The sequence below is a fragment of the Megalobrama amblycephala genome, linkage group LG4 (genome assembly GCF_018812025.1).
Source record: "Megalobrama amblycephala isolate DHTTF-2021 linkage group LG4, ASM1881202v1, whole genome shotgun sequence".
In the NCBI taxonomy this organism is placed as follows: Eukaryota; Metazoa; Chordata; class Actinopteri; order Cypriniformes; family Xenocyprididae; genus Megalobrama; species Megalobrama amblycephala.
In genome coordinates this window covers 36,029,982-36,151,877 of record NC_063047.1, presented here as the reverse complement: position 1 = coordinate 36,151,877, position 121,896 = coordinate 36,029,982, and the positions used below count along the sequence as shown (strand labels likewise).

Here is a 121,896-nt window from a genome sequence, read left to right as displayed (position 1 = left end):
TTGGTAACCCTAATTTTAAAAATCAATGTCAGTCCATGTTTACTTAGTATCATTGAAAATGATGAAATGTGAAATAATTTTATTTTTTGTCAGTTTTGTTACCTGACAGGGGCGGAGCCAGAAATTGTAAACATTCGGGGCTTAGCCCAAATCTATATTTGTCCAAAGACATTTCAATTTTCTATTAATAGCTTTACTGACATGAAAGGAGCTTTTGTTGTCGTATTGTTGTTCAGAAAATGTACATTATTTGACACTGTAAATTGTAAAACTTTGTTGGATGTACCTCCGCTAGGGGGGTCTGGGGGCATGCCTGGACATTAAAAAGGGTTCAAACATTTTTTTTTTTTTTTTACAATACTTTTGTACTCAATCCTTGAGCCAGATAAATCACCAGATCACCAGCTGATTGCATGCGCAAATGCGCTCACTTCTCTTTAAAACACGCAGCACAGACAGACTGTATATATCACTGTATTTTGCTGTTTTATAAAGGCACAAAGCCATATCACAGTTTCGATTTTAGTTCGTTGGCAAACGTAGTATGTTTTAAATTTTCAGGTCATTATGAAACGGTGGCGGCAGCAGAGGGTCATTAATGGAAAACACTGAATGAATGTATAGCTGATAAATGTGCTAAAGTTGTCATATCGGTTGTTATAACAAAATGTATATAACGTAGGCCTACTCGGTTACTTACGTAACCTCGGTTCCCTGAGAGATAAGGGAACGAGTATTGCGTTGCAAACGCTATGAGAAAACTCGTTTTCTCGAGAAAATAACGGCCATGGTGTGCACGATCCGGGAGTGCTGAAGACGTTCTGCGCGGCTTTGATGGGTGCGCGGCCACAAATGGGCGGCGACCGCTTCTTCTAGTGGCAGGAGCTTCACATATCATTTTTCCTCAGCGCCCTCAATAGGCGTGACATTTCTTGCGTGTGCGTGAGAGCGTGAGATTGATGCTGAAAGCGAGTGTCACGCCAGTTGCGTGAGAGTTGGCAACCCTGCAAGTGCTCTATCAAAAAAGTGACTTGAGTAGAAGTTGAAGTGCTCTTTAAGCACCACACTTAAGTAGAAGTACTAAAGTATTCAACATTTTTTGTACTTAAGTATTGCAAGTAGTTTATTTTAAAATGTACTACTCAAGTACTGAAAGTACAAGTATTGTGTTATGTAGTTATTAAAGAAAGTAGTCAAAAGTTTGAACATCATATTGTTTTTTATTATTTCAAATGATAAACCTAAAGGACAATCACAATTCCTTTGGCTGTAACTTTTTGTAAACAAAAACAGATTAAGTGTGATTAAGTACCACTTGAGATGCAGACAAGTTGAGATGCTTTGTTTGTTGTCAGCACTTTGATTTTGTTACCAAAAGGTTTATTTTCACTAAGAGTCTAATTTTCTACCATATACAATTGAATAAAATTAACAGCTAGCTAACAACAACTTGCTTTGCACTTTTTTTCTGTTTTCACCTCACTCCAGTCTAAACTAGGCTAAATTATTTTTTTAGGTAATTTTTCTACACATTGTCATATAAATAACCTAAAAATACTGTAGTTCATTAAGATTAAATCTTACTAACCACTCTTACTAAAAAAATGGGTTAAGCACACTTATATTCTCATTTCAAGAGGTGTTCTGAGTAAATGATTTGTTTGTAACACTTTATAATATGGTTTGATTTGTTAACACTACATTAGTTAATGTATTAGACTAATAACCAACATGAACTAACCATGGTCAATACATTTGTTACTGTATTTATTAATCTTTGTTAATCTTAGTTAATAAAAATACAGCTGTTCATTGTTTGTATATGTTACTTCACAGCGCACATTAACTATGTAAACAAATAGAGAGCAATTTGAGAGCAAGACAGCGCTCGTTTTGTTTTAAGACCGTGAATGCGCGCGCGCGGCCGGGCCTCTCTCTCTCTCTCTCTCTCTCTCTTTCAGTGCAGGAAAACTCCTGCATTAGTTATGTCAGTGTAAATCTATACTTCCATTAACCTATAAAACACTACTACACAACGCGCTGTGCGACAGCCTTTATGATAGCCAGCTAGTAAACGTTAAGTGAACACCGCAGCATGTCGCTAGTTAGCAAAAGGGCTTAACTTACTGATGGGATGGAAGGTGGTGTTTTTGGTTCGTCCATCTTTTTCGCTGATCAAAAGGCAGAACGGGAGCACGCGCAGTCTTCTTAATCGCTTGATTCGCTCAATGATGTGCCAGCTTCATCAAACCTGCCATCCACCGTTCTGGCAGTGGTAATGTGGGTTTGGAATGGAATGATTCGTAACATTTTTATAATTGTAACGAGTAACGATGCAGCACATAAAAAAATATCGGAGTAAAAGTATTAAACTCATCGAAAATATGTACTGAAGTAAAAGTGGAAGTAGGAGAAAAAAATAATACTCTAGTAAAGTACAGATACCGCATTTTAGTACTTAAGTAGTGAAGTAGTTCTACTTCGTTACTATACATCTCTGGTTTAGAAAGAAACTAAAGTCCATAATGTGCATAAATTTAAAAATGAATCTTTCCAACCATTATTTTGTCTACCATCCTCTAATGTATCTGAAGTCCACTCCCTTTGCACATATGGCTTTTATCCCTACAGGGGAGAGCAAAAGAATGGCTGACCCTCAGACAGACAGCTCTCCGACTGAGCATTTAATAATGTATCATGTACTAGAGCATGTTCGTGTGTAAATGTGTGTGTCTAAGTACCACAAACTTGTGTTCTTTGGTTTCTGTTTCATCCTATTGAAATGCTCAAAGGGATAATTCACCCAAAAATGGAAATTCTGTCATCATTTACTCACCCTCAAGTTGTTCAAAACCTGTATACATTTCTTTCTTCTGCTGAACATAAAGGAAGATATTTTGAAGAATGTGGGAAACTGAACAGTTCTGGCCCTGGGGCACCATTGACTTCCATAGCCTAGTAATTTTTTTCCTACTATGGAAGTCACTGGTGCTCCAAAGCAGCCTGGTTACAAACAGTCTTCAAAATATCTTCCTTTATGTTCAGCAGAAGAAAGAAATTCATACAGATTTGGAACAACTTGAGGGTGAGTAAATGATGACAGAATTTTCATTTTTGGGTGAACTGTCCCTTTAAGGATGAAAAAACATAACATGATGAAATGCATAACAAAAATACAATCAATTTCCTTTCAAATTCAAATAAGTTAATTCAAATAAGCCTACATAGCTACATTCTAATTCAAACATCAAAACGTTTCCACACATGTTTATCTAACGTGTATTTTGACTTACCAGAGAGTAAACATGTTGTCTGTGTGAGATTTCTTCAGAAGGTGTCGCTGTGTCTCACGTGAATGTGAGGTAACCACAAGGTGCGCGCGGAGTACCTGCTTTCATCCCTCCGCCAAACTTTGGGTTCACTTTGGATCCGTTGATCACTTGAGCGCACATTAGACACGCGAGTTACTTATGTTTACACGGAGTCGTGTACTATTTTCAGTCGTCTTCACAAGGTGTTGAATTGCCGTCATATGTGTTAGTCTCATCGTACTCAAGGTAAACGCGAGTTTTAGCGCAACTTCTTGACCTCCCACTCGTGCTGTGACGTGACTCGCAGCGGCTAGTAATAAATGAAACGCGCAATTTGAAGCGTCCAGTTGTTCTGCTGCTTCAGCAGGCGCGCGTCTGTCACATGCGGCGGAGCACATTCAGACAGTACAGGAGGTATATTTCACTTACTTTTCTTTTTCACTTTTTTCCTTCCCTGTTAGAAAAAGTCACGTAGCTTTCTTATTTTATTCTAAGGAATTATTAAAACCAGTGTTGTCAGTGTTTTGAAAGCGCCAACTGAGCAGTTGAAACATTTGGCGTTGCAGTGTTTCCATTGACCGCGCTGGACTGAAGCACCAAACCACTGGAATAAATTATCAGCGATTCAACTTCACAAAATGAGCGCCGGGAAGAGGTAAGAAACACCGAAAACTGATGCTATTATTATCGTTTCTGTGATTCGGGTTACAGTTCAGTTAGCAAGTCTTAGCAGAATAGCATCTTAAAGTCCCTACAATAACAAACATTGTAAACTGTTTAACTGACACTGAATTTCCATTAAATGTGAACGAGTTTTCACACATGGGACAAAATATACCCCACAACTTTACCATTATAAGTTTTTACGTCCCTACTTTTTGTCTGCACCATATAGGCAATTTATATAAACCTTTATAAACTTAAGTAATATATCAAAGTCATCCTGAATATCCTCTTTCCATATTTAATCTGCTGCGAGTTCAACATCACAAGCTCTGTTGAGTTTTATAGTGTTTTTTTTTAAATTAATTTCGCTAATGATTTCTGCCAGTCTCGATGTCAACTCCATCATACAAGTTATGAAGATATTCTGTTGGATTTTTTTATTACTATTTTTTTTGGTAGCCTAATGTCCCTCATTTTAAGTAATTAGTAACTAGCATCATTAAAGCAAGATGGCTAAGCATTTAATACCTGTTATGCTAAACGTATTTAATTTATCAACACCTTCAGCTGTCAAAACCTTAAGATTGCCTTAATTCATTCATGTGAATTGAGCATATAATAAACATGCAGCATTTGTAACATGCAATATATCACCCAAACATATGCTTCTCATGTTCAGCAGATTCATCCAAAACAATTTAATATGTAAACGTATTTATACATTTTCACCTTTGTAACCTGTTATGTCCCAGTTCTCAAAAATCAGCCATACAACATTTAAATATACAAGCTAAAAATATTGGACAATTATTCTCTCAGTTGAGGCCAGATATGTAATTCAAACGGTTATGCACAAAACACCAAAGAAATCATTAAAAGAGGAGAGCTAATTGATTTTATTTGCCTTCATGGGAATATTGCCAGTGTAGATTTTATTATTTATTTAAAAATGGTTGAAAATATTCTGTTACCACTTACCTTGCTTGTCTTGCTTGTATTATTAAGAGTAGGTGTTGTTTATTATGCTAGTTTGTCATATTTCCCATGTATTTATCTTCAAAGACATTTAATATGCTATTAATTTTGATCAGTAGTCTGTTGCTCAAGACAGCAGATGCTGAAATGACAGTTCACCCAATTGACACCAAAGTATTTGCAAGAAAATGTGAAGTGAACTCATCTCATGTGAAGGAGCACTGTGTGCTTGCTGTGTCAATATCTGTTCCATAGGTGGCAATGAAGATTGGGGGAGGAAGAGGGATAGTTTTAATCTGATGGGACTGTCAGAGTGTGATGTTCAAAAAGCAGTTTTAATGCTGATCTTTCAGTTTTCTTTTTTTATTTATTAATTTATTTTGCCTACTATAAAATGCTCGACAAAAGCTTTTTCCAAGAGGTTTTTAACTTTTAACAAATCCTTGATTAATTGAGAGCCTTCATACGTTTGCCTCTAAGAGAAATGTTTTCCTTACAATTCGTACATGCCGTACAAATGAGATTACTATAAACAGGATTGTTTTGTAGAAGTCTGTGATTATAATACGGGTTATAATTTTTGACATTGACTATAAAGCTGGTATTGTTGATGGTTGCTATTAACAGTCTTAAGCATGCTGTGTGTAAAGTCTATCTGTGTTAGCCAATTCTGTTAAACCTATTCATTGACCTATTAACCAGACATCTAGTATTATATCACGTCATAGATAACCAAGTGTTATACAATAATTTACACCTTATTTGCGTCACAGTTAACCTACCGTATATAGTTATTGTTTAACAACATGTATAAGCGTAAAAGCCCCACAGGCCTCGATAATATAGCTTTTTAAATGGTGGTTAGTGTATTACTAACTGTTAGCTTTTAACTTTCATAAAAGTTAAATGGCCCTTTGGATGACACATATCTTGATGTGCTGTAGAGCATTACTTTGCCAGAATTGCAATCTAAGCTCATTGGAATAATGTGCCTCTATTTACGTTTTTTGTGAAACTCCAAAAAAGTACCTAAACAATTCACTGCAGTTATCGGCTGAAATTAACACAAGAGGCAGTAAAATATCAACAACTTTTATTCCTTTTTATAGTTGACATGAAATGTCTTTATGTCAAAATGTCATATATCCCAGTGAAACAGCTTCATGAATGAGAAAAAAAAAAAGGGCGGGACTTGATTTTGGGGCTTGTTGTGGTTTGCTATTGCTGTGATTTCACGTGAGTGACAGGTTGTCCCGCCCTCACGCCAGTAAACATGTAATCAGAGAAGAGAAGAGATGTCACTGCAAAAGGGAGGGGAAGTTATTTTGTTTAAAGATTAAGGCAGATAAATTTAATAAAAAATAATGATATAAATCATTTAAAATAAACTTAATATTCCATTAAAAAAAAAAAAATATTTGTCCATTTTGATTTTATGGTGACTTTAACACAAACCATGATTACAGAGGCAGATTATCGATTAATAACGACATATTTTTGTGTGGTTCCTTGCACAATACTCTATGATCTTAAAAGGTTAGTTCCCAAAAATGAAAATTCTGTCATTAATTACTGACCCTCATGTCGTTCCACACCCGTAAGACCTTCGTTCATCTTTGGAACACAAATTAAGATATTTTTGATGAAATCCAAGAGGTATGACACCTCCATAGACAGCAGTTTAACCACCAATTTTTAAGGTACAGAAAGGTACTAAAGACATCATTAAAACGGTCCACATGACTGCAGTGGTTCAACCTTAAAGGGGCTATATGTAAGATTTTTACTTTAATAAAGCATAAAAATACCCCGATATGTTTTCTGATGTTTAGGAAACATGCTAAGTTCACCTACTTGTTTCTCAGAAAAACAATGCTACAGCCAGATATTCTACCTTAAAAATGTGGTTCCATGTCGGAATGTCTGTCTTTGTTTTGGTCTGTGCGAAACCGTGTGATGCCAATTCATCCAATAGTATTTCGACATCACAGGTTGGCAGTTGGCGGAAAACACAGTGTATTGCAGCCATGGAAAACGGCAAACAAATTGGGTCAGAGAATCACAGATTCTACCTGACCTAAAAAGCCTATGCATCCATCTAAAAATCTCCATGAACGACAGCATATTAAAACACAGATAAATCAACTCATCAGATTACAGTGTGTAAGTCTCCTCAGCTTTCATTGTCGATTGCGCTCCCTCTTGTTGCGTGTTCTTGGCCATCCATGTCTTTGAACGAGGCGGCGGGGCAAACAATATTTTGAATTTGGACTGCAGTACCTATTCCTATATAGAAAATCCCTTTCATTTTATGAAGCGACGAGAATACTTTTTGTGCGCAAAAACAACAAAAATAACAACTTTGTTCAACGATATCCTCTCTTCTGTGGCATTCTTATACGCTGTTTACGTGCAGTGCTTCCAGGTTCTACATTAGAACGCTGGCTACTTTTTGTGCACAAAAAGTATCCTTGTCGCTTCATAAAATTAAGGTTGAACCACTGTAGTCACATGGACTATTATAACAATGTTTTTAGTACCTTTCTGGACCTTGAAGATGGTGATTAAATTGCCATCAATGGAGGTGTCATACCTCTCATCAAAAATATCTTAATTTGTGTTCCGAAGATGAATGAAGGTCTTATGGGTGTGTAACAACATTTAATTATTACAACATAACAATTATTTTTGGGTGAACTAACCCTTTAAAATACTTTGAACATATGCATGATTTCTAAACTAATACATGTTTGTGTTTGTATCACATAATACGCTCCATGTACACCACTTACCAGACATCTAATTTCTGAAGTGCCGCGATACGACAACCAACAAAAAAAACCTATAATCTTTTAGCGCCACTCATTGGACACTTCACTTTGAAATTGTCATGAAACATGCAAGAAGCAATGAAATATCATTTTGCAGAAATGTAAACACAGGCACGTTTTTTTTTTTTTTTTCTTCAATGAGCCTGGGTTACAGAATTGAGTGGTTAAACTTGGCATCTTTCCAGCATGCCTGATTGCATCTAGTCGAGATATGCAGTGACACTGGGCTCTCAGGGAGCTATGTGCTCTTATCAGAGGAATAAGCTCTATCCTTCCTGTTTGTGTTTACATTTTGGTTTGTTTTTATGGTTTTGTAAACATTCATTGACAATTCATGTTGTAAGTAGCCCACAGAGGAAATCATTATCCTAGAGTGTGTTCTCCAGGCAAAAAGTCAAAAGCACTCTATTATCAAACCTGAAAAGATTATTGTGATCAGAACAAATAAAATATCCATTTATTGCACACCTTTAGTCTCACCTTTATCCCTGAAAGAGAGTGTCAGTGCCTGAATTGTTTCAGTCTGGTCTTTGGACTTCTTTCTGAAGTGACAAATGGTAGTCACACCTTGCTAGGAGTAATAATCTTTGTCCCTAGTTGGCAAATGGCTACATGGTCCCCCAGATGCAATTAGAGTTTACCTTTTGCGTGCAGAGTGTGATGAAGTCTCAAAAAAGACATTCATTGGATGTGCTAATTGTAGTGTTATTGTACATGGAAGCATTGTGAAACTAACATCATACTCTTTTGTAAACTTTAAGAGCCATGTAAATTGTGATATTTACCACGTTTAGATGGTGTTTGCAATATACAAATTGATGCTTCACCGTTTCCTTGCTCCTCTTTCCTCGAGCCTGTGACCCGGAAACTGATCAAAGAAGGCCATCTTGGAGGACATCTCAATTCTCTAATTGCACTGCGAGGAAAGAGGAGTGAGGAAGCTTCCGGAGGAGCTATGTGTGAGGATGCCCAGGTGTATCCTATGTGGAAAAATCTGATACCCATATAAATTCTCCTCCCCCTTCACATCTGTCATTTTTAATGTATGTTTTAACTTTGCAGTTTAAATACATCTTACATATTTCAACAGGGCATCTTGCTTTATTATTAATTATTATGAATTTCTTAAATAACCAAACTTTAACAAATTAAGGGCCGATCCCTTGAGCACAGCTGATATTCAAGAATATTCCAATATATAATTAAGATTTCCTTCGATTCCTCTGTCCTCATTTTCTTCCTTCACATCCTTTGGGGGGTGCAAATAAGAAATGAGAAGCACCCCTAGTCTTGGCCAGAACATGTCAGATAAGGATTTACTAACAACTGCTTTGTGTTGTACATCAGTCTACATTTAGAACTGACTAGCAAGAATCATCTTATAGAAAGATGTCTGTCTGGTTCTACATTTTGAACATATATGTAGTTTTGTTGAAACTTTAAAACTTATGCTCTGTGTATTTGTTTTAATTAGGAAATTGTTCTGGCTCGAAGTAATTATATTAACAATAACTTTTCTAGTGATATAAATAAATCTATCAGGAATGCCTTACTCTTATTGAAAAATGTCAAACAGGAAATGAGTTCATTTCGGCCCTGTTATGGATATTCATCCTCCTCATTCCAAACATCCAATACATTGGACAAATTTGTTTGAGTTTTTTTTTTTTTTTTGCTGTATGTTTTTATTTTAAATTATATTTTATTTTTTATTTTATTTTTTTTTATTTTATTTTTTTATTTATCCACATGTCCAGTTAACATTAAAACATAATTTATTTTGATATTTAATATGCAACAGTTAACCGATATGTTTTTCAGAAATTTATTACATTTCAGGTGTGATTTATTTTCTGGAAAAATACAGTAAACAATGTTTGTTTGTAATGTTTCCCATCTCAGGACTGATTAGGTTATGTTTCATTGTTGATTTAATGCCACAAGGGCATATAATTCCCCATAACCATGTGATACTACTCTAGCCTTTTGTTAATAATCACTTTTGAGTTTAATAGACCAGAGGGAGAAATCCGATTGTCATAAACATTGTTTGAGTTCATGCTCAGTGTTTATTACACTCACATGTAACTTGTTGTATTAGCATTAGTATCGCTCGTTAGCTGATCTGAAATCTGTGTGTGGCAGGCTGGCTCACACCTCCTGGACATCAGACTCAATTAACATCTTACTAGGCTGCCCTGCCCGCCCCATCCCCCATAGACCGGATTACCCTCCCAATGTCTACCTGACTACTCCTGCATCCCCTCAAGGGCAGCAGCCTCAGAACAGGACCGTGTCCCATATGTTACACTACACATCTACTAACCAGGACAGGATCCAGGACCAAAGACTCTCCTCCCCTTGTTAGCAGTACCTGCTAACCTGGGAAAATGGCTAGTTCAAGCAGAAATACACTGCAAGTGAATGAACCGCACAGCTACGGCTCCACGTTGTCTTTAGAAGAGAAATGTGAGCAGTCTTTCTTCCTCTTTTACTACTATAGGGTGGAAGATGAGGCTGTGCTGGACAGAGGGGCCTCGTTACTCAAACACTTTTGTGATCAGGAAGAGGTTGAAGGTAAGTACCTCATTTTTAGTCCAAAGTCACTTATTAAGTTGTCATAATTTTAATTGGTTGTTAAAAGTTAAAAGTTTAAAACCAAGAAAATGTTCTTATTGTGAAAGAGATATTTGGTTTTGATTTGAAATGGTTAGATTTGTATGGAACGTTTAATGTTTATTTTAGGGTGATGAAGATGTAGGGCACAAGTACCAGGTGAATTTGTGTTTACCTTGCCAGTTTCCTTCCGGTCCAAATATAGATTTAATTGAGTGTTAGTGTGTGTTGTTTATCAGGTTGTAGTTTAGGAGCATGTTCAGAAAAGTACTTGTAAATGTACACTAGATTTGTGTATACAAGTCAGACAACTAGAATCAGAATGAGATTGATTACCAAGTATGCATACACAATTTGTCTTGGTAAAGCTTCTAGTACTCAACAACACCGATACAATATGTGATTAAATTAATAATCAAATACTCTCTCTCTCATACACACACACACACACACACACACACACACACACACACACACACACACACACACACACACACACACACACACACACACACTCTACATAGGCATAATGGTTTTTAAACTGTACAAACTGTACATTCTATCCCCCTACACCACCCATACCCCTAAACCTACCCATCACAGAAGACTGTCTGCATTTTTTGAATTTCAAAAAAACACGTTTAGTATGTATGCTTTTTTTTTTTTTTTTTTTTAATCCATTTGGTTTACGAGGACACAGGAAGTGTCCTCATGAATCATGTTTACATTGTAATACACATCGTAATACACGTCATTATACACATTTGTGTCTTCTTAAACCATATATACAAGAACACACACATGTGCGCGCACACAAAACACACAACTAGACAAATAATGCAGTTGCTAATTGAAGGCTTGATAAAAAAGCATAGTGGTTCTCAACAGGTACCTGAGCTATAAATAGTAGAAAGCAATACATTTTTTATTATAGCAGGGAGGAGAGGTGGACCTGTGTTTCATCTTCTGTTTTTTTTCCAGTTTCCATTACTTTAAATGTTCATTCTCCTTTCGGGCCTGATTAAACACTGTTCTTCCTCTTCCTGCTGAAAATGTTTTCAGAATGAATAATAGCTTACGGCTTACTGAATTTGTCATCTTGGGGAAAAAAATGTCACATTTTAATGTTTTGTTAATTTGTGGCAAAAAAGACAAAAAAAAAATTGGCTAAAATATTTTTGATTTATTTGTCACAATGGAAATAGAAGGTCAAGTCAAGCACATTGGATTGTAGGATACAGCATTTCACACTGTACGCTCTATTGTACGCTGTTCATTTTAAATGGGTCATCTGTGCATACTGAATATTTGTATACTAGTATGTCAGTATGCTATTTTAAACATAACCAGAGAAACTTTGTATTACAATTAAGTTTCTCATAGCTTTGAGGGAGAGTACTACTATTTAAATGGGAGTACTATTACTGCAGTTTAAATGGGAATTGTAAATATTAGGGCTGGATGATTCATCGATGATTCATAACCCTGTTAATACTTTCCCCTTAAAAACATTCTACCATGTGTGACCCGTCCAGTCAGTGGCACAGAGGTGAACTCAAAACGCTGAGTTAACACACACAGACAGTGCTTGATCGGCGTGCCCCAAACTGAGATCACTTTCGCTTGCATCCTCACAAAAGTTTGTCAATTGTATGTGTTTTAAGGCTTGCCAGTTTGGACATTCAAGTAATTTTAGACCATCGGATGTGTATTATTATGTTGAGCCACTTTGCAGCAGTCCAGTCCTTTTTGTCTTTAGCCCAGGCGAGACGCTTCTGACGCTGTCTGTTGTTCAAGAGTGGCTTGACACAAGGAATGCGAAAGCTGAAACCCATGCGTAGTGGTTCTTGAAGCACTGACTCCAGCTGCAGTCCACTCTTTGTGAATCTCCCCCACATTTTTGAATGGGTTTTGTTTCACAATCCTCTCCAGGGTGCGGTTATCCCTATTGCTTGTACACTTTTTTTCTACCACATCTTTCCCTTCCCTTTGCCTCTCTATTAATGTGCTTGGACACAGAGCTCTGTGAACAGCCAGCCTCTTCTGCAATGACCTTTTGTTTCTTGCCCTCCTTGTGCAAGGTGTCAATGGTCGTCTTTTGGACAACTGTCAAGTCAGCAGTCTTCCCCATGATTGTGTAGCCTACAGAACTAGACTGAGAGACCATTTAAAGGCCTTTGCAGGTGTTTTGAGTTAATTAGCTGATTAGAGTGTGGCACCAGGTGTCTTCAATATTGAACCTTTTCACAATATTCTAATTTTACTGAATACTGAGATACTGAATTTGGGATTTTCCTTAGTTGTCAGTTATAATCATCAGAATTAAAAGAAATAAACATTTGAAATATCAGTCTGTGTGTAATGAATGAATATAATATACAAGTTTCACTTTTTGAATGGAATTAGTGAAATAAATCAACTTTTTGATGATATTATAATTATATGACCAGCACCTGTATAGAGTCTGACAGTAGCTGCACAATACGTGAAGATCGCATGCGCATAGAGGATTTATGACTAAAGTAGTTTAGAAACTCAAAAGTTATAGCATATATTTTCTACTTTTCAATTGTCTACTTACAACCCACAGCTTCAAATTAACAGAGAGACAGTATGACAAATTCACACAAACAATTGCTCTCATTAACGCATTCAAATAAATGTATTGGTACTATGCTAATTTATTCGTATCTGATATACAACGAGCAGAAATCTGTAAGAAATGTTAGGAACCTTAGATAAAATAACTGCTGAAAGTGAGCTGTTATGTCAGAGCACTCTTTCATTAGGAAAAATATCCCACCTTTAATAGTCAAGCATATTTACAGTACAAACCTTGTCAGTGAACTATGAGGGCAAAAAATCGTATTCGAGGTAAAATGTTTAATTAATCGAGATTTTGGTTTTAGGTCATATCGTCCAGCCCTAGTAAATATGTAAATTAGATTTTGCTGGATTAACTAACTTGGCAACCTACGCTCAAATATCCAAAAGACATTATAATAATATATTTTATGCTCACACTACCAGTCAAATGTTTGTGGTCAGTAAGTTGTTTATAATTGTTTTTGAAATAAGTCTTTTATGTTCACCAATGCTGCATTTATTTGATTGAAAATACAGTAAAACAGTAAAAAAATTAATATTGTTAAATATTATTAAAATTAAAAATGTTTTTTATCTTAATTTCAATTTTAAAAAGTAACTTATTCCTTTGATGGTAAAGCAGAGTTTTCAGCATCATTACTCCAGTTTTCAGTGTCACACGATACTTTAGAAATCATTCTTATATGGTGATTTGGTGCTTAAAAACATTTTATCATTATCATATGCTGAAAACAGCCGTGCTGCTTAATATTTTTGTAGAAATCGTGATACTTTTTTTTAGGATAAAAAAATTGCATTTATTTTAAATACAATTCTTTTGTAACATTATAAATCTTTACTGTCAATTTTGATCAATTATATGCATCCTTATCAAATAAAAGTATTCATTTTATTAAAATTTTATTTTAAAATCTTAATGAACCCAAACTTTACTGTTTAAAAAAAAACATTAGTCTTAGAAAAAAAAAAACAGTTGGCCTGCCCTCAAAGTAAACTATAACAGAGCAACATGTGCCTGCTTGACAAAGAGTCCATATGTGGCAGTTCTTTTGGATATAGAGCTTTATTAGCAGTTATATTAGCATGCACAGTGGCACATCTCTATCTTACTTGTACCCTCCATCTCAACAGCTCTGTTACTGCGGTAACACAAGGTGCTCAGATGTTGAAGCCCATAATGTCCTAGCCAGAATCAGGGAATACGCTTTATCCAGTGACGAATTGCGTGCCACTCTAATTCAGCCTTCTTTCTATGGTCGCATAGAAAAGGGTCCCTCCGAAAGAACAGGAAGCTTGGCACAAAGCTGGCTCGACAATGTGTGGTTCCTCCCTCCCTCTTACCTCTCCCTTTCCTTCTCTTAGTCCTTGCACTTACTCCCTTTTCCTTATTTGCTCTCGCCCATCTCCGCATAAGTGGGATCTCTTTTCATAAACTGTTCTTAACGATCTTTCTGCACTATTTGTTTGTTTGTTAAAAACAAGCAAAGAAAAAGGCTAAATGTCAACAATTTACAATCATTTTCCAGAATGTTTGCCGAAAAGATTCTGAATGTACCCTGGAGCGGATCATTTTGACTGATTCTTAACTTAAGAGGCACATAATTAAGTCACTTACTCAATCTACATGATTTATACCCATGATGCCCCACACCCCCCTAAATCAAATACTGTTAGTAATATTTAGTAATCAAAGGCTTTTTGTATAATTGATTACCTTTTTTTTTGCAAAATTATGTAATTCATACTATTCATAAAATAATCCACAGTAATTCATTAAGTTATTCATACCATGACATTGTGATAAATTCTATTGTAACATCAAATGTGATCTATTTTGAATGTACTAATTAGGTTACACATATTGGTAATGAGATGAGATGAAAAGATGAAAACATGAGATTAACACTCAATGCTAACAAATGCATGTCACTTTTGGAAAGACAATTTGGACTGCATCCAAACCTCTTGCTGACAGTGAAAGTGGATTATACTGTAAGAAAAGAGATAGCAGGTTTGTGAATCCAGTTTAAATGCACTGCATAATTTATAAGAATGTGTGACGTTTTACAAAGACAAATAGATCTTTGTGTTAAGGTTCAGTGGATAATCATTGTCATTTTGTGACAATGGATGGAACAGCAATGTTTGTTATTTGTCAGGACCTTAGTTCAAAGTCCTGGAGACAGTTTTGACTTATATCAAACGCAGTTGCACAAACAAGTGCAGGTTTAATGTAAGATTGGTCTCTGTTTCATAAGAAGCAGATTATGGTAAGATTACAAAAAAAACAGTAGCAGTTGTATATTCACAATTGAGTCAAATATAATAAAGATCAACTGTTTTAGAAGAAATCTCCACTTTAATTCAGGATGCACTAGATTGAAAATCAAGTGTTTGCATTAAAGGGTTGGTTCACCCCAAAATGAAAATTCTGTCATTAATTACTATATATTACTATACATTAATTACTAGATATTTTTGATGAAATCCAATGGCTCAGTGAGGCCTCCATTGCCAGCAGATAATTAACACTAGTAGCCCAGAAAGTTACTAAAGACATATTTAAAACAGTTCATGACTACAGTGGTTCAACTTTAATGTTATGAAGTGACAAAAAAACTTTTTGTGCACCAAAAAACAAAACAAAATAACAACTTCATTTCAACAATATCTAGTGTGATGGGCAATTTCAAAACACTGCTTCATGAAGCTTCAAAGCTTTATGAATCTTTTGTTTCAAGTCAGTGGTTCGCAGCGTGTATCAAACTGCCAAAGTCACGTGATTTCAGTAAACGAGGCTTCGTCACGTCATAAGAGTTTTGAAATTTCAATGTCTCACCACTGGGGGGTATGACTTTGGCAGTTTGTTACACGCTCTGAACCACTGATTCGAAACAAAACATTTGTAAAGCTTTGAAGCTTCATGAAGCAGTGTTTTAAAATTGCCCATCACACTAGATATTGTTGAAATGAAGTTATTTTGTTTTTTGGCGGACAAAAAGTATTCTCATCGCTTCATAACATTAAAGTTGAACCACTGTAGTCACATGAACTGTTTTAAATATGTCTTTAGTAGCTTTCTGGGCTACTAGTGTTAATTGTCTGCTGGCAATGGAGGCCTCACTTTTTATCCAATTTTTATCAAAAATATCTTAATTTGTGTTCCAAAGATGAACGAAGGTCTTACGGGTGTGGAACGACATGAGGGTGAGTAATAAATGACAGAATTTTTGGGTGAACTAACCTTTTAACTAATTTATCTTAATCATATAGACCTTATGTCGCCCCGCCCCTTTTCAGCACTGCGCTCGTTGTCTTTTGACTTCCGGTGTGTATTTCCACAGCGATCTTATGCATTTATGAATGAACTGCTCATTTTAAAATCTTCCCTGTCTACTGACAATTGTTAAGACATCTGCTTTAAACATAACAATGCTCATGATAGCTTTCATTAACTCTACAACAGGTAAATCCACTTCACCAGCTAATTATTCTTCAACAGCGATGCCATAGAAATATACAGAGCTACCGCAAAAATGGAAGTTCAAAGACAATAGTTAACATTAGTTAACTACATTGGATAACATGAACTAACAATCTTTAAAGCTGCGTTCACACTACCAGCTGGCAATTTCCGGCAACACGAATGACTGTTAGCGACAGGATGTATGCATGTCCAGCAACATGACAAAGTTAAGATGTGAAGTCAGTGGAACATTGTCTACAAAATAGAGTAAAATCTGTAAATGTCATTCACAAATGTTACTTGGGAATACCCACTAGCGACCTTACCGCCAGCCACTTGCAACATTAAAATCGCTGGTAGTGTGAAAGCAGCTTAGGATATGTTGCTGCTTCCAATGGCTACGTCCGTCGCCTAATGGCGGGGATTGTCCTGTGTTTAACCTCGTCGCACTTAGTTATGTCATGAGGCTCATGAATCACTGTGGTGGTCTATTAGACTCTCTGATGGGGTGAATCATGATCACTATGTGACCTGTGGCACCACAGCTGGGCTGAAGATGTAAAGACAGCCTTGTAATTGGCTGTAGATGTGCAGATGCACCTGAATAAATCCTACATGACATGCATACCATAATACTTATTTCTAGGAGAATCTGATCAAAATTTGGCTGACAGTAATAAATTGAACATTTTTGACACAGATTGACACACCCACCAAATGTTGCAGACCCGAATGTAATACTTAGTATTTTTGACCAAGAAATTATGGCCTGGTTAATTAAACTCAGTTCAGTTAAAGCAACAGCCTGTGCTAGTTTATAATTCTTGGATAGATTGTATCAGGTCTGGTCTGCATATCTGCACTGATGTCACTGGTCCAGTTAGAGATGCATTACACAATATGAAACATTAAGTTTGAATAAGTTAGACACAGTAACAGTGTGGGATGTAGCTTTAACAGATGGACTTCATGTGACTGGAGGAGAGACATGGAAAGTGTCTGTATGATATGGATCTAAACATTGGACGTTCCGCACTACCTGCTAGCTGTTCCAGCCAAAATATTTAGTTTGACAGTCTGCTGCAAACCCCTCCGGTGAGGTCCACCATTTCCTGCATAAATTGCGCTGAGGAAGTCACGCCATTTATTTACGTCTTTACTTAGGTTGTATCACATGTGCACACACCAATGGGCCACAAAGAAGCAGTCGGAATCCAGCTCCTGACCTCAGTGATGCTACACATTATTTATCTTACAGATGTTGATGTGTGTAGCTGTCGGATGGTCATGTGGCTTGAGCTGTCTTGACTGTAGGGAGCCGCTTATCTTATAACAACAATGTTAGGACTGACATTACTGTATTTACTTGACTTGGCTGAGTCAATTAATTCTGTAAGTGTTTATCTACTTCATCAAGAGCCTTTTAGATATACTGAGGGGAATTCACTCAGAATGAGCTGCAGCCACTGAAAGCATTGTTATTGCACACGCTGTCTGGGATGTTTTAGCCCTCGATTCACTGGAGGAATTGCACAGCATCATTCCATCATCCAGCCACCTGATTAGTCTCTTTTAAATACCAAAAGTGCTCTCAACAGCACGGTGTCTGGATATATCTCCAGTTATTTTCTTCTCTGTTGTTTAATCATCATTTGATAAATAACTGCAGCCGTTTTGCATAGAAAATCCTTTAATATCAAAGATATCTAAAATATAAAGACTTGTTTATAGAGAATGCATTTGAATAAAGTAGTTTTTACCACATGACACTGAAGACTGGAGTAATGATGCTGAAAATTCAGCTTTACCATCACAGGATTAAATCACATCTTTAAATATATTAAAATGGAAAGCACTTGTTTAAAATTGTATTGTAAGTATTTCACAATATCTCACCGTTTTTACTGTTTTTTGCATAGACGTCTTTCAAAAACCTTAAAAAAAAATCTTACCGACAAAATCTTTTGAATGGTAGTGACAATTCTTTGAGAATAATTCTAATCTTGTTTTACAGCTATTAATTATAAATATCTTTACTGTAAAATGAGACTGATTATGATTTTATTTTGCAATATTTTATGTTGAAGAGAATTTTTTTTTTGTTTCTTATGCTTGAGTGATGTCATGTGATCTTAATAGCCTGACTTATCTTCTCAATTTTACTATCTCAGGTCACCACACCGTATACATTGGCGTGCATGTGCCTAAGAGCTATCGTCGAAGGAGACGTCATCGCCGACGCACCAGCCACAAGGACAGAAAGGAGAAAGTGACTGAGAACGCTTCGGACAGGTCAGACGCAGAGAACAATGAGGAGGCCAGCAACAGCATCCTCAAACCACTCAGTAAGCGCTTGCCAAAGAGCCGTCAGTTCACATTAATGCTGAGGGCTCCTTCATAGAGCCAATCACAAACACACACACACTTACACACACAGCTACAAGCCAAGGCTGCTGCTGACTCTACTTTGTCAGAACAGATATCCAGAGCTGCCTAGCCAGGGTATGAGTGTGTTTGGACAGACAGGGCTAGGGCCCCTGCGTGTAAGTAATAACCATCCAAATGGGTCACGATTGCCTGACGTGAGCTGCTGAAGGAGAGAATTATGTGCGTCTCTGAGATTTCTAATGGTGAAGCATTATACGCCCAAGGGAGGATCACTTAGAAGGCGTTTCTGTTGATTTGGATGCCAGGACTTTGAATGCTCTCTAATGATGTGCTGAAAGGGAGAATGAGGAGGAAGAGAGGAGGTGAAAGGGATCACATAAGCGAGGGAGAGGCAGACACGGCGAAGAACATGATGATTCCAAGGTCATATAAGGAAAATGTTGCCTTAAAATTATGCAGTGGCCAAATAGACTTGCCCATATAAAAATATGGGTTCAAATGAATTTTTAACCAAATAAAAAAATGGTCATAATTTACTTATCATTATGACAATTTAAATCTTCATTTGGTTTTATTTTTTTTTTATTTTTTTTATTCAAACGAGTCTTCACACAGAATTTTTCCATTAAAAAGACACTGGCTTATAGTAAACACAGGCTTGTGCTCAAAGCTCAAAAAAGTAGTACCTGTGATTTGTGCTCTGTATTTTACATTCTAACTTTACCTTCACCTCCACTGCAGGTTTCAAATTAAATAAGGCACATATAGTGTACAGGTTTGACGTCATTATTTCTGGTTACTAGACACTTGAGAACTAATGACCTTTGATGCTGTGTTTGATTTGAAAGGCAGTTTGATTTTTATTTTGTCTGCGTGCCACTAAAGACATAATAGCATAGGGGTTTTCAATGATGTGAGAGTAAATAATGACGCAGTTTTGGATGAATTATTCTTATAAATTCTTAAATCTGCTGAGGTTTTAGTGCAGTTTACTGTGCTGACTCTGCACAAACTCGGTTATTGACCTTAATCTGAAACGTATTCAGCTCCTAATGGAAACTCAAGTGCAACCAAGCAGAATCAAGAACTTGACAGTGATGTGGACCCAGAACTCACCTGACTTACCATCTCTGGGCTTTCAATTCATCCTCAGAATACCCTTTATCAAAAACATGGTTTACAATACACTTTACAATAAGGTCCTGTTGGTTATCATTAGTTAATGCATTATGCAATATTTATTAATCTTTGTTGATGTTAAACATTTTTTTGTAATGTTAACAGTTTTTGATTTTAATAATGCATTAGTAAATGTTGAAATTAACATTCAAATTATGAAATGCTTCAGAAGTATTTTTCATTGTTAGTTCATGTTATCCAATGTAGTTAACTAATGTTAACAAATTGAACCTTATTGTTATGTTGCTTTTTTAGTACTACAGGAAGTATAGTAACCCCCCAATTTATTTTATTTTTTAAAGCTGCAGTCCGTAACTTTTTTGTTTTTGTTTTTTGTGGTTAAAAATAAATTTTTGAGCAAGTACATAACCAGCCAGTGTTCAAAACTAATAATTCAGGTGGCACTAGTGGGTTTTTGTGGGAAATTCGAGCATGCCCCCATTCGTTTTTGCATCATACATCATGTCTGTTTACATAAAGGAGTCCCAGCTAGTAGGCTATATGGCATGCGAGGATGCTGCTGGTAGCGGATCATTTATAGCCTTTTCTCAAAGCAGCTGGAATAATCTTATCATTTTGATGGTGGATTTTATTGTATGAAAAATGAACTTTAGAGATTAGACTGTACAGAGATTGAAATCTACAGGTAATGCTAATACACACTAAATACACATAGTCACACAATGCTGATATTGTTAACATTAACAATTTGAGAACAAAGTATAACAATAGTAATAATTTGCACGGTTTGATGTGATCCGAGCTATGCGATCGTTAGATTTAATCACCATTGGCAGCGTGATTTATTGTAATGCATTTTTTTTCTCAGTTGGTCAGAACAAAAGTGGCAGATTTATTACTTACTTGTATCATGTGTTCAGATGACATTTTCTGGTGAAAATTCTTATTTTGGTCATACTTCCAAGATTAAAATCTGTAATTCCAAAGTACCTGTACACTATCCACCGGTGCGAGACTGACAGCCACACATTCTCTTCAAAACGTTAGATTCATCTGCGCTGAGGAGCCGTGCCAATGCGCAATCCACATAAAGATTGTAATTCCGCAAATAACTGAAAATGCAGGTTTCAGACAGAGATGGTGACAAAGAGACAAAACTTACTGACTGCAGCTTTAATAATTTATTCTATAAATCAACTTTGTTATCCTTAAAAGTGATGTGTGTCATTTTTTGCAGTGTTAAAATGCTTTCTCCTATCCTAGTTCAATGTGCACATAACTATAAGTAAGCTATCTGTAGATCATTCAGACAAGTTAACCTCTGGCTCAACTAATGGTGTGAATTTGGGGCGGGACTTCCTGTTTATGTCTTCTTGCTTTTATGTAGAAGTTAACTGAAATGGAGAGTGAGCTCTCATACATTCTTACACAAAGAATCAAACCTCATTTTTATATGTGTATGTTTTGTACATGGCAGAATTGTCCACATATATTGTTTTTAAGTGTGTCAGTGTCTGCTTTTTTCATGCAAGGGATTTTCTGTTGGAAATTGATATAGTAATACAGAAGATTAGGGCAGGCCCACATGTAACAATGTTCTGGCTCCTTGCCTTTTGACCCTGAGCAGCGTGAGTACTGACCTTTGTCTGTAGATGGATTACTTCCTGCTTGTTATCCCTTATCCGGATGCATGTTTGTTAGTATCAATCTTCCTCTATATAGGCTGCAACAAATAACACCGTAAATCCTCTTTAAATGTGAACAAAAATAATAAATCGCCAGAAGGAAATGTTCTGAATGTGTTCATATCCCTGCTTCTTAAAGGAATAGTTTACACAAGAATGAAAATTATTTATGTGACTTTTTTCTGCCAGTGGAATAGAAAGCTCCAGGCCTTCTTTCGTTGTAATTTCATGTAAGAGGGTGACCAGCACATCCATTGCACTCAAAAAGCCATACAGGGTTGGAATGACATAAGAATGAGTAAATAAAGCCAGAATATTCCATCCCTTTAAACTGGCCTTGTTTTAGGGTGAATTCTGCTGCAGTGCTCTGAAGTCAGAGCCTTTTGAGCTGCGTCACCCTTAAGTGTATTTATTTGGTGCTTAAGAAACCTCCCTGTCTTATTCTGTTCCCTTTGTCTCCATCAAAAACATGCCTTAGTGCCTCCAGTTCAGCACTATGGTTCATTTTCATGTGTTCAAATATAGGCAGGAAACTCTCCTCTGTGTTGTGTGAGATCATTTCTACTGATCTGATGTGAGCTTTACAGTTAGAGGCAACTTCCCATTGTTTTCTGAGAATTTTATATCTAAAGAATTTCTCTTAGCTGTTAAGAAGAATAGTTTCTCTCACATGCGGTGATTCCTTCCCATTTGCCTTCCAGTTCAGTCCATTTTATTAGAAGTCACAACACATTAGGTAACCAGTGACATTAAAGGATTAGTCCACTTTCAAATAAAATTTTCCTGATAATTTACTCACCCCCATGTCATCCAAGATGTTCATGTCTTTCTTTCTTCAATCGAAAAGAAATTAAGGTTTTTGATGAAAACATTCCAGGATTTTTCTCCTTATGGTGGACTTCAATGGCCTCCAGACGGTTGAAGGTCAAAATTACAGTTTCAGTGCAGCTTCAAAGGGCTTTAAACGATACCAGACGAGGAATAAGGGTCTTATCTAGAGAAACGATCGGTCATTTTCGAAAAAAAAATACAACCCAATCTTTTGAATGGAAGTGTATGATCTAAATATATCTATCACCTGTAATTTAAAAGTATAAGCGTTGTTGTTTCTTTCTTTCTTTTTTTTTTTTTTTTTTTTTTGCATTGTGACTTTTCTTGAATAAAGATTTTGCTTGGATCCTCTCAGAGACCTTCTCATTACACCTCTACTTTTTTGCAATAGAAGAGTCCCCTGATTTTTTTTTTTTTTTTTTTTTTTTTTAAGGTTATTTATAAGGTTATAAGGTTATTTTTGTTTTGACTTGAGTATTTATAACAGATGCTCCGTCCCTTCTCTCTGTGTCTCTTGATCATTTTAAACTTCATTAATGGGAGCCAGTCAGACCCTCTGCTGAGTAGGATGTCCCACAGGAGATCTCTTAAACCCAGAGGCAGGAGGGCTGGTGCACTGTAATCCTCTCAACTACAGTTATTCTCTCCCTCCACTGCAGGTTATAATTAGTTAATCTAACCTTCTTCCTAAGTCAGACCCACATATGTGATTGCCAGTTATAACAAATCTTTATTTTTTTGACTAGTTAGTTAATGTCGGACATGAACAAAATAATGGTCTCCTTGCCTTTACGATGGTGATATTGGATAATCCAGGTCTGCATGTGAATGTGGAAACACTGTTTAGCCAAATGTTATTTTGGCTGGATTACCACGTTCTAGTGTGTACATGTTTGCCAGCTTTGTGTATGATAATAGGCAGCAGTTGAACATGTATTGAAGCATAGAGAGTGTATCGACATGCTGCTTCCTCTGACTGTGCTTTGGGGGATATTTGGGATTAAAGGTGCTTATAGCTGACCACATGTCCACCCACACACTATTCCCAATGACCAGGAAGTGACCAGATCACACTTGGATATGTGTGAATACAAATAGACCAACACTGTGTATTATCCGTACTATGGTGCACCGTGATCTCTGTCTGTTATGTAGTCTAAAAATTGGATGTGATTTATCTTCCACTGAAAGTTTTGGTTCTCTGTATTATTGATCTGCTATATTTAAGCTCAATCACTATATTTACAATATATCACCGTCTTGAGTGTTTTGTATTATTAAACACTACGAAATTAGATTTTATGTATTTTATTTATCATTCTGTTGTTATTCTTTCTATTGGATGTAGTTCCTGACCTTCACACTACCCTTTTTTTTTTGACTGACTGCTCTTTTATACAGCACAACCACATTAAATTGTTCAAAAGTGTAATTTAAAGACTTTTAGAATGCTACAAATATTTATATATCAAATAAACACTGTTCTTTTGAACTTTATTCATCGGAGGGGGGGTGGGGGTGGGGTGTTGTAAGCGTCAATCCCTTCTCTTGTGAGATTTCTCCGTTCTTTATTAGTCTCCCAGGGCTACCGTTATGGAATCCCTCTCAAAACATCAGTTATTAGTCAGACACAAATGAATTCCTGGTCCTTTATTGACTCTGATCTAATCCTGACATCTGAGGAGGATCAAATGTTGAAATTAATTTTCAGATAACAAAAGAGTGATTTCACAAAATCTGAGCAACAAATACTGTTTTGTGAATTCCAAGTGTTTTTTTTTTTGTGTGCTGAAATAATGAGGGACATATGAAAAACGCTGTGGTAAAATTCTCCAGAGGTATGTGACTGGCACGTAGGGTAATCAGAGAAGTGGCTCAATCTAATCACTTCCTGATGAGAAAGGGAGAACAGACATAAGGGTCCTGCAAGTGATACTTCTTATCTAACTGGCAGGTCATCGACTATTCCCCTTGTTGTCACTGACAGGTGCATAATTACATACTGAAAAACAAGATAAATGTTTATCTGACATAATGTGTGCTAGAAAATATAACTAATTGGGTAAAAAAGTTAAATCTGAACTCTAGCTGAAATAGCTATTCAAAGAATTGTTAGGATGTGGATGTTCTCCATGATGTGGTTAAGTCTGTTTGATGACAGTAGTAGTTGTGCTCTGGTGAAGTTGGGTATCAGTTACTGTCAGGAAGTCAGTAGGAGATGGCAGGGGAGGCAGTCAAGTGAAAGAACAATAGCTGTTCTGAATAAAACTCTTTTGTGCCTCAAACAAAAGACAAGAGCCACTCATCACAGGCATGTGACGCCTCAGATGCGTTTAATCACTCTTGTGCTCATCACTGCTGGACTGATGTGAAACACACAGCAGTGATAGCCAGCATTTGATTTTGTTCTCACAGGCTTACAATTTCATCTGGCATAGAAGCCTGAGAAAACATCACACTTGACACGTCATTTTGTTATAAAAGATCATCTGAAAGCTCAAAATTAAATATTTATAAATTGTAAACCGAAGTGACTATCATAAGTTTTTATAGTAGCAATTATCTTGACAATGGGTAGAACTTTGACTATTAGACCTGCTGTAGGCACAAATCCAATGTTTTTGTTTTGAGAACTATTAGATTAACTATAATAAACTATATATTTTTTTAATTATTATTTTTTATTGCTAGTTTAAGTGTTACCCAGTGCTTTCATTTATCAGGTATTTTTCTAAATGTTTTATATTTTTTATTTTTATTAAGTTGCATTGACCCTACTCCTTGGAACAAAAGCTATGAGTGTGCATCCCAATCGGAAGTTGACTTGAAATCCTCTTTGTGTCTTGATATGTGGCAAGTTGTGTGTTTCCGCCAAGCATCTGTTGCTAGGAGAAAATACAAAAGACAGCCTTACACACTCTTATCATGCCTTTTTGTGCCAGTAAACTAGTGAGGTATAAATCTGCTCACACTGTCTCAGGTTTACAATTGAAATGTTTAAAAATTTATATGTACATTTTAAAATATTTTATAGATATTCTTTTAGAAACATGTTGCATGTAATTATTCATATGCAACACACTCATTATTCCAAAAACTTTGTGAACTTTGTGAGTGTTACATACATACGATTGCTTGACATAGATTGATAAAACAAAGATTACTCTTGCTCATACTGTATGTACAAACCCTCTACCCCAAGTCTTAAACTTTGGTATGTAACTTGTCTCTTATAGGGGTGCGTTAACATCATAGACTGTAAAAAAATATGGACGTAGCGTCCGTGACGTCACCCATAGAGTTCTGAACAGCAGTTTTGATGCGTAAATGAGGCCGCGGCCATCTTAGCTGCGCGTCACAGCACGTCACTCCCGGATAACTGAAAATGGGCAAAGAGGCGGGGAGGTGGTTTGAGCTGATATGACTGGTTGCTGAAACCACGCCCGCCTAGCTCGACGTGACCATGTTAGCAGAAAAGGAACTATCTATCTTAGATACGATCTAAAATATTAATGAAGATAAGTTTTATCATCAGAACATTCTAAAGGTTTACTGTCAATCTACGGTGTTTCTTTAAGATATAGATCCTCCAACACCAGTAGTGTTGGGTGTGCAAATAACAACATGGAAAATCAAATGGGACTTCATACCTTTATAATGAAATAGAGATCGCGAGATGAATCCAATCCGTGGCACTTGGGTAAAATATGAGTGTCCATTGCAAAACAAAAAAAACATTTCACATTTCTTCTGAATGATCTGCTCTCTGTCATCGTTCTTCAAGAAAGGATGCAATCTGAGCAGCCTTTATGTTGTAAAACTGTATACGATCGTATCTAACAAACAAATGAGCCTGTGTCCAAAGTATATTTTTTTCAAAATAGTGCAGCAGTTTTAGTTATAATATCCAAGCAGTGCTGTCGGATTTTGATATCCTCCCGCCATTGTCATTGTAGTAAATCTCACAACCAAAACTTTCAGCCAATGCCACGATCGTGTTCTGTTTCTTCCGCATGCATGCACATCTACACAGACACACATCAGTCTCGAATATTATGCAGCAAGCCATATTTTATAATTGTATAAAATAATCGAGAAAAAAAGCACAAAAACGGCTGAGATGCCAAATTCAGCGGCAGCTGAGGTAACATGACGGCTCACAGACAGCAGCGCAATCTACCTGTCACTCAAGTGACCACGCCCTTAATTATGCAGAACTTTAAGGCTTAATATAATTTAAACGGATAAGTTATAAAAAAATTCACCCCCCTCAGAGTTGTCATGAAGGGCAAAAATAGCAGTATAGACCAAAACCACAATTTGAACCAACTTGTAAACATGTTTTTTTCTGCTATAAACTTGGCCAATTTAACATGGGACTCTATGAGATTCTGCTCTCTTTTGGAGCCTGTCCCTAGCGGCCAGTCGATGAATCGCAGTTTAAGTTACTTCCGTATTGGCTTCACGAGAGAAAGGGGGAGGTTGCCGCTTGGTTAACATCCATTGCCTGTTGTTAATAGTCACTAAAAAATTGTGTTGGCTCAACAACAACAGCAACAAAATTATGCAACAGTTAGCACTTTTTTGAGTTATGACAACTTTGAATGAAAATATGTTCAACCAACAAACCATATTGCGTTAGAGGAACTTATAAACAAATTTTTAAGTTGATTACTTGAGTTGTAGCCCTTGAACCATTTAATCTTATCTATTTCCGTTAAAATCCACAGCTATCACAGGCTAAATGTAACTTATTCAGCATGTATGTTTAATGAAGTATTACTTGTCACTGGCACTAGCGCAGTCATCGCTTATCGAGTCAATGTAGTGTTCATGCTTCATGCTAGTCTCATGCTAGTAGCCAGACCTTCAGACTGACATCAGAAGGTCTAGACTCTGTTGCAGCTTTCATTGGCCAAGGACTGCCCAAGAGGACATTTGACCGACACGTAACGCAACCAATAACAGTTCGTTTTGTTCCGTGTCATGTTTAGGGGTGTGAAAATGTAAAGTCGATGTCCCTGCAATAACAGACCGGCGTGCATCTAATAAATCATTCATTCAAAAACGTTGTGCAAGTTTACTGCAACAATGGAAACTTTGAAACTTCACATACTTTTGAAAATCCAGCGTTTAGTTGATCCTGGTAAACTCATTGTAACAGTTGTAAACATGACGCCGTTCTTCTTCCGTGAGGGGGGTTTGAAGTCACGGCATTTGTTTCCAGGCGGACCGTTAAAGAACGCAACACACATGTCTCCCGGACATCCTGTTGAATTCAAACAACCAGACTTTGAAAATCCTGAAGTGTTTCCAGTTAAGCATGCCATATGCATCAGACGTTCAGCCAGTGGTCTGTGGCAAACATAACGGCAATAAACAGTAGCAGGTCTTTACCTTCACTAAAAATAAATAAATGAATAAAATACCACTTAATTCCAACATTTATTATCCTTATCCAGTTCTATGCAAAGTATGCTGGGAACTAGAAATCCACTACTCGATTTCCAAAGTTATCAAGACAATTTCATTAAGTTACAACAACTTAATAAATAAATAAAGCAGAAATTTGAGTTTAAATTACATGCAATATTAAGTTAATGTAAAGATCAACATGTCAAAAGAACTCAACAAAGAAATGTTTGCGACTTAAGTTTTAATTAAATCAATAAAATAGAATTTTTAACTTGCAACCATGCATTTATTTAAGTTATGGTAAGAGGTCACCTGAATAGTGATGTAGTGATGTAGTGATGCAGTGATGCATGAAGCAAAGCTCACACAGAAGTCAATTCTGCAAATTCATGTAGCCAACTTGAACCCATTGCAAAATGTGTGTGGGGAAAACTTTTGAAATTCTGGAATTCTGACAAGACTAGATTTCACAGCTTGAAAATTCACTGAACAACAGTGCATTCACAGCAAATGTGAATGTAAATAAGGTGAAACTAGCACACATTGTCTTCCCAAATGCACGTTAAACTCAAACGTTTGAGAGAAGCTACATTTCCTGTGAACTGAGCAGCTCGGTATTATAAGCTGCACATGTGTAAATGAACACAGTGTCACTCTTTACTCTGAAACTGACTATAGTTTTCTTTAAAATTAAATCACAGCCTTTGATAATAGCGATTTGAAAAGATAGATCATTATTTCAGTTTTATTTAAACTAATTGTGTTTCTCAATTTTTAATGTTTGATTTAATTAATTAGCTTTTTATCAATTCAGGAACCTCCTGTTTGGGAAAACCTGTATTATCAAATCTACTTCTGTTGGTTGTATTTAATGCCTTAATATTGCCCCTTCCTGGAAAGCACTGTCACCATCAGCAAAAGAATAAGAGAGCAGGACTTCTGATGTAATTATTGTGCATTCTGAATGATTCTCTTTGAAATGCCCACAAGCTGCCAAGCCTGCAGTTTAATTTATATCTGCAAGTATACAGGACTTGCAATGCTCCCGAAGGCCATTAATTCTACTACAGACAGACGTGGGAAGCTTGTAACTGCCTCAACACCACAATTCACAAACCCGTGAGCATTGAGAATTATTGTTTTTCTGGTCTGTGCATGGTGCAGGAATGTCATTGAATACTTGCTCTCAGATGAAGTGAGAGGAATGTGAGTTGGGATACTTCTGCTTGCATGTGGGATGTTGCACAGTGTTGCTAGTGAGACTGGGACTCTCCAGCATGAAGTGGCAGCTCAGCTAAGTCCCTTTTTGGGTGCTGGGCATACTTCCCCCTCGCTTTTCCCATAAGCCTCTGGTGCACGGACAAAGTCCCCTTTGTGTGGGTCGTAGCTCTTGGCGAGAGAGCCCACAGCTTTGAAACTTTGTTTGAACGATGCGATTTTCATTTCTATCTGTCCTTTGCGCTCTCTCCCATACTGAACTCACCCATGCCTCTTTCTCTCCCTCCCTTGCTTGTTCCTTCTGTCCCGGCCCTGCTTAGCAACAGCATGAAGCGAGTGCCCACTGAGGCTTAGTGCTTGGTATCCATAGCAGAGTTGTCTGTATGCATCGCAGGGTCACTTTGTGTGTGGACTTTGTAGAAGAGAGTTGGGACAACGAATTGGCCCAAATGAGTAAAACAGTACTGCCTAGTCACTTCCTGTAAACTGGACATATTGGACATAATGTATTACACTTACAAAGTCTTGATACATCATTATATGTATGATTCTACCATTCTACCATTTAAAGGTTTTGGGTCGATAAGATTTTTTTGAAAGAAGTCTCTTATGCTCATCAAAGCTGCATTTATTTGATCAAAAATACATGAATATTATTAGAATTCAAAAGAACTATTTTCTATTTGAATATCTTGTAAAATGCAATTTATTCCTGTGATGCAAAGCTGAATTTTCTGCATTATTATTTCATTCTTTAGTGTCACATGATCCTCAGAAATCATTCTAATATGCTGTTTTGGTGCTCAAGAAACATTTATTACTGTTATCAATGTTGACAACAGTTGTGCTGCTAAATATTTTTTGTGGAAACTTTGATACATTAAGTATTATTTGATGAATAACAGCATTTATTTGAAATAGAAATCTTTTGTAACATAATACGTGTCTTTACTGACACCTTTAATAAAAATATAAATAAAAGTGTGTATATTAAATTCTTTAAAGTCTCTCTTAGAAATCCTTAAAATTCACCAGAGCTGAGAGGAACTCGTGGCAGACTATCAAGGCAAAATCTCTGTATATTATTTAGTCTCTCTGACAATGTTCTGAAGGATGTTTGATGGTGTTTGAATGACGATGATGGTATGATGGTGTTCAATATGAATGTATTTGTACATGTTGGAATTATTGATGTTTTGTGGCTAGTGTAGTTTTAAAGTTTCTTCTCATTCTGTTATCACTTTTCCAGGTGCTGATAACATCTCTGACCTGTCTTTCATGATATCAGCAGCAGTAAAAGTTTAGGAAAATACTGGCTTTCGAAAGTTAGAGTTATATCCTGCAGTTCTATCCAATCAGATACTATAGTTATCTTTTCAAAGAAACACAAGTGCTTTATGGATAGTAATTCAGTCTGGAGGTTTCGTCAGAAATCAGACTGGTTCATTGCAGAACATGTACAATCAGATTACTCATTTACTCAAACAGCATTGTATCCATGATGTTAATGTTGATCTTATCAACATAAGAAAATGTCATCTCAAGCCAGTGACATCAGCAATGGACGTTGAATCAAGGAACAGGCTCTCTTTTTACAGTATACAAGATTACGAGATGCTTATGTGACAGTTCATTTACGCCCGAGCTAGTGCTACAACGTTTATTGAATATTAGGGAAAGGTATTGAAGAATAGTCACCATGACCTTTTACCTTACAAACATTTTTAAAATGTCCAGTTTTGTTTTGGGTGAATAAAAAATTGTGAATAAACACTAAATTTTCTATAATTTGCATAGTGTTCGTTAGCATATAGCAACCATTTTCTTTCCATTGCAGTGCTTTAAACACTAATGTTTTAAATGTTAAGATGCACTTCATGGGATAACATCTACTGTGCATTTGTTTAAATAAATAAATCTATGAATAAATATTTTTAAATAAATGTTATTCTTAAATATTATGTAATTTGACTGAATTAACTTGAATAAATTGGGTTGCACTAATTAAAATTAGATCAGAAACAACTCACATTTTCACTTTCACAGTGAATTTCATTGCCAGATCTTGCTAGTTTTAATGATGAACCTTTAATGATGACCTCAAGTTGGTAAAATGGGTTTTATTTAGATTGAACATCACTGTTTACTCTCTTCCACAAGAACTAATAAATATTCAAATTAGAAAACAAGAGAGATGGAAAGCGAGGCCCTCTTGTGAAGAATGAACAGTTTGTGAAACATTTCCTAATTGTTAATGAGGGGCTCAGGGCAAGGCGCCAAAGTCGGAGGGCCAATGGCGAGGGGGTACAGCCGGAGCAGCCGATGGGCGGGCTGTGGCTCTGGGGTGACAAGTGGGACCCCCTTTTTAACTACGTAGGTGTCACTGTGGTAGAGTAGGGTGTTCAGGATAGCAGACAACACGGAGGGCTCTAATGACAGTCTAAGTGTTGCTTGTCTGCGTGGGGTCTCGTGTCTTTGACCTCCCTCCCTCTCTCGGCCGTCCTCACCAGCTTTGATCGTGTTCTAGGGAACAAAAGTGTTTTTAAAGAGGGTTTTTAGGATGGATGCATCAGATAATAACCTGGAGAACACGTCTGAGAACAATAATGTGGAGAAGAATGAGGCTGTCGAGGAGGTGAAGATGGAATCCAATCAGGATGTGGACCCAGATTCAGACCTGTCTGCTGTCAAGATTCCTCCTCCACCTGAGCCAACTCCCTTTGGAGAAAAACTGGAGATCATACCTAATGGCATAAGTGATGATGGCAAGCCGGTAATATGCAGGACTTTACCTTCGCCTCTGACCCGCAGTATTTTTCCTGTTGCAGTTTCACCTGCTGCTGAGCGCATCCGATTCATCCTGGGAGAGGACGATGACAGTCCAGCGCCCCCTCAGCTCTTCACAGAGCTGGACGAGCTACTGTCTGTTGATGGCCAGGAGATGGAGTGGAAGGAAACAGCCAGGTAAGAGCCTCATGGCTTGGGAACTAGGTGTTGAAATAAGCCTGAGTTCTCTGAATATTTATTTGTTTCTAATAGTATTATTTTATCTCATGTTTTGCCTAAATTGTATTCATTTTAAATTTGCAAACAGAACTCCTAAAATGTACTAATTTTTTTGTTAATTCTAAGTTGTTTTTATTTATTAAATTAATTTTAATTGTATTTACATATTTAATTTGATCTACACTACTTTTTATTCATCAAGAATGCATTAAATTGATCAAAAGTGGCAGTAAAGACATTTCTAATGTTACAAAAGATTTCTGTTTTAAATTCTGTTCAGTATATTAGAATGATTTCTGAAGGATCATGTGACACTAAAGAGTGGAGTATTGGCTTCTGGCAATTCAGCTTTGCCATCACAGGAATAAATTGCAATATTTTACAATATTACCCTTTATATATATATATATATATATATATATATATATATATATATATATATATATATATATATATAAAGATGGGAAGATGTTCTGTTTGCTAAATACCATTTTAATTACTCGTGCAGACTTGTTTTTCAGCCGCCATACAATTCATCAAAAGAACATTAGAGTGTACTGGCTCATTGCCAATGACTGCTTGGTGCCAGTATCTGAAGACATTTTAAACACTTGACAGTGTATAAAGGGATGTTTCCCACCTGATTAATTTTTAGGGAGTGGTGTGAAACACTTTAAAAATGTTACATTATGTGTTTTCAGCTGACACTCAGACATTTAACAGACATTGTTGCTTTAAATCCCTGTGATCGTGCGTTCATTTGAGCAGACAGCTAGGTCTCTGATGAAGGACGAGTCTTGCATGCAGCACACATCAATTATGGAGCTGTGCTGCTCTTCAATGGGTTTGATCATTCAATGAGAGGGGCAGTTTCATGTTAAATTGAGTGGCACTCCAGGTGGTCCCCAATCAGTGGCCATTATCACATGCCTCAGGCATTTAACAGAACACTACGAATGAGTACAGGAAATATTACTGCTGATCTTTTCATATTCATTCAAGATTTTATTTGAGAGATTGTTTTAGAGATGAGATTACAGCCTGTTTGTGTATTTTAGGATTAGAGATTACATATTTAAGCCTTTCAAGCAGGGTCATCAATTTGAATAAACAAGTTTTACAGGGGGAAAGATTAAAGTTGAATATGAGGGCTGTTTTTGTCTTTGATACAGTAGATTTAAAGGTACCCTAGATTCAAAAATTGAATTTACCTCGGCATAGTTAAATAACAAGAGTTCAGTACATGGAAATGACATACACTTAGTCCCAAACTACATTGTTTCCTCCTTCTTATATAAATCTAATTTGTTTAAAAGACCTCAGAAGAACAGGCGAATCTCAACATAACACCGACTGTTACGTAACAGTCGGGGTGTACGCCCCCAATATTTGCATATGCCTATGCCAGCCCATGTTCCCAACATTATGAAAGGCATTAGACAAGGGCAGAACGTCTGGATGTGCACTGCTGAATCAACAGACTAGGTAAGCAAGCAAGAACAATAGCGAAAAATGGCAGATGGAGCGATAATAACTGACATGATCCATGATAACATGATATTTTTAGTTATATTTGTGAATTGTCTTTCTACATGTTTCGTTAGCATGTTGCTAATGTACTGTTAAATGTGGTTAAAGTTACCATCGTTTCTTACTGTACTCACGGAGACGAGAGCCGTTGCTATTTTCATTTTTAAACACTTGCTGTCTGTATAATTCATAAACACAACTTCATTCTTTATAAATCTCTCCAACAGTGTAGCATCAGCCGTTAGCCACGGAGCACTATCAAACTCATTCAGAATCAATGTAAACATCAAAATAAACACTGTACTTACGCGATTAGACATGCTGCATGACGAACACTTTGTAAACATCCATTTTGAGGGTTGTATTAGCTGTTTGAACTTTTTTTATGTTGTTTAAGGCAAGCGCAAGCTCTTGGGGCATGGAGCACCAGATTTAAAGGGCCACACACCCTGAATCGGCTCATTTCTAATGATGCCCCAAAATAGGCAGATAAAAAAATAAATAAAAAAAAATCTATGGGGTATTTTGAGCTGAAACTTCACAGACACATTCAGGGGACACCTTAGACTTATATTACATCTTTTAAAAAAAAGTTCTAGGGCACCTTTAAGAATATGTATATAGTGGATTTACAAAGATATACTAACGTTCAAAAGTTTGGGGTCAGTATGTGTTTTTTTGTTTTGTTTTTTTTGTAATTTATTTTTTATTAATACTACTACTCGGCAAGCATGCATTCAATTGGATGCTGTTCTTTTGAACTTTCTATTCATCAAGGAATCCTGAAAAATGTCTCTGTTTCTCAGTTTCCACAAAGTTTCCACAGTTTTCAGTTGTGATGATAATTAATAAATGTTTCTTGGGCACCAAATCAATTTTCAATTAATGATCAATTTACTTCAGTACCTTCAAGTCTCTGTTTCTTCTTCTAAGGTGGATCAAGTTTGAAGAGAAGGTGGAAAAAGGTGGGGAGCGATGGAGTAAACCACATGTGGCCACTCTGTCTCTACATAGTCTCTTTGAGCTTAGGACGTGTATAGAGAAGGGCACCATCATGCTGGACCTAGAGGCCTCCACTCTGCCAGGGGTCGTTGGTAAGATTTTCTTCTGCAGCCATTTTGGGCTTTGACTGCTTAGTCAGGATGATCTATTTACTTCAGCTGTTTCGGATGCTCTGATTACAAACGTAAAGTCTCTATTGCACTCAAATACCCTTTCTCCACCAAAATGGGGCTGGTGCTCAGCAGAGGGATCTGTGAACTTTAAGTTCAGAGCTGAACAATGACGTAACTGACTACGTTATAACATAATTAATTCATCGTTTATGAAACGAGTTTTGAAAACAAATATATTTTTTTTACTTTTCTATTACTTATAACATAATTAAATTCAGTTTCTTTATCACAAACATCTTTTGATTCAACCTAAATTCAATAAAGTAAAATGTATTGCAATCAGTTCACACATATTTATGTATAAAGGCCCGTTCACACCAGTAATGATAACTATAAAGATAACGATAAAGATATAGTTCTAAAAATCATTCTAAATATAAAAGAATATCACTGTCCACACCACAACTATAACGAGAACGACATAGAAAAACAATGTCGTTGGGATCACCTTCAGAACTTTTTTTTTTTTTTTTCCCAGCTGTTAAGTGATTAAAACACTGACAGCCAATCAGAATCCATTCTAATTTAAGGGCTTGTGTATTTAAAATGGCGGCCCAGAAAAAGCCACCACTTGTTGACAAGTAAAACCCCCTTTTCAAGGATACTTTAAAGAAAATGGATATACTGTATGGAAAACAATCAGTCATATCCTCGGAATAAAGGTGAGAAGTATTAACGATGAGATAATTTTGCCAGGCTAGCAAACAGTGCAAAATTACCTCAGGTATCCAGCGCTAGTTTCGACAACATTGTCTTGCTTCCTTTGAATGACTTTGTCAGCTAAATTCACTGTTGGATTAAATCGCTTACACTAGCTAGATTCACTCGAAACATAGCATGTTGAGGACATCTGCTGGTTTATGCCATGTAAATGCAACAAGAACAGCAAAAGCATGTTGTATACCATTTGAAACCTCAGCGCACGATCTTAGAATAAACAGACCATTATCATTTGTTGGTGTGGACGCAAATATAGTTATCGTTCTTGGTGTCATTTTATTTTAGACAGACAAGGAAAATAAGGCTGAAAGCACACCTTTTTAGAAAACATTTTGAAGGTGCAATATGTAATGTCACTGTTTAATGAGACATACTGCACATATGAACATGATCACATAATTAACTATTTAGTTTCATGCAATCAAAATTTTGCATTAATCATAGTTTTGTACCAGCATGTTTTAAAACAAAGGGCAAAAGAAAGATCATAAAGATAACACTTGAGATCAGATCAGACTCGGAGAAGAAAGCTTTCCAAATGTACTGTACCCACTGAGATATAGCACGTGTGATATGCATGCATTGTCTCGGCCAGCACAACCCATCTATTTATTCGGTTTCAAAACACTCACATGTCAGGTTGTATTCATAGCTCTGTTTAATACGGCCCTCTCTCAACCTCCACTGTAACTCTGGGTTCAGATGCACGGGTGGTTGCATCCATTCAGGACGGCCGTTTCTTTTATACTGAATTCAGACAGAGAATGAGGAAGATCAGGTTGAAAATTGTGTGGCTGTTAAACAACTCTATTGCACTGCTAGCAAAGTATGTGATTCTGCTGATTATTTCATAAGAGCTATCGCAGAGGATTGATTGAAAAAATAAGTCATTTACTGTATCTGTCTGGATTTAAAATGGCTGGTTAGAGATTGTAACCACTGCCACCAATCAAGTGAGATTTATCAATTCACATTCTTGAATCTCATACCCGTATCTCTTACTCAGAGCATGATATGTCAAGTCCTGTTATCAATTTGAAGTAAATCTGAGTTAAGCTCAGTCAGCCTCATAGAATGGCTTTTGAGCTAAAAATGAATTGAAAGATCAGCCATTAAGGGCCAAACCATTCACAAAAAGGGCCTGAGGGCCCAGGCCTCGTGTCTTTGACCCACTTTTATAAAAATAGATGCTTACAGGAACCACCAGACAATCTTATGCACAAGCCACTGCCTCATTAGATGTCCACTTCTGAAGGCTAAGAATAGAATGCAATGTGTCGCTTCACTGACGCTGACTTCAAGTTCATTTTCAAGATCTAGTAAAAAGTTTTAAGAACAGTGTTATGTAAAACTGATAGATAAATAAATAAAATGCTCAGTTGTGAAGGGGGTGTAATGAGCTCCTCAAAATCTGTAGAAGTGAAATGACTGTTAGGTAGGTCTTTTCTAACCCTACCTGTCTGTTTGCTGTTCACTTTCTTTCAGAAATGATCACTGACAGTCAGATTGAGAATGGTCTCTTGAAAGCTGACCTGAAAGACAAGGTCATGTACACCTTGCTGAGGAAGCATCGCCACCAGACCAAGAAGTCCAATCTTCGCTCCTTAGCTGACATTGGCAAGACGGTCTCCAGTGCAAGTAGGCTGTTTTCCACCCCGGATAATGGTAATATGGGTGCCAGTTTGGTGCAGTTATTTTTACCCCTCCTTTTTCCTTTTAAGCTATTATTTCAAGCTCTTTTATTTCATTTTTTTATTCTTCTTTTTGATGTCAAATTTCGTGGAGTGTTTTTCTCCACACTTTCAAAAATATAATAATTTAAAAAAAATATTTTTGCCTTTTTTGATTTTGTGTTTTGATTTTTCTTGTGTTATTCACAAAGAAAACTAAAGAACCATAAAACCAGATATTTTTTTTTTCTTTTATTCATTTTACTTTATTTGGAAGATTTACATCACAACTTGTTACAGATTTGATTGCATCCGTCACATAGTTTTATTATTAAAAATGTGTTTCTAATATATTATTTACTAATTTACTGATTCATTGTTGGCTCAGAATAGATTTAGGCTCTTCCATTTATTATGAGTTGTTGTCTCCGTATGTTTTAAAGACTCCATGAAATCACTTGAAATTGTGATGACACATGCTACCATTCAATGATTTTGTTTGTTTGCTTGTTTGTTTGTTTTTAAAGAAATTAATATTTTTATTCAGGATGCATTTAACTGATCCAAAGTGACAATAAGGGCATTTAAGATGTTACAAAAGATTTCTGTTTTGAATAAATGCTGTTGTTTATATTCATCAAAGGATCCTGAAAAAAATGTATCACGGTTTCCACAAAAAATATTAAGCAGCACAGCTGTTTTCAACATGATTTCTGAAGAATCATGTAACACTAAAGACTGGAGTAATGGCTGCTGAAAATTCAGCTTTGCCATCAGGATAAATTATATTTTACAATATTAAAATTATTATAAATTGTAATAATATTTCACAATATTACTGTTTTTTTTTTTTTTGATTTTTTGTGTCAAAGAAATGTGATATCATAATAAGTCATCAATATCTTCTAAAGGTTAATTTTGACATTTTTTTTTAGGAGTACAAAAGCATATAGACAGAGCTTGTAGACATGGAAAGAGTTCATGGGGTCTTTAAATAGTAACTCGTTCCTTGTCAGTCCTTGATATTGTTTAGTCTGTCTCTGTCTGCATGTGTTTTTCAGTGATGCACACAATATGCTGTTGCATTACGTTGTTGAGAATGTAAACGTTATGAACTGGTGAACTATTGGACTTATCTGAGAGCTAATCTAATGAACTAATCTGAGAAAGATAAGAAAAGGCAACACTTCAAAAAAGGCCATGGTCAAAAGGATCATTTTATTTATTGCAGTAATATTAATAGTAATAACTTCAGTTAAGACAAATAGAGCATTGATAAAAATTTACACTCACATTATGATTAGATTGATGGTCATAGACTACAAATGGACAGGTTTTATACCATGAATGCTGTGATTCATTGACCATTGGACTTTTTGAATGTAACCTAAATGTTATTCACTAGAACTTCTATATTCCCTACACAAACTTTGCTGTAACTGCGCTTTTCTACCTTCTTAACAATTTTTTTTCTTTTCTACCTTCTCTTTTTCTAAGCAATGTGTGAGATTGTACTCCAGTCTCACACATTCTTTTACAAAACTAGCTAAACTTTATACCTATAACCACTGGTATGACCTCTGTCACCTTAACAATCTTTCTTTTCACCCTTCTTACCATCTTTTTTTCCTGTTGGATGCTCTGCTGCACTTGTCACTAAAAGCACGTAATCCACTTGAGACTTCAGTGCCTTGTCTAATGACTCGCACCTCTGAGGAGATGTTGCGAGCCCCTGGAAGTCCAAGCATGGGATGGCCTAGTAAGTTCCAACTTACCAGGTGCCAGTGTGTGTATGTGTCCTCTTACCCCATAGTGTGCCCAAAGTATACTTAAGTTTTTATGTGTACACTAGAGTATGCATACAGTGCACATGGTGTGAATTTCATCATCAGCATAGTAGAAAATTATTTTGTCCAAAAGGTGACAACTCTACTCCCGGCCCATTGTTTCAGGGCCGAAAAAGAAATGGATGAGGCAGAACTACAACAAACTACTCAAGATGGCAACAACAATAGATGGCTGTGTTGACAATTGCTTTGAGGGGGTAAAAGAAACCCACAACTCTAGTTTAAATGAGTACAAAGACATTTTATCGGTTAAAACTTCCAGAAAGAAATACACCAGAGACCGGACAAGGATTAAACTTTCTAGTGTGCATGAGTTGACTGCATGTGTTCACTTGCACTATTAAATGGAGTATATTTTAAAATGTTATGCATGCAACTGGAGTATACTTTGGGCTTAACACAACTGTGATAGAATAGCATAGCATGGTAGCTTAAAGGGTTAGTTCACTTTAAAATGAAAATTACCCCAAGCTTTACTCAAGCCATCCTAGGTGTATATGACTTTCTTCTTTTTGATGAACGCAATCGAAGTTGCAGTGCTCAGCGTGAAAGATTACACCCCCTTTGAAAAGTAACATTTTAAACAATATCTCAATGAACACAAAAACAATTTCCAAAATGTTGACAAGACCAAGTTTAATATAACATCTGTTTAACTTATAACATGAAAGTAAGGTTAATATTATAACTTGGAGAACAAAATTTTCAGTTTTACTCATATTAGGGTGATGCAAAAATGAGTACACCCCACTGAAAGTCTCTGGAGCAAAGCTAAATTTTAGACTACAAATGTCTAATTTAACAAGAATTCCACCACAGGTGAGTCTAATTATTCATTACACAGGTGTCCAGCAGACAGTTGACTATAAAAGGCTGTTAAAACCCCTTCCCATTTCATGCTGTCAGCAATGGCACCACATGGAAGAGAAATGTCACAAGACCTGAGAAAGAAAATAATTTCTTTACACCAGAAAGGTGAAGGCTACAAGAAGATCAGCAAAGCTTTACTTATCAGTCAGAATACTGTAGCAAAAGTGGTACAAAAATGTACTGCATTTTTGAACTGCAACCATCTCAAAGAGACGTCCAGGTCATCCACGGAAGTTAACACCTCGACAGGAGCGTCTTCTGATGAGAAGGGTTGTAGAAAATCGGCATGCAAGTTCACTGCAGTTATCTAAAGTAGAAAGCCAAACTGGGATGACTTTTTCCCTTGACACAATATGCCGTACACTGCAGAGGAATGGCATGCATGGGTGCCATCCACGAAAGAAGTCTTTCCTAAAGCCCAGGCACAAAAAAGCCCACCTAGAGTTTGCTAGAGCCCATGCTGACAAATATGAAGACTACTGGGACTCTATACTCTGGAGTGCTGAGACCGAGATAAATGTTTTGGGAACTGATTGCTTCAAATCTGTATGGCGTTGCAAAGGTAAGGAATACACAGAAAAAATACATTGATGGCATCATGAATTCACAGATGTACTGCTCTATACTGAAAGAGAAGATGCTACCATCACTCCGTGCCCTTGGTCGTCATGCACTTTTACAACATGACAATGATCCTAAATGCACATCTAAGGCCACTGTTGGATTTCTGAACCCAATCGAACCCCTTTGAGGAATTCTGAAGAGACAAGTTGAGCATCACACTCCATCCAGCATCCAGTCTCTAAAAGAGGTCATTCTTGAAGAATGGAAAAAGATAGATGTTGCAAAATGTCACCAACTTGTTCATTCCATGCCTAGAAGACTTGGTGCTGTCCTTAAAAATCATGGAGGCCATACAAAGTACTAGATGCAGTAGTTTTTGTTGTGGGGTGTACTCATTTTTGCATCACCCTAATTTGAGTAAAACTGAAATGTGTAATCTAAGTTATATTATTAACCTTACTTTCATGTTATAAGTTAAACAGATGTTGTATTAAACTTAGTCTTGTCAACATTTTGGAAATTGTTCTGTGTTCATTGAGATGCTTAAAATGTTACTTTTCAAAGGTAGTGTACTCGTTTACGCTGAGCACTGTATATTAATAAATATCCTGATGCATCTAAGCTTTATTATGGCAGTGAATGGGACTGGGAGTATGAAGCTCAAGAAAGTGTAAAATATATAGCAAAATATCTAGCTTCCACCAGGCCACCTTCCGTATTCAGCTTACAAAAAAAGCGTAATATACGACAATTTTTTTTTTTTTTTAGTAATTTTAATATGGAAGGTAAGTGTAAGCGTTTTGAACTGCAAGAGTTTTACACTTTTTTCGTAATTTGAATACGGAAGGCGGTCTGGCGAAAGCTAGATATTTTACTTTATAACTTGTTAAATATGGATATTTTTCTTACACAAATTCATCGCTTCGCTTCAGAAGGCCTTTATTAACCCCCTGGAGCCATATGGAGTATGTTTATGATGGATGGAGGCACTTTCTTGAGCTTCATACTCGTTGGTCCCGTTCACTGCCATTATAAAGCTTGGATACATCAGGATATTTATTAATATAACTCCAAGTGTGTTCATCAGAAAGAAGAAAGTACTATGCACCTAGGATGGCTTGAGGGTGAGTAAAGCTTGGGGTAATTTTCATTTAAAAGGGTCATATCATGAATCAAATCTTCTTAGATCTTATGAAAAGTTAATTGGACTCTTCATTCAACACTGAGTTTTCTCAGCGATGCCATAGAAAATTCATTTTTGGTTCCTTAAAGAACCTTTTAGTCAACAGTTCTTAAAATAACAATTTTTCTAAGTCTAAAGAATAATTTAATATCTAAATAACACTTTTTTCCACTATCCAGAACCTGTTGTGCAATGGAAAGTTTTCATAGATGTTAAAGTTTTGTAACAGTGTATAAAATGACCCTTTTAACGTTTTTACCATGTTACCAAACTTTGTTGTTGTGGCCATCTGTATTTAATTAGTCAGTCCTGTGTTCATTGTTATGTATTGTATTGTCACATCTAGACTTTCCCATTATGGTAATCTTCACCCTTAATAGATTTCAATGCCAAAGTCTTTTAATAATCACATTGGACTCATTTATGTGGAACTTTCCTCTGCAGATCATCATATCATTCATAACCATGACCTTTATTAATTAGCAGCTCTTATCAGATAATGTAAGATTTATGAAGGTGGATGTGAAATCTTTTTTTCTTTTATGTTTTTTTATGTTTCTTTTTTTCTTTGTAAGTGCTTCATAAGTAAAGCTTTTTCCCCATCTTTTGGCACCTTTTTTTTCTTCTTTTGGCTGCATCAGACTGACATCTTAGTCATTATAGCACAAGAATCCTGGTCAGTAATAGTACTGGCAGGTTTTCAGTGACATTGGGAATACTTTGCTTCACTGTGCTTGTCCTGTTCTCCTGCAAATGCTTTTCACAGCATGATGGGCTCTGAAAGGTTAATAGTTAACCTTTCAGTAGATTCCTTTCTTTCCAGGCACATCACCTTTCCTAATTTATTGTAGTTTTAAAAGCATGGAATCCGACAGAGCCTATAAAATATTCATATTCTTTAATTGGTAGTCCCATTGGTTCCCCATGGGTTTCATCTGACATGCAAGATGCTCTTGCTTATTCTGCATTTGGGTTACTCTGCTGACCTCTTTTAAACTTTGTTTTTTTTTAAATAAAGGAACAGTGCCCTTTTAATTTGGGTCTTTTTCATTGAACCATTTTTTTTTTCATAACTTTCTCAGGTAGCCCAACCACTACACATCGCAACTTGACATCAAGCAGCTTGAATGATATTTCAGACAAGCCAGAGAAAGACCAGGTGAGTCCAGTTTCAAGATATACCTGTATGTGTGTGTGTATGTGTGTGTGTGTGTGTGTGTGTGTGTGTGTGTATATATATATATATATATATATATATATATATATATATATATATATATATATATAATATGTACATATACACATATACACACACCAGATGCCTTAAATAAATGCTGTTCTTCTGAACTTCATCAAAGAATCCTGTAAAAAAAAAAAAGTATCAAGGTTTTCACAAAAACATGAAACAATACAACAGTTTTTAACAATATTAAGAAATGTTTAATGAGCAGCAAATAACCGTATTAGAATGATTTCTGGTTATTTTAAATTGTAACAATATTTCTCAATATTACTTTTTTTTTTTTTTACTTTATTTTTGATCAAATAAATGTCTTATTTAAGAGTCTTTTTTTAAACATTCAACAACATAAAAAACTAATATATATATATATATATATATATATATATATATATATATATATATATATATATATATATATATATATATATATATATATATATATATATATATATATATATATATATATATATATATATATATATATATATATATATATATATATATATATTTCATAAATATAAAATAGAGTATTTGGTATCCGCAATTGCAGTTTTGGTATCTGCAGTGGTTTTTTTTTATTTTTTTTATTGTTTTCGTAGTGATAAAATAGGACATTGCAGTTACATGCACAGCAGAACAGAAGCAGTGGAGCATGTAACACAAGGGCATAGCTGGGAATTACAGACTTCCATTCCTAATGGGAAGTTCTTGGTTTCTCATTGAGGGAGCACAAAGAGGTCATAAGGGTGGTGTCAATCTGTGACAAACCGTAAAAATTAACTCACTTCACAGAAGTTCACCTTAGAGAAATTGTAGAATCTTTCCTTTTTACGTGGGAATCCACCCCTTCTTGCTGAACGCAGCATTATTTGAAATAGCTGGCAAACTTTTGACATTGTTTCTATGCGAATGTGATTACTGGAAGGCCTCAGCTGTTGACAGACTCTGAGGAGATGCCCCTTGCCCCTTTTGGCAGAGTGGGGATTGAGAGGCTGGTTGTGTGAGGTGGCCCAGAGACATGGACAGATTGCAATTGTAAGCACAGATTGAGGGGTGGCTCGGCTTTGTGTCATGCTCTGAGAAAGCCTTGTGGCTTGTCACACTTTCTTTTTTTTCTTTTTTTTGATGACGTCATTCCTGCTTTCTGAGATTAGACATTCACAGAATCTGGAAATTAATGGTACCCAAAGGAAAATGAAGTATTTTGAGTGATTTAGTATGGTGGTTTAGAGAGATGAATCATTTTTCCCTTTTGTATAATAAATTGTTTTGCGTAAAAATTGAGCTAACTTAATATCCATTTCCTAAGGCATCTTTCTGTAATGTAAGACAGGAGTACCTTGCCTTTTTCCTCAGAGAGAGCGCCCTCCTAAGGAAGTACTATGAATTTATTAGTCTTTTAAGCCTTGACAAAAAGTTTTATTAGATTTTATTAAGGGTGATGGGAATATGACAAATACAGTATGAAAAAATAGCAACAGTATTTAAATTGTAAAGCATTTATTTAAACATATATTTGCAGAGATTTTGGTTGACAGACATCCATTTACATTAGCTCCAACAGGAAGCCATCAATTCCATGGCTTGACTACACAAAATACAGGCTGCCAGACTGTTGATGGACTGATGTAATAAAGCATTGCTTGCTCTAGCTGTGGAAGTAATCCAGTGTCAGAGATGATGATAAGCCTTTCCACGTTGCATATTACCTGCCAGAGAGCTGGACAGCTTCGGTAGAGATGTAATATTTGATTTGAATGGAAATTGATTGGGGTGTGTGATGTATTGAAAGGTCAGAAGTTAGACTATTTTACCGCTTTGTATGATGTTGTATTCAGCATATTGTGCTGCTGAAGTAAATTAACTGATGGGACGTGACCATCTGCCGGCCCTTCTTTGACTACATATTGCATTGAATGAAGCTCAGAGGTAAACATTCATATAAGTCTGAGAAAAACACTACGGGTTGTTTAAGGTGTGTCCTTCTAATACCTTAATCATCCCTTTACGCTCCTCTGGTAATGCTCTCTACAGTCTGGCCTCAAGTTAACATCAGTGACATCACTCATCTCCATCTATGGCCATCGCTTCCTCACTTGTTTTTGTTTCATCCATGGTTAAGATCATTTTTATTAGTCCATGGTGGCTTTGCTTTCTAAATTCCCAGATGATTAAGCACAAGTTGAATTAAGTTTCTATAAAGGTTATTCCCACGAAGCAGGGATGATCATATTGGGCTGCCTTTTTCATCTCAGCCTGCTATTAACACTGTGTGTTCACCTAAAATGTCTTAATTTAGTCACCCTCATGTTTCAAACGCATATGACTATATTTCTTTAGTGTTACACAGGAAGGAGGCTTTAAAATCACTCAAAAGTATCATGAAGTAGTTCATATGACTTGTGCACTATATTTATCATTCTGAAGCCTTATTTTATCTTTGTTTAATCAACAGACCACATTTATTCATTATGAACCAAAAATTAAGTTAAAGGATTAGTTCACTTTCAAATAAAATTTTCCTGATAATTTACTGATCCCCATGTCATCCAAGATGTCCATGTCCTTCTTTCTTCAGTCGAAAAGAAATTAAGGTTTTTGATGAAAACATTCCAGGATTTTTCTCCTTATAGTGGATTTCAATGGACTCCAAACGGTTGAAGGTCAAAATGACAGTTTCAGTGCAGCTTCAAAGGGCTTTAAACGATACCAGACGAGGAATAAGGGTCTTATCTAGTCAAACAATTGGTCATTTTCTAAAAAAATACAACTGAATATGCTTTATAAACACAAATGATCACCTTACACATGCTTCCGCTTTCCGTATTCTTCAAAAAGCTTACGCCATATGTCCTACGCCTTGCCTATTCTACTTACGGAAAAAATGGAACTGGCGCTGCGTTCGTTCGGTAAGTTGAATAGGGAAGGCGTAGGACATACAGCGTATGTGATCATTTGTTTATATAAAACATCTACATTTTAAAAAAAAAATGACCAATTGTTTCACTAGATAAGACCCTTATTCCTCGTCTGGTATCGTTTAAAGCCCTTTGAAACTGCAATTTTGACCTTCAACCATCTGGAGGCCATTGAAGTCCACTATAAGGAGAATAATCCTGGAATGTTTTCATCAAAAACCTTAATTTCTTTTCAACTGAAGAAAGAAGTACTTGGACATCTTGGATGACATGGGGGGTGAGTAAATTATCAGGAAAATTTTATTTGAAAGCAAACTAATGCTTTAAGTCAAGTCACTAATTTTATCTTATAGCTGTAATGCAGTGATAATTAGTGTTGGGGTCGTTTTGCTACGGTGCAATGGAATAAAAGCAAATAAAAGACCTTCAAAACAGATGATCTGTGGTGCTGCTGATGAGTGAGAGGTCTGTCTTGTCATGTGCTCAGGTGCTTCAGGTTAAATGTTTTCCATTGTGCTTGCTAGAAGTGTTCTTCTGTCAATTGTTAACTAAACTGCTTACTCTGCCTGTTAAATAAGACTTTCAGGTGGGAATGTTGTTGTTTATGTATTGGCAGTATACTGGGGAACTGGTTTATGAATGACTGACACTGGAACCTCATCTTCAGGTTATCAGCAGAGCTGTCTAATCTAATTTATAAGCTTCCTAATTAACATGTCAATGGATTTCTGTTATGTGCGCTAGTCTTACTATTAAAAAACAGTGAGTGTTTACATTTTTAGAAGTAGTAAACATATAAAAGTACTTTATATATGCAATAAGCTTGAGCGATTTTGAAATGGCACCTTTAGCTGTAAAAATGTGCAATAATGACCTTGGAGGCACCGGTTACAGTTGCTTAACAATTTATGGTTATGTGAGCAGGGTGTACTAATTATCTTTGGCTTGTAAATTTCACATTTGGCATTACCTCAAAGACTGAGCTGGCAGATGCCACTGCTTTGAAGTTGGCCTTCGTTTTATCACTGGTAGGAACAACAACAGCCCATATAAATAAAATTAATTTAACAGCTCTTTATGCTGGTTACCAGTGGTTCCTCTGAGTTAAGAGCAAAAGAATGCAGGAGTCACAGTGGGCCTTTGCTGAACCCCTGAATGAACCATCCTACGAACAACCACCAATCTTTGTAATTTCCATTAGTTGGACAGCTGCGGCTGTTGGATTCATCACATCTCGCCTCAGGAAAGTCTTGGCACAAAATGCCAGCCGGACAATGTTTAATGAGGTCATGTGTTAGGGCTTGATTTGTGCACTTTGATCATCTGTTTCTTCTTTCTTATCGAGCTTCATTAAAATACCATCCTGCATTTTTCCAGCTGAAGAACAAGTTTATGAAGAAGCTGCCCAGAGATGCTGAAGCTTCCAATGTTCTCGTTGGAGAAGTGGACTTCCTGGACAGTCCTTTTGTGGCCTTTGTGAGGCTGCAGCAGGCAGTCATGTTGGGGGCGCTGACTGAAGTGCCTGTGCCCACCAGGTATGACCCGCTTTCATCCCACAAGGCCAAGGAGTGTTCAGCTCAAAAAGAAGCTTTCATTAAATAAGTATGTTTTACATCAAGTGCACTAATATTTGTTATTGTCTTGTTGTCCCCAGATTTCTGTTCATTCTGCTTGGACCCAAAGGCAAAGCCAAGTCATACCATGAAATTGGTAGAGCAATCGCTACCCTGATGTCTGATGAGGTGCATAGAGAGTCTAATCTTTGCCAAAAAGTGATGTCCTGTTTTAGAATGCTACATTTTGTTGCGTTCATTCTTGTTTGCTTATGAACAACTGCATTCTGTTACAGAAACTGTGTTATTGTACTGTTAAATATGTACTCTTGTAGTATGTACTAATATTTTGAATCGGCTTCTATTTCTAAATTTTCAGTTTTTATATTAATTTTGGTTTAAGTTTTAGTAATTCTGTTATGTTTTTTGTCATTATTATTAGTTTTTTTATATTTCAGTTTAGCTTTATTTCAGTCTTGGTTTTAATAATTTATCATTTCAGTTTAAACATTTAATTTCTCTCACATTTTGAGAGTTTGGTACACAGATTTTAGACGTTACTCAAGGCCATTGTTCATCTCAAACAACAGTATTTGAGCCACTCCAGTACAGTAAACTGCTGTATGAATAGGCCAATGCAATCGTCACATATTTGTAAATACATTTGTCAGTCCCAAACGCTGACTGTGTGAACGTAGCCTGCATGGTCTGATGTGTCTGAAAGAAAAAAGAGAAAAAAATTAGTTGTGCTTGGATTAGTTGAATTGGATTGTGTAGGGAGAGTTGGCCAGTAATCACCATTCTCTTATCAAGGTCTTCCATGAAATTGCGTACAAAGCCAAGGACAGACAAGATCTCCTTGCTGGCATTGACGAGTTTTTGGATGAGGTCATTGTCCTCCCTCCTGGAGAATGGGACCCTGCCATCAGGATAGAGCCTCCAAAATCCCTGCCATCCTCAGATAAAAGGTGATTGATGTGTATCAGCCTGTAACTCTTTCTTTTGCTGTAGCCCCACCAATATCTTGCATCAAACTCTGTTAATGTACCTATTTTTACTCAAATGATGGTGAGCTATAATTTCTGAGCCTGTCCCTTTAGATGTCAAATATATAGTTAGTCAGTTATTTAAGGGTTAAAGTAATTTCAGTTCAAGTTGTATAAATAAAATCTTACTGTTACAAATGGCAAGTAGAAACTCTAAATGGGTGTATGTCCATTTTTATAAATAGCCAAACCCTTTAAGCCATATACGGTGTGTTATATATGTCACACATGGTCAGGAAGTAGTTTCAAAGGCCAGCCAGCCAGGTCAGTGCGAACAAAGGCCATTCATTCTTTCATTCAGTGGGAAGGAGCAGAGCAGCGGTTAATTAGATGAAGTACGTCACCTCTCTTTGGCTTTAGGTGAAGTGACAGCAGGCTGCTGTTTTATCCTGCCACCTGAATCCATCCCAGCCCACATCAGCCGTAAAGCAGAGCTGTGTGCCCGCAGCATGCAGTCACACCAGCATCACACACAGTGTACACAACACACTACACACAGCAGTCCTCGTACATGCATTCACTGGTTGTTGAATGTAAACAACAGTCTGAACTGCTTCAGTTACTCTCTGTCTGTCTGTCTGTATCTATCTATCTATCTATAACATTTGCTTGTTCTGTCTGCCATCCATCCATCATCCATCCATCCATCACTTTCGCTTGTTCTGTCTGACATCCATCCATCCATCCGCTTGTTCTGTCTGTCATCTATCATTTTATCTATTGCTCAGTCCTTTTATTGCTTTATCTAGTGTCATGTTTTTTTCTACCTGTTTTTGTTTTATCTGTTGATCAACCATTTTATCTGTTTAATCATTCTATCTGTATTTCTGTTTTTTTCTGTCGTTTCTTGATTTAAATGATTATCATATCATATGGATGATTGAATGAGTACCATATTCATATATCATGGCATTTAGATTGTAATTTGAAGAATACCATGGTTTTACCATGTGTATGTTGTATTTTTTTTTCATATTTTTACATTTGTATGGGCTACCAGTGTACAAGCTTGCTGGATTTTTAGTCAAGGTAACTTCAGGCTGGGGGCCTTAAAATGACTTATAAAGAGCCCATGAGTGTGTCTTTTGTCATCTTTCTTTCTTCTCCGTTTTCTTTCCTCCTCTATAACAGTTATTTCAGGACATTAATGACACAAAGTGTCTTGTTCAATAATCTCCATTTGTTTGTTATGTTGTCCAGAAAGAACATGTATGCTGGAGGGGACAGCACACAGATGAATGGAGACACGCCTCACAGCGGTGGACACGGGGGCGGGGGGCACGCAGTAGGCGATGAGCTGAAGAGGACGGGGAAGTGAGTTAATGTTTGTATAAATTCTTCTGAAGGAACAGATTATGTTCTCTGAACACCATGGTTTAGTTCAGATAAAGGTTTGTTTGCCTCCTTTCTATATTACTAAAATTATCTTAATATTAGTCAAACACTGGAGTCAGCATGTGCTCTGTTTACAGAGTACATTCTGTTAGCATTAGATGTGATTTTCTAGTACAGTACATTCCTACTGTTGGTTTTAGAAACACCTTGACCTTTGGCAAAGAACTGTACTGTTATTACCGCTTTTGTGCGACATAGATTTTTTTGCTGTTAACAATTCATAATACCAATAAACATGCTACTATTTAAAATATTACTTTGTTCATATAGGATTTAAAAGTCCAATAGTGAAATGTTTTAATTCCTATTTAATTTAATTTTTCTTTGCAAATTATATTGTCAGCAGTAGAATTAGTGTAAAAAGTAACACATATTTTTTAATAATAATTAATAAAATTAAAATGAATTTCAAAATGTTTTAGTATATGGTGTATCCCCCTTTTGCTTTTGATTACTTTTTGTTCATTGCATGTTATTACATTTATTTTTCAAAATCCTACTTTTTTTTTTGTGATTATTGCATTGTTTATTTATTTCATATTTATTTCTAGGTTTAAATTTGAAATTGGATCCCAGATTTAAAGATAATTAAACCCCACTGTTCAAAGTGAAAAAACATTTTTGAACAGAGGAAGGCAGAGTAAAATAACCTATATATCACTACGAGTATAAGAATTAACGTGTATTATATTTTGTTTTTCAGGTTTTGTGGAGGCCTTATTCTTGATATCAAAAGAAAAGCCCCCTTTTTCTTCAGTGATTTCTATGATGCACTACACATCCAGTCTTTGTCTGCCATTCTTTTTATCTACCTGGGAACAGTAACCAATGCCATCACGTTTGGAGGATTGCTGGGCGATGCCACAGAGAACATGCAGGTGAAGATACAACTGCAAATCGTAGGAAACTTCACGAGTTTCCGTGTGTGCCATGTGCTCTCTTTGCCCGAGCTTTTGTAAATAAGAATCAGTCAAACCTTGTAAGAGATTACAGTGTAATTCATTCTGGGTCAATCTTTAACTGACGCATACTGGGAGCACCTTCTTCTCTGCCCTCTTTTTGAAATGTTACTTCTAGTTCAAAGGTCATGTTGGTAAGTTAAAGTCTCACAGTTCATATACAGTATTTAGCTGTGATTTCTGAGATCTAATGCACACTATTCAATATTTTAGCTTTGGAAAACCCCTCAGTATCTGTCAGCTAGCAAAGTGGTGCAATTTGGAGGGATCTATTTATTTATACACTGATCAGGCATAACATTATGACCACTGACAGGTGAAGTGAATAACACTCTTCTTATCTCTTCATCATGGCACCTGTTAGTGGGTGGGATATATTAGGCAGCAAGTGAACATTTTGTCCTCAAAGTTGATGTGTTAGAAGCAGGAACAATGGGCAAGCGTAAGGATTTGAGCGAGTTTGACAAGGGCCAAATTGTGATGGCTAGACAACTGGGTATCTGGGTATCAGAGCATCTCCAAAACTGCAGCTCTTGTGGGGTGTTCCCGGTCTGCAGTGGTCAGTATCTATCAAAAGTGGTTCAAGGAAGAAACGTTGGTGAACCGGTGACAGGATCATGGGCGGCCAAGGCTCATTGATGCACGTGGGGAGCGAAGGCTGGCCCGTGTGGTCTGATTGAGCTGCTGTATCTCAGATTGCTCAAGAAGTTAATGCTGGTTCTGATAGAAAGGTGTCAGAATACACACTGCATCGTAGTTTGTTGTGTATGGTGCTGCAAACCAGTCAGGGTGCCCATGCTGACCCCTGCTCACCGCCGAAAGCGCCAACAGTGGGCACGTGAGCATCAGAACTGGACCACGGAGCAATGGAAGAAGGTGGCCTGGTCTGATGAATCATGTTTTCTTTGACATCACGTGGATGGCCGGGACACATGATGCCAGGATGCACTATAGGAAGAAGGCAAGCCGGTGGAGGCAGTGTGATGCTTTGGCCAATGTTCTGCTGGGAAACCTTGGGTCCTGCCATCCATGTGGATGTAACTTTGACACGTACCACCTACCTAAGCATTGTTGCAGACCATGTACACCCTTTCACGGAAACGGTATTCCCTGGTGGTTGTGGCCTCTTTCTTTTTAATGCGCCCTGCCACAAAGCAAAAATGGTTCAAGAATGGTTTGAGGAGCGCAACAATGACTTTGAGGTGTTGACTTGGCCTCCAAAATTCCCAGATCTCAATCCAATCAAGCATCTGTGGGATGTGCTGAACAAACAAGTCCGATCCATGGAGGCTCCACCTTGCATCTTCCAGGACTTAAAGGATCTGCTGCTAACATCTTGGTGCCAGATACCACAGCACACCTTCAGGGGTCTAGTGGAGTCCATGCCTCGATGGGTCAGGGCTGTTTTGGCAGCAAATGTGGGACCAACACAATATTGGTAAGGTGGTCATAATGTTATGCCTGATCGGTGTATATACATTATAACATGTATAAAATTTAATTAGGGAATTAAGATGAGGACTACATTGACTGTTCTGAGTAGTCTCTCCTTATTGATTCTATTTGCGTCTAATGGGATGTCAGGACTATTTAAACCACAAACTGTTGTTTGTTATTTTACTCAACAAAAGGTCTAAATCCTTAATGAAGGTGTAGCAGGCTTTAGTCACAGTGTTTGATAAAGGTCAAAAGACAGATGAAGCAGTAAGAATATACCACAATCACAGACATTCTCATTTGAATGGGATTAGGTTTCTCAGAGGGTGCCTGAGTTAGCCATGAACTGGTAATTTTTACTAAGACTGTGTGAGAAAAACAAAAATGTGATTGATTCACATGGGATTTAAATTGCAGAGCAAATTGTAACATGAAGTAACATCGCTTCAATGGCAGTTCATCACAACAGTTCTCATAAGCATTATTTCGGCAGGATTAGTCTTGATTTGTTTGGATTTCAGATATTAACAGGAGGTATGTGATTTCATAGACTAATTAGGACAGGGCTAGTTGTTACTGAGGTGGGTAACATTAGGTAATTTGCTTTGTGAAATTATCCCTTGCAAATCTGTGCTTGTTTCTTCTCACACAACCTCAAAGTATGTCTGTGAACGATGATGAATTTCCCTTAACCTCCTCAGGGAAAGCTTGTCCCGTCCAAACAGGGATTTAAACACGCTTAAACAGACTTTCTTTACAGGGAACGTGATTGTGACTGAGCCTCAGCTGGGTTTTTCCATAACCCTTTGATTCTTCTTTATTGTGTCTTGGGTGAAGGGTGTGCTGGAGAGCTTTCTGGGTACAGCGGTCACTGGAGCCATCTTCTGTCTCCTGGCTGGGCAGCCTCTGACCATTCTCAGCAGTACGGGACCAGTGCTGGTGTTTGAAAGGCTGCTCTTCAACTTCAGCAGGTGCTTGATCATTTTTGTTCACAATGTAATATCACAAACTGTGTGTTTTAAGCCCTTTACGGGCAGCCAAATCCCTGACAATATTCAGGAAACATCTGAAAATTCTTACATGAACACTTCACAAGGGGTTCAGTTCACCCAAAAATTAAAATTCTGTCATTAATTACATCTTCGGAACACAAATTAAGATATTTTTGATAAAATCCGATGGCTCAGTGAGGCCTCCATTGCCAGCAAGATAATTAACACTTTCAGATGCCCAGAAAGCTACTAAAGACATATTTAAAACGGTTCATGTGACTACATTGGTTCAACCTTTGTTATGAAGTGACGAGAATACTTTTTGTGCAGCAAAAAAACAAAATAATGATTTTATTCAACAATATCTAGTGATGGCCGATTTCAAAAGCTTTATGAACGTTTTGTTTCGAATCAGTGGTTCGGAGTGCGTATCAAACGTCATAAGAGTTTTGAAATTTCAATGGTTCACATGATTCTGGCAGTTTGATATGCACTCCGAACCACTGATTCGAAACAAAACATTCGTAAAGCTTCGAAGCTTCCTGAAGCAGTGTTTTAAATGTCTTTAGTAGAGACTGTCCTCCTCCAAAAAACCATAGGTCGTTTTTTCACACACCTTATTAGGACCTATAGCCTATTTATGCTTTAAAGTCATGCGCCCTCTAGCTGCCATAAAAATAATGACAGTGTCATGTTACATCTGTCGTCATGAAATGACAAAATACGTGTTCATTTAAATGCAATGTTTGGACTTTTTACACGGTCCCTTACCCACCATTTGTCCTATTTCCATTTAGCAAAACTAATTTTTATTAACAACTACACCTACCCCAACCCTAAACCAAAGGTAGCTTTAGTAGCTTTCTGGGCATTGAAAGTGTTAACTGTCTTGCTGGCAATGCAGGCCTCACTGAGCCATCGGATTTTATCAAAAATATTTTAATTTGTCTTCCGAAGATGAACGAAGGTTTTACGGGTGTGGAACGACATGAGGGTGAGTAATTAATGACAGAATTTTCATTTTTGGGTGAACTGAACCCTTTAACTGCATCCTGCAGTTCACTGTTCCTTAATCCTTCACTGTTCTAACAGGCACTATTCTGAAAATTGCCTGAAACTTTGTATTACTAGCACTTCGTGTTAATTGCTAGTATTCCTCATTTGTAAGTCACTATGAATAAAAGCATCAGCTAAATACATAAATATAAATTTAACCTAATTACTGTATATACTGACCGATTTGGAATTAACTGAAGCTAATATTCTGTAAATGAAGCTGAAGTTTTCAGTGCATAATGATTTCCAGTGCTGGTCATAGATACATACTGTTTTTGAAAGAAAGAAATACGTCATGTATTAAGGATCATGTGACACTGAAGACTGGAGTAATGATGCTGAAAATTCAGCTTTGCCACCAAATGTATAAATTACATTTTAAAATATATTCAAGAATAAAAGTTATTTTTAATTGTAATTATATGTCTTGGTAGGAGACTTCTTTCAAAAACATCTTAAAAAAACCTTACCGACCCTAAACGTTTGAATGGTAGTGTGCTTGTCATTGCTGTATGATTTGAAAGTGGGGGGACATGAGTTAATTTTCTTTTCATACAATTCTCTGCAGGGATAATGACTTTGACTACCTAGAGTTCCGTCTTTGGATCGGCCTGTGGTCGGCCTTCTTCTGTCTAGTCCTGGTGGCCACTGATGCCAGCTTCCTGGTGCAGTATTTCACCCGATTTACAGAGGAGGGCTTCTCGTCACTTATCAGCTTCATATTCATCTATGACGCTATCAAGAAGATGCTGAAGTTGGCCCATTATTACCCAATCAATCCAGACTATAAAATCGATTATGTCACGCAGTATGACTGCATGTGTATGGCGCCCACTGATGGTAAGACCTGGTACTTCTCTTTATCTGATGTTTTCTTTTTTCTTTTTTGATGTTTAGATCCAAATTAAACCTTTATTCATTTGCAAGTTTGAAATGTTTACTTTCACTTTAAATTACGCCTTCCTAACATGTCCACACCAGATGCAAGAAATGATGAGTGCTGACCAAACAGAAAAAAAGACTACTGATGCATATGTAACATTATTTTGCTCAGTGAAGCAAATATGATGTAGCACAAAGTGACCTTTTTTTCCACTTGGTTGGAATCCAAAAGGTGCTACTCTGAGCTCAAGTGCGCTGACCATACATTCATTCCTCTGCTTGACTGCTACCCAGTAGTTTGATTTTGCCTGAGTATGAATTGAAAGTTTATCGAAGATTGCTTAATCTGTACTGAAGCACAATAGTTCGATGGGTATGGATGTGTATGTCTGGCTTATGAGCCATGTACAGCTGTTTTTGAAAGGTGTCCAGGTCTACATCTGGCAAATGATTTATAAATATGGCTGGCATAAATATATAACTCTTCCTTTTGTTGTACTATTTCTGGTCTTCAAGTGATAATTCAGACCAACAGGATAGTTTTTGTCCTTAAATCCAAAACTCAGTACAAGGCCTGTAGCAATGAGCTACTAATATAAAGTCTAAGTCAAGTCTCAAGTCTTTTGTCAGAAATCCAAGTCAAGTCTTTTGGTAATCATTTCTATACACTACAGGTTTGTTTCATAAATCTTGTAGAGTTTGTCTCTAATTCAGAGTCTCAGAGACAAAGTCTAATTCAAGCTTGAAGTCAGTAGTTTACAAGTTTTAGTGTCAAGTCTCAAATCAATTGTTTACAAGCCAAGTCTCATGCCTCATGATACTTGTTCCCAAGTCTCAAGTCCCAAATCTCAAGTCAGTTGTAATATAAGTCTAAGTAAATTTTCAAGTAAATTTTTTTTTACAGATCTTAGGGCCTGTTTACACCTGGTCACTTCATGTGTATTTACTGATCTGATATATCAAAATGATTCCATTTACACTTGGCCACATAAATGTGTCTCAACAAAACAGATATAAATCTTCAATTCCCACGCTATATACAGATTTAATGGAGTTCACGTCACCGAAAGCAACACATATGAGCTGCATTTTATTGACTCTTTTTATTGACATTCATCAGCCAATTTCAAAATCAAAGACCACAATAGGAGAGAGCGCGGCAACAGCACTGTCTCATTACTTTTAATGAATATAATTTTGGGAGGAGTAAAATTTACAAAAGTGGTTTTAACAACCAGATGCATTTAAACCGGTTAAGTTTTGACTGGAATGCATCCCAGACCACCTCCTGAAGTGGTTTGAGTGATTGGATTTAAATCTGTCTCGAGGCATTCAAGGTCTTTTCACGATCCGATAGCTATCCTATCAGAGAAAACGCATGAAGCGACCAGGTGTACACAGGCCCTAAAGGTATAGTCACATTTATCATTATTTGATGAATTTTTGCTGTTATTTTTAGTAGAAATCAACTAATTGGGAATTGACCCTTTGCAAAGACCCCGCCCCCCTTAGTTACTGTTGCTTTGTCTGACAAGCCATGGCGCTGTCACGCCACACAGAGTGAAAAATACATTGCGGAGCAAAGAGGACACTGACAACATGTCAACAGACAAGGCAGAGGAGGTTACTTATGATATTAAACAAAGTCCCAGCTTTCAAATTGTGTAATTTTTTTAAGGAATTCGAACAATAAAAACTGTTTTGTGGCTCTTTAATGTGTCGTGACAGATCGCTGTAGCGCCTCAGATCAAGCGGCTCGTGAACCGATCATCTCTTCCTACTAGTTAATATATAGCATCAAATAAACATGTATGAACATGAGAAGGAATGTTGTTTCAAACACGGAAAGACGTCAGTACACACCATTTTCAAGTCCACCGAGGTTAATCTTCTAACTCCTGACTGCTTTGTTGGACAAAATGGCGGATTTGACGTTATTAGATCGCTTGTCAATCAAACTCCTGGCAAAGGGTCAATTGGGGAAAGATTTCCCTATGCAGATTTCGCAAAGTTGGTCATGCAAATTTGTCCAAAAGAAAGCGGCTTGGTTTGAAACTAAAGTGACTTCTGTGTGAGCTGTGCTTCATACATCACTACACTACTGACAATAGACAATAGACCTTTGTTGCTTGCGAAATTTCATGCGAATTCACTAATGTGACCACACCTTAAAGGGGTGTTCCAAAGTTCAAGTTTGATGAACTCTTGACCTGCGAATTTGTATCACATGAAGATGTGTGACCAATAGAAGATTGCCGTGACCTCTTAGCTGAATTAAAAGAACGCAAACTTTAAATCTGCAGGACTGCAGTGTTGTCAAGTGGAGTAGATTGTGGCATCTTTTCTAAAAACATAATTCAACATAATACACCCAAAATGTAAAAGTATTCAAAGTAAGACGTCATATTACGACTGTTGCAGTGTCCGTAGGAATTTTGCTTGTTCAAAGTCTAGTGTTACCGCCGCTTCAGTTAAGCCATTTTATTGTAACTTGAGTTTCCATCTCTGACTCTACTTGCTGTCTTTGGTCACTTTACATGTATTTGTTTTTGCATGCAGGTTTTATATTGGTGTGAAAGAATGTGTTAGTCAGTTATCACACCGCTAAACAATGTCTCCGCTGGGGCTGTTTTTCATATGCATGCCGCTGAACAATTACAACACTTTTTGAAGTTCCAAAGTAATAATTAATTCACTTCTTTGTATCGGTGTGATATTTTGTGGCCTTGATGTTGACATTCACTTGTGGTTCACAGATGATAGACTTGTTTATTGTGCACGTGGCTCTGTATGTGTGTGTGGTGGTCTCAGTAGGAATGAAGGAGCAATCTAGGGGGCGGATGTGGACGTGATGTGGTTTCGGGTTAATCTCCTCCATGCGTGTGGTGAATTAAGACCGTACAGAGACGGGCTGGCGGGTGGTTCTCTCATCCACTCACGCTGCTTTCCTCTAAACCGCTGTTTGCTCCTCTTCGCCCTCCCTTGACTTCTCTTCTATCTGATGCCGCAGAGGGAAACAACAGCTGTGTGGAAATTAGTTCCAGTTAGAGGAACCCAGCAAAGAGACTCTTTAAAGATTAATGCTGTGGAGAAGTGGTGAATGTTTACAGTGGGCATTGCGGGCTGGTCAGCACGTATGCTGTACTTAACCTCAACCGCGATAAAACGTTTATTTTTGTGTGAACGTTTGCTTGTTAAATCTGCCATGTGTGTTTAAAGTTTAAGTGGCCATTAAACACATTTAAGCATTATCTACTGATTCCCACAAATATGATTCATAGGTATTTAGTCACTGGTCTCTGAAGCTAAATGTGGCTGTAGGATAAAAAATAAATAAATGAGAGTCAAGAATGCTAAATAATACAAATGAAAAATCTTATTAATTTACAGTTAAATGCTATAGGTAAATTGGGTCCAAAAAATGAGACCACTAGCAAAAAACCTTTTTTATTTTTGCATTTTTCATATGTATTTTTATATGTATTTATTTATTTTTACATATATAACTTTCTGAATTTTTCTAAATCCTAAAACTTTGTTTATTTCAAGGTTTAAACAATGATTCTTTCTGAATGGCACTTTTGAAACCTTTGAACTTTTTGTGTTTTTCAGTCAATTCTTCAGATGTGTACACTGATCCACTTGATTCGACATTTGTCTGGACTGTAAATTACAGCGATACAGTAAGTGTTTCCTAAAACATCACTGAAATATGTGTAAAGGCATGAATTTGAACAGATTTTAAAACTACTCTGCATTATACACTTGCCAACTTTGTAAATGGTTACAAAGGAAAAACCGAGCATCATAAACTGAGGATCACACACACTACCAGACTTTTTAAGCCATTCCAAAAACAACAAACTTCTGCAGAAACATGGGTCTCGTGTTTTTCTGTGAAATCTGTTAACTGCCTAAAATCTGCAGACTGGCTCTGACTTTCGGCAACTAGCGTTGACTCTTCCAGATTGCAAAACTTCTGTATTCCAGCCTTAAGACTGGATTCATTCATTGAGGTCACCCAACAGAACTTACACAACACATTAGAGAAACCTTGTCCTGGTTTAGCTGGTTATGTTCAGAAAATGCATAATGCTTTTTAATCCTTAAATTGTTGGCTGTTTCCTAAAACATTTTCTTCAGACCTAGCTGATGTTTTGTCCTCTTCTATTGCCAAACTGAGCTCCCAGCTGCGAATAATAGAGAAAGATCTCTGACAATGGTTTCATTCAGATGGAGTCCTTAGTTTGAAATCAATGAAACATAATGCCCAAATCCATGCCAACATCTTTGTGAGTGAATGAGCCATAGCTCATGTTTCACACCTTTTGTGCAAACTTGAACAGTAACAGAGTCATGGTACAACTTCAGAGAGGTTGAAGACAACAAAACTCTGCCTTCAAACAGAAACTTGAGAGCGTTTGTTCTGTAACAATCTTTGCTCATAACATACATGTCTCTCAGCTTTAAATGAACGTCCTGGGTTCAAGTTAAGGTCTGTTGACTGCATTTGTGGCATAATGCTGATTGCCACAGGACAACAATTTTAATCTCATCCCTCAGTTATTAAAATTGTTTAAAAAAAAAAATGGTTACATGAATTAATGCACTTCCGAAGGAAGTCATTGAAATCATTCAGACTTTTGTGAATTGAATCTACAAGATCTGACTTAAAGGTGCTAAAGAGGATCTTTTCGTCAACTGAGAATCCAAAGACTGTTAGTGAGTTTTTGAAATGAGCGCATGCGTAAGAACAACCCCCCTCCTTCACAACTCATTTCGAGGGAACGCCTCCCAAAACTCGTGCACGAGTATTGGAACACGAGTGTTTACCACCGGCATTCGCTGTGTCGTGTTTTTTGGATTCATTATGTCGGACTCACCGCAGGTAACTCATAATCTGCAGTTGTTACTCCTGTCTCCTGACAAAAACATTGCATGCGGCGCCTGTAGAGTGTGGAAAGTTACTGGAGCGCGCAGCCGCGCACGTCTCGCACAAGGAATGTCATGGCAGTGATTGACAAGCCAGAGGGCCAGTCACGTAAACGATTGGCTGATGTTTTTAAGGCCCTACCTCGTGCACAGATGATGTATATTAATTTTATTCCTTTCAGTGCACCTAATAAATAGTCTTTTATCAGTTAGTAAAGACAGTTTCAAGTAATATTGCAAAAATGTATAAAACAAAACATCCTCTTTAGCACTTTTAAAAGGATGAATCATTGTTTTAAAAGTTGACGTCTGTAGATTTGATGTTCTGTTCATGTATTTTGTGTCATTTGTGTAGCGCTTGAATGCCAGCTGGTCCTCCCTGTCAAAGAAGGAATGCCTGAAATATGGAGGGGAGCTAGTGGGCAAATCCTGCGACTTTGTGCCAGACATCACCCTCATGTCCTTCATCCTTTTCTTTGGCACCTACACCTGCTCCATGTGTCTGAAAAAATTTAAGACCAGCCCATTCTTTCCTACTACTGTAAGTAGCCACACTGTCAATCTGTAGCGTGTTTGTAATGGTTTTTGTTCTAATCATACTGCATGTATAGAGGCAATCAATATTTAGCCAAACCCTCCCTTTAATCCATATATACTATAGGCAGGTAGACAACAATTGTTTTGTCAATCCAGTTTCTGATCCTAATCAATACTGCAGTTGTTGAGCCAAGAGACTATTGATGTCATGCACACTACTTACTTCCTAAAAAAAATGTTTTCTTTTTCGTCTTAGGTGAGGAAGCTCATAAGTGACTTCGCCATTATCCTGGCCATTTTGATCTTCTGTGGTGTCGACGCTCTGGTTGGGGTAGATACGCCAAAGCTCATAGTGCCAAGTGAATTTAAGGTGAACTTTCTGTTCATATTGTCTGTCTGTTACTGTATAGTGATGTTCCGTCTGAGGTGTACTTCTAAAATTGCTACAGCATAGACCTACTGTACTGTTCAAATGTTTTTTTAAGAAGTTTCTTAAATATAATATTATTAAAATTATAAATTTTATACTTAAAATTACAGCTTTCTATTTGAATTTCCTTTTATTTATTGCTGTGATGTCAAAGCTGAATTTTCAGCATCATTACTCCAGTCTATAGTGTCACATGATCTTTCAGAAATCATTCTAATATGCTGATTTGGTGCTCAAGAAAAAAAAAATTGTTTTGCTTGTTGCTTCTGTGGAAACTGTGATACATTTTTTCAGGATTCTTTTTGTAGAAAAAGAACAGCCTTTATTTGAAATTCAAATGTTTTGTAGCATTATAAATGTTTTTATACATTATAAATGTCTTTAATGCATCCTGGTTGAAAAAAAGTATTTTAAGCAAGTTTAATTTCTTTCAAAGCATTTCAACATGAGTCAGTGCACATCAAATTATTTTCAGTATGGACCTGAAAATATTGTATCGTAATACACAGCTCTGATTAATTCACATGACAAGAACTGCATCCTAGAAAGTCAAATGGAATTATGAACTGCTTCAAGCAGCATTTGCAATATATTTATCTAAAATAAGCTTTAGCCACTGTATAAATAGAATAGTGTGAATAAATAGCCTAATCAAGTGATGAATTGTTCTGCATTAGATGTTATTTGTTTTTATAACATATCTTTGGGACAGTGGGGTGTTTCTTCTCAGGTGGCCTGAGGGTCTGCTTAATAGCAATAGATTTTGCTCAGGAAGAACAAATATCAGAGAGAACATTGGCTGGCACATTACTTCTTATGTATAGACTCACAGCATGAGTCAATGCCAATCCACTCAGGACATTACCGTTTGTGTCCTGTAAACATTTGCCAAGTGCTATGACTGCAAACTTCTGTGATCCTAAAACTGCACTCCTCTTCTGTCCTCAGCCAACAAGCCCAAACCGTGGCTGGTTTGTGCCACCGTTCGGAGGAAACCCCTGGTGGGTGTACCTGGCAGCAGCTCTGCCTGCCCTGCTGGTCACCATCCTGCTCTTCATGGATCAGCAGATCACCGCTGTCATTGTCAATCGCAAGGAGCACAAGCTTAAGGTAGGCCTGCCGTGAGTCTGCTGTGTGACTCTCTCCCAAGCCAGATGGTTTATCACGCTCACTTTGAGCCACCCAGGACCACAGGAAACATTCACAGTGCCGGGGGCGACTATATTAAGATATTTATAGAAAGTCCCTTACAAAAAGAGAATTTTAATCTTTTGTCTTGAGGATGTGAATCAGCACTTGGAGTCAAAAATAGAATTATTCAAACAGATGGTCTGAGACACTGATACAAGCTAAAGGGGAAAAAGCTGCCATAAATAATCCAGGAATTAATATTTGTTAAATACTTAATTTGAATTGAAAACTGAAAAAAAAAAAAAGCAGTTTGATCTTGTGATATACTAATTTAAATAGCTTGGCTTTGTTAATAATCAAGACTTATTATATATTATTATGAATTATAGGCCAGGGTTATTATATTTAACTGAAACTAAAACAAAAACCATAAAATGTAGACTTATTTTATTTCAGCTAGTTGCCAAGGGAACATTTTTTTTATTTTCATTTAGTTTAACTTGATGTACTAAAATAACTAAAACTGAAATATATATAATTAAACCCTTATTCAAACCTATTTAAAGCCAAGCGATTTAACCACATGATCACACTTTATGTCCACATTGGAAAAGATTCTGAGTGGTGGAACAAAGAGGAATTGTGAATCAGACAAAAGCATTTATTCTCTTTTGGCCTGTAATGTGAGATTGGCCTCAAAACATTGTGTCCTCTCAATATAATGCCTCACAATGGAAGAACTCCTATTGTCATCTCTGTGAGAATTACACTGCCCTGGTGACATACTGTACTGCACTTTTGTTGATGTAGTGTAGTTTTATTTGTGTTAAAGTACAGCACTCAAGAAACCTAATGGGTTATTTAAAGGGACAGTTCACTCAAAAATGAAAATTCTGTCATTGTTTATTCATTGTTTTTTTTCCCTCTATAAAAAAATTCATAGGTGCCTTAGAATGTATGGACTATTTTAGGCAGAGGCTATTTGGACTATAGATGTAAATAGTGTAAATAGCAAAAAAAAAAAAAAATCTTTGCATGTATAAGTAGAGTTAGATTCTATTTTTACTAAGTGCAAAATCGTGGCAGATACTATTTGCATCTCATCGTATTGTAGTATATAATAAAAAAGTATATAATAACATATTCAGTGTTTATATATTTATAAAATAATAAATGGATGCTGCATATTGGGACCTTACTTGCCTAAAACCCACCCTAATCACCTCTCTCTGAGCTGATATGCGATGGGAATAGGGAGAAGAATAGGTTTGGGAAAAGGTGGATTTGAACTTGGGACCTGCACATCAAAAGCTGAATTTTTATTCTCCATGCCACTGTCCCACTTACTAAATTGTAAATTCAAATTTTCTCTTTCAACCATAAAACAGTGGTGGAGTTGGTGTAAATATCCTTTCCAACCAAAGTCTGGACTTGTACATGGAAATGGAAATTTGTGATGCTTTGTTTGTTTTGGACCTTGACAAACAATGATCAGGACATTGGAAAAATGTAAAAAGAGCTCCTCAGATTATGTTAATTTGGGAAAAAAACAGCGTTTAGAGCTACAAGAGGCTGCTAAAAATCATTACTGGGTGATCTATTCCTGCAAACTGTCACCAACCACTGTTATCAGTTATCAAATGTTTTTGACTCCTCTAATACCATTTTGTGACCATCCTTTATCTTTGTCTTGAGCAGAAAGGTGCAGGCTATCATTTGGACCTGTTCTGGGTTGCTGTGCTGTTAGCGGTGTGCTCTTTCATGGGTCTGCCATGGTATGTAGCTGCTACGGTTATTTCCATCGCCCACATTGACAGCTTGAAGATGGAGACAGAGACATCTGCCCCTGGCGAACAGCCCAAATTTTTGGGTGTCAGGTATGTTGTAAAGCATATAAAAGATAGGATGATTTAGATGATTCCTGTGTATTTGTACAGCGTCATAGCATAAAACTGAAGGATATGACTTTAACAGTAGAGCTTTTGCATCACTCGTTGACTACAGATTTGGGCTCAGTGGGGCGCCTGTTAAAAACTGCATGTTGAACTGAACTTTAGGGGGCTTTATTGATGCAGCTGTAAGCTGAACAAACGTGTACAGGCCGAGTTCTGCTGAAAACACACCACCAGTATTAAGGTCGTATTTTTAACACTTCTCTGGTTTGGTTAACCAATCCAATATGTTTCCCAAACTATTTGAGATAATAATGATAATTACTATTTCCATTAGAAGTAATCATTCATAATTGGGGTCTAATGGTTAAGGATATGAGCTGGTAACTGCAAGGTCGCACATTTAAACTCATAAACGATCGCCTTTATGCCCTTGACCAAGGAACTGAAAAACTTCAAGCTGCTCCAGGGGGACTGTTACTATAATAAGTGTACTGCAAGTGACTGTTGATTAAAAGCATCTGCCAGTTGAATTCTTTGTATAATTAAAACAATGATACACTACATGTTTGTTTGTCTGAGAAGATAGTATGCTTTAATTGCTGTATACACCTGTTAGTAATGGGTGCAGCTGAAATAGACAAACCTGCTAATTATAAGGGGGTGTCCACATACACTACTGTTCAAAAGTCTGGGGTCAGTAAGACTTTTATTCAGCAAGAATGCATCAGATTGATCAAATATCACATATCAAGGACATTTAAAAAAAATGTTTCAAACAAATGTTATTTTCAACTTTCTATTCATCAAAGAACTCTATGAAAATGTATCAGTTTGTAAAAAAAAAAAAAAAAAAGTGCAAGGGTTAATAAAAGAATAAATGTTTCTTAAGCAGTGAATCAGCATATTAGAATGATTTCTGAAGGATCATGTGACACCGAAGAAGTAATGATGCTGAAAATTCAGCTTTGTTATCACAAGAATAAATTACCTTTCGAAATAAAATAAAATACAAAACCGTTATTTTTAATTGTAATAATATTTTACAATATTACAGATTTTACTGTATTTTTTTATTTAAAAACATTAAAGTCGGCATGAAATCAAAATTGACCCTATTTACTTTGTTAGTGCATATTACTAGTCTTGTGGTGAACAATTAATCCGTGCAAGTTAATACACAGAAAAAAATAGTTTGTCGCGGTAATCTTTAATCAAAATCCGAAAAGTTGCTTCCAGTTTGGAATGGCGTTCCTTCCCTGATGACGTCAGTTTGACGGCGTGAGTTGAAAACGCTTAAAACACTCCTCTCCGACCGTTAGTCAGCTATGAGGCAGAGATGGAGAGGAGCGCAAAAGTAAAACCCTGCCCTCTAGGGGTGTAACGATATATCGCAGTACGATATTTCGTGATGCAAAAATGTTACGATATGTATGGTAGAGTGATGGCGATACTTTTACGATATGACGCAGTCTAATCTTATTGGTTGAGCTGCCGACGTGACCTACTCTGCAACAGTGGCAGTGAGAGAAGCCAGGTTGTCACCGCATATTAAGGGTGTGTCTCAATCAGCTCTCTAGTTCAGTAAGTGTTTCGCACACACATCGAATCATGCAAGCAGGTTTAAACGTTTCTCGCGTCAGTCTCTTGCTTGGTCGCGTGAGAAAAGTCGTGGCCTTCTTTCACCGCAGTGCCACAGCAACGGTTTTGCTCACAGAAAAGCAAAAGATGCTTTCAATGCTTTGCTTTAAGAAGTTCTGTCAGGGGCCGTTCACATATTGCGTCTTTTGCACCTCTTGCACGGTAGGCGCGCTCATAATGTGAGCAACGCAGTCGCGACGCGCATACAGCGCGTTTTCCAGGCGCATCGAGATGAAAAATTCTCAACTTTTCAGAATGCCACAAGCGCACCGCAGGCCATGTGACAAGAACCAACCGATCAGCTATGGCCTTTCCGTAACAAAACATCGAAATCTCAGCCGAACAGCTGATCATAGCTGTACAGGGTGGTTTTTATATCTTATCTCCATAAATATATCTAGTAGTAAAGCTAATGCAAGGGCTAGAAATCAATTTATCCTTTGCTGAAATGTCCTACTCCTCTTGGCGAGCGCAGTCAAAGTCCCTTTAAGACAAGTCATTTCACTCGGCGGCCATCTTTGAAACGCCTCTCGGGCATCCTGGGCATCATGCCCTATCTCTTTGAATGGGGAAACATCAAATTCTCCAAAACTGTTCGCCAACCTTATGATTACATTCCATATTTGAAATCACCAATTAAATCTGACAACAGCTGTCTTATAAATGTTTTATCCAAACACTCGAATCATGACAAAAAAATGTATTTTTTAGGCTGGATCAAGCTAATGCGCATGCGCAGACCTAAATGCGCGTCTCTTCTGCCATGTTTCAGAGGCAGACTGTTTCTATAGAAACCGGTGCTTCTAACGGCTGCTGCAGTGACGCGATGACTTTACCAGTCGGTGATTGGCTCTTATTTAGAAGGCGGGACTTATTCCGCCATATTGCACGTTACACTTTCTCCCATTCAAAACAATACGAGTGACACACGTCTTGTGTTAATCTATAGTCTTTGGCGCAGTTCATGGTTGCATAGCAACGACAAACACCACGGGAGCGGAAGCACTTTGGAAAGAAGGAGAACCGGTACCTTTCACGCGTTTTTAGATGCGATATGTGAACGGTCCCTTAGGATTGTTAATTCTAAGTTCGGTAATTTTACCATGTTTTTTTTTCAGTGACAGACAGACCTATTCAGCTGTTAATTTGAATACAGAAGGTTTTTTAAATAAATCTTATTTGAATTTGTTTCATTTTGTTCAAAATATCGTGATACGTATTGTATCGTGAACTCCGTATTGTGACCTGAGCGTATCGTTCCACCCCTACTGCCCTCTATTCAATATTCCATTTCATTTGGAAATACGTCACAACACTGAAGAAAAGCCATTTGCAACTTCCGGTTCAAGGGGACTTACACCTTACACTTAAATCTTAAATCTTACAAACCTTTTGAACAGTGTTGTACTTTTGGCTGTGTCATCAGCTGAAATATATATATATATATATATATATATATATATATATATATATATATATATATATATATATATATATATATATATATATATATATATATATATATATATATAAATAATATGTGTGTGTGTTTTTATATATATATATAATATGTGTGTGTGTGTGTGTGTGTTTTTATATATATATATATATATATATATATATATATATATATATATATATATATATATATATATATATATATATATATATAAAAATATAAAAATATAAAAACACACACACACACACACACACACACACACACACACACACACACACATATTATATATATATATATATATAATATGTGTGTGTGTGTGTGTTTTTATACACAGTGGTGGTCAAAATTTTGGCACCCTTGGTAAATACAGTATGATCAAAGATGACTATAAAAATAAATCTGCATTGTTTATCCTTTTGATCTTTAATTCGTAAAATTAGCAAAAATATAACCTTTCATTAAAGGAAAATAATTGAAAGTGGAGGGAAAATCACATTATGAAATAAATGTTTTTCTCCAAAACACAATTATTTGCACCTCTTTTGGCACCTCTAGAATTTTTTATGAGTAAAATATCTGTGAGTGGAGTGAACTGAAGAGAAGAAGCACCAACATGGAGCTGGAATCTGAAGTATCTGTAGAGATTCTGCATGAAGGAATGGTCTCTGATCTCTTGTCAGATGTTCTCCAAACCATTCAGGCATTATACGTAGATGCAAACTCCTCACCTTTAGGTGAGAACTCACCTTTTTGAGATCAAAATAGCTCACCTGTGGGGATTTGAATAGATCCAATGAGAAAGTGTTTTATGGGGGGTAGGGGGGTCTTACAAGTATATCCTGCATAGCATTTCATTATTTATTACATGAGATTTTAACCAAATGTTGATTTTTTTTTTTTTTTTTTTTTTTTTTTTTTGTCAAATGTTGCAACATGTTAATTTTTTGCAAGAAAAAATGCAGTTTTGAACATTTAAGGGACTACAAATGAGCATGTAAAGCCAATATCTTTAAAAAGAAATTACGTGCGCAGCATGCCCCCGCCCCACGCAATGTTCGCACCTCTTTTTCCTCCTTACCTGTTTACATCCCTGATTATAGAAGACTCAGAAGAGCTGTTATATTGACAAAAGGAGGTTGCAAAAAGTATTGAATAAAAGGGTGCCAATAATTGTGGCCAACGTGTTTTGGAGAAAAACATTTATTTCATAATGTGAGTTTCCCCCCACTTTCAATTCTTTTCCTTCAACGAAAGGTTAGATTTTTTTGCTTATTTTATGAATTAAAGATCAAAAGGATAAACAATGCAGATTTATTTTTATAGTCATCTTTGATCATATTTACCAAGGGTGCCAATAATTCTGACCACCACTGTGTGTGTATATATATATGTGTGTGTGTGTGTGTGTTTGCTGTAATATTTATTTACTTGTTTGCTTTAATTCTCTCCTCTTCAGGGAACAGAGAGTCACTGGTGTCTTTGTCTTCCTTCTCACCGGTCTGTCTGTGTTCATGTCTCCTATCCTCAAGGTAACAATACAATGCAGTAGTGCCAAATGCACTGCTGCGTGCATGTGATGTTCTTTTTCTTTTCTCAAACCCAGAATGGCTTTGAATGATTGAATCATTATTTCCCATAGTTCATACCCATGCCAGTGCTGTATGGAGTCTTCCTCTACATGGGTGTTGCTTCACTCAACGGAGTGCAGGTGAGTTTATTCAAAATTGAATTGAGAAAGCCTTAAACCCATACACACTATCATATGAGGTATTTCCAAAAGCATTAAATCATTTTAACAATCACTATTTGAAATCGGTTGACAGTTAGTTGACAGAAAACTGCCTTTTTTTTTGAAGAGTATTGCTCTTTTGTTCTCAGTTTATGGACCGGCTCAAGCTGCTCCTCATGCCTGCTAAACACCAGCCAGACCTGATCTACCTGCGGCATGTCCCATTGAGGAAGGTCCATCTCTTCACCTTTGTCCAGATACTCTGCCTGGCACTCCTCTGGATCCTCAAGTCCACTGTGGCGGCCATCATCTTTCCCGTCATGGTTAGTCACCTCTTTCACCTATTTGTGATTTAACAAACATTAATGCTAGAAGCAGGCTGCAAAATTAAGCTTCATGACTTCAAAGAGTGGATAAAAATCACCTGTCAATTATTTCAGCCCACTAGAAATAGACACTCAAGTGCAATATTTGTGTAAAACACTTCTGTTTTATCATCTGTAGTATATGTGCTAACTGAAAAGACACCATTTACTGTATTCTCATTGGTCAGATCTTGGCTCTGGTTGCTGTGAGGAAGGCGTTGGACTATGTCTTCTCCCAGCATGACCTCAGCTTCCTGGATGATGTCATACCCGAGAAGGACAAGAAAAAGAAGGAAGATGAGAAGAAAAAGAAAAAGAAGAAACAAGGGAGCATAGACAGTGACATGGAAGATGTGAGTGTCCTGAAAAATGCCACCAGCTTTCGTTTTTATATTACTATTATGAACACTTTAGACTTTGAGAAATACGTTTAGCCTACTGAGTGGCCTTTTAATTGATTACTTTTTTACCGGTGTATGATACGCGTTATGTTTTAACAGTTATAGGGATAGTTCACCCAAAAATGAAAATTCTGTCATTAATAACTCACCCTCATGTCGTTCCACACCTGTAAGACCTTCATTCATTTTCGGAACACAAATTAAGATATTTTTGATGAAATCTGATGGCTCAGCGAGGCCTGCATTGACAGCAAGATAATTAACACTTTCAGATGCCAAGAAAGCAACTAAATACATATTTAAAACAGTTCATGTGACTACAGTGGTTCAATCTTTAATGTTTTGAAGTGACGAGAATATATTTTGTGCGCCAAAAAAAACTAAATAACAGTATTTAGTGATGGGCGATTTCAAAACATTGCTTCATGAAGCTTAGAAGCTTTATGAATATTATGTTTTGAATTAGTGGTTCGGAGCGTGTATCAAACTGCCAAAGTCACGCCCCCCAGTGGTAAACCATTGAAATTCCGAAACTCTTATGACGTGACAAAGCCTTGTTTTCTGAAATCACGTGACTTTGTCAGTTTGAGACACGCTCCGAACCACTGATTCAAAACAAAAGATTTGTAAAGCTTCGAAGCTTCATGAAGCAGTGTTTTGAAATCGCCCATCACTAGATATTGTTGAATAAAGTCTTTATTTTGTTTTTGGCACACAAAAAGTATTCTCGTCACTTTATAATATTAAAGGATTACTCCACTTTTAAATAAACTTTTGCTGATAATTTACTCACCCCATGTCATCCAAGATGTCCATGTCTTTCTTTCTTCAGTCGAAAAGAAATGAAGGTTTTTGATGTAAACATTCTAGGATTTTTCTCCATATCATTCATTTCAATGGGCACCAAACGGTTGAAGGTCCAAATGGCAGCTTCAGTGCAGCTTCAAAGGGCTTTAAACGACACCAGACGATACCAAACGATGAATAAGGGTCTTATCTAGCGAAACGATTGGTCATTAAAAAAAAAAAAAAAAAGTTTACGTTTTATAAGCACAAATGCTCGCCTTGCTCTGTTCTCCGATGCGCGTTCGCGACGTCACGTAATACGAAATTACGTTGAAAAGGTCACGGTTGACTTAGGCGGAAGTATCGAGTCAGCGTTTACATTACAAGGAGGATCGTATACACATATTCAAATGTCTTTGTGTCAGTTTATTGTTTAACCCTTTGAGTGGTACGTTCCAACCTATGGGATGTTTATTTCAGTGCCCCTGGGCGTACGGTTCCACATATGGGATTTAGAATGTTCAGCGACGTCACATAACTGCTAGATTCAAACTGTGCTTTCGCGCTCTGGCTGCGAGACGGACGCGCGCTCTCTTGTCATCACAGCTATGCAGTGTTTTCAGCCACATAATGTTTCTTTTAAGGTTTCAGACATTTAAATACGCATAAGCACCATTAAACAATACATTTGGAGTTTATAAAATACACACTGATGTCAGACGTCAGTGGAAGCATCAATAAACAGTGAATTCAAATATAATTTGCTGACATTTATTCATATCAGACACACATAATAAGTAACTATAAAGTTTACTCTCTTATTCTTCCAGTTCACCAGCCACTTACTTGCATATATTTCAGGAGAAATTGATGTATTCACCTGCTGTAAATCAGACTGACAGAACTCTGTGAACTGCAGTGCAAACTAAGATGGCGGCGCCCGTCTCGCATTATAGATCAAGATAAAGATAATTTATAAAGGTTTTTAAACGACAAAACACACTCACTCACACATATTTGAGAATCGGAATATCATATAGTTGAAAACATGTAAGCAAGTTTGCGAATATTTTAAATAAAAAAGGAAAAACAAAATAATAGTGATCCATCTCTCATACAGTGTTATTGTGGCTACGTTCAGCGCTCGTGACACGCACGCGTCACCATGGAAACAATAAGGGCAAACGTTCTAAAATAAGGGTCGCCTTAAAAAAAACTCACTCTGGCGGTCAGTTAGAATATTTTAAACTCACGCTTGAAAGGTGTGCGTATCCTGGGTGTTTTAATATTAGAAAGCCTAAAAGAAATTTTTTGTCAGGACAGAAATTTGTGACTTTTCATAGATTTCCTATACACAATCCTGAGCGAATGAAACTGTGGTTGCTACGCCTACGTCAACCGTGACCTTTTCAACGTAATTGCGTATTACGTGACGTCACGAACGCGCATCGGAGAAAAGAGCAAAGCCAGCATTTGTGCTTATAAAACGTAAACTTTTTTTAAAAAAAAAATTTAAATGACCGATCGTTTTGCTAGATAAGACCCTTATTCATCGTTTGGTATCGTCTGGTGTCGTTTAAAGCCCTTTGAAGCTGCACTGAAGCTGCCATTTGGACCTTCAACCGTTTGGTGCCCATTGAAATGAATGATATGGAGAAAAATCCTAGAACATTTACATCAAAAACCTTCATTTCTTTTCGACTGAAGAAAGAAAGACATGGACATCTTGGATGACATAGGGGTGAGTAAATTATCAGCAAAAGTTTATTTAAAAGTGAACTAATCCTTTAAGGTTGAACCACTGTAGTCACATGAACTGTTTTAAAGATGCCTTTAGTAGCTTTCTGGGCATCTGAAAGCGTTAATTATCTTGCTTTCAATGGAGGTCTTACAGAGCTATCGGATTTTATCAAATATATCTTAATTTGTGTTCCGAAGATGAATGAAGGTGTTACGGGTGTGGAACGACATGAGGGTGAATAATTAATGACAGAATTTTCATTTTTGGGTGAACTAAACCCTTTAAATGATTGATCGATGTTTATTTATTCATTTTTCTTTTTTTTTTTTTAAATAGCTCCAATAACAAAGCAGAAAGACTGTAAAATTAAAAACCACTAAGTCTGAATCTCAGTGACGCTCCAAATTTGTATGATTGTCAGAAAGCTATCAATTTTCTTTGTATGGTTATTTTGTTTAGTTCAGTTTAATACTATGAAGATGTGGGCGGTCATGAAAGAGGAGGTGTGAACTACTCTGGTACATGTAGGTTCAGCTCCTAAAGCTTTTTTTGACCGTTTCTTCCTGTGCAGTCTGACTATCCTTACAATGAGAATGTCCCCAGCATTAAAATCCCAATGGACATGATGGAGCAGGAGCCTTTTTTAGGAGATAAGGCCTCTGACAGTGAGTAGACCAGACCTAGGGCCTCGACTCAACTTGTACCTCTTTAATGATTCAGCACAAGCATTTTGCTTTCTCTTCCATTTGCATGCGGTGCACGCTACCACTTGCTCCTCTGTCACATAATACCTGTGGAGTCTATGGCAAATGACAGCTTCATTACCTCTTCTTTCCTGTCGTAATCATTTTGCTTTATTTGTTGCATTTGCTCTCAAATCCTCTTTTTTTTGCCAATCTTGTTAATCGAGATTGAAGATACAGAAAATATCACTCCTTTAACATTCACTGATTCAGTCATTGATTTACATCAGTGAAACTCAAGATAATTAAATTAGTCTGTGTACTAAAACTTTTAACATCTTAATTTATAGTTGTAGTAAAATTAATAATTATCTAACAAAAATGATAATCAAAAATAATCTCATGAAATCACAGCATTCACTTGATATAAAATCCTTTAACGCCTTCAGTGATTCTGGCCTTTTTTTTTTTTTGCATGTTTCCACTGTGAAAACTGTGCTGGTGCCATTCATCCTGAATGGTGTGAATGCATGATGGAGGTGTACAGTGCTTGTGTTCAGCAGAACTTGAAGTCATGCATGTGCTAATAATGGACCATGTGTCCCTCTTGCAGGAGAAAAGTCCCCTTCATTCCTTGACAGATATTCATCGTGCTGAAAAGCGGCGCTACTTTCAGACCAGCCCAATGTCAAGGTATGCATCTGTTGCACATTAGTTATACATATATTTATAGTATGGATGGATAACAACAGGGGATATGAGAAGTTGTGAAGAATGTGCCCTTAAGAACATCTAATTCAAATTATTAGATCCATGTTCAGCTTTTGCATACTTAAAGGATTAGTCCACTTTTAAATAAACTTTTCCTGATAATTTACTCACCCCCATGTCATCCAAGATGTCCATGTCTTTCTTTCTTCAGTCGAAAAGAAATTAAAGTTTTTGATGAAAACATTCCAGGATTTTTCTCCATATAGTGGACTTCAATGGGCACCAAACAGTTGAAGGTCAAAATTAGTTTCACTGCAGCTTCAAATTGTTCAACACGATCCCAGATGAGAAATAAAGGTCTTATCTAGTGAAACCACTGCTTATTTTCTGAAAAAAAAATTGAAAATTATATACGTTTTAACCAGAAATGCTCATCTGGAACTGGCTCTCTTCTTCTTCTCCTCTATTAGAATTCCAGCAGTGTAGACGCTGCTAAGCGTATTACTGCCCTCCACAGGTCAAAGTTTGAACTCATTTTTATATGCAATATGCTAGTTCAATAGTATATAACAATTAGTTCAAACTTTGACCTGTGGAGGGCAGTAATACACTTAGCAGTGTCTACACTGCTGGAATTCTAATAGAGGAGAAAAAGAAGAGAGCTAGTTCAAGATGAGCATTTCTGGTTAAAACTTATTTAATTTTCAGTTTTTTTTTTCAATTTTTCAGAAAATGAGCGATGGTTTCACTAGATAAGACCCTTATTTCTCATCTGGGATTGTGTAGAACAATTTGAAGCTGCAGTGAAACTAATTTTGACCTTCAACTGTTTGGTGCCCATTGAAGTCCACTATATGGAGAAAAATCCTGGAATGTTTTCATCAAAAACTTTAATTTCTTTTCGACTGAAGAAAGAAAGACATGGACATCTTGGATGACATGGGGGTGAGTAAATTATCAGGAAAAGTTTATTTAAAAGTGGACTAATCCTTTAATACAAAAAACAAGGTTTGCATTACTATTCAATAAGGATGCTGACAATGAATGCCACTTTATTTCTGGCAACATCATAATTTGTCAAGGCTTCATCATGCTTACATGATATCACCTCTATTAGTTGTTCAGTAATGCATTAGGTGTTTGAACCACAAGTTAAATTGTTTCAAAGAAATTACTGGGCAATAATTTGAATACCTAGAGGAAGTTGACTGATTACTCATGTGTATTTTTCAGTTCAGAGAGACTGCCATTAAATGTGCCTCAGATTAAAATAGACATGGACCCAGATGACAGCAGTGGCTTCTACTGGAGGAGTCGAGGGTCTGAGACGTCCATATAACTCCTCCAGCCAATCTGCAGCATAGATTTTATTAAGCTTATCCAATTTGCAGAAAGCCATTTGCCAAGGGATATTTTGTAAAGACTGTTCCCCATCACGGATCCTTTCTGTGAACGGCTTGAAGAACACTGGTCTTCCACTCACTTAATCATTATGGTTTGCAAGTTGTAATCCCTAAACTACTATGCAATTCAGTTCATTGTTTCATGTGCTGAGCTGTAGAGAAATGCTGTAGCTGTTTTTCCACAATTCCAGAACTACATCCTCCATTTTTCAGTACAATATGAATCTTTCTACCGGATTCACTTAACATGCCACTATTTTCCTTTTCCTTTATTTTTTGCTGCTCTACCTCTGTTTCGCATGGTAGGCGTTATGTAAAAAGAAAACAACTTTTTCCATTTTTTTTTTTTTTTTTATTGCACAGCATGAGATTTTAATGTTGATCTTTTTTTAGTGTATATCTTGAGCAAACTATTCAGCAAATGACTTCTGTTATGATGAGAGAGAACAACTGTGACATAATATATTGTAATATTTAACTGTTGATTAACTTTTTAATGATGATTTAATGTAATTGATTGGCATTGAACCTGCTGTTTTTCATAGTTTCATTTAATATAATGTGGTTTTACATTTAATTTGTTTCATTTAACAAACAATATTTATGCCTAATTATGCAAACATGTTCTAATAAGCTTGATTAATTCATTTTGCATTTCAAGTCTTGTTAGGCTTTTGCTTCCTTTCCTGGTTATGGAAACCATAAAAAGTCTACATTTGTAAACCTACATGTACTCCATATTGTCCTGCAAATTATTTACCTAAGTGGCTTAAACCTGAATTGCAATAATACATGAAATTCCTTTAGGTTTAAGATTTTTTTTATTATTATTATTTTTTGTGCACTATTTACATGTCTAGCCATTGAATGTCTTATTGTCGTTTGTTAAAATAAGTCATAAAATGTCAACAAAGTGGTACATACATTTGAATGAAGATTTTCAGAGAACATTTGTGCTGTGGACAGGGAAATATGTCATACAGTGCACGTCTGAAACATGTTTTCCTTGAGACTTGATTCTTCCAGGACCCAAAATCCTATGTTGATTCCTGCTAATTTGTCATTATTCTCCCATCTTTCCATAATTTTTCCTTTTTCTTTAAAAAAAAACAAGCAAACAAAAAATCAATTGATCATACAGATAGTAAACTGTATTTTCAAAATCAGCTTCTTTTAACCTTGTAAGTATAAGATTTTTAACTTATATTTTTGGGGGTACATAAAACATGAAATTATTGTGAAAGCATGTCTGGAGAAATTCTTGAACGTTTAAACAATGCTAAATATTAATTGTAGCGTGTATAACTGATACATTTTTAATCAAGTTTTGTGACTTTTTAGAACAAAACAGCTGAAATTATTTTAGAATTTATATTTTTCAAAGGAAATGAATATTAAAAATGAACAGAATTTATTAAATGGTCTCCTCAATTCTTTTTTTGTGCATTTTTTTTACTTTAGTTTTTCCCATCAGTATCATTTAATCTGCTACATAGTGTACATAAAAATATCAAAACCATATATTTAGATTGTACTTGTTACTTGATACTCACTTGCCTCTATTTCTACACTAGACTATCAAACCATTTGGAATCAAACTTGCTGCTCTGTCACTATCCAATAAAAGGACATTTTTATTGTTTTATTGTATATCTATATTTGTAATAAATTTGGGGACCAAAAATGGCCTTGTTTCACAGAGAGGTAAGGCAGGATTAAGTAGATTTGATAAAAGTTCCTTAAAAAAGAGAGGGGAAAAAAATTACTGGTGTGCATCATGAGACAAAACAATGGCACTGACACTGACTATGACACTGATATGTCAATGCAAGTTGCTTTCACTTAAAACTGCTCAAACATGCATTTAATTCTGGGACCAAGCTTAAGCCTTGTCTTTGAAACCGGAGGAATGTGGGTTTATAGCTCTGCTTAATTTTTTATGACATTTACAAAGTGACTTATGACAGTTTATCCTAAGGTTAAACATTTCATATGGTCAGGCATAGGCTGGCCAAAAAGTGAGGGTCACAGGATTTGCACTATAACAGTTAGAACAATCTTTAAACAGCCTGATTATTACTTAGCTTTGCTGTTAACATTGAATATGTCACAATGTTACCATCTAGTGTTCACAATTAACATTGCACAGAGTAGTGGGAGGTCCCATGGCATACATTTCAGCATCTAATTTAGTGAATGTTGAATTTTATAAAAGTGCTCTCTTTTTGGCATATTTTATACAAGCTACAATTTGCTAGCCAAAACTAAATTTGAGAAAGAGGATGGAAGATGTTGGTGAGAAGAGAGAAAAGAAAATTAAGAGTATAAGAATAATAATGCCATTTTAGACTGTGTAGTCACAAAAAAAATATTTCCTTAATGCTCATTTCAACTAATGTCACTTTCCAAGCCTTTCAAAATCATCAGCATTATTAGTGCATATTCTGCATAATGTGACATTAAACCTTCCTACGTCAGCAAGACTGTCAGGCTACTCATGACAATGGTATGCAGGATAATTAGATGTTTGGCAGTTACTTTTCAATTTAGTATAGGAGAAAAGGTCATGTATGTAACTTGGTTCCCTGAGAAGGGGAACGAGATGCTGCGTCATGGTGTTGACACTATGGGAAGATGTGCGAACTGCTGTCTAAAGCATGTGTGAATACATGCCAATTTTGATTGGCTACGGCAGACAGATGATGTCACTGTTGTGCCGACAAGCAGCTGAAGAACATGTCATCAGTTCCACATTTTGTCTGAAGGAAGACAAGCAGACATGCCTGAAGTATGGCAACAAGACAGCGTCTCGTTCCCCTTCTCAGGGAGCCGGGTTACATACTTTACCTAAGAAGTGGAACTTCAACGCTGCATCATGGTGTTGAATGTTAATTCACTGCAACATACTGAACAAATGCCTACTTACTGTGCTGGGAAATTAAGTGTGCAATTAAAGTACTGCTAATCTGACCATACCTATCCCTTGGCCAAAGCTCTAATGGTCAACCTAATCTGAAGGGAACATATTAAGCATCCCGTCCTTTAGAAGGACTCTCAACTGTCTGCTCTACCCACAAGCAATAATATCAAACGTACCTTAAGGAGATCTGGCCACGAATGGCGATGATGTCCATTTATGCATTGTCATTCCCTTACTCCTCACTAACCGTTAGAAACATGTTAAAGGGTTAGTTCACCCAAAAATGAAAATAATATCACTGTTAAACACTGTTAAGACCTTCATTCATCTTCTGAACACAAATTAAGATATTTTTGTTTAAATCTGATGGATCAGTGAGGCCTGCATAGACTTCTTCTCTCAAGATCCATTAAGGTACTAAAAACATATTTAAATCAGTTCATGTGAGTTCAGTGGTTCTACCTTAATATTATAAAGCGCCAAAAAAAACAAAATAACGACTTTTTAACAATATCTAGTGATGGCTGATTTCATAACACTGCTTCTTGAAGCTTCGGAGCTTTACGAATCAAATCAGTGGATCAGAGCACCAAGGTCATGTGATTTCAGCAGTTCGGCGGTTTGATATGCGATCCGAATCACTGATTCGACTCAAGATTCATAAAGCTCTGAAGCAGTGTTTTGAAATCAGCCATCACTAGATAGTTTAAGATTAAAAGGTCAGATAGAAAGATAGTCACTAAAACAAATTCCTAGTATGTGTAAACATACCTGGCAATAAAGCTCTTTCTGATTCTGATTCTGATTCTGATAGATAGATAAGATATGATCTTGATTTGTGTTCTGAAGATGAACAAAGGTCTTACAGGTGTAGAACGACATGAGGGTGAGTAATAAATTACATTATTTTCATTTTCAGGTAAACTAACCCTTCAAAATAGTTGCATTGCTATGTCCACATAATCACCCCCAGGTCCAAGCTGGAGGGGCGACAGGTGAGGGGGTGAGACGCGAGTGGCAGTAATGCACATTCCCCTCTTTTGTACATCCAATTCATATGGGAGAGCACATTAACACAATCTCTGTATCCATTGTATCGGAGGGAGCAGCTGATAAGAATGTGGGATGCTACTAGCAGTCATGCACTCTCTTCCAACTCTGTGAACAGCCCCTTCCCTCACATCATCATAAGGGAAGTGCAGTAATACTGTCTCCAAACTCCATGTATTGGCCATGGAACATTGATGCTTCCTCCTCACTCCAAGTACCAGAGAGGGCGACAGATGAGGAAGGGGGATGTGAGTGGCGGTATTGCCTTCTTTCCTCTTTTGTACAGCCCATATGTGATTACAGAGGTAGCACATTGCTTCCACCTCCATACTTCCAGTAATGGTAAAGGCAACCAATCTCCTCTTCTTTACCATTTATATGTGATTACAGAGCGAGCACATTGCTACCACCTCCAAACTGCCAGCACTGGAGGGGACGACTGATGAGGAAGTGGCGGTGTTGCCCACTCTCCTTTTCTGCATTTGTCCACCTATTTGCAATAGAAAAATTGGGAAGATACTGTTACTACCTACACTTTGTGTACTGAAGAGGGTGACAGATAAAAGAGTGGGACGCAAGTGGTGGCATTGCCCAATCACTTCATCTGTGTCTACCGTAAATCTGTGGTATAGGTACAAGTATTGGAGATGGCAATGGATAAGAAAGTGGGGCGTAGTGTTTAGACCGTATCTATCTACTTTCCTCTCCGTAAGCGGCCCAAACTATGTGAAAACGAGGCGGCGCACAGACAACCAAACTCGCCTTCAGACCCTGTCTCCAGCTGGGGCCAGCTACAGAATCAGAAGAGGGGGTTGAAGGACTGTAACCACAGCGGAGGATGTACCTCTCAAATGCCTCCCTGAACTTTTGGACCACAGTCTCAACTGTGGTACCAAAAAGCCTGGATGGCGAGACCAGGGCAGGGAAAGATTTATCCCTCTCCTTGATCCCCTGATTTTTCCCCAAGTTCAGCCACAGTTGTCTCTCAGTGGTAACCATGGCAGCAAGAGAGTGACCGATAGCACGGGCTGCCTGCTTGGTGGCACAAAGTGTGAGGTCTGTGGTGCAATGGAGTACCCGGACTAAGTCCGGGGACACTCGCTCGCCTTGGTCGAGGTCCTTCAATAAATTGGCCTGGTTTGCTTGTATCATTGCCATGGTTAGTAAAGCGCCACTGGCCTGGCCTGGCCTTTGACAAGGCTTAGAGGGCAAGGCGGGAGCCGTGCAAAGGGGAGAGATAGCCGGCGAGATAGCCGTCTCATAGGAGGGGAGCATTTATGGCCCGTGAGGAACATCTCCTTTACAGAGAGCCAGGTGGGAATGGAGCTTCTTCACTCGAGAGCTGACCATGCATGCTTCGCTCCAAGACAGTTGACACACCTTTTGTGTGCAACACAGAACAGGGCGAGATACATTTTCTAAACCCACACTCTTTCCACACTGCTTGATTTCTTTACAAACATGAGAACCACTCTGGTTCATTTTTCACATGCACAAACTTCAAACAAAGTAGCTTCCTAAAGACAAAAGGGCTGATGACTTTCTTCAGGTGGACTTTTTTTTAGTCTGTTGGTGCATCCGTGACATCATCAGTCCGCTGTAGCCAATCAAAATTGGCGTGTATTCACACAGGCTTCAGACACCAGTTCACGCAGAGCGTTCCCATAGCGTCAATACCATGATGCAGCTTCGAAGCTGCATTTTGAAAGAGAACTAATTAATAAAAAAATTATAAATTTAGACATTTTATAAATATATATATTAAACTGAATGTACAGTATATATACACATACATATTTTTGTTATATAAATGTTTATGGAATGAATCTATAAAAATGTACTACTGTTGCTTACAGCCAGCAAACATATTTAGTTATTTTCATGTTAAGCAAAACTAACAATTACATCTTCAGTATGTATTTATGAGTTATAGTGGTTTTGTCCAGCTGACCACAAGGCTTTCAGGAAATGTTCAGTACATATTATGCTGTTTTTTTTTTTTTTAATCAATCTGTTATTCTTCTGCAATAGACAAGCTCCAGATAGCTGCAACAGAAGTCTCTGAGTGTTGTGTTCTGATCAGTACATTTTACCATCTTGGTACAGGAAGAACATGTTTTAGTGCCTAAAAACATCTTGCATTCTAGATAATTCATGTGATTCACACTCCTTACCCAGTGCATCACCATCAAAAACATTTTGAAGTGATGCATAACATCCTTGCATGAACTCAATTTGAAAACTACTTTTGAATCCAAAAGACCTTACAGAAGCTCAAAATCACCAGAACTCTGATAAACAGCGGTGGAAAGTGTTGAACACAGTTTGAATTGGAAAGGAAGCTGAAGTTCACTCCTGTACCAGTGGAGTAGCTTGATAAGAAAAAGTTTCAGGTTCAAACTAAAGTTGGAGAAGCCTTAATCAGCAATGCGAGATGGTACAATGATGCACTGTGGACAGCTTCTCTCTCTAGCTCAGTGTAGGCTCTATATTGCCCCAGGATTATTAGGGTACTGTAGAAGAATCCTATAGAGAAAAACTAATGTTAAAATGTCTCTCTGATGGTGATGGCGTGGGTGAAATCCAATATCCAAGCCCTACATAAATACAGAGTTTAAATGGGAGTGTTCATTAGAATCTGCGTGATATTGATTTGGACTGTTAAACAAGTTGTATGGTTAATCAGTGTGAATTGTTCTTTGTATTGAAACAGGGTGCATTTTACCTTTGCTGCCCATGAATGTTGTTAGCCTAATGACGCATTGTGTTTTCCTTGCACTGAGTGCTTTACTCTTTTTCTTCCAATTGCTAATAAAATGTATAAAGAGAAGCTAAAACCCATCTACAAAAATTATTATCTGAAACCTGACAAGCAGATAAATTCTTCAGATTCTTCTAGAAGGCACTTATATTCTATTTGAAAAACACAATTTTGTATTTTATTTAATAAAAACAAAGCAATAAAAATGTATTGAAATGAAGTTGAAATTAAATCACAAGAATCATTTATTGTTAATCATTTTGTTTAAAGCTTTTATAAATGTACATGAAAACAAATGTAAATGTGAAGAGTCTTCCAGCGTGTGATGAAACACCATGGCAACAACAGAAATCATCATGGACGTTGTTATGCTCCCGGTAAAGGTTATTCATACAGAAGCCTAATACAATTAAACTGCAAATGCCACAAGCCTCATGAGCTAAAAGAGCAAACTGAATGGGAGACAACAAACAAACACTATTTGAAGCAAGTGGAAAGTTTATTCAAAGAGAATAAAACATCCGAGATGACGAGAGACGTGACATTTCCTATTGGAGAGGGAATTTAGAAGATCTCTTCATGCAATATAATTGCTGGCGCTCAAGAGAATCTTTGAAGAGCGAGTCTTTAAACGCTAGTGTCATCGTCATACTTAATAACATCCTCTGTCTGAAAAAGAAAACGAGCTTTAATCAAACCTTAGTTTAATAACTGCATTAAATGATACAAACACCCTGAATCCTGATTTGATCTGCTTGTCCTGGTGATGAACTATTTGAGGTTATTTTTCTTTCCCACTGATATATTTATCTTGTTTTAAGCATAAATTCAACACAGTTTAATTTGGTTTAAGCTAAAAACAGACAAAAATGCCTATGGGGTAAGAAAGACATTAATTCATTTAAATTAATTACTGTCAGGTTCTCTGAAAACGAGTCCAATTACTATTAAAGTAAATTTATTTGGTTTTAAAGTTGTTGTTTTTTCTGTTGTTTTGAAAGGAAACAGTAATGTTAACTAATGGAACCTTATTGTAATTTTTGTTTTACCCTTTTCATAAAAAAATTAAATAAACAACAACAACTTTATTACATTGCAAAAATTTCTATGGTTGAAACTTATCAAAGGCAAGTGGTTAGACAGTGTTCTCACCAGCTTTTGACATAGCTGTGCCGGGGAACGCTGTGAACAGCAGGATGTGGCCAAGTGAACCCATGCTTGTACCTGAGTCTCACCTCTCTCCCTCTGGATCCTGCAGGAAATAAAGCATTGATGATTGATGAGTTTTGTACTGATCTGCAGCCAACTCCTTCCTTTCAAACCCCCTGATGTTAAATAACATGATGTTCTTTTCTAGTCTGACTTACAGAGTTTTGAACACAGGCAGATCCAGTTTGAAATACTGTGAGCAAGTGTCATCCAATTTGGACAGAAGTGCCGTAGTCTTTTTCAATTTACTCTCCTTTTCGATAAAAGTTGAGAGAGAGAGAGAGAGAGAGAGAGAACATGAAAGAACAGTTTGGCCAGTAATACAACCCTTAAAATAAAAAATGATGTTTTTTTTCTTGTCAATGTTCAAAGTCAAGCAATGGGAGAGAAAAGAGTCGTTGTTTGAGAGTTTGAGCTTGGTTAACACCCAAAGAGTACAAAGAGCACCCTGTCACTCGAAATTAATTGAAATCTCACAAAACTCTCTCAGTTGGCGTGCGAACATCGTTTGTGTATGTTAATGATGTGCGTACATTCTCTGGTTACAGATGCAGTTTAAACCCTTCAATTAGATATTCACAGCATACAGCAACTTGTTTCGCTATTTTACTGTGTGCAGAAAAGCAGCGAGAAAGGCCAAATTAACTCAAAGGCTAAATTGACCAAACAGTGACATTTAATCAGGTTACCTGTGAGATTTTGACAGGATCATAGGGCTCCAATTATAGCATTAAAATAAGAATTCATCAAGGTTATTGGTCCCACTTTATATTAAGTGGCCTTAACTACTGTGTACTTACATTTAAATTAATCATTTGATACAATGCACTTATTGTGTACATTCATGTTTTTACATTGTACTTATATTTTAAAAACACCTGCATGTAATTACATCTGTAATTAATTTCTGTAATTACATTTATAATTACACTGTTGACCCATCCCTTAACCCTAACCCCTACCCTTTAACCTACCCATACCACCAAAGCTTTCCCTAACCTTACCCGTACCCCACCTCAATAGCAGCAAAAGTGTTTTGCAATTCAATATGAACCCAATAAGTACATTGTACTTATTTTTTGATGTAAGTACATAGTAGTTAAGGCCACTTAATATAAAGTGGGACCAGGTTATTTTACTCGAGCATCCTTATGAAATGGCGCCTGCCTCAACTCAGTTTTTCATGTGATTGCATCTTGTTGGCTATTATTGCCAAGAGAACCATGGAATCCATCATCATAGCATCTCAGCCCTGAGAGCTCCAAACAATAGGATCCCAATCTCAAAAACGAGATGAGGCTTCACAGCAAAATTAAGTCTCTCATTGTCAAGTCAGAGAATGGCTTTGTGCTGGTAAAATCATCTAGACATGCATCAAAAAGATCGAAGCCTCTCACAATAGCCGTCTACCCAGGGTTTTAGCAATCTTACAGTCCTATAAGCACAAAAAAACCCTTGAAGTTGGTTATGTAATTCAAAAAAACGAAAACCTGTTGCTAAGCACAAAACATGTAACAATGTTACAAAACAAAGATCTCCTAAAATAAACCAGAGACTGATAAATCATGTCAGTTTCAGTAGGAATATATAAATGTCATCTCACCTTCTCTGTTAAACACGCCGTGACGTCAGCAGATGAGCAGCAGGCCGTTACCGTGCTCTTGATTCGATCAAGGACGGTCGTCAGAACAGGCAGAGTAATGGAGGCATGTTTTACTCCAGTCACAAACAAGTATCTGGAAACATGCACACACACATACACATGCTTTTGATCTAATTCATACACTGACGACTTTTGGAAACATGCTGTTTTGTAATTCCCCTGCTGTTGCATAAAACATGACATTTCTCATTTTCCATGGCCACTACTATAAATGCATGTTCTGAGGTCAGAGCTTGAGCAGAAATCTTCAGCCAACCAGCAGGAGCCTACAAGACCTCAATGTGTTTTGAAAATAGTCTCCATAGGAGGTTCTGATCTCTTCACTGTAGGTTTCTGTTGTAATGCTAGGACAGGGGTTTTCAAACTGGGGTCCATAAGAGGGTTCTCTCTACATGGACTATATATATATATACACACACACACACTTTATTTTATTATTAGATATTTTTTAGGGCTCTCAAGGGTCACTGTAAAATTACCCTGGAACCATATTTATAGTGAAAAGCACAATATAGATAGTCCAGTAACAAGTCATTCGCAGACAACATGCTGGCTTTAAATGGGTCTTTATAGGAAGATGGCATTTCCCTACCCCTACAGCTCCTCCAGTAAGGCTCAGGTACTTTTTAATCCACACATTTCACCAAATCAGATTTAAAAAAAAAGAAAAAGAAAAAAGAAAGAAAGAAAGAAAAAGAAAACTGCATTTGATACTGGCTATCATTTGGAATTATTGTTAATTTTGGTATTATTTATTTGAATTAGCTTTTATTTTTATATTTTCTATTTTCATTTTTTGTTGAAATTTTAATCACTTTCTTATGTGATTTTGTATTTTTAGTAGTTTTATCTTTTTTAATATTTTTATTTAGCTTGGAATTTTTGAAACATTTAGCTTATCTTCAGGTATTTTATTTTATTTCTGCTTCATTTTATTTTCTGAAAATGATTTTAATAGTTTTAGTTAACAATAAGAACAATGTATATTATTAGTGTAGTTGTAAAACTAAAAATACATGAAACACATGGAATCAATTGTGGAATTTAATTATCATAGAAGCTTAGCAAGTAAGAAGTAATGGTAAAACTTTATTTCGATATTCCACTTTAGATATTCCACTTTAGTCTTATTATAAAGGGAACTTTGCAACTGAATGTCAACTAACTCATTAATTTGCAACTAAGTTAGAGTATTATTATCATTAAAGTGTTAGACTGTTAAGTTAGTAGAATAAATGTACGTAGTTGCAAAGTTACTTATACTGTAGTCAGTAGAATGTCTGTTGGGGAACTATCCAAATAAAATGTTAGCAGACAGTCTATTAATAATGCAAAAATAAGTGGCAAAAACATCTATGCAAGAATCTGGTCTACTACCATACATATAAAACACTTTAAGTTGTAATTTTAGTTTTAAATGTTTAGCAAAATCAAAACTGATTGATAGTACACTCTGGTTGGGAATAGGGATACTGAAAGGTTTACAACACAGTTTGTGTTTATTTGTCTTTTATACAAACTGAATTTTGGTGCCATGAGTCCATTTCACACATTGTGAAGGCTGATTTTCTGGTCATACAAAAATGAAGAATTCAAAGTTTTGTGCTACACCACTAGGGGGTACAGTTGGACAGTGTAATGGCTGAAGGAGAGTCTCTTAGTATGATTTTAATTATTATTAGTTTTAAATTAATATTAATGAAAACGTACATACTTCTCTCATTTTTGACGGAACAACCTGTCTCACATCAATTTCACTTGCATACACTTGCATACAATTTCACTTGCATACAAGCCACAATAAAAGACTTGGTATTAGCACCCCCCCCCCCCCCCCCCCCCGAGCACTGTGAAAATGTCACCTTTAATGACACCAGGCCCTGAGATAAACTCAGCAGAACTTGCTAGCACACATTCAGATTCAATGCTGAGTGGCTCATCTAATTACAGTCCAAGATAAATTAAACATAGGCTTCTGTGCATGGTTGTCTGCCCCTCAGCAAGGGTTCATTCTTTCTTGTCCACCCAGGCACACAAGTGACTTCACAAGCTTCATTCAGCACAGCATGCAGTGCATTACGGCTACATTTTCACTAAACTGCTGATCAGAGAACAGTCATAATGCACTCGAGCAAATGAAGCAGACCATCATGGGAGAGAAAAAGTAAAACATTTCAGATCTTTGTTTGCGGGCAACCTGTTCTAATGTTTGGTGCTCCAGGCATGCATCATTTGCAGGACAATGATTGTTAGTCTGCAAAGGAAAAATTGAAGTACGATCTGAAATGTTACACAGAAGAGAAATGGGTCTATTCTGTGTGATGTACAGGTGCTGGACATATAATTAGAATATCGTGAAAAAGTTCATTTTTTCATTGTAAATTATTTTAAAAAATTAAACTTTCATTTATACTAGATTTCCTACATGTAAAGTAATTTCAAAAGGTTTTTTTTATTTATTTTTTTTATTTATTTTTTTTTATTTGTTGATTAGAGCGTACAGCTCATGAAAGTCCAAAATCCAGTATCTCAAAATATTAGAATATTTACATTTGAGTTTCATTAAATGACCATCCCTACAGTATAAATTCCAGGTATCTCACTAATGGAGAAGACTGCTGACTTGGTAATGGTCCAGGAGACAATCATTGACACCCTCCACAAAGAGAGTAAGTCACAGATGGTCATTACTGAATGTGGTGGCTGTTTACAGAGTGATGTATCAAAGCATATTAAATGCAAAGTTGACTAGAAGGAAGAAATTGGGTAGGCAAAGGTGCACAAGCAACAGGGATGACCACAAGCTTGAGAATACTGTCAAGTAAAGCCGATTCAAACACTTGGGAGAGCTTCACAATGATTTGAATGAAGCCGGAGTCAGCGCATCAAGAGTCACCACACTCAGACATCTTCAGGAAAAGGACTACCAAGCCACTTCTGAAACAGAAACAACATCAGAAGCATCTTACCTGGGCTAAGGAGAAAAAGAACTGGACAGTGAACAATGGTCAAAAGTCCTCTTTTCAGATAAAAGTAAATTTTGCATTTCATGTTGAAATCATGGTCCCAGAGTCTGAAGGAAGACTGGAGAGGCACAGAATCCAAGCTGCTTGAAGTCTAGTGGGAAGTTTCTGAAGTTAGTAATGATTTGGGGGGCCGTGACATCTGCTGGTGTTGGTCCATTGTGTTTTATCAAGTGCAAAGTCAATGCAGCCATCTTCCAGGAGATTTTGGAGCACTTTATGCTTCCATCTGCTGACAAGCTTTATGGAGATGCTGATTTCCTTTTCCAGCAGGACTTTAGCACCTGCCCACAGTGCAAAAACCACTTCCAAGTGGTTTGCTGACCATGATATTACTGTGTTTTATTGGCCAGCCAACATGCCTGACCTGAATCTATGGGATATTTTCAAGAGAAAGATGAGAAACAGTCGATCCAACAATATACAGATGATCTGAAGGCTCAATAGTGCCTCAACATTGCCACAGGCTGATCATTTCCATGCCACACTTCACTGATGCTGTAATTTGTGCTAGGAGCAAGTCATTTGCTGTAATATGTGCTGCCGACCAAATATTGTGTGTACAAATGAACATACTTTAAAGAACTTGAACTTTTTGAAAATCCATTTTTCGATTGATCTTAGGAAATATTCTAATATTTTGGACTTTCATGAGCTGTACGCTCTAATCATCAAAATAAAAAAAATAAAAAAAACTTTTGAAATGTTTTACTTTACATGTAGGGAATCTAGAATATATGAAAGTTTCATTTTTTAAAATAATTTACAATAAAAAAATGAACTTTTTCACGATATTCTAATTATATGACCAGCACCTGTATTTGCTGTAATCAGATCCCCATCAGTTTTCAAAAGAATATAGGAATAGACTCCATCACTTCTCCAAATATCAGTCAAATAATGTAACGTGACTGTCGTAATACACAGTCTCATGACGGACTTGCTCGATAGCAAGGAGTTAAAAGCATATTGAGCTGCGAATTAGGCTTTTTGTGGGCGTGTTCTGTGATGGAGAGAAACATGGACAGGCTACTTTGGGCTTTCAGGTGTGTACTTAAACAGAAAAATACAAAAATATTTCAGAATGTCCTTCTTGGGGAGTTTTCACTTAAACACATTCAGTTATGTCTTAAGTGAACATAAACAGTTGGGAAAGTTTATGCTTGTTAGTATATTATATCTGTGCATTCGGTCTTAAAGTGATAGCAGCCTAATAAATTTGCTGCTGTCTATCATTTAAAATCTGTTTTCCCTATTGTGACATAAATCCAAGTACAATGGCTTCTCAAACAAGAAAAAATGTTGGGCGGGACTTTTTTTTTGTCCATAGGGAATTGATTGTATTGTTGGATGGTTGTAGTTTGCTATTGCTGTGATCTCGCCAAAAATCTCGCGCCAATGTGATCTTGCGCCAAAGAGATAAAGAGATGTCATTGCAAGAGGGAGGGGAAGCTATTTTGATTAAAGATTATGAGAGCACAAGCTTTTTTTTTTCCTTTTTTTTTTTAATGATGTGCATGAATAAATTATTTAAAAATAAATACTGCAATATTCCATAAAAAGAACATATTGTTTCTGGAATTTTCTTTCTTTTTTTCCCCTTTTTTTTTTTATAAGAATTGTCCATATCAATTTCATGGTGACTTTAAGCAAAAGTCTGAAGAGAGTTCTTTTGATCATATGATTATATTCAGAGCCACACTATGAATAAGTCACTTCTGCCCTTTAATAGACTAGCTAAAGATCAAAATCAAGAGGAACGCTCTCCATTATGTTTGGGAAAATGGGACCTGGTGACTTTTCCCAGAGAACCTGTATTAAATCTGAGTGGGTCACAGTGAACGTGTAATATGCCAGTTATATCACTCAATATTGCATTAGCATTTACATCACATTTGGCAAGACAGATCAAAATATAGTGTAGTGATGTCAAAGTATTTCTTCAACAAAATAGCTACAGACTTTGGCACATCATAATGAAATAAGCATGGCTAACATTGGAAATATCTTTCCGGTTGACCTTTCCTTTGAGACACGCATGGTTTCCTTACCACAGAATATTGGATGAATATTAAATAAGCACCTGTCAATCCCACGGATTTGAACTTCCTCGCAGAGCTTGGATGAAACAGGAATGGCTACATGTGGATACTGACGGGGTTGTCTTTTCAAGTCATCCACGCAAGGAAGCGTATCCAGGGCAGGTTTCATGCAGCACTTTCGGAAATCCTCAGAAATGGCGTCCTGTTTAGATTCACTGCAGAGAACTTTCTGAAAGCTTGTTAACTATTATGAAGAGGAAAAGAACAATAAACCAGGCTCTCCTGCTGAATTTCATCACAAAATAAATTATATCAGAAAGCTCTGTTGAATTTCTCTTGTCTGTTCCATGTACTCTTTCTCTTGAAAAGGAAGTATAATCACTTGTCATTATTTTCCTTTCTTGGTATTTTGATATAACTGCTGCACTTATATATCATTTACTCTAATATTGAATGACACATTATAATTATAATGATAAAATTAAACTGACGAGGAGCAGCAGCTTTGGTAAACAACATTATGCGACTGCTGGTATTGTTGTGAAGCACAGATAGAAAGGCTGTTTTTTCAACTGCTTCCACTCAAGGAACTCAAAGAAATTTGTATAATAACTATCAAGTATGGCCATTAAAATAAATTCAGAGCCACTGAGTAAAAGAAGAAAAATCAATTAGGAAGCAGTGAGTATTATGTCTTTGAGTAGTTGGCATGTTTTTCATTAGTTACCGCCAAAAATCTTCTTAGCGGAAAAGGACATTGCACTGCCAGAAGGAACGCTGGTCAAAAGAATTGTCCCAAGAAAGATTTGAACCTTTGTGCTTCTCATTTTGGTTTGTTGAAAACAGCATTGAGTAGAATCAGAGCTGTCTGACCGTTCTCCTCACCTCTTCAATTATACATTCAGTTTGGGGCTGTAAACAGCATTTTTCTAGCCCAGACTGGAAACGACTGGATATGGCTGATGCCTCTTCAAAGGACAGTCCTAGGAGATTTCCATAATATGCAGACAACCTATAAAAGAGATCATTTAAATATGTAAGGCAATGTAAGTCCATGGTATGCAAAAAGCATACTTCACACTTCATTTACACTTTAGACTGCAGACAAACTGTTAACAGACATCTTTGCATCATTATGATTAAATAACTGAGACAACTGAAGTTTAGGAGGGAGTTTAGTTTTCTCTTCCTCATGTGGTTCCAAACTCATATTCTGTTGTTTCTTACATAACAATAGGACTTTTAAAAAACAGATTGGAAAAACAATCTGTGGTTCAACTAGTTTGAAACAACAAGAGGATGCATAAATAAGAACAGCATTTTCATTTTTGCTGAACTGTTCCTTTAACGGTGTGACGATGTGGTACAAGCCATGGTATATTTACCCAAATTTGTAGGATTTCAAATTCACTTGGTTGTTGCAAACATTGGATAGAAACCTCAGAAAAATGTTGGAGCTTTCCATTTGGAGTCTCTGTAAACAGACAGGATTTATAATGAGGTATTTTACTAATAATAATTCCACATCAACCACCACCATTCATCATAATTTTGATAATTATTGGGGTTTTGACCTACATAAATTAAACTGATTTAAACTGAATGATATCATTATATTAATCATCCTTATCCTCATAATCATTTTATTTCATTCTGTATTTCTGCTCCCCCTAGACCCGCCCACACTGCTTTAAACATCTGCTAATTAAATGTCTTTATTTTATTTGCTGTACGGGATGAAACTTTATTTGCTATTTGTCTAGTTTTGTCAAGCAATTTGTCTTGGGCAGGGGTACAGAGTTCAGCTCCATCCCCAAATCAACACACCTGAACCAGCTAATTAATGTCTTAGTAGGCATACTAGAAACTTCCAGGAAGATGTGTTGAAGCAAGTTGGAACTAAACTCTGCAGGACAGTGGCCCTCCAGGAGCAGGATTTGACACCTCTACCCTACACAAATTGCTAGACAAAACTAGACAAATAGCACATTTCCTCCCTACACAGCAAGTAAAATAAAGACATTTAATTAGTAGTTGTTCAAAGCAGTGTGGGCAGCAGAAAGCAGATTTTAACTCCATGAACAGCAAATGCGAGTCTGCCGGCCCAGGTTTTGTTTTGACAATAATATCTTGGAATCCTGTTTGTTCCTCACAATAGACCGTGCAAAAGCCTTCAGGCCTGTTGATACCAAAAGCAGACACACAATGCACAATGATGACTATTAGTCTCATTATAGTCTGGCATAGCACTCTTTAGCTTCTATATGGTGGCATATGGTACTTATGTTTGATTGTCTTCAGACAATACAATAGCAACAAAGAGGGAGCAATTATGCTCCTGTGGGAAATCCCATCATCCAAAATACAAGCAAACTATCTGTCTCTTCCAACCTATTAATGACTTGGACTAGGAACTGGACATATATATATATATATATATACTGTCATAAATGAAATTTCCAACTATGTAGAAAATTAGAAAAGTTGTTTTTAAGCCAACAGAGCAATCAGAGCCAATTGTTTTCTATATTTTTTTGAAGTACATTATTTTACATTTTTCATCAGCTTCTAATTAGAAAGCTTATTATGTGATATACATGCACTATAAATTAATGAATATATTCCAAAAACAAAAATAATAATAATAATAGGCCTGATTTGTCTGTGTGCTGGTGCTGGTTCAATTTGTGGACCATCATAACCATTCAATTCTGTAAGTTTAGTAAATTTTTGTATGTTTGTGTATATGCTGAAACATACAAAATGGATGTATTTGCAGCACAAAAACAAGCAACAAGCAAAATACAGCAAACCTGGTAGGAACACCAGCATCTTATGCTGAAGACCAGCATCCAAAACACAACGTATGCTAGTTGATTTAAAAGAGATAGCCTAAAGTATTCTGATCAACAACTCACAGGTTGACAAATCTTGAATAATATTTTTAAGTAGAAAGCGAGAGAGGCTTGTTTAGTTATAGGCTAATATGCCGTTTTCTGAAGTCCCAGTGAATGTGAACACACACCGACCAGTTCACATTCATCATGCGATATGTGGCAACTGATGGCTGCAAGGCAGAGCATTATATAAAGTTTCTGACAATCCAGAGTCATTCAGGAGAGTCGCTTTGCCAGTCTGTCCTTGGTGTTTTACAAGACATGGGCATTGATATCAGTAACTGCAGAGGCCAATGTTATGACAATGCAGCCAACATGTCTGGTGTTTACAGTGGCCTACATGCACGCATTAAACAGGCAAACCCATTAATCGAGTGGGTACCATTCACTGCACACACTCAATTTAATGGGAGTTAATAGTGTAAATGCTGCCTTGAGACAGAGGAATTTTTTAATTTAGTGCAGACACTTTTTAATTTTTCCTCCAAATCCACATCCCGTTGGGAGACAATAAAGGTGATGATACACGTGGCAACTTTTTGAGCAATATTGCTGGGCAATGTTGCCGTCAACGGGCAACCTGATGAGACACAGGGCAACTAATTAGGGCAACAGACAGTTGGCTGCAACTAATCAGAGAGGAGCAAATCTATTGCCAACCCAATAAATACCTTATTATAGGCACTTTATTTCAACTTTTCAAATATTTTCTTCATTTTTATTAAAAATAAATGCCTTTCCGATCTGATTTGTGATAGAAAAAGGGAGAAGAGCGAGTTCAGCAAAAGGAGGATTCGAACCTGCGTCGATCGCATCAAAAGCTACATTCATGTGCCATACACCCTACAGCCTACACTACTACAGACATTAATTTATCTCCGTCTTTTTAGTATTTAACTGAAAACATTCAGTGGTTTAATTACAGCTTACATGCATTACTTTGGACAGTTGTTGGTATTTTAAGCAATATATGAGGTAAATTCCCTGTTTTGGGTTGACGCATGACAACTTACTAGCGTAAAAAGATATAAGTTCACACTCTTTTTCTCCGCTCCACTGCCGCTGAGAGGCCGCCATCTTGTTTGAATTTTTTCTGAAATCTCCGAACCGGTCACGTGATTGGCCGCTAACATTCTGATTGGAAAAAAATTGCCCACAACCGATCTAACATATCCAGATATAAATTTGTTGCTCATTCTCAATGGGAAAGTGCCCAAGCAACGTTGCTCGGCTACATTGCCCGGCAACATTGCTCAAAAAGTTGCCCCGTGTATCATCACCTTAACAGTAGGTTTACAGCCAAATGACAACCAGAGGATCAAGACTTTTAAACATCTTTAGACACTAGATGGTCAGCTCATGCACAAGCAACAAAAGAACTGCACCAGAATTACGCCAGGATTCAGGAGTCGCTGCAAAAGATTAATAATGACACAAACCAATGTCTTACTGCATGGGGATGAAGCCAGGCCACTGCATGTGAAGATGGACAAGCTAGAGAATGCCATTCTGTGTAATATTTGGAATAACATATTGCAGCATTTCCACAAGACTAGTAATGTTACAGGCTGTTGACCTAGATTTGTACTGCTGTTAAATTTGGTCAGCTCATTGAAGGATTATGTAGCCAGTCTTCAAGAAGATTTTGACAAGTTTGAGAGTGATGCAAAAAACATGTCTTCACCGTTGTCCCAACAAATCTACAAAGTGGACATGCAGAGACACAGGAAAAGGAAAAATCAAGCGGATGAATCCACGGAACCTGATTATGAGCAGTCAGGACACGACAAATTTTTATCGCCGTCATAGACCATCTCATTGCTGAGTTGGATAGGAGGTATCACTCCTACAAAGATATTCAGCAGACATTTGGATTTTTTAACGAGATCCCATCCATCCCCCTACAAGTTCTTCACACAGGAGCAGCTAATCTGCAGAAGAAAGAAGAAAGAAAACGAGGACACCTCAGCAAGGTCACTGCTGCAACTTATAAGAGCAAGGAAACTAAAATCAGTGTTTCCAAATTTTGATATAACACTCTATTTATGACATTACCTGTAACTAACGCCAGCGGGGAGCGCTCTTTTTCAAAACTGGGACTAATTAAAAATAGACTGAGATCCACAATGGGCCAAAACTGATTGACCTGTCTGTCATGTCCATTGAAAATGACGTTCTGCGCAAATTGGATTTTACTGGTCTCATTAAGGACTTCTCTGCCAGAAAATCTAGAAAGAAAAATTTCTAAAAGGTAGGAATATGCAACAAAATGTACATATTTTTGTAAATATTGTGTTGCTGTTATTATTGCTGTTATAATAACAGGGATATTACAGTATGTGTTGCTGTTTTTATTATGGCTTTGTTTTATACACAGTTTAGTGTATTGCACAGTGGTTTGTGTCTGAGTAATGATCTTGTGATTTTGCACTGATGCAAATGCTGTAGCCTACCTGTTGGTTTATAAAGCTGAAAGTGGTTACCAACTTGCAGTTGAACTGTAAATGCAGGGAATTCTGTTGCTTTGCTGTTTATACTTGCATATTTCCTTTGTAATTGTTTTGTGGCTGTGGTGGCAGAGGGTAATATCTGGTATTCTTTCCACTTACATCTCTGTTGATGTTAGTTTTGGTTGTTTCTTGATTATAATTAAAAGGCTGCTTCTAAGCACTGGGCCTTGTGCTTGTTTGTAATGTTCAGTTTCTAATTTTACCATTTGAAGGAATGTAGAGGAAAACGTCTCAGGTTACATATGTAACCATAGTTCCCTGAGAACCAGGGAACAAGACTCTGCATTGAATACGCAATGGGGAATGTCACACATGACCCTGGTGTCCAACAACTCCAATCCCTATTGGCCGACGACAGCCTATGACGTAATATGGCGCGTCCCGGAAGTATAAAGGAGCGCCTGGAGAAGTCAGCATCTATCGTCTTGAGGGACTGTTCTGCAGACAGGCAACCCGAAGCATGGCAAGGAAACGCAGAGTGTCGTTCCCTGGAACTATAGTTACATACGTAACCTGAGACACTCCCTTTCGAAAGGGAACTTGATCTGCGTTGAATACGCAATGAGGAACGATATACCCACGCCGCCATGCTTGAGGAGAGTGCATGCCAAATAATATGGCTGACAAACGTCGAGCAGTTTTGAAGGAAATGCTTCGCAACTCACCCTCGGGTCACACCAGGCTGTCAGTGACAGCATTCCCTGTGGCCAACAGCCCAAGCTGAGCCTCAAGAAGGCCTTTTCAGCAGAAGGCCTACCAAGGCCGCTAAAGGCATCTGGAACCAACTTTTCTGAAGAGAAAGTGGTCCCTTTAAGGGAATGTGGCCAGAGAACCAAAAGGAGCCCCGGCTAGTCACTAGAGGGGAACGAAGTCACCCCCAATGCCACCAGGAAGGCCGACCTGGTCTGTCATAGTACAAACTTAGTCTTGGCCAACACTGCCTGAGTACAGAATCTCCATAACGCATTCTTCATAGAAGAGAGCAGGTAAGAGTGATTGCAGAAAGGCAGGAGCAACTCAGACTCACGCGAGGGAGTATAATCCAATCATCCTAGGATCTACTCACTCTACTCACTCTACTCTCTAAAAGCACTCTATTACTCTCACAGCGAGAGGAGTACATACAGTGGCGTAACTTTGTTTTAAAAAGTGGGTGGGACAGGAATGTGTATGTGGGGGGGAGTATTGTAATTGTATTACTACAATAATAATAATATGATATTAAAATTAATATGATAGTTTCTTCCTTACATCTGCTATAATACAATATGTCTCGAGAGTATGTATATTAGTTAATAAATCCAACCATGTATGATTTTTTTTTCTCTCTCATTAAAACCAAAGATGTTCGTCAGTGATTGTATATCAAGAGCAGGGACACGTTTATTTGTATTTTGTTTTGTGATTCAACATAACGAATAGAGAGTCTCTGCTACAGTTAGGCGATAGATTGAAGCGCTCGTCCGTGTGAACACTGCGCAGTGTGCACGAGCGCCAAGAGAACACTGTTGCGCCTCTGATAACAGCGACAACGAGCACTCAACATGATTTCAAAAACAACACATCCCAGCGCCAGATCGCCTATTATTAACACAAATTGATAATCAACTAGAGGTGTTTCTTTTGTATTAGATATCCGCGAGATGCCGCGAGATGTTTCAAAAAGTGGTGGGGACAATATCGACCCTTTCAAAAAGTGGTGGGGACATGTCCCACCCACCCCACCCGCCCCACCCGTCCCACCCGCAAATTACGCCTATGAGTACATAACTGAACTCCACATGCTACACCGGAGGCCGAAGTAGGCCTACTTTAGTAAACACGTGGCATCAGCAAGTGGCTATCATAACCATACCAACCAGTAGGCTATGTATTCAGAGATTTTTCCAAAGAGGGAATACATAAAACGCTGACATACATCATGAACAGGCCTGTTTAGGACCTATCTGTCAGCGATGGGGCGTGGCCGATGGTGGTATGACTTCCCAGGAAACCTGCCAGCAAGTCAGCTAAAAAGGAGGCCTTGAGGGGCATACCATTTCAGCAGCAAACGGCATTCAGCCTGTTTGCAGAATAAAAACACAAACTGTAACACAAACATGTAAACTAAAAGGAGGCCTTATTAGGGCCTACCCTAGTAAACACATGGCATCAGCCAGTCCAGGACCATACCAACCAACCGGCCATGCATTCAGTGGAAAACCATTCACGCATAATACTGAGAGAAGGAATGCATATTACACCATACTCCACGGGAGGCCTGCTTAAGGCCTACTCAACAGAGGTGGGGTGTGGCCAATGGTGGTATGGGTTCTTGGATTCCCAGGCATCCTGCCAACAAGTCAGCTAAAAAAGGAGGCCTTGTGGGGCCTACAATCTTAGCAACAAGTGGCGTTCAGTCTGTTTGCAGAATAAAGCACAAACTGTGCCAACATGTAAACTAGAAAGGAGGTCTGTTGGGGCCTACCGTTCCAATGACACATGGCTTGAGCTCGTGAAATAAAGGGGACCAAACTACAGGGGACCAGCTCTAACCCAACAATAGCTGTGGGAAGCTAACTGCAACCTGAGCTAGGCTACACATTCCAACAGGTAATGTATCCTAAATCATATGTGACTAAAGGGAACCTAACAATGCCAACATGGTCTGAGGGAGGCCTAAAATGGCCTACTGCCTCAAACAGACACGTAGCAAAAGCCTGTGGCAGTGTAAACTATGATCAGCTAAAAGCACTTGTTAGAAATACAATTGCTAACTAGAATGAGGAATTAACCATAAGAGCCTACAATCAAAGTTATATGCAATATAGCTGTTAACAAGATCTCAAAAAGGGAGCTAATAGAAACCAGCTTTTCTCAAAAGTGGTTCTATACTACCCTGAGTATGCAATCCAATGCACTCAGTAACACCTATAAAATTACTTATGAGGAATATTAGGTCACCAATGTCCTATTGTTCTTGAAGGTTTAAATCAGCAAGTCTTAAATGAGTTTAGTTTAAACACAGATAGCAACGTGTGCTGTTCAGGTCTCACCTGCGCTCGCGCGCTATCAACACCCGGGTGATGACGGCGTAAATGACTGGACATTAGAGCATATGGCACTCGCAGTGAACAAAGTTTACAAAGAGTGACTGTTTTGTCCACACTTTCTGATTATCGTTGTTGTAACATTTTGCGCATCCATCGACTGAAACATACATTATATGAACTCTGTCTGTCTGTTTTCCATGTTGCTATTTTAAACAAACCATATTAACCAATAGATGCGTCGTCATTCGAGATGGACCGCGGTGCAAGTGCGTACAAAACCGTAAGTGGAGAACTGTACGGTTCGATTTTTTACCGAGGACCGTTGCACCCCTAATATATACACACATATATACACACACACACATATATATACAGGTGGTGAAAGAAGAAGAGGAGAGGGTAGATATAAATCGGCCTTATGTAGCTGGGGAATCGATTACAAATGCAACGGTGTTTACAATCGATCGCCCATCTCACTCTCACTTCTTTCTCCCCCCGTCTGTCTGGTGTTTTTCCATGCCCTCCCGATCTCAAACATGGAGCTCAGAAAAGAATAGAAAGTTATGGGAGCTGCAACATTCATGGACAGAAAGGAACTGCTTGTCGAGCCGTTTTCCGCACGCGGCCCCTTTCTTGACGCGCTCTCACGGCAGCTGCAGCCCGCCGAAAGCGCGTTCCAAAAATACAGCAGCTCCGCATACACAGCAGCCAGAGGAGCGCTCACTACCGGACGCGATGACATCAAACACGGATGTCATCGTCATCCAACTCATCTTTGTCAGCCCCGGGGAAGTTGAGAGAGAATACAACTTTCTCAAACTTCCCAACGAGCTCACCTGCGAGCCTTATAATTGCAGCCGCTGTTATGCCTCAGGACAAACGGGGCCAGAATCACATGGCACAGATGCGGACACCTCTTCCCTCGGGAAGTGTGCCAAACGAGAAAGGAGCGTCCCGAGGGGAGACGCTCACAGTAAACACCAGACAAACACACAGACAGCACCCTCAAGCACTGTCTATGCATGCGCCTCTCAAGACAGAAAACACCCAGAAACGTGTATATCAAGTGTCAAACCCTGGGACATGGATGAACACACTCTCTTGAACGTTTGTAAGGCATATATAGAAATAGTAGTCGACATAGTCGCGATCAGACTGAACAGACGCGAAAGACGAAGAGATACTGACTGTTTCTCCAGGCGCTCCTTTATACTTCCGGGTCGCACCATATTACGTCATAGGCTGTCGCCGGCCAATAGGGATTGGAGTTTTTGGATAGTTGGCTTTCAGACACCAGGGTCACGTGAAAGTGTTAATTGTCTTGCTGGCAATGGAGGCCTCACTGAACCATCAGAAAAATATCTTAATTTGTGTTCCGAAAATGAACAAAGGTCTTACGGGTGTGGAATGACATGAGGGTGAGAAATTAATGACAGAATTTTCATTTTTGGGTGAACGAACCCTTTAATTCTTTCCCCACCAGCATTTTTTTTTTTTTTTTTTTTTTTTTTTTTTTTTTAAAGTTGTCAGCCACCACCAGCGTTTGATAATTTTCACAACATTTTTCATGGCCCCCAGAACAGGCATGGGGGACAGGGGGGTCAGGGATCAAAAATTGATGACCCCCGCACTTTTGATAAAGGCTGCTTAAGTCAGTATCAAACTAAAACAGTATCAAAACTAGCTACAAACTAGCTTAGGATATTTTCTTTCAAATTAGACCATTTTCACGTTTCTGTGAGCTTTCGTTCCTAAATAATCAACTTTTGTCACGGATGTGCAGAACAGGAAATGCGCTCTCGAAGAAACACACAATCTTCAAACCATCGATCAAACTGTACTAACGTTTTCTGAGGATATGTCGATGGTATATAAATCATGCCTGAAAGTTAGCGTTCATGGGGACATGTCAATCAAGCCAACCGTCCATTCAGAAACCATTCAGACTGATCTCTTACATTCAGTTCCGGTTGACGTGCGAGTTGGCTTGACTAAAGTATTTGTGAGTTTTCGTGAGGATTTATAGTTTATGGACTGTTTTAATTTCGATAATCACATCTAGCAACAGAAAAGCATCGATGGCATCGATAAAAGAGATTTCGCTTTGAAAGCGAAACTAAAGTGATTATTGCCTCGAACAGCGACGCAATGGGGAGGATATGCACGAGAGGAGAGGACTCTGCGTTTGGTATGTATAAACTGTATTCCACAAGGCAGACAGGTGATGCTGAGGTGATGCTCAAAACAGGTGACAAAAAATTATGCATTAGTCTTGTGACTCCTGAAAGAATAAAACTGATCAAAATCATAAAACGCCTCTTTTTGTTTGTTTATTATAGCACAGACAAAATATACTAAAATATATATAACTTTCAGCAGTATTTATGTATTTTCAAAGGGTTTTCTGTAAAATAACACTGCAATATTGGATTTATACCACTGGTATGGGGAGACTTTTTATTTAGGTATACTATATACAATACTATAATTTTTTTTAATCACTTTTAGGAGTGTTTTATTTAACTTCAAAGGGCTTCCTGTAAAATGACACCACGATTTTGTATTTAGAGCACTGTATGTGGGTATGGGAAGCTTTTCAATTTGTGTATGCCAAATCCAGGTGGAAATCCCCAAAATGGTCCCAGTGCTTAGGAAGTTAATGATGATCAGGGGCACGTTCAAGCTCAAACCGGTGAGCAAAGTTTTGCTACGGTTTCCAAGTTGAACGACATGTTTCCTGGAAATGGTATGCAACAGGTTTGAGATACGTTTTCTCTTGTTTGGTGGGTGTGTCAAAAATGTTAGCCCAATCAGCATCAATATGCATATAAACCTGCACGCGGTATTAAAGAAACAGCTCGTAAATGCAATTAACATCAAAATAAATTCACAACAGCAAGTATATTGTTTGCACCTGTTTATTTACATTAATGGCAAAATAACTTAAATAATAAGCACAAGTATAGATCTGGAACTTCTTTAAGTCTGTCTAAATATCATTTAGTAGGCTAATTGCAATGTCTTCTGGTCCACATCCTTTCCTTAGGAAGGTGTGCTACACGCTGATTAATATATTTTGCTATTGTTTTTGTGGAGTGATACTTTCATAAACTTTCATAAACATAAAGACAAATGTTGGATCACAATAATTAGGAACCACAGTTTCCACAAATCACTTCACTCTTTTGAGATGTTTTATTCTGGACGGCAAGAGCAGTGACTGTAACATAGAGCGTATTTTGCAGGATTAAACATGTATTTATGCCGATTTCATCAGGCCCCAAAAATTCTTCAAAAAGAACACAAAGAAATGGCCTTCTCAGCTGCCATAGTTGCATCTCTTGCGTCATCAGAACGGGGTGTCCAACGCACCGCCGTTTCCTTTTAAAAAACATTCTGCAACGTTTTGTCTGGGCTGAACGCAGCCCAGGCAAGTTTAATATATAATGGTGGTCTGATGGTGAGCCTGAAGTGGTGGTCCGATATCTGGAAATCTGATCTAAAGGCTGATTCTGCATCAGACTTACGCCGGAACCTCTGCTGCTACTTCTGCGTCGTTGTCCGCGTCGACGTGCATGCTACGGCATACACTCGACGCAGAAGTATAAATCAGCCTTTACTATCTGGGCTTTTGCTTACAATGTGGTACCCCCCACATTGAAAATGTCTCCTGCGCCCCACCCCAGAATATTTTGTTGTATGAATATATGAACATGCAATACATCGAAATAAAGAGCAGAGCCTCTACTTTAGAATAATAATAATAAAAAAATAATATAAAAAACCCCATCTGTTTTATTCTAACTTCAAGCATTATTTTTTATTAACACTTGAATGTAGGTAAGGTTCATAAAAAAACATTTTGAGAAAAAAGCTGAAAAAATCATGTTTTTATCAAACAATACATCTGGATAATATTCAGTACTATCAGAGCACAGATGCTGTACATTGCTTTCATCAACACCCCCAAAGCTTCACAGTCCTATACCACTTCCTGTATTAGCATTTCGCTCTGTAACATTAGGCATTACGCTTACATATGAGATCACTCGTGTATGCATCTCATCCAACCTGGCCCACATCCAAGTGTGTGACGTGAGCAGGCCCATGCCGCCCTGCAGTCGATTCTTAGATTTTATTGGTCATGTCAATCACAGTACTGATTGCCTACACCCAACACTGATCCCTAAACCTACCCGTCACTTTAACCAATGAAATGACCTGTGGGGTTGGATTTCTGTTGAAGCAGTGGGGAGTCACGAGGTGACATGGGCACAGGTGTGACTTTGGATGTGTGCCGGGTTGGATGTCCACCGCAGGCTGCAGCGAGCCCTACTTGGAGAATTACGTGTTTGGCAGGGAAGTGTTTTTTCATAAATAACAAAATTCTGTGTTTGGCCGGGAAAGTGTTAATATATACATTAATAATATAATTCGTATGTATGTAAGAGAAGAGAAACAGTTAATTCTACACTGAGCCGTTACATCCAGTATTAACTTGTCAGAACCAATTACATTTATTGTTGATGCCCCCAGACATCATATTTAATGTGTTCTCTCTGCACCTACAGTGATAGGAAATTGTTAAACTTGTCTTAGGTAAGAAACTCCAATACATTTTCTCAGGCATATCATGGCAGATCCATTTAAATTGTTATAAAAATGGGCTGATTCTAGGATTTAAGGCTCTGTGCATGAGCTGATATGTTGTATTTTGTATTTATTTAGAGGTATACAAGTTTGATTAAGTAAGATCAAGTATGAGAGGTCACAAGTTTAAATCTTGCACATTTTTTTTTAAATAAATAAAACTTTATATATTCATATTTTTAGTAACAGTGACACATGACTTAATCACAAACCTAACAGAAGCAGACATATCTGGATCATAATTTGATTTTTTCCCTAACCTTTTGACCACAGTTCCCTGTCATTTCAGTGTCAGTTACTTCAGTTCTTATGTCTAATAATAATATAGCCAACGATGTCTTAGTCAAAGTCAAAGATGTCATACAAAATGTCTAAGCTGAATAACATCTATTATGTTTGGAATGATATGCAGCATCTTACTGTGTCTGTCCATGTGATTGCAAATGACAAGATGATAAGTATAACTAATTTGCTGTAGGCCATAATCAGCATTAGATATATTCACCCAACAAGACACCTTTCACAGTAGTTATGCCACCCCAGGGTTTCCAATGAATGTAATCAGAAATGTGAGGTTCACACTACCTCTTGGAGAAAACAAGGGATTTTGACAGCAGGGCGGCAACATCTCTCGGCCATTCTCACATGGTGCTGAGTAGCATTAAGAACAAAGCCTGCTGGGATGTTTCTGTGCCTCCGGGCAAACTCATACACATACCTGAGGAAGAGAAAATAATGATTATGATGTCAAAGCCCTCCAAGTTGTGAGTCATAAAGAATACATTATATTCTAACCAGAAATCAAAGCCACTGGAAGTGTTCCTTTGATTTAATCCTATCTAAACAGAACATAATCCTCATGTTTACTCATGGATGGTAGTGTGCTGTCACAAAAAAATAAAATAAAATAAAATAAAAATCTTATTATGAAAAATTGTTGTCATTATGCTCCCAAGGCTTATTTTAGAATAAGATGATTCATATGACTAATCCATTTCAGCTTCTTTATGTAGATCTCTGTTGAAGAGAGGTAAAAAAAACGAAGTGAGAATTGTATGAACTAAAAGGATTTCAGTCATGTGGTCTGTGTTTTGTCACAAATAATGACATGGCATTGAATAAAAGTAATTTAGATTTTAGGCAAAACAGAAAAAAGATAGGAAAGATTGACATATTTCTGTGTTAAAATTATAAAACACAAATAATGACTTTAGAATTTTATAGCTGTGAATGATTAAGATACAAATAAACAACTGATTAATCTTTAATCAGTAATTGCCTTTCAACACATTCAATTTTATTCATTTAACCTTTACTTAACCAGGAAAGTCATTAAGAACAGGTTCTTATTCACAGGTTGTAATAAAAGCACTCAGTTAGAGTTTATAAGGAAAGAAAACATAATGATGTAATGTAACAATTAACACTTATATTTCTAATTTCATATAAACTACTTAGTGAGTTTGATTTAAAAGGAACATATTGATCTTGTGCTGATGAAAGGGTACTTGAGCCCAACTAATGGGACTGTAGGTACAAAAGACTGAAAACAACAACAACAACTGACGTATAACACTATTCTATAGCATCAAAAAAGCAGAGATCAGGTTAGGTCTGATCTACTAAAGAACCTTTTGATGTATAGAATCATTTACTATAGAAATATTCTTCAATGCATCAACAACACTTATCTGCACTTATCTTTATTTATTTATTTCAGGACTAAGGGCCATTAAAGACAGAATAATTCTGTCTTGTTACTAAACTTTGAATAGAATTCTGACTGAGAGGCCTCCCCTGAGGCAAACCAGCCCAACAAGCAATTATCACTTCTATCTGTCTATTAAACCTAAACGTCTTTCCTGAGAAAAAGGAAAAAAAAAGGAGATTAGATTTGCCAAAGCATATTCAACAAATAAGGTAATAAGGTCTCTAGTTTCACGGATAAATTGCTTTCATGGATAAATTGCACACAGTTAAATATAAAAGCAGAAAAAGTAGACACTTGACATCCTGAAAATGTTTAAAAGTAGGCTATTACAGCTCACAAAAACATCAAAATCTCACTAAAAGCCCCACTGGGATTTGCAGGTTTAGAAACTGCTCTTGCGGGATCAGGATTAGGAATTCATGCAGGACATTTGGTACCACTACATGGAAACTTATATAGTTAGCAAACATCCAACATTTTCTTTATGTTCTTTTTTCACACCCATTCATGCCCATTAAAACCATTCCTCACATGGAACATCTTATTGTATATTAATACATCAGTGCACTGCAAAACTTAATCTAAGTCCATTGATCCTCATAAGTATTTAATATCCAAAATTTGGCACTGAAGAGTAAAATGATAAAGAAAAATATCTATAAAGGACATTAAGAATATCAGATCAGAAATGATAATAGGTAGATAATAGACATGTTATACATAAATTATTTGTAGATATTTGTATTATAAAAGAGGAGAAAGTGGTCTCAGAACATTCCATGACTAAGACAGGGAACATGAATATTCAGTAAGAAAGCTTGGGTTTCATAAAGTAGTGCTCTCCAGTCTTTTTTTCAGTATCAGTATTTCACAATAACACGGAGATGTTATCGTAATTAATTAGACTGACATGGAAATTAGTTTCTTTTTCTAATCATGCAAGAATGCCTGTGAGAACAGTTTTGAAAAAAAAAAAAAGAGCAATTCAGAGACGAGTGAGTGATTTTTATAAGGTAATGTAATTGCGAATACTTCGTACTAATGAATGTATTCCGAAGGAATTGCTGAATTTGCAGATATAAAAAGTTTTGGATTCTTTTCTACCACTGTGACGTATAAGAAAGAAGTGTATTTACTCTGGGGATATATTCTGACATACTGTTTCAAGTCAGTGTTAAGTTGTGATTTTAGTCAGAATAATTAGCACTTAAACTAAAGTTATTTCAAAAGGGCTGTAAGTGTTACTATATCTGGAGAGCGCTTTTCAAAGATTTCTGAAGACTTAATGATTTAGGCAGTAGCATTGCGTATATGCTAATGAGATGAAAGAGACCAGTTGTTAAGCAAGAAAGTTACATAGATCTCTTCTGTTTTTATTTCCACGAATGAGCCCAAAGCATTGTGGCCTTGATTAGGACTCTAAGGAGACAAATCTCACCTGACAGAATAGTCCTTCTCGTCTTTAGTGTACTCAGTGCAGATCTCCTCATTCGTGGGTTCCAGTAGGGAGGGTAGCTCATCTGCAGAGTACCGTAGTGAGGCCAGACAAAGTTTCCTCTCATGACCCTGAAGTGTGCAGCATTGCTCAATGCCTGGATGTTTGGGGAATGGAGAGTCCTTTCCGCATGACTTCTCAGAGATCTCTGTAGCCTTGGAAAGAGATTACCAAATAAAAAGCAAGCAACACAACACAAAAGCAAAGGCACACGAAACAGCACTGCGGTACTGACAAAATTAGCAGTTTTCATTACAAACCCACTTATCATCGTTTCTGTGGTGGAGGCATTATTTTAACTGGTATGGAGACAGTCGGATACATCATAAATGGTTATCATATGTGCTGTGGAATCTGTAATGTTGGAAGCCCATTGAAACAGTCCTTGAATATAGAATTGCAAATGCAATGTGAGCAATCAGCAAGTTCAGATGAGGACATTTTGCTCAAGTAATTATTTTTTAATGACATGAATGTAAGCTGTCCTTAGGGAAAGACACTGATATATTGAATAGAGCAGTGAGTAACTGCTCGCCCACACCAAGTAACACGCACTGTAATTAATTTGCATTAAAGTGTGCGCAGAATTGGGCCTGGAACTGACAACAGGATCGCTGGAATGTTTCTTGAGTTGAGCTGGATTTGCCTCTAGTCAAGATACATGTTATCTCCATGCACAATTTGGAGAACAGTTTTATTTCCAAGTATAATGTAAGAGTACCACACACACACAGTACTGTGCAAAAGGCACGTCAGTATTTTCACCCTCCCCAAAAAATGTTTTAAGCCAGCTATTATATCTTTTGCTGTAATGTCAGTAGGAAGTATCAGTTCACATTTCCAAACTTTCATTTTGCCATTAATTGTAATAATCCAATGAGATTTTTGAATACACAAGGAGTCTGACAACAGCGGAGATCTGGGGCCGTATGTAAACCTGCTCAGAGTAAAATTTTAGTTTTAAAGGTGCCCTAGAACCCCTTTTCAAAAGATGAAATATAAGTCTAAGGTGTCCCCTGAATGTGTCTGTGAAGTTTCAGCTCAAAATACCCCATAATTATTTTTTTTAATTTATTTTTTTATCTGCCTATTTTGAGCCATAATTACATATGCACCGATTCAGCACGTGGCCCCTTTAAATCTCCCGCTCCCTCGCCCCCGAGCTCCCGACTGCCTTAAAGGTGCTAAAGATGTTTTGTTTTATACATTTTTGCAATATTACTTGAAACTGTCTTTACTAACTGATAAAAGACTATTTATTAGGTGCACTGAAAGTAATAATATTAATATACATCAGCCAATTGGCCCTCTGGCTTGTCAATCACTGCCGTGACGTTCCTTGTGAGAGACGTGCGCGGATTGGCCCTCTGGCTTGTCAATCACTGCCGTGACGTTCTTTGTGAGAGACGAGCGCACACTCCACAGGCGCCGCATGCAATGTTTTTGTCAGGAGACAGGAGTAACAATTGCAGATTATGAATTACCTGCGGTGAGTCCGACATAATGAATCCACTAACACGACACAGCGAATGCCGGTGGTAAACAAACACTCGTGTTCCAATACCCGTGCTCCAATACTCGTGCACGAGTTTTGGGAGGCGTTCCCTTGAAATGAGCTGTGAAGGAGGGGGGTTGTTCTTACGCATGCACTCATTTCAAAAACTCACTAAGTCTTTGGTTTCTCAGTCGACGAAAAAATCCTCTTTAGCCCCTTTAACCAGCATAAACAAAGTTCACACAGCTAATATAACCCTCAAAATGGATCTTTACAAAGTGTTTGTGATGCATGCTGCATGCATGCATTGATTCCTGTGAGTATAGTATTTATTTGGATGTTTACATTTGATTCTGAATGAGTTTCATTGTGCTCTGTGGCTAAAGCTAACATTACACACTGTTGGAGAGATTTATAAAGAATGAAGTTGTGTTTATGGATTATACAGACTGCAAGGTTTTAAAAATGAAAATAGCGACGGCTCTCTTGTCTCCGTGAATACAGTAAGAAACGATGGTAACTTTAACAGCATTTAACAGTACATTAGCAACATGCTAATGAAACATTTAGAAAGACAATTTACAAATATCACTAAAAGTATCATGATATCATGGATCACGTCAGTTATTATTGCTCCATCTGCCATTTTTCTCTATTGTCCTTGCTTGCTTACCTAGTCTGATGATTCAGCTGTGCTGATGATTCGTTTTGCCCTTGTGTAATCCCTTGACCATGAGCTGGCATGTGCAAATATTGAGGTCATACATATTAATGATCCCGACTGTTACGTAACAGTCGGTGTTATGTTGAGATTCGCCTGTTTTTCTGAGGTCTTTTAAACAAATGAGATTTGGAAACAATGGAGTTTGAGACTCACTGTATGTCATTTCCATGTACTGAACTCTTGTTATTCAACTATGCTGAGGTAAATTCAATTTTTCATTCAATGGCACCTTTAAGTGTGTCAGAATTCTAAGAATTATGTAATTTTATTTATTTTCGTATTCCTGGACTTAAGAATAAGTATGATTCATAAAGGTTCCTAAGTGTCAAGACTAGGTCTGAGTTCCTAAATTATTTAGGAGAGCTGGAGAGGTCTCCTAACCTAGTTAGGAGCAACAAGATGGCAGCAAAGAAGAGGAGACACACACTTTGTGTATTGGAGCTATATGATGACATGGAGTTGATAAAACAATATAAACTTGATTGACAATTCTTTTTGTATCTGACCTAATAAGAAATGTAATAACTTTAAATACATTTAATAAATATTACTTAATAATTAATTCATCAAAAAATTCTTAGTAAAGAGTATGACTTTTCTAAGAGTAGAAGACTTTTATAAAGAAGCTAAAAGCAACTTTTAGTAAAGTCTAAGACTGATTCTTAAGTGCTGACTTAAGTGTTGTGAACTAAGGACTACAATGATGTCAACTCAAAATGGCCATCCTCAACCTCTGAATCAGCCAATAGCGAGCCTGCAAGGGTGAAGTCACAGCAGCACAACACCAATAATTTAATGTTAATATAAAATAAATCATTTAAAAAGTATTGCTGGTGTGGAATCTTTTTCTATATGTCTCCTCATTTACAATTGGAGTGATGATGTGCATGATGTACAATTCAAGTAAGTGGCCTTTTGCCACTTCTTATTTTATTGGATATTGGAGATAAAGGACAAGAATCAAGAGGGACATATTAGATTGGGAAATGTCATGGGGCAGATTTAAAGTCATCTGCGTAAATACCACAATCATGTCAGAGCATGTGTGGTAGCAGCCATGCCACCGCTCAGATTCAAACATACTTTTATACCAGCTAGAAGTTTATTTTTCTCCAAAAATAGAATTATTATCTTTAAAAAAAAAAAAAAAAGAAAAAAAAAAAAGAAAACAGAATGCACTAAGACACAGACTCCAAATAATGGCTAAAATGCCTCTCTTCCATTATTAGCCAAATCATTCTTATCGGAGTTGACAGCCACTGCAATGGTCTGGCTAACAAATCACTGATGTACTTACAGAATTAAAAGAAGCTTGATGACAGGAACATTATATATATATATATATATACCTTGATGACGAGTTTTAACAAGATGAGCTTTATATAGTCAGGCATAAAAAGTACAACATGTCAATGTGAAGACCATCAAGGGTGAAAGACTTCTGACAGGAAGGGCTGTGTTAGCTAGAGATGTAATTATGTAAACTATACCTCTAGAACTTCCACAGTAATTAATGTGGTCACGAGTCTGATAAAGATAGACTTGAGATATGTTGTGCTACATCTAGCATGTAATTCTGCTCCAGTTTTACTTTAATGTTCATGCCTTCGAAAGCACAGTTTGGAAGTAATTGATACAGAGTGTATAAAATTAGCATATCCTACATTTAGCTATGGTAGCTTTTGGTATCTTAATGGGCACAGCTATCATTAGCTCAGCCCTTTTTGAAATAAAAAGTGTTTGTATGCATTTAACTCACTATCTTTTGGGCTTCTCACACTTAAAGGATTAGTTCACATTCAAATTAAAATTTCCTGATAATTTACTCACCCCTGTCATGATCACCGTCTGTTCCTGTCAGTTCCCGGACTACATCTCCCATCATCCTCTCTGCCACTCACCTGCACACACTTCACACTAATCACTAATCACCACACCCAGCTGCAGCTCATTACACGGACTATAAAAGACTCATACACACACCACCTCACTGCTAGGTCTTGTTTTCCCTGTGTTGCATTACCAAGCGTTATATCCTGTCTGCCTGTCCTGTGTTACCGTTCCTGCCTGTTTCCTGTTTGTTGACCCGTTGCTGCCTGTCCTGACCATCGCCTGCACCCTGACTACGATTCTGCCTGTTCCTTGTTGTTCCCATTTGCTCCCGTTTGACCCTGCCTGTATGACAACGCTCACTGTAAATAAAGCTTTGCATTTGGATCCCTACCTGAGTCCCGCCTTCGTTACAGAAGACCTAGCCAACCAAGATCCAGCAGCTTTTCTGAGCATGTCCAGCCTCAGCATGGACCCGGCATGGTGCCTCGTCAGCCTGCGTCAGGGTAACAGTGCTCTCGAGGCACATATCCAGAAATTTTTGGAGATTGCTAACCTATCTGATCTACCTGACTGTGCCCTCATTGACTTTTTTATCTATGGATTAAACGAACCACTTAAGGACTATGTACTCACCAATGGTCCACGAAGGTCGTTCGTGGAATTCCTGGACTTTGCCCTGTTAACTGATGGTTCACGTTTTACTGTGGGTGTCGCGGAGGATTCCGACACCATGGTAGATCACATAATGGCCGCCGCGCCAAGGAACACGCACGAAATGGCGGCTACCATCACAACAGCAACAGTTCACGCCTTCGTTGATCGCCCAGAGTCACGTCACTTCTCCGCTGATCACCCAGAGTCACGTCTCCGCTGATCACCCAGAGTCAAGTCACGTCTCCGCTGATCACCCAGAGCAACATCATGCCTTCGCTGATCGCCCAGAGCAACGTCACGCCTTCGTTGATCGCCCAGAGCAATGTCACGTCGCCGCTGATCGCCCAGAGCACCGTCATGCCTTCGCAGATCGCCCAGAGCAACGTCACGTCGCCGCTGATCGCCCAGAGCCACGTCACGTCTCTAGATCAGTCAGAGAACGGCAAGGATTACGTTCCAGTGTGGTTGACCCACCGCTGATTTCAGCACGAGCGGCTGGTATTCCCAAGCATACACCAGCCGTCTCATTCTCAATCCCGCCGGCCGCGCCGCTCTCAATCCCGCCGGCCGCGTCGCACTCAAGCCCGCCTGTTTCAACGCACTCAAGCTCGTCTGTTTCAACGCACTCAAGCTCGTCTATTTCAACGCACTCAAGCTCATCTGTTTCAACGCTCTCAAGCTCATCTGTTTCAACGCACTCAAGTTCGAGTCCGCCGGTTGCTACGCACTCAAGTTTGAGTCCGCCAGTTGCTACGCACTCAAACTCTCTGGATGCGATGGACGAGATGGCCGTTTCGCCAGTGCCCACGGGCAAGATGGCCGCCCTTTCAGTGTCTGGAATAGAAGGGGTTGTTCCAGCCATTGAGTCCGCTCCAGAACCCGCTCCAGCCAGTGAGTCCGCTCCAGCCAGTGAGTCTGCTCCAGCACAGCCGGCTCTCCTGGTCTGTCCTGTCTTGGCCCAGAGGGCTGTGCTCACTTTTTATGTCTTGGCTGTCCTGCGTGCATTGATGAACTCGAGCTCTATGGACTTTGGAACAGTCTGCCAGCCCGAGCAGCCCGCTGTTGTCTCAGAGCCGTCCGCTGTCGTGCCAGAGCAGCCCGAGCCGTCCACTGTCATGCCAGAGCAGCTCGAGCAGCCCGCTGTCGTCCCAGAGCAGCCCGCTGTCGTCCCAGAGCAGCCCGAGCAGCCCCAGCCTGATCCCGCTGCCATCACTGAGCTGTCCGCTCTCCTTGATATGGCCACTGAGCACCCTTGGCCAGCCCTGCCGCCGCCGCTGCCCAAGCGTTTTGCCCTGCTGGCGCCACCCAGGCCTTCTGTCCACGAACCTACTAAAGACCCTGCTGAAATCCCCAAGAACTTTTTGGGGGGGGCAGTATACCCAAGGGTGGGGAGCTTGTGGGTGGGGACCATGCCCGGCCACCTTTGGTTTGCAACTTGTTGTGGTCACTAATGGACTCTGACCCAACATGGACATCTCTGGACTCTGTCCCGCCGTGGCCGCCCTTGGCTCCTGACCCGCCGTGGCCGCCCAAGCCACCTGACCCGCCGTGGCCGCCCGAGCCACCTGACCCGCCGTGGCTGCCCGAGGCTCCTGGACCTGCATTGGGGACCCCGTTTCTGTCTGCATGCAGGTCTCCAATGCACCCACCCTCCCTCCCTAGCTGTTCCTTTTACGCCGCGAGGATGCGCCTTCCGGGAGGGGGGCGTTATGTCATGATCACCGTCTGTTCCTGTCAGTTCCCGGACTACATCTCCCATCATCCTCTCTGCCACTCACCTGCACACACTTCACACTAATCACTAATCACCACACCCAGCTGCAGCTCATTACACGGACTATAAAAGACTCATACACACACCACCTCACTGCTAGGTCTTGTTTTCCCTGTGTTGCATTACCAAGCGTTATATCCTGTCTGCCTGTCCTGTGTTACCGTTCCTGCCTGTTTCCTGTTTGTTGACCCGTTGCTGCCTGTCCTGACCATCGCCTGCACCCTGACTACGATTCTGCCTGTTCCTTGTTGTTCCCGTTTGCTCCCGTTTGACCCTGCCTGTATGACAACGCTCACTGTAAATAAAGCTTTGCATTTGGATCCCTACCTGAGTCCCGCCTTCGTTACAACCCCCCATGTCATCCAAGGTCTTCATGTCTTTCTTTCTTCAGTCGAAAAGAAATTAAGGTTTTTTGATGAAAACATTCCAGGATTTTTCTCCTTATAGTGGATTTCAATGGACTCCAAATGGTTGAAGGTCAAAATGACAGTTTCAGTGCAGCTTCAAAGGGCTTTAAACGATACCAGACGAGGAATAAGGGTCTTATCTAGAGAAACCATCACTCATTTTCTAAAATTTTTTTACATTTTATACATTTTAACCATAAATGCTCATCTTGAACTAGCTCTCTTCTTCTTCTTCTCTATCAGAATTCTGGCAGTCTCTAGATGCTGCTAAGTGTATTACTGACCTCCTTGTTTTTTTTTTTTAGAAAATGAGCGATGGTTTCTCTAGATAAGACCCTTATTCCTTGTCTCGGATTGTGTAGAACGCTTTAAAGCTGCGATGAAGCTGTAATTTTGACCTTCAACCGTTTGAAGTCCACTATATGGTGAAAAATCCTGTAATGTTTTCATCAAAAACCTTAATTTCTTTTCGACTGAAGAAAGAAGGACATGGACATCTTGGATGACATGGGGGTGAATAAATCATCAGGAAATTTTAATTTGAAAATTCTTTAAAAAGAATATATAGGGCCATTTTAAATCCAGGGTTATCTTGTTTCATTTGACACCTGCATTAGCAATTAATCCTAGATATTTAAGTTTCAAGATGTCACACTGTTAACATCCTTATTTGCATATTCATGAGGTCAATAAAATTGATTGGACTAATAGATCTTGCAACGGGCACCTGTTGCAAGTGTGTGTCCATCTGTGCACATCGCCATGTAAATCCAGTCTGTTTTTAGTCTCCTGATGCATTCAAAAGCAAAGGCAAATCATACTGTTTGACATTTTCATTTTTCTCTCAGACATTGGAATTAACCACAGTGGTGGTTCTGTGACTGTACAAAAAGCATATGCGTGAATATTTAAAGGTGCCCTAGAATTGAAAATTGAATTTACCTCGGCATTGTTAAATAATTAGAGTTCTGTACATGGAAATGACATACAGTGAGTCTCAAACACCATTGTTTCCTCCTTCTTATGTAAATTTGATTTGTGCAAAAGACCTCTGAAGAACAGGCGAATCTCAACATAACACCGACTGTGACGCAACAGTCAGGATCATTAATATGTACGCCCCCAAATTTTGCATATGCCAGCCCATGTTCAAGGCATAAGACACACCAGTATTAACGTCTGGAGCAGCACAGCTGGATCAACAGACTTTATGCAGGTAAGCAAGCAAGAACAATAGTGAAAAATGGCAGATGGAGCAATAATAACTGACATGATCCATGATATCATGATATTTTTAGTGATATTTGTAAATTGTCTTTCTAAATGGCCATCATATTTGGTGTAATTACAGCATTTACCAGCATAAGGAGGTGACGCAAATAAACCAATTCTTTACCATCTGGTTAACACTGCTTTCTCTCTCCAGCATGTTTTCATTAACAGTGGTGGTAACCCTCTTTTAAAATGACAAGTGTAAAAACTTTCAATTTAAATGTGACCTTAACCCAGGGTTAATAAAATGATGATAACCCACAGTCATTTTGAGAACAGTGTCACCTGGGATCCATCTGAATCGAATTTGGTCTGTCGCTAAATTGTGTTTAGCCACAATGCATATGTCTTTATCATAGAGGACAGCCACTTACTCCTTTATCATAGCAGTCAGGACTGGCATCATCTTTGCAGCATTTTTCTGCAAGCTTGGTCATTTCATCTGCCACACATTTCACCTCCTCGAATGTGCCATTCGGGAACTTTTGACTGTAGAGGACAGTGACCCTGCAGGAGGATCAGAGGTAAAAATAAGTTATGCAAACATGTTGCAAGAATCTCTGCTTATTACGTCAAACAGAAACGCAGGAATATTCTGTAGACAAAAATAAATTAAAAAAAGAACTCTGGAATTAAACTTTTAATACATTTTTTTTTTTAACTATTTTTTTAATAACCCTTATACTTGAGAGCAAAATATTTTGTGCATATAAAGCAGCAGTGAATTTATATATTTGTGAACTGTGGTTGAGACTTGAAAGAACTGTGTAAATCCTCAAGAGAAAAGAAACTACACTTTATACTTGCATTTCTTTGAATTTTTCAATTCCGATGGCGCTGAGCTCTTGGCAAACATTTTCTTTTGTATAGTTCTTGCCTGTAGAGATTAAAAAAAAAAAAAAAACACACAAAATAAATGCATTCATCAACATAGCTGTTGATTTTTCCTAGCGCAGTTATTCATCAGCTTTAGCTCCCCACCTGTCACACAACAGATATTACATCACTTCAATAGTAATGCACTGACTTATTCTGTTAAGCTTTACTCTAACATTATTATATGCCTATATTAAAGACTCAAACTGAGATATATCAAACTGAATTCTTCCTTTTACCACTATGGTAATACAGTATAAATTTTAATAAAGTCTAATCTTCCTACCTTTGTCAGCCAGCAAAGCTGGGACTATTAAAGCAGAAATTAAAATGAGAGCTGTGTTCCTCATATTTTACCACAGGTTTTGATGTGACAATTTCAAGATGAGTTCAAATTCGGAACTGCCTCTGTATTGCAGTTTTACAAGAGACAAAAGGGTGCATGGTCAAAAATTAACTTCAGTAAAAACAGACAGTTATGTAAATGTTTAAATGCAAACAAGACTCTGTCTTTCCCTTAGACCCCATGACATAGCTTGACAGCTGACCACTAAAACTACAACTTTTTGACAGCAGTAACTCAAACTTAGTTACCTATGAACAGCTTTTGTGAACATTTTAAAGGTTATATTCAGAAACTCATTTTAGAGTATTAAAGTTTATCTAAAAATAGTCAAGATCTGACATCAGATTTGAGCTCGGCATTAAGTTTTTTAACTGCACACAGATTTTCAAAACTTTGCCTTTTTTCCCCCAAAATTTTACACACAAATTCAAGAATTGCACACACAAAATGCAAAATGCCTCACGTCTCTTGCAAAATGAAGCACTGCATTCAAAATATCATGAACACTTCTCAAAAGCAAACATTTGTCTTACGTTGTAAACACCTTTGCCATAATATTCTATTTTTGGCTATATCATATGCACACAGTTATTCAAAACCTAAAGCTCTTCTTTCATGAGCTCCTACATACATTTCTGTACAAGACTGAAAGTAATTGGCAGAGAGATGTTGAAAAATGCACGTAAACATGAAAGCAAGATTGAAATCAAACTATTTATATTTTTAACTGCATTTGTGGGTGGGAATACAGTATTACACAGTATGAAATAAAAGAAATACATCAACCATGTGTAGTTGGACAGAAACAATGTTTGTGTTTGAAAAAGGAAATCAAGATACGGTAACACTTTAGAATACTGATCCTTCATTCATGAATAACTACACAGGAACAAATGAATAATGCATTATTAACACTCTAGTAACTACTATTAACTAACAATAAACTCTGATGAATGAATTAGTAAGTAATAGTGCTCAGTTCTCTATTCACTATTAACTAATCAGTAACTACTGTTTTTTCATACCTCCCAGAGAATTACTAAGAACTACTATATAAAGGTTCATAATTAACATGAATTATGCATAATGTATAATTAATTCTAAAGTAAAGGTCTTGGTAATACACTAGTAATGACTGAAGTACTACCAAATACTTAAGAAGGAATTACTAATTATTTGGATCAGTATTCTAAAGTGAAAAGCATGATAACTCTCTAGTAACTACTGAAGTCATAATAAATATGAAGATACTTCCTGTTAGATTTTTGTGTGTTACATAAAGAATTGTGTGCTGTCTTTTATGAAATTGAAAACTGATATTTGGTGTGGTTCTGGTGTTTGAGTGTCAGGTTTCAGAAATTGTGTGACAAGTAAGGATTTTGTGTGTAATCAGTTGAAAAAAACCCAATTTGATTATTTATTTATTTTTGCCGGAGAGATTAGCAGTTATCAAAAGATGCTCTGATATCCTACAGCTGGAGTGCACTTCAAAGTTTTAGGGAACTGCAAGTGAGTGGACTCTAGGTATTATACTGCAATTTATGTTGACCTTTACTTCAACAGAAATTCAAAAAGTTTAATTTAGTATTACATAAGTTTAGTTGTAGTACATTAAAATATGCTGAAATACAGACTCTTAAAAATATCTTAATGAATCTATATAGATGGATCTTACAAGACAGTAGGGAACGGTCTCAAAACTTTGGCTAATAATCTGGCAATTTTACCTGTGTGAAAACAGTCCATTACACTGCTTTTTATTGCAAACTTTTAACTGTTATAATATCATTTTAATTTTATTATCATAATCATAAACACTGGTTTGTAGCACGAATAGTTTTACCAACTTACCACACTTTGCAATTGTTCTAGTTATTTACCTATTGTCACTAATAAATCGGAAGTCTCACACATTTGAAGAAAATGCGGCACTAAACCTTTGATAATATTCTCAAAATATTGCAAAAAAACATTATTTACACATTATGGAAATTTTTTCTTGATTTGGACGTTCATCTAACATTCACTCCATACTTCTATTTTTTTTTCAGGATGTTCAGAGAACATTCAAAATTACCGTTCCCATAATGTTTGCAGAATGATAAAATGGAATGTTTCCTTAATAGTTGCATAACCACAAGAAAGTTTTTAAACATTTTAAAAGCATTTAAAAAACGTTTTGATTTTGAATTTTGAACAATCAGAGAGCATTCAGAAATAACATTTTCATAAATTAATGTGAACATTAGTGTCAGGTTTATGTTCTGTTTTGTGGACTTTTAGTTTATTTAATGTTCTGTTCCTGAATTGGGCTAATTTTACCCTGCTGCCCCAGGTTGTTTTTTTAGTCTGTGGGTTGGAGTGCACACAAAATAAAGCAGCTAAAATTTTGTGGAAGAAGCTCTGTCAGATGATGGACACACTCCATAGATAGTTTTAATGTTATGTGCACAAATTAAAGCCGAACGTGTGTGTTAAATAAATTAATCTGATAAATTTATTTACCCATTAAAGTGTACCCATTATAGATGCCAGTATGAAATAATATAATTTAATATGATGCAAGAGAAGAATAATGTACACATATATGACTAACAGAGTTGCATATGTGCTGCATGCTCAATACATGCCTCAAAGCTTAAAGACTGCTGCAATTGGCATCCTGCCTCAACTCTCCTTTGCACTGTGACAATTAGCAAAACATTTTTAACATATTTTTGTTAGCTAGGTGCTGGCTCAGTACTAATACTGCTGGCCACGCTTTAACTCAGCAGAGAATTTTCTGACATTAAAATTACACAAAAGTACATTTAATTACATCAGAGATCATGCCAAAATATAGTATAAAAGCAACTGGAAGCTAAAGAGTGCAGAAAAACCCTGAATAAGTGCAATGGCCTTTGAATATATCTGCTCTATATTTTCCACAAAGAGTTAAAAAAGAAAAAAAGAAAGACCTGTTTGGGTACATTAACCTTTCAGGTCATCTGGAAGAGCAAATATACAGTTCACTGTCATGAGGGTGATAAACTAGTTAAAGGAAAGAGGTCAGCTTACACATGCCCTAAGCACACATTTTAAAACAAAACAGGCAAAAGAGTACACAGTGGTACTGCACTGCATTTGACAATTATTGTATGATATCAGCGTATTTTGTGAATAAATGCAAAACTAGAATATTATGTAAACCAGGGGTTCTTAACCTTTTTGATGTCGGGGCCCAAATTTTACAGTACAAAGTGGCCCAGGGCCCATTCAAATATTAGCACTGTATTGGTTTATTGATCTCACCCTTGATTTGATTTGTATTCAATAACTAAATGAAATCCACTTGCAGTTTAACAGTTTATTATCCATGTGTATGTAAACCTGCACATATAACAAGATGCCAAACACACAACAATTCATGGAACAAATCAATCTGCATCAAGAACAAATGTAAAGGCTCAAGTCAGGCATATTAACACAAAAATCAGTTAGATTTGACAAATTTTACTTACAAAAATAGAAAATGTATATAAATAAAAATAAATAAAATAAAAACAATAAAATGTTTTGCTTAAGTAAACAGATTCAAAATAATATTTTTAAAATTAAATAAAGTTGTAAATGAAAATTGAAATAAAGTGCAAATGAAAAAATATAGCTTTATAATCTGCAAAATAATTTGATAATTGTTTCAGCAGTCTACATTTTTGCATGGCAGAACCTGAAGTTGCTCTTCATATCTGTTATAAATGAACAATAACAGTCACAACAGTCCAATTTGAACAAGCTACAACTCCCTATTTATGTTCCCCTCTTAATGAGACACTTGGGCCTGCTTCACAGACATTATCAGATCCAGCCTGGGTGGAATGGGGGAAAGGCTCACTCTCAGAGTAGCCTCCAGTGTTGCTTTGAGTCTGTTTCGGGCCTTGGTCTTAGTTGTGGCCACAATGGAGAATCCTGATTCACACAGGTATGTAGTTGTGAATGCGAGGAGTAGTTTCACAGCCCTCAGTGCTAGACATGGGTACTCTTTTGAGACAGCAATCCAGAAGGAGCCCAGATCCAGTTTGCCCCACTGCAACTTTAAAGTACTGTCATTGGCTACTTCCAGAAGCTGGGATTCCAGATGTGAGGGCAAAGCAACATCATTTTTAGTGGGATCCACAGAAAATGGGTCCGCAATCCACATGTGTCCCTCTCTGGGATCCTCAGGAAAGTAGTCATCAAATTTCACTGCCAGTTGTGAGAGGTGCTGTGAGACTAAGTCACTAATCTTCACCTGGGGGAGTTTTCCAAAATGTCAGACAAAAGGGGAAACATGTCCATCCTTTTTTCCTGAGCCCTCTTAATCCACAAAGCAAGTTTCCTTTTAAAAGCTTGAACTTTATCTGCAACAACAAATATGTTGCTATTTCTCCCTTGAAGTGAGATATTCAGCTGGTTCAGCAGTGAAAAAATGTCACAGAGGTAGGCAAGTTTAGCTGTGAACTGTGCATTGGCGTAATAATGTGCAAAAGGAGAATTTCTCTCAGTGAGAAAAGATAGGACCTCATTCCTCAGTTCAAATAAACGCTTGAGGACCAGTCCTCTTGAGAGCCATCTCACCTCACTGTGATAGAGCAGCTGGACATGATCTGCTTCCAAGCCTTCACAAAGTTTGGCAAAACATCTGGAGTTCACAGCATTATTTTTAATGAAGTTTATGGTTTTCACACTTACATCCATCACCTCATGTAACTCTGGTGACATTTTTTTTGCCGCAAGGCTTTCACGGTGAAGAAAACAGTGGGTCCATTTAGCTTCTGGGGCACGATCAAGTATCTGCCTGACGACACCGTGATGCCTGCCTGTCATTGACGCTGCACCATCGCTGCACACCCCAACACAGTTCTGCCAGTCTAGGCCGTTCTCTTTGAAGTAGTTATCCATGCAGCGGAAACATTCCTGAGCCGTAGTCCGTGTCGGTAGCTCTCCACAAAACAGTATGTCTTCGTGCAAACTACTGTCCCAGCGATAGCGAACAAAAACCAGTAGCAGTGCATCATTTGTGACGTCGGTAGACTCGTCTAGTTGTAAAGAGAAAAATGGGCTGCTTTTTATTCTTTCTAGCAACTGATGCTGTATGTCTGTGGCCATGTCCGCGATACGGTGACTAACAGTGTCGTTTGAGAGTGGGATGGTTAGCAGCTTTTTTGCAGCAGCCTCTCCGATCATCTCACGGCACATATCTACAGCGGCAGGTAAAACCAACTCCTCCGCTATCGTGAATGCTTTTTTAGTCTGCGCCACTCGTCTGGCTACGAGGTAGCTGGCTTTCAAAGCGCATTTAGAATTTCCAGTCAGTGCCACAACAGACCTTTTCTGCATCTGAAGCCCATTTTCTTTTCTCTTGAAAAATTCCACCGACTTTCCCACAAGCGATGGATGTTTGGTTTCTAGATGCCGCTTTAGTTTTGAAGGCTTCAGTGCTTCGTTGGACAGCATTAGCCCACACTCCACACACTGGGCTCTCGGCTCTGCCTCGTCACCTCCATTCACAAATCCGTACTTAATGAAGTCAGGATTGTATTTGCGGCAAAATCTTGACTTTTGGGGCGGGTTGGCGCAACTTTTGTCTCCACTTTTCCGCTTTAAAAATTTCTCCATAACTTTTACTACAGGCTACGGTTGATTGAGTGTCTTCTGCTTATTAGCGCTTGTTTAACAACTAACTGAGGCATTACTGCCACTAGTGGTGGGATGGGGTATTGTAACTGTCTCATGGATAACAGTGGTCATTCTGGTGTCTTCAATTGATAATTTGTTTGGTCCCGCGGCCCTCACGGCCCACAGGTGAAAAACGTAAAGTTTTTTGCGGCCCAAGTGTGGGCCGCGGCCCTATGGTTAAGAATAGGTGATGTAAACCTCAATGGACCCTTCGCTAAGCCCCGCCCTCCTTAGTTACTGTTGCTACGCCTGTCAAGCTTTCGAGCCTGGCAAGTCATTTACAGTGTGTATGCACCGGTGTCAGACATTTTCAAGGAGATAATTAGTCATTTTTGGCGAACAGGTGAAATATCTGAGAGAGCAAGACAAAAGGGACTGCAGTATGCATTCGAGGGATATATCCACGACATAATATGCAACCGATTAGAAAATAATTTGATCAAAATTGAAGCTAAAGCTCCGAGCGCGAGCAGCAGCCGCCTCATGTGCTGACCATTCAAATGGGAAACACACAGTTTATTGAGGAAAAGCTTTGTTCATCTACAGCAGGTTAAGTGAAATTTGTGAAAATAACCTAATAATTATAAATCAAACAGCTTATCCATAAGTCTTGTGGAATAAACACAAGACGTTAGCCTGACCACTTTGCAATGATAACATTCTCCTGCTTATAATTTTAGCACGCCAGGCTAACGTTACTCCGTCTTGCCTTTAATCATATTATTTCACATTAAAATACATTATATGCATTATGAACAAAGAACCGTCATTATTTCCAAGCAACGATGTGCTGAGTTAGCTAGCTTGCTAACCTACCCG

General features: G+C 37.5%; 2 protein-coding genes across 8 annotated transcripts; one reads left to right on the top strand and one right to left on the bottom strand.

The window, feature by feature from the left end:
• Nucleotides 1–3,321: 3,321 nt before the first annotated feature.
• Nucleotides 3,322–76,455, top strand: slc4a4a (solute carrier family 4 member 4a). Of its 7 annotated transcripts, none has more exons than XM_048189101.1 (27): nucleotides 3,331–3,725; nucleotides 3,878–3,966; nucleotides 10,287–10,360; nucleotides 18,644–18,817; nucleotides 31,978–32,113; nucleotides 34,619–34,779; nucleotides 37,066–37,245; nucleotides 42,797–42,873; nucleotides 47,253–47,410; nucleotides 47,530–47,617; nucleotides 48,242–48,396; nucleotides 49,675–49,788; nucleotides 50,573–50,747; nucleotides 53,103–53,236; nucleotides 54,882–55,153; nucleotides 58,808–58,878; nucleotides 60,483–60,668; nucleotides 60,921–61,034; nucleotides 62,043–62,204; nucleotides 63,924–64,102; nucleotides 68,674–68,746; nucleotides 68,857–68,925; nucleotides 69,096–69,269; nucleotides 69,500–69,664; nucleotides 72,811–72,904; nucleotides 73,536–73,615; nucleotides 74,867–75,004. In XM_048189101.1, exons 2-26 carry the CDS (start codon nucleotides 3,950–3,952, stop codon nucleotides 73,577–73,579), a joined length of 3,246 nt encoding a protein of 1,081 aa, XP_048045058.1. In that variant the 5' UTR covers nucleotides 3,331–3,725; nucleotides 3,878–3,949; the 3' UTR covers nucleotides 73,580–73,615; nucleotides 74,867–75,004. The 7 variants fall into 7 exon arrangements, with proteins under 7 accessions (XP_048045055.1, XP_048045056.1, XP_048045058.1 ...); XM_048189102.1 differs by having other exon boundaries at nucleotides 3,333–3,725; nucleotides 37,066–37,218; XM_048189098.1 differs by lacking the exon at nucleotides 72,811–72,904 and having other exon boundaries at nucleotides 3,322–3,725; nucleotides 74,867–76,455.
• A 5,533-nt stretch (nucleotides 76,456–81,988) lies between these two features.
• On the bottom strand, nucleotides 81,989–115,478 carry gc (GC vitamin D binding protein). The gene is made up of 12 exons (XM_048189094.1): nucleotides 115,321–115,478; nucleotides 114,966–115,035; nucleotides 114,533–114,665; nucleotides 105,943–106,154; nucleotides 103,379–103,511; nucleotides 91,090–91,178; nucleotides 90,590–90,716; nucleotides 89,746–89,948; nucleotides 84,580–84,712; nucleotides 83,135–83,229; nucleotides 82,920–83,019; nucleotides 81,989–82,436 (listed from the first exon to the last, which is right to left on the bottom strand). Exons 1-12 carry the CDS (start codon nucleotides 115,382–115,384, stop codon nucleotides 82,395–82,397), a joined length of 1,401 nt encoding a protein of 466 aa, XP_048045051.1. The 5' UTR covers nucleotides 115,385–115,478; the 3' UTR covers nucleotides 81,989–82,394.
• Between the last annotated feature and the right edge of the window lie 6,418 nt (nucleotides 115,479–121,896).

What these genes read in the sequence shown, in the direction of transcription:
- gc (XM_048189094.1), bottom strand. Translation starts at nt 115,384, where the DNA reads ATGAGGAACACAGCTCTCATTTTAATTTCTGCTTTAATAGTCCCAGCT. An exon ending in TTGAAATCCTACAAATTTGG is followed by an intron (nt 90,717 to 91,089) that starts GTAAATATACCA and finishes TCTCTTTTATAG; the next exon opens with GTTGTCTGCATATTATGGAA. An exon ending in CGGCGTGTTTAACAGAGAAG is followed by an intron (nt 83,230 to 84,579) that starts GTGAGATGACAT and finishes TTTATCGAAAAG; the next exon opens with GAGAGTAAATTGAAAAAGAC.
- slc4a4a (XM_048189095.1), top strand. Translation starts at nt 10,174, where the DNA reads ATGGCTAGTTCAAGCAGAAATACACTGCAAGTGAATGAACCGCACAGC. An exon ending in ACAAGCCAGAGAAAGACCAG is followed by an intron (nt 42,874 to 47,252) that starts GTGAGTCCAGTT and finishes GCATTTTTCCAG; the next exon opens with CTGAAGAACAAGTTTATGAA. An exon ending in TAGTGCCAAGTGAATTTAAG is followed by an intron (nt 61,035 to 62,042) that starts GTGAACTTTCTG and finishes TTCTGTCCTCAG; the next exon opens with CCAACAAGCCCAAACCGTGG.